General features: G+C 35.5%; 4 protein-coding genes, 2 long non-coding RNA genes and 1 pseudogene across 6 annotated transcripts; 3 read left to right on the top strand and 4 right to left on the bottom strand.

The window, feature by feature from the left end:
* Positions 1 to 3,788: 3,788 nt before the first annotated feature.
* LOC121422675 lies at positions 3,789 to 7,711 on the bottom strand. Its single transcript, XR_005971177.1, has 2 exons — positions 6,731 to 7,711; positions 3,789 to 6,683 (listed from the first exon to the last, which is right to left on the bottom strand). It is a non-coding gene; the product is annotated as an uncharacterized LOC121422675 (long non-coding RNA).
* Positions 7,712 to 15,738: 8,027 nt separating this feature from the next.
* LOC121423211 (probable hemoglobin and hemoglobin-haptoglobin-binding protein 3) lies at positions 15,739 to 17,341 on the bottom strand. Its single transcript, XM_041618531.1, has 2 exons — positions 17,337 to 17,341; positions 15,739 to 16,153 (listed from the first exon to the last, which is right to left on the bottom strand). The coding sequence occupies exons 1-2, from the start codon at positions 17,339 to 17,341 to the stop codon at positions 15,739 to 15,741; spliced, it is 420 nt and encodes a 139-aa protein (XP_041474465.1).
* Positions 17,342 to 21,001: 3,660 nt separating this feature from the next.
* Positions 21,002 to 23,189, top strand: LOC121423239. Its single transcript, XR_005971249.1, has 3 exons — positions 21,002 to 21,039; positions 22,466 to 22,590; positions 23,079 to 23,189. It is a non-coding gene; the product is annotated as an uncharacterized LOC121423239 (long non-coding RNA).
* An 11,668-nt stretch (positions 23,190 to 34,857) lies between these two features.
* Positions 34,858 to 45,117, bottom strand: LOC121422256 (dual specificity mitogen-activated protein kinase kinase 6-like). Its single transcript, XM_041617169.1, has 10 exons — positions 45,022 to 45,117; positions 42,987 to 43,056; positions 42,268 to 42,430; positions 40,807 to 40,926; positions 40,335 to 40,454; positions 39,640 to 39,819; positions 39,115 to 39,192; positions 37,527 to 37,666; positions 36,605 to 36,650; positions 34,858 to 35,580 (listed from the first exon to the last, which is right to left on the bottom strand). The coding sequence occupies exons 1-10, from the start codon at positions 45,038 to 45,040 to the stop codon at positions 35,482 to 35,484; spliced, it is 1,035 nt and encodes a 344-aa protein (XP_041473103.1). The 5' UTR covers positions 45,041 to 45,117; the 3' UTR covers positions 34,858 to 35,481.
* Positions 45,118 to 54,456: 9,339 nt separating this feature from the next.
* On the top strand, positions 54,457 to 114,444 carry LOC121422270 (xylosyltransferase 1-like). Its single transcript, XM_041617188.1, has 10 exons — positions 54,457 to 54,832; positions 80,790 to 81,372; positions 82,011 to 82,180; positions 94,792 to 94,994; positions 102,144 to 102,224; positions 108,568 to 108,787; positions 109,581 to 109,757; positions 111,207 to 111,443; positions 112,321 to 112,539; positions 113,172 to 114,444. The coding sequence occupies exons 1-10, from the start codon at positions 54,602 to 54,604 to the stop codon at positions 113,883 to 113,885; spliced, it is 2,835 nt and encodes a 944-aa protein (XP_041473122.1). The 5' UTR covers positions 54,457 to 54,601; the 3' UTR covers positions 113,886 to 114,444.
* Positions 83,593 to 90,814, bottom strand: LOC121422271. Its single transcript, XM_041617189.1, has 2 exons — positions 90,004 to 90,814; positions 83,593 to 86,701 (listed from the first exon to the last, which is right to left on the bottom strand). Exon 2 carries the CDS (start codon positions 86,638 to 86,640, stop codon positions 84,574 to 84,576), a length of 2,067 nt encoding a protein of 688 aa, XP_041473123.1. The 5' UTR covers positions 86,641 to 86,701; positions 90,004 to 90,814; the 3' UTR covers positions 83,593 to 84,573.
* A 10,301-nt stretch (positions 114,445 to 124,745) lies between the features above and the next one.
* The window catches only part of LOC121423210, an 18,052-nt pseudogene continuing 5,511 nt past the window's right edge, over positions 124,746 to 137,286 (top strand).

The following is a 137,286-nucleotide window of genomic DNA, read 5'->3' as shown; positions in this document are numbered from 1 at the left end:
ATAAATCCTATATTTCTATCTGATAAGATTCGATTGAAATTTGATTTTTGTTTATCTTGTCTACTCCTGCTATGTTTTGAATTCAGTTTATTTTATTTATATCAAGTATTTGACAATCCATTGCTGTTGAGCATATTGTATCTTATCAACTGGCTCTCTAATGTTAAGAAGAACAGTTTCATATCTGATGCTTGAGATGCTATAAGGCATTATAAATGTTTCTGTTATATCAGACTTAAAAAGAGGCTAGCTTCATGCTGATATTAAGTGCTATTTTTTTAAAATAACATTGTGAGGGGGTAGTACTAGTAATAAGACCTGACAGTTTTGGTTCCATGATATATCTACATTTCAGACATTTAGATAGTATGGTCAGTTCCCCCATGTCTGCGCGGTCTCCCAAGTCTGCGCACCCGCCTATCTGCACGATTCTAGTTAAAGAAGATACGCAACGAGCACGAACTTTACAAATGCAATACATAGGCAGGTATTCATTAAAAAATCCGACTCAAAATGGTGGAAAAATAATGAATTCAGGGCATTTCATGTGACAGCCTCAAAAATGCAGCCTTTGTCATCAAAATCCCCGAAACGTGTGCAAAGTGAATGAGTGTGCAGACATGGGGTACCATTGTTTTTTTTTCAATCTGAAAATGACTGCCCGCAGTTTTTTCAAGAAAATCCTATATTTTCTTTTATTTTTAATGAGAAATTTGGTACACTTACTCTTAATAATATAAGGAACATTATCAACTCAAAGATTTTGTGTAATAAGAAAAAAATCATGTTAAATCTGAACTCAAATTGTTAGGTGCGCAGACTTGGGGCCCACCATCATAAATAAGTTCCATTGAAGCTGAAATTGCACATATTGCCTTTAAGATTGCTGTCAATATCAAATTCTATAATACTATGACAAATATGTTTGTGACCAATCAAATATCCTCTCCATTTCAGGAGCTTGTAACAGTAACTTTTAGCTTGCCAACGATTTAAAAGTTTTGCGATGTGGACTTGAGATGACAATTTTAATGATATTTTTTGGAGTCGCTGGACACACAAATGTTTGGGTGGGGATGAAAGAGAATGATAATTTTTATACTGAGTAATATTTTTAATACAAGGAGAAATCCATTTTGTAGCCTATAACTCTTGGATGCCTTTGAAAATAATCTTGTCGTATTTATCAAAACTTGCAAAATATCACATTCCTTTCATATGTATATTTAAGAAGTAAATCTTATCAAAAATATATTGCAAAGTAACAAATTATTGAATTCCCTTGATGTACTATATTTAGGAAGAGTTACAATTTATACTTTCTCTAAGCTTTCTTGCCAAGAGCCATTAATGCATGAATTAAGCTCATTTACCATCTTAATATCCCAAACTTTGCTAAATCCAGCTTGAGGTCTTTCTACCATGATCATTCATGAGGATTAATGAATTGTAATTTGCTGGCGCAATATGTTGTGAAAAAGACTAGAAATACTTGCAGGTTTCCCACAGTCATGGAAAATCCTGGAAAAATTTGTGGTCATGGAAAGTCGGGGAATTCTGAAAATTTGTGAAAAGTCATGGAATTGCATTTACCTCTTGGCTACAGCAGCTTTCCATTTTGTTGTGTCTTGCAACTCCCATGTTATCATACTCTGCTGTTGTAATTGGTGATCATAATTGCCATTTTTTCCCAGTTTTGTGACACCCCAAATTCTACATAACTCCCGTGATGTCACTGGAAGTCATGGAAAGCAGCAATGTAGTCATGGAAAAGTCTTGGAAAATTCATGGAATTCTGTTTACAATTTCTGTGGGAACCCTGACTTGTTAGCTCTTCATCTTTGGGGCACAGCCCAAAACTTGCCCATCAGACATTCCTTTGTCACATAGTTGTAGGGTTATAATCAGGTCGAGGTAGGTGAAATGATGACGTAACTATTTGAGACAATGGGTGAAATAATAATGATATAGGATTTGTATAGTGCACGTGTCCACCTTGTTAGTCTACAGATTCCGATTCTCTGATTTTTTTAGAGGAATTACTTTCTGCCTCTACCATTTACCTCACATGGGTTGAGTGCAGCTCAATATAGGTAGATTTCTTGCTGAAGGAAAACACGCCATGGCTGGGAATCGAACCCACGTCCCTCAGATTGAAAGACGAAAGCCTTAACCATTAGACCACTACACCCAAGTTGTATACAAATATACAAATTGTACAGTATTTTGGTCTATAGGATGGTTCCACTCGACAACAAATTCCACCATGGGCGATTGACAACACATTTTACTTGTTACAAAATAATGAAAACTAAGCTTTAAACAAAATCACACTGAAGACACCCAACAAAGATAAGCATATGTGAAGCAGTGTAATATTATTGCATAGAAAAATACCCAAAATTGTGCTTGAATTTCACGTCTGTTTTGCATATTTTTCAGCAATCACACATTTCTTCCAGAAACACATTGGTTAACTTTTACACATACAGATGCTTGGATGGTCATTTGATTGGATTCTATACAGACTCATTATGAAATCATTACAACATCTGCCATTTATCTTTAATGACCAGGCGTCTTGAACCCTGATGTTTTCCCCGTTGTAAGAACACCTTTAATTTAGCTCTTCAATCTGAAGCAGAGGGATACACATTGAATAGCACTCTGATATAATCCATTACATCATTATGCACATAATTCCAAGATTTTGGTGGTTTATTTTACTGCTGATAAAGATGGGCCAAACAATATGGTACGCGTTCTGCCATGTACTCTATATTCTATGCCAAATCTTAACTCAGTTTTAAAGAAATTAAGATAGGAGTATGTGAGTGTGTGTATGTGTGTGAATTTGTGTGGGTGTCACTTTGTTGTGTGTCAGAGAGAAAGACCAGACTTTTTGCATTTGCTACAGAGACACTCTAAAACTCACCAATTCCTTTGAAAATGCCAGTCAAGTCAGAATGTTGAGCTGAGAGTCTTTTGTCGAAAGTTGGTGGACCGGGAAAGGATCGAAATCTCTTGACTCTGGGCAACGACACATTTGCAATTGTTCGTCCGGTGCAAATATTCGGATGATCTGCTGTCCAAGTTCACCAACTTTCGACAAAGGCCTCTCAGATCTCATTTGTGATTTAATTGTATTTTCAATGGAATCGATGCATTGTAGAGAATGTCTAAGTCGTAGAGAGAGAGGGGGACACTTTTGTAGTACACTCATGTCTAACTTTAGCAGATCAGTGTTCCATGGATCGAATGAGATTATTTTTATAAACTTGGGTAGACAATATCAATAATGATAAGAAAACATTCCCTTCTACGATACATCATGATCAAAATCACATTCTCTACGTATATGTATTAACCAGGATTGTAATATCCTCAAACTTATGATGGCAATTTTCGATATCAATTGCAATTTTATATCAATAATTTTTCCATTCTAACTTATAACCCCATTCATCCCTGTTAGAGATTTAATTTATGTATTATCTGTATATTGCCTATTCCTTGTGAATCCATCAAAATATCTTGATCATTTGTAGCATTTTTATTTTCCTGTGTCTTTTTTCAATAATATGAAAATGTATTTATTGTCATACATTGAATTTATTGTCGTACATTGAATTTACTCTCTGTATATTAAAGAGTTAAGTGAACAAGTTTATATGTATACATGTTGCACGAGATATGATGTATACTTTGCTTGCCATAATGTTTGTGCATATTATTATATACTTGTTTAGTACTCTTACATGAAGGAGTTCTACATGGTGTATTTTTTGCAATGTCTGTCAAGCTGTAAATGGAAGCAATGTCATTTTATTCTAGAAATTAAGGATAATAATTTTATGGTTATATAATGTAACAACCCATGTATGAGATAGACTCCTATAAGAAATGTTCTACCCTCAAAATGGCAAATAGAAATGCTTATAACATTTCTTGTAATGACTTTATTTACATTCAAATAGAAGCATGATGGTGCTTAGGACCATGTATCACTGAACACTATTGTATTCATTATATGATGCATTACACTTTGTTATACAATGTGTTACACTTTGTTCACTTGTGGTCTTAACACAGTGGGCACAATGAACAATCGAAAATTGAGAGGAAAAAGAATATAAAAATACTTTACCAGATTTTTTGTCACATAAACTGTTTGCGTTGACTTATGAACCTATTGTTTCTTACATATTGATGAAGTTCAATTCAAACAATTTAAAAAGCAATTTTGATGTTGCATAATAACATTGTTCATATGCACACACTCACACCATAGCGACTCAGTGAGCAGTGATAGTGAACCACCTGGGATTTTGACACCACGTTTTTAGAACACTGGTGTTCAGTGAAACTTGGTCCTAGAAACCCAATTCAGGTATTTAATGCTGATTGATGAGAGTAATTTTTGAGTGATACGAATCCCACAATTCTGAATTTGATAGTTTCTAAACAAACAATAATGAATGATGGGTTTCTTTTTCATAGATACACCCTTTACAACTAGTTAAATATGACACTGATATTAACAATGGCAGGCTTAGGCATTAGCCACCAAATATTGTGCGCTATCTTGGCAAAAGAAGTATCTACACAAAATGAAATGACCTACCCTCTAATTTTATATCAAACTGGCTTTTTAAAAGAATTTGTAATATTCTTATGGCTGCTGTTTTAATTGGCTTGAATATACAGAAATAGTTGATGCCTTTATAGTAACAATATATTTTTTCTACTAATTGAAAATTTGATAAAAAATTGCATCAAAATTGTTGAAGCTGTATTTTGAGAGAATGAGAATTCTATTCAAATTGTAAATTTCACAAGATGGTATTTAATGAAGGTATTTTGTACTGATGATTAGATATAGATCTACATGCATTGCATTGTACATATTTGTAAATTATATGGATTTCCTATTAGAATTATGAAGATCTTATTAATTTGGTTTTAACATGAGAAATAGACAATATCAATTGGAATGTAAGATAAATTTTATGTTGAAATTGGACAACTTTGTTAATAAGTTTTCCATTAACTACTGGATATTTGCTTTTACCTATTCAAAGTACAAAGAATAAGAGTGTCAATTATTGTTAATGGGCTAAAAAAATTATTTACACTTCTCAGCAAATCTAAACTTTCACTGTTTGTGTTTTCTTATAGCTTTTTGTAAGTAATGGAATCATTAAAGAGTATTTCAAAATGTAGTTGTAAGAGAAAAACTTGTACAGAATGAATGTGTATGGTGCTTTTATCTAAGACAATCATGTATTACGTTAGAATTTGAATCCCTTAAAATGTGCATTCGTTACTAGAAAATCAGACTTTTTCAGATTGAATTTCATTCTTTTTATCAATACCTGTGTAAAATGAGGCTGTAAGGAGCCGGTATCTTCTTGCATATCACATAGAATAGTGTTATATTGTGCAAGAATATGTTAGGATTTCCTTTTCTCCTATTTATTTTGTTTACTACTAAAGTGCTGCAGTAGTATACATGTATTTCATTTCCTTTCTCCACCACCCCCTCATAAATGTACATTCATTGAAATTTGGTTATTTCTGTTACTATAGGCCTGGTCACACCGCCTGAACGTTGTTGGAGCGGTCGTGGAGCGGATAGAAAAAAATCATCACCGCTCGCTCCCGTTCACCATTTTCGATTTCGTTTGTTTTTATTTTGTTTTCGATTTTTGTTTTTTATTTTTTCCCCCAATTTTGTGAGTGAAATTCGACCCCCTCTCTCTTCCGCTCCACGACCACTGCAACAACACTCGGGCAGTGTGACCAGGCCTTTACATCACTGTACAGTACATATTGATGGTTCAACAAATTCAGTGTTGTCTTTGTGTCAAAGATACATCGCGGATGAGAGTTGTTTTGATCTTGATATATTGTACTAAATTGTTGCTGATTATCAAACTTATTGAATTGCCAACCATGAAATAACTCTCTAAAATGCTTCCAGTTATGAGTAATGCGTCATTGTAATTTCCTCTATGTTTGGATTAGTCCTTCCTGCATTGTAAGTATGCACTGATTTGCCTAGCTTTTTCCTTCCTGCCCGCACAGACAGTTATATCCTCTAGCAACAACAAAAACGATGTTTTTAGACTAATGCACTTATACGTCTTCTAGGTATAAGGCACATCTGTTTACATTGACCAATCTCTAGAGAACTGTTACAGCTGAATGCTAACATTGTTGTACTTAGGCTTAGCAGTTAAAATGTAATGAATTATGTCATTGTTTGCTTTCCATAGTTGATACTAATTCACACCCAAGACGAGACTAGGTTCCGTATTTAAATGACTGTTTTAATGCATCCCCTGTAATCCTAGAAACATATTTTGGATCAAATTTGGCCTACTTTCTGACAAGTCTTCCTCTTCAGATAAGCTCCTTTCCTGCCATAGCATTTACATTTATCAAGTCAATGTAAGAACACTCACATCACTACTGATTAAAGGGGTTACTCCAGGCTGAAAATAATGTGAATAAATGGAGTAAAAGTAGACAAGCAAAACCTGTATTTCATCAAATTTGATGCAAATTAAAAAGAAAATCATTACTTTGATCAAGCAGTTCTAAGTAGAAATATGTGCTGAGAGAATTGATGATGTCATCCCCACTTTTTAATTTTTCTTACATGATTTCAATTTTCTGACCTAAAAATGTCTTAAACTTATGGTGTTTTTTTTTTCAATTTTCTGACCTAAAAATGTTTTAAAAAGGATTGATTATTGACCCATTGTGTGAAAGTATTGCTTTAACTTTAGTTTTTTTTTACAATGGAGAGATACTTCAATACACATATATGAGGGAAAAAATAATAAGATGTTATATTATTATAAAATATGAAAGGGAAGGAATGAGGACGTGATATCTTCCGCCCACTTAGTGCATACAGCTGTTTCACTAAGATAACTTATTTTAATTACTTGTTATTAGTAGAGAATCACTATAGGAGTTTAGGAGTTGATCTGTTGTCTCACGATAAATCAAACGATTATTTCGACGTTTCGACTGCTCCTGCTACGTGCAGTCTTCGTCAGGCAATGTGGACAATCGCTGCTGCAACCGTGAGACGACAGATCAACTCCTAAACTCCTATAGTCATTCTCTACTACCTCGATGATCAACATCTTCTGTACTAATAACTTATTTGTTATCAGAATTTGAAGTTTTCAGCATTTTGATGGTTTCATTTTATTCTATTATATATTAAAATAATATTATCAGCCTTGAATACTCTCTTTATTTCTCATGTTAAGGGAAATATGACCATGGCTCCACACATTGTATATTGCGTTGGGGTGCTCCTAAGCGCATGGAACAACACAGATCTACTAAAAGTGTTCTTACATTGACTTGAAATCTCTAAACCAACAATCATACCATGACCTAATTGGTTAGTATCGTCTGACCAAAGAATTTCACTATAATAGTGACTACATTACGTATTAAAAGCTTGTTTTTTATTGATTTTTCTTAATTATGATTTTATCAGTACATTCTCTTGTATAAAAAGCTGGGTGTATATTACTTTGCTATTTTGCACAGAATAATATTATATTGTATAGATATATAATTTGTGTATATACATGTATCTATAATGTATTTGCATATCTGGAAAATTATCCATTGCAATTGAAGCACTTTTTATGCATAAATATTAGAAATAAAAAATGTATAAAGAATTCACCTTTGTATCAATTTTTTTAATTCTGTTGTCATTCTATATATCAGCACCAGATTAGACAACTAGTTACCGTATTTATTAGTGAATTTGTGGACTTGATGGAAATGATTGAGCATAAAGTTGAGCTTTTTGTTTGAAGTCATGACAGAAAATGTCTCGATGTGACTGAGGGGAAAAGGGCATTCATGATGCACTAAGCTATTGTGTATAATGACATAAGTGATATTCCCTGAATAATATGTAATTCTTGCAAAAGTAGTGTATACTTTACAAAGACAAAAAAGATATATAGGACTACACAAATATTCTCATTTGAACCATTTCAGCTATTATGTATCACAGTATGAATGTCTGGCATTTGAAGAGGTTTTCTTTGAATTTTCTGAAAAAAATGCAAAAATGAATTGAAAAATTCAAACACATTTCTTCATCTTACACCATATTAGAACTAAACAAATTAGATTTCTGTTGAATATCGCCTGAAACATTTCAGCTGTTTTATTTCTTATTATTTTTTTGTGGGGTATCATATTTAGAATGTGAAGGCATAATAAAGGCTTTAGAGGATGGAGCCATGACAAAATAGATGTGCCCTGTTACAACCGATAATGTCGCAGTGACGCTTTATGTTATGCAATGATCGTCCAATGCATAATATCAATCAACGTGTAATGTCGTTACGTTTCTAATGCATGTCCCAACACATAATGTTGCAGCGATGTTTGCTTCAGGACTCAATTTACAGTTACGGATAAGATATAAAATATGTTTTTACTCAGTATTTTGTTCAAGCTTTGTCACCTGAATATTTTTGAAAGGGTGGGTGGAACAGGTAGGTTAGTGTGTTTGGTGCAAGGGAAGATGCAGGGAACAGGCTCGATATCACAATCATTTCCATATATATTTGGTTAAGTATATTCAACTGAGTGAGCCAGATGCGACTCAAGCCTTGTACCTTCCATAAAACAAAATGTTTTATTTATTTATTTATTTATTTATTTATTAAAACATCTTTATACAGGATAACATGTTCAGATAAAATACACTGTTTTTCAACACGGTCCTGTTACATAAAAATATCAAACAACAATAAGAATGCATACAAACTTAATTAAGTTAAAATACTGGGTATGCTTAATTTACAATAAAAGTTGCACCAAAAAAATACTGAGAGCAGGAAGATAGAGAGAGGTAAGACAGAGATAGTGTGGTTAAGTAAATGGCAGAAGTAGAGAGCGAGAGAGAGGGCGAGGGGAAAGAAAGGAGTGCAGCAACATAATACAGAATTAACTATACAATCAACTATACAATAAAATATGGATAAAAAATCAGTCTACTGTCAGTTTACAAATACTTGTTTTTGTATGACCTCTTGAAATGTAGGAGGTTAGAAATATTCTGGAGTTCATTTGGCAAGGAGTTCCATGTCTTTATTGCACTAAATTTAAAGGATTGCTTGAAACTTTCAATATGTGGCTTAGGTAATACAGCATTCAGTGAATCAGCGTTACGTGTATACATTCCATGTTCACTTCAAAGAAGCATATTTTATAGTGTACCGAGCACAACGAGCGAAAATTATAGTGTTTGAATTATATTTTTTTTATACTTCCTTTCTTACAATAGTGGTAACATGTGAGGAATCCAGATTTTCATATCAAAGTCTATTTTATTATTAGTAAAATTTGATATAATTATCTTTTAAACAGCATGCATGTTGAAATATGTTCATGATATACAGTGCGTATCAGTCAAAATTTTACACTTTAAAAAAAGTCCTTGGAATTGAAAAAGACATAATATGGGATATTTTTTGCACATATATTCGTGGGTCTCATCTATCAAATGAAAGTTAAAAAAAATTGACAGAATGTTACACTTAGGTGAGCACTGTCCAGTGGCGTAACTACGGGGGGGGCATGGGGGGCACATGCCCCCCCCCCATCGGCTGACAAAAAAAAGGGGGAAAAGGAGAAAAAGAGGGAGAAAGGAAGAGAAACGTATTGGGAAAGAAGACATTATTGTTCATTATAATGTTATATTATATCATAATTATGTTATGTTATATTACATAAGAAACATTTTTTTTCATAACTTTATTTATAATTTGCTCAGGGCCTATGTCTTCATTGTTCCTGGTCCTCGCATTGTCTGTTTACCGAGAAATATAATCATGCTATACTAAAACCTCCCGTTTGCAAGTCAACATACACCAAACTGCCAAATATATTTCCTCGCACTTCGAGTTATTCTTTATGTACAATAGTATGTTTCTTTTTCATGACTACTTATAGTGATTGCCCCCATTTTAAGGTCTCAATATAAAACATTTCCTGTCCGTGCTCACGTTCGCAGTAGTGGATTGGTGAAATATGTCTGCTCTCCATGAATTCCTAGAATCAGTCCTTAAAATGTCCCTTTTTCTAATCTGAATATCAAAAATTTTCAGCTCGCGCTTCGCGCTCGCATCAGCGCTCGCATCATTTGGTTAGTATGGTCTTCGTGGATTCCTACAAACAAGCCTTAAAATGCCCCTCTTCAGTTCTGAATTTCCTAAATTTTTAGCTCGCGCTTCGAGCTCGCAAGATTGATTGGTGAGATGGGTATGTTAATCATGATTACAAGTGCTTTATGTGCATGTTTAGATGCAATTCTAACAAAATAGGCAAGCGCTTATTGGCACTCGCACTAGATTACTACGGTGAGATGTGTATAATCTTAATGGATTCCTAAAATATAGTCCTTAAAATCTTCCTATTTGGGGGTCAATATTTACAAAAAATTCAGCTCGCGCTTCGCGCTCGCATTATTTGGCGAGACAAGTACGTATCATGATTACAATGTCCTTTTTAGGTCTGAATATAAAAAAATTAAGCTCGCGCTTCGCGTTCGCATTATTTGACCAGTGAGAGACATTTCCGTTTGATGGCGCTGTCCCTAAAATGTCTCTAATAGGTCAGTATACCCAGCAACTGGGCGCGCTTCGCGCGCTCACTTAGTGACTCAAAATTTTTGCTGGTGCCCCCCCCCCCAATGCCATGACCCACGGTACGCCACTGGCACTGTCCATTTTCGGTTTGTGCAGAATGCTCACTTTTAGTTTGTGCAGAAATGCTCACTTTTAGTTTGTGCAGAAATGCTCACTTTTAGTTTGTGCAGAAATGCTCACTTTTAGTTTATGCAGAAATGCTCACTTTTAGTTTGTGCAGAAATGCTCACTTTTAGTTTGTGCAGAAATGCTCACTTTTAGTTTGTGCAGAAATGCTCACTTTCAGTTTGTGCAGAAATGCTCACTTTCAGTTTGTGCAGAAATGCTCACTTTTAGTTTGTGCAGAAATGCTCACTTTCAGTTTGTGCAGAAATGCTCACTTTCTCACTGTGTCGCGGAAAAACAGCCAGTAGAAATAAGATACATTTTAACATTTTGTAACAGCTGGATCCCGAGGACATAACTGAATGTAAACATAAGTTCATATTTCAGACATCTCCAGCATTTTTACTATTTTTTCATTATTAAAGTGGGTTTAGATTTCATATTTCATTTAATACTTGTTTCCCAAGCATGACAAGCATGATTAAAAGAAAAGGAAAATCAAGCCTAAGCCTTCTCTTGTGAATCACAGCTCCTTGCTGTAAAGCAGATATCATCACATACGGCCTCGGGAGGGGGAGGGGGTCGAGGGGGCGCAATGGCGCTTGATAGGGGTGTTTTGGGCAAGGAAACTGTAAATACAGGAACACTAAAAGAAACAGGTTAAAAAGTAAAAACTATCTCCAAATCAATCTTCTTAGCTAAAGTCTATGTACTCTTCTTTAATAATGTATACTTTTATCCATATAGGCCCCTAACTATTTCCAAGTTCTGCGCAAATCATTCTTCGTGAACTTTTAAAAAGTCAGTGGTGCTCACTCAAGCGGATTTTTTTTTTTTTTTACAGTTCTATCAACATTCGCTTAGAGAGATTTATACCAATGTGAATGTGGAAGAAGCTTCAAGATATTACAATTATATTATTTTATAGGATTATTTCTACTTTTTTGATACGCACTGTATAAGCTTGCACTCATATTCAATAGAGGAGTAATCCCTACGCTGTAGATTAAATTGGGCAAAGAATGTTGCAAATAAATCATCTTTATATTGCTTCCTTTATTTATCAATCAACGTGGGTATAGTGTCTCGACATATTTCAGTTGATTTGAAGTAGGTCCGTTACTACGTCCCATCTTCCAACGACTGATGGTGGAAAGGGAATTTTACGACAAGGTTAAAGAGAAGATTCCTCCAAATGAATATACCCAATAACATAAAAACAATATTTGGTTAATATTCAAGGGGAAAAGAACTTAATGTACATTCACTTGCACACAGGGCTACAAGCAAAGTGTTATGTCCCATCAATCCGACCATCCTATGTGAGAAAATCATCCCTAAACTTTGTTCTGTTTCGATAGTTTGAAATCCTTAGAGCATTATCCACTCAAATGACCCAACCAACCATTGGTCTATGTCACCGACCTGATAATATAGCATTTGCCCAATTTTAGGGAAACTATAAGCTTAATAAGTAACTGGCAATATCCATAACCATTTAGTAGTGAGATGAATTTGGAGTTAAAAATGCAGCTGTATTTTGATTTCGTATTTTAATTTCCAATTGCACGGGCAATTTCACTTAAAATTATGGAAATTAAATGTTTAAAATCCCTCTTAAAGTTTATACACTCAATGTAGTGTAGATCGGCGAAATGAGAATATTATGTCCTTTTTTCTCTCCTATATCTCATCATAGAAACAAGACTAGAAGATGAAAAAAAAACATTTTGTGTATATTCTTTACCCTTTAGATGAAAACGGTTTATCGCCAAGGTAGCAGAGGGTGGTAAAGCCCTCCACCCATCTCTATGCCTCCACCCCACCCCCCCCCCTCCCCTGTCCCAATTTCAAGACCTAATCATTCGGGGTCAATTTACTATTCATTCCTATACTACAGTAGGCCTATGGTTATATCAATTACTCCCCCGCCCCCAAGGAACTTGCGAGTCAATGTATACAGGAAACTGAGTGTAGTTCTTATGGAAATTCAAAGAAATAAGGCCTCCAAAAATAATAAACATGGCATTACTTCATTTCCCAAAATAACAAGCCATTGTTCCAGTTGCTTAAACAACAACACTTTCAATTCTCATAGGCCTACACTATTACATTTATCAGTTAATTTCATGAAGAACATAAACCAACAAACTGTTTTTTTTTTTCATTGACAACGTATGTTGGAGAAAAAACACAAATTCGGACCTTTCAATTTACCCATTTTCAATGTCTGAATTTGCGCGGCTTTTATATCACATCCTTTATAAAGATATTAAGCAATAAACAAATATAAAATATCTGATATAAAAAGATGAGAAATATAGTGTGAGGGTGTGCGTGTGGGTTTTGGTAAGTGTGTGTCTGTGTGTTTTGGTATGTGAAGAGATGTGAGTGTGGGCCTTTTGTATCGGACTATAGCCATAACTGAACAAGTTTATTTTTAAATAGTTGAGGAAAGAAAGAAGAGAAGACACAAAGATAAGTTGAAAATAGAGGAAAGGCCCTTATTTTGAACTACAGTTTTAACCAAAAGTTTAACACAAGCATTAATTGTATTCTTCTATTTCATATTAAACATCATTATCAGTGGCGCAAAGCGGGTAAAAAGCGGGGTTAGAACCTGGCTTACGGGAAGGGTAGATCTTCAGATCATAACACAATGTGCAGAAAAACACTTTTCTTCTCTTTTCTTGTCATTTTTTCCCCTCGATCGTGGATTTCTTAAAAATCTGTTTATACGCCAGTGTTTCAGGTATAGCAAACTTCCGTCTTCCGTGATACATACTTTGCACGGTAACCATGGTAAATCTTTATATTGCTTGGGCTAGAGTAATTCCACTTTCATTGTTCAGTCTCTAACATAGCTCTAGCTCATCCTTCGTATTTTTTTTAGTTCTTCATCATTGTTCGCATGAGATCCAAGTTCTGAAAGATGGCTGATATTTCTCGGTTGTTAAGTGTTCTTTTGACTGCATTTTTAACTTTTTGTATGGTGTACATGGTGGATGGGGATCCAGAGTTAAAAATAGCTTATGTTGGAGATGATATTACACTGAGCTGTTATACTCGGGGAGTAATATTAAGTGATAACTACAGGAGATGGTTTCAAAATGAAACATTAATTGCAGATTGGAGAGGTGTCTTCACCGACGATCCTCGTTATAAATATCGTCATTATTATGGTGGTACCATACAAGTCCATCATTGATTCTAATCGCATAACTCTCTCTAACATCAGAACTAATGATTCTGCTATCTTCAAGTGTCGTAATTATCGTTATGAAGAAATTGCGTCCTTTGATCTACGTGTCGTCAGCTGTTCTAATTGCATTTCAACAACTCCTGGAAGTTCAAACGAAATCAACGTGCTTTGTAGTCTGGATAATAATTACTATCGGGCAGATCAGGATACACAAATAGGCCTATATCTTTATTATGCTAATAATAAGCATGTAGTCTATCGCCACACGGTTATTACCCAAAATGGTTTTTCATTTCTTGTGTATAAATCTGAATTAGAGAAATTTCAACCTGAATTCTATTTGTATATTGACCGGGAGAAGAAAATCACATGCACGCTACCACTTCAATCCAACATACCATCATCTTACTCGACTACCCAAGAAATGACTCGATATAAATCCTGGACATTATCTTACACGCCTACCCCGTCAAACAAAATACCCGTTGATACATATGTATTTATTGTTACCACACCTTACCCATCACAAAACAAGAATGCCAGTTCGGACAATATGGCTATTGTTGTCGCCATTTTGGAACCTGTCTTCATTCTGATGTTGATGAGCGCCATTTTTGTTATAAGACGTTATTATAAGAAAAATAAAGCCAACAGAAAGGACAGTTCTGGGGGTTGCGAATCCATGAGTGAAGACACATCACCGAATGAGCCTGATACAGAGGAAATGATGGAAACCAACATCGATCAACAAAGTGCAAATCATCCAAACTATGTTAATATGGTCGACAGCCAGAATTCCAAAGGTGGAGAAGGGAATATCCTGAGCCACGAATACATGCATCCGATGTATCCTGGACAGCAGGCTGATCAGAGAGTTCATAATTACACGTCTGTGGTGAATTACATCAACAGTGGGCCTATGGTCCAACCTCTACCAAATTGGAAGGAATCCGGAAGGTGCCCTAGACGAGGTGATCATTACGACGATGTGGTGGTCCCTGGAGCTACTTATCTTTGAAATTCGGGGATGGGGGGGGGTACGGTCACTCACATCCAGTCAAAACTAGGAAAAAGTGTCCATCTTTTTTAACACCATTCACCAGCAATCGCGACTTTGAGAGGTAGATTCTCAATCGTCATGTAGGGTTGAAAAATAACATTTGTTCATAAGGGGAACATGTTAACACGTATAATACCCGCTTACTCTAAAAGTGCCAAATATACAGTACACAAATTTTCTTTTGTAAAAATTACTTTGGATTAACAACGCATGTAAAATTAACGTCATTAATTTGCTAATGCCAACAGTTATGTAAATTCCGGGGGAGGGGCAGTTAAATAATTATTGCTGTACACTCGCGTGACCATGTAATTTCCAAAACGAGTTTTCCCCTATGTACAAAATAACCCCCTAAACAAGTTTTTTTGCGGGCTTCATTTACACATTTTGGCCCCTAAACAAGCTGTCGCCAAAATATGACATCGGGGAAAAGGCTTGGGGGAAAAAACATATCCTAAACACGTTTGGCTGGTCTTAAAAAAAAGCTTGAAGAAAAGAATACCCTAAATACGTTTGACCCCGCTGTTGAAATATATGATAATTGTAGGTTTAATCTTTAAAAAAATAACAACATAATATGATGTTTCATTTTAATTTATCAGTTTTAATTCCAATCATACAGTAGTTGAACTCTTTGAATTCAGCTCTTATACAGAAAATAACGATCATCTCATGTTGACATCTGTGTACAGGGGCTTGTTAAGAATTACCGATCTTGTATAGAAATAAAGGTTTGTTTGTTTGTTCTGTTTTGGGAGTTCGTTGATTGAAGGTTGGGTTGGTGGTTGGTTGGGTTGATTGGTTGGTTGGTTGGTTTGGTGGTTGGTTGGTTGGTCGGTCGGTGGGGTCGGTCGGTTGGTTAGTTGGTTGGTTGGTCGGTTGGTCGGTTGGTTGGTTGGTGTGTTTGTTGGTTTGGTGGTTGGTTGGTTGTTGGTTGGTTGGTTGGTTGGTCGGTTGGTTGGTTTGGTGGTTGGTTGGTTGGTTTGGTGGTTGGTTGGTTGGTTAGTGGTTGGTTGTTGGTTTTGGTGGTTGGTCTGTTGGTTGGTTGGTTTGGTGGTTGGTTGTTTAGTGGGTTGGTTGCTGGTTGGTTGGTTTGGTGGGTGGGTGGTTGGTTGGTTGGTTGGTCGTTCGGTCGGTTTGGTGGTCGGTTTGGTGGTTGGTTTGGTGGTTGGTTGGTTGGTTGGTTGGTTGGTCGGTCGGTTGGTTTGGTGGTCGGTCGGTTGGTTGGTTGGTCGGGTCGGATGGGTGGTTAGTTAGTTGGTTGGTTGAAGTACATGTATTTTTATTCTGCACTCCAATAAAAGACAAAATAAACAGCATTAATTACATAATTATCATGAACACAGAAGAGAGAAAAAATAATCATGACAATTTAAATGAAATAATCATTAACATGCATGGTCATAATTGTAGTTGTATTTGAAAATCGAAATAAAATACATTGTTGTAGGCATGATTCGATCTATGAAAGCAGAGTGGGGTTATGCAAATTATGAGGAAAGGATTTATCTTTCTATTCTAATTACGATAGCAACATGTCGCTGAGAAATATTCTTCAGTTTATGAAGAAATTTGTTGTATATACATTTCTTTTTAGAATTTAGTAAGATTTCAATTTGTTTATTATACACTGCGTATCAAAAGTTTACACTTAGAAATAATGCTGTAAAATCATATATTTGCAATATCCTGAAGCTTTTTCCACATTTAAACATTTGTACAGATCCCTTTAATTAAATGACGATATGACTGTCGAAAAATCTTTCCGCTTGAGTGAGCACCACTTAATTTTGAAAAGTTCGTGAAAATTATTTGCGCAGAACTTGGAAATTATGAAGTTATGTAAATAAAAGTAGATGTTAATCATGAAGAACACATGACTTAAGCTTGGAATATTGAGTTGAAGATATGTTTTACCTTTTTAGCCATGAGGCCATGATGATATCTGCTTTACACGGATCTGGGATTCACATAAAATGGCCAATGCTTGATTTTAGTTTTCTTAATTATTGTCAAGGTTGTGAAAAGTGTGGAGAACACGTATCAAATGAAATGTGGTCCCACGTTAAATGATAAAACTAATAGTGAAAGAAATGCTGGCGATGTCTGAAATAAACTTTTGTTTACTTAATTTGTTTCCTCAGATCCAGATGGCATAAAAAGTGTAAAGGTTTTGCTTACCTTGGGTTACAAAATATTTAAATATATCTGTTTTATTTCAATTCGCTAAAATTGCAAAAGAAATGTACGAAAAAAAATGTACCACATGGTCACTTTGTTTTCACCATTTTTCCTCGACAAAGCTTGAAAATGAGCATTCCTGCGCCAAACCGATTTCTGCGAGCTTTAGAAAAATGGATAGTGCTCACTCAGGAGTAACATTCTGTCAAAATTTTACCTTTATTTCATAGATGAGACCCACACCCAAGAATATATGTGAGAAAATTATCCCCATGTTGTACACTTTTCAAATTGTAAACTCTTTATTGATACGCACTGTATAATTATGCTCCGATTATAAATAAATGACTCTTTCCTCCTCACCTCTGCTAATTGTATGCCATGAAATGAAATAATTGTAATGCTCAGGTTAACAGAGATCTTATATTCATGCACTTTAACAATAATATTTCGGAAGATAACTCCGCCAGCCAGATCAATGTTTAGATAAATATCATTATTACGATCTTAAAAATTAACATTTTTGTAAGTTGGTCCACGTGCTAGTCCTTCGGGTGAATGGAATCTCACGAAAGACATTCAGTGGGTGGAGTGAAATATGGAGAGAAGAAAAATCTCGAAGAGCCAGCATCTTAAAACCTTTTTTTTTGCGTACAAACCTGTTAGTAATTCAATATGATTTGTTTTATTCAAATACGAGTAGTTATATGCTTAGATTTTCAGTATCTAAGACTACTTTTAATAATAATCCGTACTCATTTTATTCTGCATTTTTATCATTGCGAAAGTTCTACGCTATAGCAACCTTTAGTATGAGTTTATCTCCTCCAGAATATAATCATGATAATATTCAGTAAATCCCTATCCATATTTCTTTTAAAAATTTTTCCTTCAGCTACATAGTATATACGATGTTAATTATGCTAATTGAATTCTAAACAATCTTCATCGTAAAATCGGTCAGTCATTGTTTCATTAATTGTGACTGTTTACATTCATGATGCATTCAATAGACCTATATCTGTAAAGTTCTGTGCCATTTATCATGTTTATAGCTGTTAATGTCATTTGGTACTGTGATTAGTAATACATCTATATTTGAAGAGCTCACTTGCAAAAGGGGTTAGGTCCATTTTTCATCAAATTTAATTTTTATGTCTCAAGTTATAGATTTTAGTAGCTCTATAAGATGATACCATAGAAAAGTTGAAATTCCTTTTTAAAAAAGTGAACTAAAATGGCAAAGAAAAAACACTTTTTTTCAAAAAGGGTGAGGTCCATACAGATTTTTTTTTAAAAAGAATATTATAAAAGATATGAAGACAGGTAGAAATTTTTTATACCCAATTTCATGTTCTCATGGAAGGGTATCATGAAAATTCAGTTTTGCATAAGAATATTGCAATATGAGAGAATTTAAAAAAGATTTTCTTGGAGTGGACCTGGCCCCTTTTGCAACAAAACCCTTCTGAAAAACTCATTTGTCAAAAGGGGTTAGGTCCATTTTTCATAAATTTTATTGTTTTCTGTCTCTAAACCTCTAAATTTTTAGTCACTCTGATGATACGAAAGAAAATGTGAAAACGTAAATGAAAGTGGCAAAGAAAAATAACCTTTTTTCAAAAGAGATTGGATTCATTTCAGTTTACTTGCAAAAGGGGTTAGGTCCACAATGATAATTTTTTTTTAAATATATAGAAAAAAATTAAGACAGGTAGATTTCTTTTATACCCAATTTTATATTCACATGATAAGGTATTACATCATGACAATTTACTATTTCATAAGAATATTGCAATAAGTGAGAATAAAAACATATTTTTTCTCGGAATGGTCCAAAGTGGACCTAACCCCTTTTGCAAGTAAACTCTTCATTTGTTATAATTAATTGCATTCATTCTAGTCACATTTGCAGAATATGGGCATTTCTATTATTTTTTTTCCTCGTGCGTTTTGTATCTGGAATGCTATTATTTTGATTTGAGACATAAAAAATTTATTGATACTTTTTTGTGGATGATGCATGATATACAAATCAACTTGCCCTACATTACTGCAATTTTTAGTAATTTTAAGCAATGAATACATTCGATAAATTATAACAATATCTATTTTTATGTAAGCCGTTTATGTAGTAATTGATGAACTATATCTTGCCTAGTCAATCATATATTTCCATTCACATTGATGTAAGTTGCAGTGTTGTGATTTTTGTTTTCAACAGGAAAGCAACGTTTTGTTGAAAATTTGTACCTGTTTTATTACATTCTAATGCATGAATGAATTAATAAATATCCTAATTGTAATCTTCGCCATTTTGATCTTTTGATCATTTTAAATAACTAAATAAATGACTTAAGATTGAAGGCTCAACGTCATAACAAGTATATATAAAGAGGTTTACTTTTTTCCTATTTAGTTTCCAAAAATATATAAAGAAATAAAAAAGCAATCATTAGCCATCTTTGAAGTACATGGTATGATACTCTTCTCAAAGGGGAAGTTCACCCTGACAAAAAGTTTATTGTAAAAATAGGAGAAAAAATAATAAAAGATATTGCCGAAGGTTTGAGAAAAATTCATCAAATAATTAAAGAGTTATTAGAATTTCAATTATTTGATTTGTGACGTCATATGCGAGCAGCATTCCTACATAGCAAATGGTAAAAAAACAGTGAAATGTCGTTTTCTCAAAAAATTGAAAATGGTTTTCACTGTAACTTTTGTATATCAATAGACAAATCATTTCACACCCGATCATGAAAAGAAAACAAAATTAAGTCATCAGGAACCATACAAAATTTGAAATTCATACAGTTTATATTATATAACACATGGGGCAGCTGCTCGTTTATGACGTCACAAATCCAAAATTTTGAACTCTAATAACTTTTTTACTCTTTAACGGATTTTCCTCAAACCTTCACCAATATTTTTTACTATTTTTTCTGCTATTTTTACAACAAAGTTTTCTTCAGGGTGAACTTCCCCTTTAAAGGGGGAGTGAACTGTGTGGTCTCTCACTGACTGTGTGCTATAAATACATAGTCTTAAAATATACGTTTTCAGATATCTACTAATACTACAGAGAATAATTTGACCTATAATATTGTATTTGTTTAGAGAAACTAACATGTTTTGAGAGGAAAATTAATTGTTTTTTCTACTTGGTAACATAATTATTGCGTTATAAATGTATATTGTAGATTATTAAAATGTTATCATTCAAATGGGTTTATATTACTAGACTACACCAGTATTATGGGTCAGGAAACTGGCCAGGTATAAGTAGTTGAGGACTCGAGATGGCGCTATTGGTTCGTATCTGCACAGAGATACGATCTTACGTATACGTAAGCTCCCGAAGGGAGCTAGAGAGGCAACTCTTTTTGCGCGTTTTTGGTTTTCCATAGGTTTTGTACATAACAAACATGGCTGCCATTTGTCCAATTTGAAGGTTGATTTTGGAAGGTCAATGTTTAATTCATGAGTAATGACGTCAAAATACGCACAATGCTCTTGTATGATTGGATAAAACGCTAATGTTTTATTCATGTCCTCATGCATTAAACATTTTTTCCGTCCCACAATTCCCTACGATATCTGTGCGAAGTGTCGTTCTTTTTGATTCTGCGAAATTCAACTTTTTGAAATACAATAGCAAGTCTAATTATCTGTTTTTAGAATTGATGTTCGAAATCATGATTTCTGAGTGAACTTCAAAGGAGCAGAAAATCTTGGAGGAAACATTAATATCAATCCAATGACATTCCATAGGAATAAAAGTAAGTTAAGTTCAATTCCTTACTTTGATCTTAATTGAAATTGTAGTGTGTTTGCTGGGGTTCGGCGTCGCATGCATGGCTTTATGTGCAGTTTATAACGCAAACCACAATTTCCATATTTCTTTTTCCTTTCCTGGTCCTAAATTAGTCTGAAATCTGACTGACATATTTTCTCAGAAAATAACATAGTTCTTCGTAGAACTAAGTTTGTTAATTGGGATGCTTCATGTCCGCCCTTATTAAATCTGTATTTCAGTTCTTATTGTCAAATATCAGGGGTAGATGTGGACTTGTTTAACGGCAAAGCTGCATCAAAATTAAGCCAAATACGGTACCGTACCATATAGCCAGAGCGGGATGCGGACTTTGATATCGCCGGTGCCAGCCGGCTGCGAAATTGCCGATGTAGGCTAGGTCATTAGGTGTTGGAAATTAATTGTCAAACAAGCTTGAGTTGAAATTTGAAGTTATAGGCCATGGGCCTAGTACTGATTTTTCGACACCGCTATTTCAATACAATTATCTGCATTTAAAATGAAATGAAATTAAATCTAAATGAACTGAATCTGTTTGGAATTATATTGGTAGATTTTGCCATGCTCATGGAATGATTTGAGACAGATATTAACGTTTTTCTTTTTTTTAAATAAAAGTAAGGCCCTAGGATAGGTCTAACTTGAACATAGATTTTTAAAAATAAAATTCTAGATCTGTCTGGTTTGACTTTCTACAAAGATTTAAATTAACTTTATTTTAGTTCCTGGCTGGACCATTGGACTAAAATATAATTAGCCTAGCAATGGAGTTTAATGATTTTTTTTTTTCGGGGGGGGGGGGGCAACATTTATTTGTCAGGGTTCAAACTGCTCAATTGTTTTTTGGAAGGGTTGAGAAAATTTATAGTGCCCTATTTTGCATTGTTTAAGTATAAGGCTTAGCAGAGAGAGCGGCTGATCCAATTGATTTATCTTTATTGTCCTCACTTGATGTTATTTGTGGTGAAAGGCAAATGGTCATTTAAACCTGCCAGCAAGTGAGCTAACCCTTTTTTAAAATAAAAATCAAACTTAAAGAGGAACTCACTTAACGTAGAGATTCAAATCAGACATGTTTATAGACGAGTGCAAAAAAATTAATGATTGTCTCGCACTGATGAATGAGCGAGAGCCATATTATTACACAAATGATAATTATCCTACATCTGTCAAAGCTGGCTTGGTGTATATATATATTGAAGATTGACAAAAGACCTCACTATAGTAGGCCGCGTATGCTTGAACCATTTAGTTTTTGGTCAAGACCTGCTTTTTTTGTGTTGGGAATTTTGAAAGCTGGAACTCTGAAAAAATTGTTTTAAGAGAGGAATTTTGTTTATCACTTTTGAAATTGTTTAACTGTAAAGTATTGTATGTATATTGAATTGCAGATCCAATGGGATCCAGTTCTTAGCAGTCCCAGCCTAGTCAGAAGTACAAAGTCAAATACCACTTGCACATCACCAAGAGGTACAATCTGATGAGTAACAGGATATCTGATCTAAAAGCTTGCCAGGTATGCTTGTTTTCATAAAAATATAAAAAACCTATTTTTTTCTGAATCATGTTATCCCATAAAGTAAAGCTCCATGATGAGATAATGTTCTTTTGGATTCAAATTCACCAGTATTTCCATTATCATTAATGCATACTTCTTGTCCATGTCTCTTAGCTATATTAATCATACATAAATTCACTTTAAAACTCAGTTACTCTGAAGACAGAAATAAAAGGACAAAATATTGAGATTAATCTTTCGATATATATTTGAATGGGTTTTCACACTTAATACAAAAAAGTTATATGAATAATGATCTATAATAGGGATCTATGATTTTTATCTGGCAACATAAGTTACTACATGTGCATTTTCTAAATAATATTGCATGGAAGAGTAGGGGCTCATAAAAAGTTTAAAACTTCTAAATAAACTGGACTAGATGAGTAAGAATAATTTATATCAGCAGCTCATTTTGTTCCTTTCTCTTTTTGTTTACTATGCAGGTTTCACAAGCAGTTTGAGTATCACCAGGGCAGATCAAGAAGAAATATGAAGGCCAGGTTCATAACAAGCAGTTTCTTCATTGCAATTACAGATTTAAAAACTTTAATGAATTTAAATAAATGTGTCAATACATATTGAATGCTGCTTAAACTACACATCTGTTGAAAAAAAAATTAATTGGAGTATAGATATTTAGGTCCATAGGTTTCACACAAGATTAAAATATTTTTCCAAAGGGCACACTTATCCCCCCCCCCCTTATCAATGTTCTAACCATCTACATGTAGTACTTATACTGGTAGTGAAAGCACTTTGAATAATATTAGTAGTTTGAAAGGGATAGGTTGTATTCTGGTTATCTAAACAATGCAGAATGGACCTTTACTGAGGTCTGGGCTATGTAACATACATGCCTACAGACATATAAAGGTGATAAGAAATATTGGATTTTCATTGAAAAAATGTGCATAATAAAAACAATGTGACAGAACAAAGGGCGAAGAAATCACTCTCAGTCCAGGACCCCAATTCATTAAAGGGGAAGTTCACCCTAAACAAAACTTTGTTGTAAAAATAGCAGAAAAATTAGTAAAAAAACATTGGTGAAGGTTTCAGGAAAATCCGTTAAAAAGTAAGAAAGTTATTAGAGTTCAAAGTTTTGGATTTGTGACGTCATAGTAGACGAGCAGCTGCCCCATGTGTTATGTAATATAAAATGCATGAATTTCAAATTTTGTATGGTTCCTGATGACCTAATTTTGTTTTCTATTCATGATCGGGTATGAAATGATTTGTCTATTGATACACAAAAGGTAGAGTGAAAACCATTTTCAATTTTCTGAGAAAATGACATTTATTTGATTTTTTACCATTCGCTATGTATGAATGCTGCTCGCATATGACGTCACAAATCAAATAATTGAAATTCTAATATCTTTTAATTATTTGATAAATTTTTCTCAAACCTTTGGCAATATTTTTTATTATTTTTTCTACTATTTTTACAATAAACTTTTTGTCAGGGTAAACCTCCCCTTTAAGACTAACTACTATTCTAACTTTGAAATTCTGGTAATTACTATGGAAACATTAAAGCAACAGATCAAAATTGGGGTTCCCATGCTAGTTGCTAGTTACATTTGGGGCCAATTTACCATAATTGAAGTCTTTATGAAACAAGAACCTCTATGTATTGCTGGACATTAAGCTGTTGAATTCATTTTCTGGGGGAAGTGAAAAGTTGTACTATTTTTTTTCGTTTTTAATCTCTTTGTTTTTGTAACACTGTATTGTCGATGTCCCATATAATGAACTAGATTAGCTCTGAAAATAAAAGAATTTGTTGGAAATAGAACACAGCTCTAGCAGCACTTCACAACAATAGACAATAAGCAACTTTGTTACTGATTTTCTAATGTGCAGATTTGGGAAGGCACTCTTTAGAGAAATGTGGCAATGTGCTCCCTTTTTTTTATGAAGTGTCCCCGATTAGATTAGCAGGCTATTTCTTGTCAGCAAATGCTAAAATAATGATTTGATATTTGAGTAACTGACTTTGAGAGGTATATCGATAATCTTTTTATTAATGGCATCCTTGATGCCCCCCTTATATTGACTATGTAAGGCTTATCAATAACTATGTAAGTGAATATACATACTTATTTTTTTTCAATTTTTTTTCTCTAGATTTTACCAAAAAAATACATCCCGTCTCTTGTAATATCTTTGCAATTTCTTTTGCACTCATTATAGGCATTTTGCTGATGTAATTTGATGCTTTGGTGAGAAAAAAGAGAAAAAATATTTTTATCATGTATTCAAAAATTTATTAATTAATAAACATTTTAATTTGTAATATTACTTTCTAATCTTGATATTCGTGATTTAATTAATCCACCAATTTATATTGCGTGAAAGATATGTGATGATGATGTTATTGCTACCAAACTGTGTTGTGATGAAATGGCACTGAAGATTACTTCTATATGACTGGAATATGATAGTGCTACTGATTGATTGATTGATTGATTGATAAATTGATTAATTGATTGATTGATTGATTGATTCTGTATGTCGGGTATCCATGGGTTTAATACTAGTACAACAGGTATTTAGTATCAAAATAACATGGCGTGGCAAGATAGCCCATAAAAGCCATTGCAACATGGCATACTGTGACATTCAGGTGCAGCCGAATTAAAGACATGAATGAGTTTGATTTAAAAGTGGGATAGGAATTAAAATGAAATGAGAATAATTGTTTGCTCACATGATTATGTGGAATGTGTGTGTGTGGAAGAGAGAGAGAGGGGGGGGGGTGGAATCGATAGAGAAATATAGGGGTGGGCAGGTACAAAATTTTTATTTTATTTGGAAGTGACCTTTAAGATAGCCTTGATGAGAGCAAATACATGGGGGGGGGTACTGGGCTCTCTTTTGCTCCCATCCCAAACTCAGACTTTAAAAAAAAAAAACTTCATAAGATTTGCACCAGATTGTTCATTTCAATTTCAAAATAAAGACAAAATGACCTGATTGCTCTCTTGCTCAGATTTTTCTCATCATTTTAAGTATTTACCCCACCCCCCAAAAAAATAATAATAATAACCAAATATTTGTGGCTATTCATGATGTGTAATGAAAATAATGGGCAGTGATGAACACCAATAGAGCAAGCAGATCCCTAAGTTCAATCCTACTAATGAATCTCTTGTAAGCTTCCAAAATGTCTTCCAGGGAAATATCTAGCAAATAAATAAGGGAATTAATTGATGTAGTAATAATCGCGAAAGAATAAAAAATATGTAAACAAGAAAAGATGAATAAACAACTGAATACCTTGAGGGGGGTGAACGGGGGATCGATCAATGACATGAATTTACCAAAGACGCAGCTCTATGAATACATTTCATATTCAATCACGTCGCGTATTATGCTAATTTGTGACAATTTGCTTATTTGCATATTTTTACGCTGTGCGCGCAGGCCAATTTATGACCACGCCTCTGTTTCGCTGGTGTGCCATGAAGTTGCGGTGTCCATAGCCTTGTACGCGAAAAATGGGAGCAGTGTGCACTTTTGACCTTCCAAAATTTCCCCATGTCTGACCGGATGCAGAAGCGGAGTTTCCACCCCCTGCTTATCTGCTTTAAAGGATATATGCTCCTATTTCCGTTTTTTCCCCCATTGGACGTGCGATCAAGTATTGATAACAGGGGAGGTATGTACTCCTTTTTATTATATTAATGTTTTAAAATTGTATCTTTATAACACGTTTGTTAAATAAAATATATGATCTTGTACTAAGATTCTGAAGATGAGTCATCACTAATCTACGAGAATTTTTTATAAGTTGGAAAGAACAATGTATGCGTTTTCTTTGTCGAAAAATTAATGTGCGCTGAGTGTCTCTTATAGTAAGTGACTTGAGACAGTGGGTATTAAAATGACTCCGGCCACCCCACCCTATTCCATCGACTGCATTCCATGAATATGTTTTTTTTTCCTTTATATAATTACCCCCATCCTCCAACCCTTGATTGGTATACTGGCATGACGATTTATGTATTTTTCAAAAATCTCCTATAAATGTATTCTTTTATATATAATTTATTTTCATTGTTTTTTGACACAATTTATTTGGGGACATTATTTCAGTCATAATTAGCATCAAATCAAATGACTGCTGTAATGAAGGTAAGAATAATCACGCATTTCTGAACTTTAGATGAAACAGATTTTGTAATGACTTTGTACAAACGTTTGGAGCAATTTTGTTCTGACGTACTATGTTGCGTCATTTTGTAACCGCGTCACAAATTTGGTCTCAAAAGTTGCGCGAGACTCGAAAGTCACCGAGCGGCGCAGTAAGAAAAAAAAAATTCGCGCAGCGAGTCATGAAAAACGTGCCCCTCCCCCCTCCCCCGGGTAAGCTAAGGTTTATAAGGCTTATAATTTTGCATTCTAATATATTGCAATATTTCTCGCGCGATCACTCCGCTGCTCCCGCGCTCAATTTTCCGACATTTTGTCGTAACTAACGCCAACTAACGCCATGAAGCTTTTGTTTTTAGGAATTTACGCCTTCTCCTACTTGACCTTTATATTATTCTTTATGACAAATTCATTATCTATGTTTACAATAATGTGAAATGGAAGGAAATAAATGTCATATCCGCTTTTAAATATGGTTATGATTTTCATCATAAACCAGACAAGACATCGATCCTTTCAATACACTGACGTGGGTGGGGTTCGTCATCAGGGGCGGATCCGGGATTTTCCAAAGGGAAAGAGGGGGTTCACACTGTCCGAGGAAAAAATTGACAAGCCCCCCCCCCCCTCAAAAAAAAAAAAACCCCGGTTTTCAACGAAAAAAGATTGACAAGCAAAAAAAAATCTTCACTTTCAAAGGGGGTGGGGGGAGGGGAGGCACACTTCTGCTTTAACGACATTTTTACATTACAAATTTTAATTGGGCCTCTCAAAGGGGGCGGGCCGGCTTTGCCCCCCCCCCCCCCCCCCGATCCGTCAGTGGTCGTCATCATACATCCCGACATTTTGGTGGAAGCGGGGGATAATCTAGACAAACATTTTCATGCCTATACAGTGCGTATCAAAAAAAAACAAAAAAACGGGACAGATTTGAAAAGTTAAAAAAAATTGTTTAAAATTATGATCTCTATATTTTGGTGTCAATAGGTGCTCTGGGGTCTTATCCTTCAAATGTTATTATAAAAAAATAGTTTCGTTCATACTTGAGCGAACACGGAAAGTTTTTGTCTGGGGTTAAAATGGAAGCTTGCGCCAAAATGGCATCAAATGATAAATATGATGGTCTGACTTCTTGCTAATCAGCAGGCTTCCTCTTAACCTTTTCATTATCTTTGCCATAATTTTCGAATCATGTGGTCAAAATTCATTTCCAAATCTACTTATTTGCTTGAATATTTCTGTTGTTGTTCCTTTTCAATATGTTCTCTTTTAGGTTTGAATATTCATTCTTTAGGCAAGAACAATTTTTTTTAACCGAAGTATGGGAGAGCGTTTTTTTTTTCTTTCGAATCCTTTCATTGTGTGCTACAAAGGCTATGGTGCCTTTGAACAGTGGCATACTGATGGGTGAGGGATCGGGATGCCCCCCCCCCAAGAAAAATCACGACCAAGAAAAAAGGTGGAAAGGAAAATAATAGAAAACATAGAAAGTAAAATATGATTTCATTGTCTGAATATTATGCCAAAATCACAAAATTTGATATTTTAATGAAAAAGTGGAAATTTTTGCTTGCTCGCTTCACAATTTTTTCATACATTTTACCCGATCTGCCATATCTTGCTTCAAAATTGACTCAACACACCATTGCCATTGAAAGACATGAATCTTTTCCTGTTTGTCCTGTCAAGCTCATAATTAAACTTGGTGGAGGATTTAACAACCCCTTGAAAATAGGATTCATGTCTTTTATAGGTACCATAACATAATTTGTTTCCCATAATAAATAAAAAGGATTTTAATAATTACAAATTCTCCCAATTAATAATGCAAATATTCCTACTTGGGTTGACAAAAAGTCTTCCTTTCTGAAGGAAAATTCAAAGGTAAAAGAAGTTTAAATGAAAAACAAAATAATTCAGGTAATTAAATGAGTTTGTCAATGAAATTTGACAGCATAATTTCAAAATTATGGCAAAGATAATGATGAGATTAAGAGAAAGTCTGCTGATTAGCCAAAAGTCTAATTGTCAGATTTCTCATTTCTGCCATTTTGGCGCAAGCCGCTTTTTGAACCCCCGAAAAAAATGTCTCGTGTTCGCTCAAGCATGAAGAAAATTCATTTTTTAACTAGCATTTCAAAGATGAGATCCCAGAGCATCTATTTTCATCAAGATATAGATATGATATTTTAAAAAAATAATAAATAGACTTTTCAAAACTGTCCCTTTTTTATACGCACTGTAGTTCACAATCGGATGGCACTGATGAATTGCCGTTAGGAATGCAGTATTTTCCATATCTTTAATTCATTTTGTAGACTTAAGTCTTAACGCATTAACACAACACTAAAAGAATGTTTCAAACGGCAGACTTATGAATGGTGCACCAACGTGCACGTCCATTGACGAGTGGATACCATGGGGCCTCGAACCCTAAACAAGTAGGCCTATCTTATACTCTAGTAGAAAGAGAGAGGGAGAGAGAGAGGGGGGGGGAGGGGGAGGAGAAGGTCTCATGAGGTCCGGTCTAGTGAGGTATAAATACGCTCGGCAAAAAAAATGGACCGTTCAAATACTAATGATCATGGCCATCCTGCAGGCATACATTCAACAATTTCAACAGACTGTGATTATCAGTTGAATTGAATGCTTAGGGATGCATCATGAGATGCATGAGATGGATCATTTGGACACTCACTTTCAAGATGATGCTTTCCAACCAAGAGCGTGAAAGAGCAATAGGAATGATGCAGCCTGGGTAGTCATTTAGACAAATGGCTCGATATTTCCAAGTTTCACCAACAACAATTTCAAATTTGAACCAGCAGTATTTGGCTACTGATGAAGTTAGAGACCGCCCTAGGAGTGGTCGACCTAGGGCCACCACCTCTGCAGGAGATAGGAGGTTAAGGATACTTTTCTTTTGCTTATGCCTAGATAGTGAAATTTGACATTTTTTTCATCGACTAACTCTGACTTAAAATTCCAGTGGAATAGTGATGCATCCAAGGTGGATAACTTTCTCTTCACTTTTAGAGTGGTATTTGACTTTAAGTTTGCTTATATTGTTTAATGGATATTTATGCCACACAAACTTTCACATTTAAAAGAAGACTGACCGTTTTCCTCCCGGTTTTCCTACAATTTTCTTTTACTGACATTACTATTGTTTAATGCCTGTAACCAGCCATGCACTGACTGTTCCATTTCTTGCAATTTTCTGCATTTAACCACCCATACATGACTGTTCACATGAAAATGTCATGTCATACTGGAAGACGAATATTGTCTGGTCATGTTGACATACACTAATTTGCCTTTAATCAAATATCTATATGGAACATTTTATCTTTTATAAGTGTCCTAGAACTTTTTTGCCGAGTGTATATAATGGGATCACATTTGTATTTAGACCTAAAAAATTGTTATATTCTGAGAATATTTTGTAATCATGTACAGGATGCGTTTCTGTATCATGACGGTCTCACATACACAGGGTTTGACATACAAATTTTGTGGAATTGCTTGGTACTAACAATGTCTATATAATTTTATTCAATTGATGCAAGATAAGAATCAAGGTAGCTAGATGAAATGTCTTGGTCCAAACTCAAGAAAGAAAGACCGACTATTAGAGGGATGCCATTTGGATTTCTCTATGACAAAAAACTGTCTAGTATGATAGCTAAAAAAAACAATTTTCTTGAGAATTAAGCAAAAGAGAATGAACACAAATTCTAGACAAATAAAAAGACAGAAATTAATTTTGTAGTTTATCTTCTTATTTAATTTCATGACTCCAACCACTGTATGTACAAAACAGATCTTCATAATTCTTGCATATAAATAAGTCCTCGGTATATTGGGTGGTTTTCATCACATTTTATCATTATTGCTACATAAGAGTCATGAAAAACCTAAAATAGAATCAAGTAGTCTCTAATTTCATCTTGTGAGAAAATATACTTGTTATATACATCTTTGATCCTACTTGACAATTCACAAACTCATAATTTTTCACAATCCTTCCATCATATAATATTCTTCTAAAATAAGTCCTAGAACTGCAACGGGGAGTTGCACAAAGGGTTGACTGTGACTTGAAGTCATGCTAAAGTACCCACATGCACATTGTATCACATGCTTTATGTTATGGATGAATAGCAGGCTTTGCCTGAGCATGACCTGACAGTGCGTTGATGCATTATTTACCACACACATTTGGGAAATTCAGTGCAGTTTTTTTTAAGTCACTTTAGCTCTTTGTGAAACACCCCAATTCTAGGAAGCATAAAACATATAATTAAAAATCAGTCATACCAGAGACAATAATCAGATGATCTACTGCATTGCAATGGAACAAAATCAGGGCTCAGTTAAAAGTTTGAACTCTTTGTGAAACATACCCCAGTTCTAGGAAGCATAAAACATATAATTAAAAATCAGTCATACCAGAGACAATAATCAGATGATCTACTGCATTGCAATGGAACATAATCAGGGCTCAGTTCAAAGTTTTAACCTTCTTGTGAAACATACCCAGTCCTAGGAAGCATAAAACGTGTAATTAAAAAATCTGTCCTTCTACCAGAGACAAACAGTAGGATGGTCTATTGCATTTCAATGAAACATGACAATGGGTCAGTCTCATGAAACATGATCTAATTATATTTTAAATGTAAGATGTCTATGAATAATATGCTCCGAGGAGTCAAATGGTGGGATTTAAAGAGCTAAAACTGCTACTTGTAAGTTGAAAACAGGCTTGACGAAGAAGGGCCAATGGCAATGTTACCCAAACAAAGTCTCCATGAACCACTGGCAGCACCATAGTTATAATAAGTTTACCATAGCATTGACTGGCTGCAAAAAAAAAAAAATCTGTTAAAGGGGAACAGGGCTCAGAAAATCTGGGATGTTTTGAAATGTATCTATTTAGCACGTCTCCCTCGATTCCACAGAAGAATAATCCAATGAAGATCTGATTTCGAGGACAGTAACAAGTTTCCATAGACCTCAGTAAGATTTGTCTTGAGCATAGCTAGGGCTTAATCGGTTAAAACACACAACACGTTTTCACCAGTATGATTTGAGATGTGTGACAGATCTAGAATAAAGAGTCTGTGAAAGACCACTTGAAATAAAATATATAATATAAAACTATCACAAGCACCTTTCAAACACAGTTTGTCCTTGAGTACCATATAGACTCATTCATAAGAAAAAGTATTTTTAACAAAATTGTTTGTTTTTATGATCTGCTCACACAATGTACATGAATTTGAATACATTTCCTAAAAGGGCCTCACAGTAATGATGATCAACAGACAATCATAATCAAGGATTCCAGGCAAGTAACCACTGGATAGCAAAGTTTTTAGCGATAATTGAAACTTTTACCCTCCCAGGGACCTGGTCTATTTGGGCAATTAATGACATCTATTTAAAGTTTACATATCTATTATCGGTTACACTTCGTAATTCCAAAGGTTCGTAAATCAGAAAAGGAAATGAGAGTCGTAATTCCGAAGGTTCGTTAGTCCGAAAACGAAATGAGAGTCGTAATTCCGAAGGTTCATTAATCCGAAAACGAAATGAGGTTCGTAATTCTGAAGGATCGTTTGTCCGAAAACGAAATGAACAACGAACCTCATTTCGTTTCGGATTAACAAACCTTCGGAACAGCGAACCTTATTTCGTTTTGGATTAACGAACCTTAGGAACAACGAACCTCATTTTGTTGCCCGGATTCCGAATTGTTGAACCTTCGGAACGACGAACCTTATTTCGCTTTTGGAATAACGAAGCTTCGGAATTATGAATGTATACGTTTACTATCTTTCATCACGTATGTTTTCTGTATACATTCCCATGGTACATTGTATCATTGGCCTATTACTGTTATGATTTAACAAAAAAAAATTTGTACAGGTACTTCTACAAAATCTACTTGGTCACCTAATTACCAAATTACTAAATTTTCGGCAAAGGCCATCAAACATCTCACGATTGGTCTGCGACTCGACTTTGGAATAAAACAGTAATATTGAGACATGGAGTATCTTACCATGTAAGATTAATCATCGTACAAATATGTATGTTCAAATCTGAGACTCTGCTATCATCCTTGTTGCAATAAAAGCAAATTTTACATGAAGTCATAATTACATCATAGCAATCATACATTTTGTCACCAATTTGGCCTTTACTCCAGAATAAAGGCTTACAATCATGCAAAATTGTTATAGTATTCTTTCAGTTAATTTGAACCTCAAATAAAAAGATACTTTTAATTCACATTTTCAGAAAATGAGCAAAATGCAAATTGTTCTAGAATCAGATCATGGACCAGTCAGGTGTGTGGTGGCCTCTAGGTATTCATTTGGTCATACTGAATGGATTCCAGGCCAGTTGTTTGGAGTCTGAGAGGGCATCAAATTAACATTTCTCCCATAGACTTTGTACACATGACTTGACCTAAGGCCGGGCTCAGGCCGGCAAAATGTGGCCCCAGGGCCGCCCTTGGTTCCATCTCTATTGGTCACCCATGAATAGTTACTGTAGTCAAATTCATAGTGCCTATAGTATTAGCATTCGGTCCTGGACAAATACACATGCAAAATGGCTACACGCCATCCAGTAATGGGTTAACAATGTTCATGAAAACATAATCACATTTTGGTTCATAGGATGTTGTGGAAGTTGTCAAGTGGGCTTTAAACCTCATAAGAGAACTACTCCCCCCCCCTCCATAGTCCCTTTTTCCTTCTTTATTCTTTTGTAGCAAAATAAGAGTATACCACAATTTATGACCACCCTATCTACACTAATGCCATACTGATTCATATCACATTGCACTTAACTAAGCACTCAACTTGTGCAAATAATTGTCCCCACAAACAGGTCAATATTTTCTTATATTACAATGTACTAAAACATAACACTTCAAACCAACATGCTGACTGATCTTGAGTTGTTTTCGTTTCTTCCTTCCATCCTAGTCAATGGTAATCGTCTTCAAAGTTGAAATAATACCTTACTTTGGTAGAAAGAAGCAGATGGCGAAAGTGAAATTTATCAATAAAAGCAGGCCTTTAACAATGACAACAATGCAATGCATTCATGTTTAGCCAAAAATATCAATAATAGGTAATTCTATAATGAATGTATGTCAAACTCCCTATATGAGAGGCATTCCTAAAATTCCTAATTTTCTATTTTAAAGTTTGCTAGTAATGCTCATTATATACCATCTTGGCTTGAACAATTCATAAAGTGAAGTAAAGATAGAGTAAAATGGGTGCCAGTCAGACAAAAAGGTAGATTTTTTTTTTACATTTAGCAGGATTGAATTTATACATGCACTTTGGGCCCAGTAGTAGAGTAAGTTAGGTTAGAAACATGAACACATCATTTTTTTTTTATTTGGTAGACATTGGCTTCTTTTTGCTAAAGCACACCATTATTCTCAAATCATGAAAAGCTGGCCATTATCCTTTACCAACTTGTAGATCTTCATTACATCTACCCAATAAATATCAATGTTGTTTTATCTAGCCAATACTATCAATGTTGTTTTCAAAGATGTTAACACAAAATCTTTACATAATAATAATGAAAACAATGTCATGTGGCACTATCATATGGTAGCTTCGATGTTAACAAATTTCTTTAAAAAATGAAGAAAATGATTGAACATTTTCTATTTTTCAAACTAGAACACACCCATTTACAATTTTCCATTCATCATTTGGCACTATTTCCTCCATGTAAGAGTGAGTGTTACAAGAAACTTTGATAATAAGATGCATCATTTAAAAAAAGAAGTCTGCAATGTAGAAATGTGTTTCCAAAGAGCCTAAATGTTTTAGCAATCAACCATTAAAATTAGAAATAAGAGGTTTCTATATGCTTTGTGTTTTAGAAAGCCTGCAAGGTATAATTTAACTTCCGACAGTGTAAACAGGTTTCAATTTCCATGACAACAAGATGAGGGAAGAATTAAGGTTTCAAAACATTATTTCAGGGTACAAAGTACAGATGGTTTTTTGATTATGTAATTATTTTTAATCCCACAAATTTGTGTGATCTAAAACATGTTCCTGGATGAGAGAAAAATGTGAATCTGTTAAGAAATTTTCACTTTCAATATCTAAGATGAGTATATTAACACAACCATTTGAAAAACATGTTTATAAAGGCCCTAATGAACATGCTGTGAAAAATTGTATGAAAACATGTATATAACTGGGAAAGGTTTTGAACACAGCATATATGAACCTGTAGTCCACTGGATGGTAAGCAAGCTTGATCCGAAGACATGGGTCAACAAGATGACTACATCGCTCTACCTTGGTGGTGGGACATGTGTTCTTCCTGCGCGAGTGTATCAGAGTTTATACAGGTGCATCAATCACGTATGATTATTTACATCTGTGATCAACCTTTAACATTACCATCCGAAAGGTGCAACCCAGAGTTTGAACCATACACCTAAAAAATTGGTTTGTTACTCCCATGCAACTGGATCACAGATGCAAACCACAATGCCACAACACCATTGCAATGAAGACGTCACATCGCAGATTTCAAGATGACATAATTCCTTTTAAAAATTCAACACTGATCAATGACTAGGACAAATCAAAACTAAAATGCAGCTTCAACAAAATTGACGGAGAGTTATTATCAATGAGGTAGAGTTTCGGCATCACCAATGATAGGTGCTATAAAGGTAGCTACATCTTGGTCTCCTACTTCAGCATGCTTCTTGATGAACTCATGATCCTACAAAACAAACAAGTAAATAGACAAATTAAAAAAGAAATAATCAATATAAACTGGTACTCAAAAAGTTAGTGAAACCCAACAGAAATAAACTTATTCAAAGTTTAAAGTTCTGCCATGTTTTAGATATATATTTGTGAAGTCAGGTGATAAATATCACATTCAATAAAGTTAATTTCACTGGGCTCGCTGAACATTGTAGTGCTGTGTCTATATTCAACACTCAGGATGAAGAAATGCATTTTGTGGTGGGGTTCACAAACTTTTAAGCTCAACTGTAAAGATATATAAAGAAATAATAAAGGGATTGATTTTGCTAATACACATAGTAATTTGCCCTCAATTTTTTGTTGTTAAAGAATGCTACACAAAATGTCTTTTGTGTGCCATGTTTTTAACATAGGACTCTACAGAATTTTGTTGATATCCATGCATTTCCCAAACAGCATAAAAAAATTGAAATAACTGCAGCAAACAATGATTTCATTTGAGAAAATATCTTATTTAAATGTCAATTGTCCCAATATAATTGCAGACCTTGACCTTGTGAAATCTTAAAATCTAAGCTGAAAAGCAAGTAAACTGCAGATCACAAACACAAAGAACACATGAGAGACTTTGCATTATTATTGCTCAGACAAAAACGTTACCAGGCGGTAGAAATTCCATGCTTATTATTCTATATTACTGGATTTTGTTGAAACTAATATTTAGATTGTTACAACTGGCATTTAAATTAATTATGGAAACAGAATAACAAAACACTGCGATTTCAACAGACCAAAACCGACTTTAAGCCAAGATGCACCGTACCAATAGTCCCTGGAATGGCAAGATTCATTCTTAAAAGCATTTTAAATCCAAGGATTGGGTCTTTAAGATTATCTACATTTTTTTACAATAAATATGAAGTGAGCTGATCATTCATTTTAGGCGTAATTGCCCAACTGCATTAACTTTTAAACCCAATATATTGTTGTCTTCAGTCCGAGAGAATATTTTAATGAAATATGAATATACTTACTAATAATCTTGTATATGATGGCCGTTCTGTGCACTCCTTTTTCAAACTAAAGAAAAATTACAAGATATAAGAGACAAGATAAGTATAAAAAAATTAAGTGATTCCATAAATGGCAGTACATGGGCAGCCACAAAATAATCATGTTATTCATGTTTTCACTGTGTTACCTCAATGATAATTTTAAAGAAGTTTTAAATAACAGAGTTACATTCAAAGCTATTGTTCATTTACAATCTTATTTGCAAGATCTTGGTTAATCAGAGAAAAAAATATTGGAAAGAAATAGTTTTTAACTACTATCACTAATATAATTTGAAAAATATCAGTCACTCTAACAAGAAGTTTTGAAACAAATGCCTTCTTAAGCCATATTTCCATGCACAAACAACATCAAATATCAAACATGGAATTGTTTCAGATAATAAAACTGAATATTCAGAAAAAACAATACATGAAATTGAGATTTAAGCTAAATCCAATAATTGTCTTTAAAATATTTTTATAAACTTATTTTGGGGATGGTGATTATATATTTTTTATTCATAAGTTTGCAGGACAAGTCAAATATCACCAAAAACTCCTTTTCTGTGTTATGGCTATTGTTGCACATGAAAATAATACCACAATCCAGAATATACTTGTAAAAATTTAAAATAAATTGCAAATAAATGAAACAGCAGTACAACAAACTAATGAATAATACAATAGGAAGATGTTAAGACCTCCCCTAGTCCAACATATAGCACATAACCAATCAAAATTTATGTCAAGCAGGGATGATAATTAAGACTAATAGAAGTCTGACAATCAACTACAAAAAGCCATTTTCACACAATGGCCGGAAAATAAGTTGATAAAGACTAAATTCAGGCTTCAATCTGAAAAGTGGCATCCCTGGTGAAGAGCCCACAAGAATACTTACCATTTGTTGATGAAGTCACGGATTTCTCCAGAGAATCTATCTTCGGGTAGTGAGGGCGCTTCGCCTTGTACCACTTGCCTGAGCTGTTGAAACATGTCATGCCATTTTTCATACGGGTAGGTGTTTGTTGCTATCTCCACCTGACAATCAAAACAAACATTCAATTCAATTCAATCTTTTTCCACTTTAAAAAAAACAATACAAATCAATACAATACAATGTTCAATACTAGTAGTGGGGGATCATAGAAAGCTCAAATAATTGCTTATTAAAGATGACACCTTACAGTAAGTAAACATACAAAGATAAAATTACACAAATGGTTACAATCTATAATTCAAACTAAAGAAGGGCAAGACCAAAAGAAATCAAATCTTCATCAATCAGGAGGTGTCATTACAAATGTTTGAATTGTTTTACAGATGAAATTACACAAATGGTTACAATCTATAATTCAAACTAAAGAAGGGCAAGACCAAAAGAAATCAAATCTTCATCAATCAGGAGGTGTCGTTACAAATGTTTGAATTGTTTTACAGCCTTACTATCTTTTTTATGAAATGGAGTTGAACAAAAAATTCTATCAGAAAAAAGTAGAGTTGTACATTAAAGCCTATTCCAAGTTTTGGGAAATTTCCCCTAAGAAATTTCCCCCAAGTACCTGTCACTATTGATTCAAAAGTGAATTATATTAATATGCATGCCCTAAAACAGTTATATAAAGAATATGCAATAACAAAGAGATCTATTGAATAAAATGGGTGATTCTACATGAAAATATTTATTTAAAAAACAATTCTCAAGCTCGGAATGGGCTAAGAATTTCAGGATGATTTTTTCTGTACCTTTCTGCTACCCAATCACAAAATTTGTAAGATAATAAAATAAAAGGGCACTTTATTAAAGGGAGCTAGGTAGCCACAAATCAAATTCAACTTCCACAAGGAATCAAGTAATCAACAGGGGTTAAAATAGTAGATGACCCCTACACTTTTGCAAGATTGGCATGACAGATGATACTTGAGTATAATTTAAATTTGTGACCCTTAATCAAAGTGTTGGACAGGCTTTAAAGAGAAATGGCAGTAGTTGCAGTAAACACTGATTTCATGAGAAAGTCTGTAAAACCAGGCTTGTCAGTATATCATCGAGGATCTAGATCTGGTACAGTTACATAAACTGAACTTTGTGAAATCTTGAAATCTACGCTGAAAAATGTTCACACTGAAGGTCACCATCACAGATAAGCACACATGGGACAGTGTATTATTATTGTTGGAATAAAGACCCGATGGAAGTGACCGAATCCGCGCTTATTTTGCTTATTTCTCAGCAATTACACAATTTCTTCCAGAATCCTTTGGCAAATATTTTGTATTCATACAAACAGACACTTGGGTTGTCATTATATAAGATTCTGTAAAAAGTTATTCTGAGATCGTTACCAATACTGGAATTTATCTTTAAAGACACAAAGAAACATATCAAATATACAATATTAACAGTACTCTAAAGTAAATATAAGGTGCCATACATTACCAAAAACTGTGCAAACAAAACATAAACAAACAGCAAAACTAATACTCACCATAGTAATACCAAAACTCCAAACATCTGATTTGACATCGTAGCCCTTGCCACTATTATCTGGATTTATTCTCTCTGGCTGAAATACAATAAAAAAGAAAATTCATTGACAAAGGAACATGGCTCAAATGTCATTCTTAAATTGTTTTCCTTTGGCAAGGTATTAATCTCCATTTGAGCATATGTGGGACACATTTAATTTCCCCGCATCTGCTTAGAAATGACAATTTCCTATCCAGGATTCCAACTCAAAATACATGTAACTAAATAAGCTCCTAGTTCAATCATAACTGCCATTTAGATAACATTAGAATGGCTCTAGAGAGATATACATGTACAAGCAAAGCTGTCCGTTACTCATGGTAAATCATTGTAAGAATAAATAATAATAATAACGCAGTTCTTGTATAGCGCATATCATACTATGTCATAACATTCCTATGCACTTCCAAAGGACTTGGATATTATAGTATTAAACAATAAATAGTATACAAATGAATTAAAACATAATTTTTTGTCTACTTACTGCCATATACTGTCGGCTACCTGCGTCTTGTGTTTTGGCCATTGAGTTGACTAATTGTCCGCTGATTCCAAAGTCACATAATTTTATTTTGCCGTTACGATTAGCTAGTACATTGGATGGTTTCACATCTCTGTGAATCACTTTTAGCCTTGTCTGTAGATACCTCAGAGCACTCACAATCTAAAACATCAATATGAAATAATAAGTAAACACATATATTAGCAACATTATCAAAACATTTATAGTAACAATGCATTTCAGCCAGTGTTTCTGTATTTCTTAAGGAATCAAAATACAACAATTTACAGCCATTAAACAACAAAATCAATGCTAAAAAATATAAGAATTTCAGGTTGACTGAAACTGAAAAACATGCAGGTCATAAACTTTTTATTTATATTTAAGAAAGAGAAACTAACATAGAGAGATTCTATAAAGATATTTTGCCCTTATGTGCTATTAAGAATTTATTTTCTACGGATGGGGTGACAACTTGGATGCTATTTTCATCCAATTGATAACCCTGTAATAAAGGTAAACGTTAACCTGTTGCTTGCAGAGCCAAAATATTGAAGTCATTTAAGTGTATAGTTATCACAAATGTAAGAGTTATGGGTGGCAGTAATAACTAAACAAGAAAAGATTATATAAAATGAATAGGGTAATTTATCTCTACTTGAATATAACATACTTACAGAAAATGATATCCTGCTTAATATATTTTCAGGTATATATACCCCTTGAGGTTTGAGTTTGTTCTTATAGAGTTTATCAAGGCATGTATCCATAACTTCCATACAGATCCACACATCTCCCTGCAAAATCAAAGTGATGATAAGCAATATATAAACTGGAGTTTAAATCTGTCACTCTGAAAGTCTAATATTGTAAAATCTACAAAAGTATTATTGAATAGTGAAAATCTAAGTCAAAATTAAAAAAAAATGATACCAAAATTTCATCAATCCTTCAAACAGCGATTCTTAATTTACTCTCTGTATCTCATCTTTCTTGGCGTTTAATTTGTGTTTGAAAGGCATTCATTTTAAAGGCAACAACATATTGACTGAATGCATCCACAATTAGAACAAAAACATCTTTGAAAACTGTGATAAGTGTTGATTAAATGCAGTCTTAAAAAGCACGCTGAATTTGGTTACTCCATACCTCTTGAAAGAGAGCACCGTAGAACTCAACCGTATATTGGCAATCTGAACTCCTCATAGCTACATCCATATCCATCAATATCCTCTTATCCTCTGTACTGTTTACTTGAGCTCGGATTTTCTGCATGAACATTTTAATCAGATTTGTATTGTAAATGACCATTGTAATCAGATTTGTATTGTAAATGAACCTACATACATGGATATAGTGCAAGGCCCCATGTTACAAAGTACCGCATTTAAATGAATGCACCTCAACTATAGAAAGCAAAACAACAGCATCATCTAGCATCTAAATATAAAAAAAACAAATAATTATTTGAGAGTTTTTTTTTCTCACTTGTTAAGAGTGTGTTTTTTTTTTTTACTGACAATGATACAGTGCAATACAGAAAAGAGAGAAAATAAAGATAAAGAATCATAACATTGGTGGCTATTCATAAGTGAGATCAATTACAATTCTTTGTGTCATACTGGAATTAAATTAGGGTAAATTATCTTAACTAATGTTTGGAAATTTCAGGGAAATGACTAACCCAGAATCAATAATGATTTTAGGTGAAAAGGTGTATTCGTAGCATTGAAATCAGCTGTTTAAATTTATTCATCCTTTCTGCAATTCAAATTTATTTCCCCGTCCCTCATTTTGGCACTTATACAATTCCTAAATTTCAATTCTTTATTTATGAATTCTATGAATTTCCATAATTTTGATTTACAACAAATCTAGTGATGATGATGGTGGCATTTACCATGAAGGATGAGGTAATGACATTGATGGTGGTGAGGATGATGGAGATCATAATGATTGCGATGATGATGACAGAGATTACATCAATTTACAACGGAGACACTCTCTACAATGCATCAGTCTCTTTGAAAATGCAATTAAAATCACAACGGGGAGCTGATAGGTTTTTGTCAAAAGTTGGTGGACTGGGACAGCAGATCATCCATACATTTGCACCGGATGAACAATTGCAAATATTTCGTTGGCAAGAGTCAAGATATTCCAATGCTGTCCCAGTCCACCAAATTTCGACGAAAGCCTCTAAGCTCTCCACTGTGATTTGACTTGCATTTTCAAAGGAACTGGTGCGTTGTAAAGGGTGCTTCTGTAGTAAATGCAAAACGTTTGGACTGATGATGACAAAGATGACATCAATGATGATGAGGAGGATGATAAAGGTGATAGAGGCGATGGAGGGTCATGATGTGGTAACAAAAGTCATGGTGATGATGCCAAGTGTTCTTGGTTAGAACTGATAAATGGTGTTTGAGATGATGATGATGATAAGGTAGAGGTGATGATGATGATGACAGCAATGATGATGATGATGATGATGATGATGCAGTGACTGTGATGATTACCATAATGGTGTGATGGTAATGTCGCTGCTGGCGGTAGCAATGATCATGTTGATATTATATCATGATTCGGTTTCATTAAGCATCGCCTTACCTTAACAGCCATGATAGATTGACTTGGTTCATGCCTAACTCTGTCTACAATGCCATAAGCCCCTCTTCCTAGATTCTCAATCACAGTCATATCTCTCGCATAAACATGAAACTCATTTCCATTTACTGTTAGAGTAGCCTTGTTGTCCAGTCCACCTGGTGGTCTGTCAAAAGGTAAAATATAAGCAATATTATTGAATTTTCAAAACAAGACGGTACTAGAGAACAATTCAAGGCTATGGGAATAGGCCTGCATATGAGGAAATATAAACAAGCTTCATTCTTCTTGTTCATCATGACATTTAGACAAAAAAAAAACACACACAAGCAAACAAGGCTGAATAGTGTGACATGCACATTATGTACATGTATCTGTAGTATCTTATGTTGGCAAAAGACTGCCACATTGTTACCAAATCCATGCTTTTCACCCACCAAAGATGGCCTTAATCTAGTCTGCAGCCACAGCCCCTGATTAAGAATTTCATCAACAAGTTGGTCTTCACACAAGACTAGCACAAACCAGAGGGGTCTTCTGTACTCAAGTCAATGGAAGGGACCTTAGGCTGCATATTCAGACCACTTTCTACATGTATGAGTAAAGGGTTTGCACAGCACACAAGTCTCCATCATTCAGTAACATTCTACACATACCATGCATGATTCAGAAATATAACATTATAGCAATATTTGCAATCCTTCAAGATGAATTTTACTTACTTTTTCTCCTCTCGCTTTGGTGCGTTGGATTCATCAAATTTGAATTTCACTCCCACAAATTTCTTTTTACCTGTTAAATAGAAAAAAAGAAATGATTGAAAATAGCTACTTTATTACATTTACACATATTGGGTTTTCATATCCTTCATAAATTAAATCCTGTGTGCTGATTGGTTTTAATAGCATCATGTGATCAAACATATTCTCACTATTTGCAATGATGTTGAAAATGAAACGCCCACTGAAGAAAATTTGCTATTCCGTGACATCAATGACGTCACAAATCATGACAGTGTAGGCACTAATACACCTTCCACATGCTTAGTACGTGGCTTCAGGAGAAGTAGGTTAGTCAGCGCAGCATGTTATCCATATTTTGTTCAGATTAAAAAAGATGAAGAACTAGATTATCAAGATCTACTGCTCTAACTTATCAAAGTAGGATAAAACAAATATACCAGGCCTCTATTTCGAAAGTCTGGAAGAAATTTTTTATCCTCGGTTGTAATGGCAAAATTACTTTATTTCCCCTAATGTCAGTCCACCTCCGATGAATAATTCCCCGTATACTTACTCAAAGCCTGGTATATTTGTATGTTAATTACAGACACTAGTGATACTCCAAGGATTTTTAAATATTTTCTTCTCTGAAACTACAAACTTGCATTTTAAAACAATAAGAACTTTGAATTTAAAGATCCAGACCGGACCCGAAAATGAAATTGACAAATTATATACCAATCGAAAGCTTATAAGCTACTAAATACAGCAAGGGGTATGCTTTATGCATTTTCACCGCTTCCCAGCTGAGTATTTTGCTCAAGAATATTCCAATTATCGGGCTTCGAACCCAGCTTAGAAAATAGGCTTTATTGTGCTTTTCACCTGCCTCAAGACCGTGACGTCACGTTGTGTAAGAAGCGTAGTGATTCTATAGGTTTGTACACAGAACAAGTGGAATGCCTCTGGCCGTCTCACCTGCATCACGCAGTTCAATATAGCAGCAGTGCTGACTTTGAATACTACTCTAACTCGCACAAGATGTTCAGTGATACATGGTTACTCTTGTGTCCACTTTTTATGAACTAGACCAATAAACTTACAGAGATATGATGGTTATTAAACAGATACACCCCATTCGGCCAAAGTTCATTGACCTTTGACCTTGGTCATGTGACCTGAAATGCGCACAGGATGTTCAGTGATACTTGATTACTCTAATGTCCAAGTTTAACGAACTAGACCAATAAACTTTCAAAGTTATGATGGTAATTCAACTGATACCCCCGATTCGGCCAAAGTTCATTGACCCTAAATGACCTTTGACCTTGATCATGTGACCTGAAACTTGCACAAAATTTTGAGTGATGCTTGATTACTATTATGTCCAAGTTTCATGAATCAGATCCATAAACTTTCAAAGTTATGATGGGAATTCAACAGATATCCCCAATTCGGCCAAAGTTCATTGACCCTAAATGACCTTTGACCTTGGTCATGTGACGTGAAACTCATGCAGGATGTTCATGATACTTGATTAACCTTATGTCCAAGTTTCATGAACTAGGTCCATATATTTTCTAAGTTATGATGACATTTCAAAAACTTAACCACAGGTTAAGATTTCGATGTTGATTCCTCCAACATGGTCTAAGTTCATTGACCCTAAATGACCTTTGACCTTGGTCATGTGACATGAAACTCTAATAGGATGTTCAGTAATACTTGATTAACCTTATGGCCAAGTTTCATGAACTAGGTCCATATACTTTCTAAGTTATGATGTCATTTCAAAAACTTAACCTCAGGTTAAGATTTGATGTTGACGCCGCCGCCGCCGGAAAAGCGGCGCCTATAGTCTCACTTTGCTTCGCAGGTGAGACAAAAACTGCAGTATTTATTTTTGTACTATTAAATCACAAGGTCTAAAGGCCAAATAGCAACACATGCCAACATGATATAGCAGTGCAGACACCATTTGAAACCAAAATGGATAAAACCTGCATTTGCTGTGTACACAGGCTAAATGTATTACCGGTACTTCTTGCAGCCATCTCTTTGAAGTGTGTTAGCTTTTAGATGAATGACTCAGTCAACCACAGGACCACAGGACAACAGCACAACCTATCTTCCTGTCCGTAAAATAAAAACAAAAACATGAAAACAATTCAATCAAGTATTTCAATCTACATACACATACTGCTTCTGGGCCATTTGCTAAGTAAGTGTTACAAGTCTAAAAAGCAAATATAACTTGATTTTCAATCATCCAATCAATAGCTGGTATTTTGGACTTGCAGTTTGTATTTATGAACTCTTTTTACAGACCCATAGACCCATGGGCAGATTCAAGCTAGGTCAACAAAGGGTATTTCCCTCTAGTGTATGTATCACAATATTGCAACATCCTGTTCTTATCAACATAGGGGATTACCATAATAAAGCACTACATGTACGAAGGTGATGTGCTGGGCTGTCCATGTGGGCAAAGCACACAATGGATACCAATCTACATGTAGGTATACATCATGTATATTCATATTGTGTGAATCTCTCTTCCTAATTGTCAGGCTTTGACTTTGATGATTTCAGGTTTGAAATATGAATTTTTTTAGAGTTCTAAGACATTTTTTTTTTTTTACTTCAGTTCAGCCAAACTCAAAATAAAAAATCTCAAGCTGCAGAAGTACATGTACCAAATTTGAAGTGTATGATTTAGAGGGTATAGCGCCACCTCTTGTCTGAGTTTGTACATGGTTGAATAAACGAGACACAATGACCGGGGGTAGGAGTGGGGGAGTACTTACAATAAATTTATTAAATTTAATATACATGTATGTTTGTGGTTGAGACCCCCATTTTCAGCCTAAATTTTCATTCCAGAGCATCACAAATTTAGGAAGCCATAGAAAAACCTATTTTTCCCCGTTCCGCAGACGCTCAAATTTGTGATTCTTGTTCTAGTGCATGCCCACCGTGAACCCCTCAGCCAGTCGGAGCGGTGAGCTGAGCCATAGCACCAGGGCGCTGAAGCTCACTGTGCCCGCAGCTAGCTTGCGCTAGCCTGATATGAATCTAGCAAGACGCGTGCGCATTATACATGTACATGTACGTAGCCACTACCATGCTATGCCTACAATCTAATTAATTTCTAAGACCCTCTTTTTGATGTGGTCAGTACCAGAGCATTACATTTTTAGCAATCGTTGATCCAAGAGCTGTTTCAGAGATATCCCAATAAACAGACAGGTCTTAATACTAATTGATATTGTCTTTAATTTTTTTCACTTCCCCCTGCACAATGGCAAATTGTAAAGAATGGATGGATCCAGCCACGGCTGCAAGCCAATTTATGAATGAAAATAAAGTAAGCATATGCTGTGCAAGCCTCCCAGTGCCCCCAAAAGTATTCCATGAATTCAAAGGCTGCAAATCAGATCACTTCGTGCCAAAAATTCAGAATGCTAAAAATAGATTCAAAGACTTTGATTCCCCGGTTCACCGTCTATTATTTATGATTTGCCATCTTGTTATGAAACCTGATGTTTACATTGACTAACGCACTTGATTGGGGTCGGAACTTGACAGGTGAATGAATTTTCCTAGATTTCTTGTGTGCAAGAAGCATTGAAAACTAAGACAGCCCCTGTATTAAAGTGAGACGATCCCAATTTTATGAGCGGCTCTTCATCAAGATCTACTGCTAATCCAATTGTTCACTGCAGCCATCCCACCTTGGCGAATCTACATATATGAAGGGGAGCCTCATGTCTATGCACCAAAAACTTTAACTTAAAGGGATGGTCCAGGCTGAAAATATTTATATCTAAATAAATAGAGTAAAATTCAGAGCAAAATGCTGAAAATTTCATCAAAATCGGATAACAAATAACGAAGTTATTGAATTTTAAAGTTTATCAATATTTTGTGAAAACAGTTATATCCACATCATCATGAATATTCATTGGGTGGGCTGATGATGTCACATCTCCACTTTCCTTTTTCTTATTTATTTCATGAAATCATAATTGTTACACTTTTTCATACATACATGTGTAAATGATGTGTCTCCAACTATCCATTATGCTGAAAAGTTGCGGCAGTAAATACATGTAGCTATAAAAATGCACTTAATCAGTTGTCAATCCAATTGTTTTAGTTCTTGGTAGAAAATGTTTGAATAAACCTAATTTCATATACATTGTAATAAAATACAAAGAACAAGTGGGGATATAACATCATCAGCCAACCTAATGAATATTCATGAAGACATGCCTAGAACTGTTTCACCAGAATAATGCAGATCTTTAAAATTCAATAACTTTGTTATTTGTTATCCGGTTTTTGATGACATTTTCAGCATTTTGCTCTTTGAATTTTACTCTATTTATAAATATCTCCAACCTGGACAATCCCTTTAAGATTAACCATGAATTTATTCTTATTCCACAAAAGTTTTCAGTTGATGATGTTCCTTATATTCTTATAAGTGTGCAAAAAATCTCTTGAAAATTTGAAAGAAATGTATGATTTTCTTGGAAAAACCCTTGGACGGTCATTTGTCAGATTGAACAAAACAATGGTGCCCCTTGTCTGCGCACCCATTCACTTTACACACGATTCAAGGATTTTAATACGAAAGGCTGCATTTTGAGCCCGTCACATGAATTTCCTGAAATTCATTATTTTTCCACCATTTAGTCAGATATTTTAATTAGGCTTAATTTTAATGAATATCTGTCTTCAAGTATGTATTTCAGGTGTAAGGTCTATAGTCTTTGCGTGTCTTAGTTTTATTAGAATCTCGCAGATACGAGTGTGCACAGATACTTATGTAAGGGCACTGTGCAGACTTGGGATACCTCACCATATGAGTTACTCAACACACACTTAAAAAAATCTTTAAAATATCCCTTTTGTAACAAAACAAAAAAATACTTTTTCCATATAATACATGTAGATCTAGTTGTGATTTATTTTTCATTGTAACTTGGGGATCATTTCACCAGAGCGCTTATAAACTTTAATTTTGAGCATTTTTTGTAGACCCTCTATTGGAGAAAATTGAAATCGCTTCCAGATTGTCAAAAAACAATCTCTATTTTTAATTTAGAAAAAAAATTATCAAAAGAATTCAAATTCAGAGCCAAGTTATATGATGAATAGTTGTAATGGAAACTGACAGTACCAAATTATCAAGCATTTGTCCCAAAGAACAAGAGAAAATAAGCCAAACAATGCCATCTTACTCAAGGGAATCCAAACAGAGGACATACAAAGTTATGTTTACAGAGTGAGTGTGCTTATCAGGAAACTCGGTCATATTCAATCTGATTCTGAAACTGAAACTTACATGTATGTGAATAAATATGAATCTTAAGTTTATGTTGGCATTTCACCAGGCCATTCACTCCGGGGGGGGGGGGGGGGGAACTCATCAATGTAAGTGCCCCCCCCTCCCCCCGGCATTTAGTGCTGCTTATCCTAATTCACTGCTGGTGACAATGACATTGATCCAATCTCATTTTCTCTCTGGACAATGTGACTTGTCAGACTCAGTGAGCGCTGAGCCTGAGTACAATCATTGTCAACAGAGACTTTTGGGAGCAGTGAACGAAAGCAACGTCGCAGTCCTCTGATCGTTCGAGTCAACGTCGTCTGCCTTCGTTCACTACAGATAGGATGACTTTAGATTTCACTCGACGTGTACGTACGTCCAGTTGGAACAATGCGATAACCAGCGGGTCATGACACGCTGCCCGACCCGGAAGATCTGGCGTTCCATCGCCTGGCCACCCGGTTGGGTAATGCGAAGGTGCAACTTGTGCACACTTGCCCTTTCACTTGCTTTGATTCCTTTTTACGCGAGTTAGGATATGTATCGATATATATTTTGGAGATCAGAAAGCAATTTCAAATATGATAAACATAAGGCATCGTACAACTTACATTAATTTTGTGAAAAAGTCACTGAAAAATGTGTTTTAAAAGGGAAATGTTGAACTTCATGCTGAGCTTGAGTGGTTAAATGACGTCACTCAAGTGCACGTCGACTATGATTTAAGAGAACCACAAAATGGATGTGGCGAGGTTCTCGATTCTGATAGTGGACGTGCGTGAGGACCTGAGGCATATGGAACGCCAAAAAATGACGTCATACCAGTTGACTATGTCGACGTGCATTTCTATAAGTGCTAGGCCTAGGCCTAATTCATTGACATTGGCAATGTCAATGTCAATGACCATGAATGATGACACACAATTCACAAAAGACATGGGCAAGACATGAATCATGTTAATCTGTCCTACAGACATATCCAAATCACAGCCTTCCTGCCCTTATACTTGCCTCTCTGCTCTGGAGTTTGCGTTGAGTGCTCGGGGTCAGAACAGTTCCGTACCGTCTTTCCTGGGAGGAGGACCCCGAACGCGGTTCAGCTAGCAGCTCGCACCGGCTGGTTAACTTATAGGCCTAAACGCAGGGAATTCCCTCCGAGTTTAACGTTAACGTGATGGGCAGCTGGCGCTGGGCGTTGGCGAAGTTCAAATGGACAGAAGTTCGTCCAGATAGATAAGCCTACAGTGAATTAAATGAAACAAATAACGATTTTTCTAATCCTCGTTGGTCTATATGTAAAAACAGAAGACAATTAGTCACCCAGGAACGATATTCATCTCGTGAAAGGTGAAATTCCAGTCGGGGACGAAATCGTGAGTCATACAAGTTACCTGGACAATCGACTCTCAATAGATTCGTCCAACTTTAGCTCGACCCGGTCCATCGTATCCCACAGACTAATTCAACCACCCCCAAATTACACACACTTATTAGGAATCAAGCAGAATCCGCTGAAATGAATAAAGATATAAAAAAATCATGGGAGGGGGGTCCGAATTCACCCAACTGGAGTTCTAATAAGTTCTAATAAAATTTACCAGGCGACTCATACTCTTATAATTATTGTTATATGTTTTTTACGGCTGCACTTTTTCCCTTAACCCCGGGAAATTGGTGGGGCTAAGGGGGTGGGTGGGGGGGGGGTCTTAGCCCCACCAATTTCCCGGGGTTAAAGGGGAATCCAGCCTTGGCCATATAATGTTGTGTTGGGAAGGAGAAAAATAAATTAAACAGAATGGTGAAAGTTTGAAAGAAATTGGACAAGCAATAAGAAAGTTATAGCTGCTTTAAAATTGAGATCACTAATACTATGTAGATTTCAAATTGGCAACTGGGTAAGTAAATTATGACAAGGGGCAAGGACAACTTTCCCATAGGCCATGTACTTTATTATCAGGGATTTGTGGTTTTCTCCTAAGTACTCATTCCCCTGGGGCAGTAATCTAAATATAACCCATGTAGTATATTGTTTTATGTCCTCATGAAAGAAAAATATAATTTGAAATAAAACTTTTGGGAAAAATGACATTTTAGCCATAATATGTATTGGAGTACATGGAAGAGTAGTCCTTGCCTTACATCACTATGACATCCCATATATGCGGCCAATTTGAAGTCTCCATGGGTATAGTGATTACATTATGAAAAATACGAGACATTTGACTAGCTCCTGCTCGTACGCACGGGCGTCCGTCGATATAACACATAATATTTTTATGAAAATATGCACCTTTTTTCTTAAAAGTTGATGGAGAGGGGGAAAAATTGATCGTATCAAGTCGGGGTATTCAGTAATGAGTACAGGAGAAACTATATTTCACTGATTTTCATGATTCATCCCATTTGATTAACTCATCTATTCGTGTTTTGGGGCTAATCTTTCCCTTACGCATTGCTTTTTGGCAGAAGTTCTATGGAAAATGCACCTTTTTTCACACAAACTTTGAGACACTCTGTATTCATTCCCCCATTGCTCGAGAATTAATGGGCAGTTAACGACGGAGTTAGAGATTTATTGAAGAATGGAATGTATATTTCATGAAAATGAAAGCCATTTCCCCATTGGATGTTATATCTTCAATACGTGTTTTTTAGATGAAGTCAGTTATCGAATAGGCTCTCCTGGCATTTGAGGTCTCTATCGGTGACGTCACTCAGGATCGTCATGCCTGGACCATCGGCCAGGCAGGGGTCGCAATGGTATATGATTTATGCATAATGCACTCGATATATACAATAATCTTGTCCTCCCGTTCAAATGAATGTGAAACTCATATAATTTCCATCAGAGCATTCAACAGGAGTACTGTAGTACACATTTCTTTGTTATAAGTGAATTAAAGTCCCTCCAGTGAGTTTGCCTCACCCCTATTGTGAAAATGTATCACCCCTAAGTTGTAACACAGTCGCTGTTTGCACTCAGGGTCACTCCGTGACCTGTGTGTGCGTTCAAGAGTTGTACACGATTTTCTGTCTCATTTAGGCAGAAATCTTTCATAATGCAATATTTACAACTTTTAAAAATTCATATCTTTCTTTTTGTTTGTCCAATATTGTTCAAACTTTCACCTATCATCTTGTCTGATTTTTCTTTTCCTTATAAAAACAAGTTTTTATTTGGGTTGGATTCCCCTTTAAGCTTAGCCCACTTCGTTTTCACACTACGTTTAAGCAAATTGGGATAGAACGGTATACCTGGCCCTCCAAAAAAACAGCCTATTGCAGTGATAAAGAGATGCAGTGTGAAACGAAACAGGGCTAAGGAAAAGTGAGGCTATGAGCACTAGCCAATCGCAGAAGTCGAAATTGCACATTAATCGCGCTCTGGTAAAATCGTCAATGTTTATGAGCTGTGTGATAATCCAGGGTTAACCCCGGCTAATTAAGGCTAAGCATTAATGTAGCCTATAGTATGGGGTTAAGAAAGACAGTGTGAAACGAAAAAAATAGTATGGGGTTAAGGAAATGCAGTGTGAAAAGCATATTAGTCATGTGCTAGAGTCGAAATGAGCCTCAATGGAGTCGGGTTTAAAATTTGTGACGCGTTCAGTTGGATATTCGAGGGGCATTCTAAAAATTCTGACGGTTTTATACATGTATTTGCATTCGGGACTCGGGCCAGTTCTTGTGAGCGCTCAAAACGTTCAGGTCATGTCAATTTTTGAGGTCACTGCGTTCGAAGATGTTCAAAGTACATTCTTGCATTCTGAATGCATTCTATGTATTTTTATTATTTTCTAAAACTTGACCACTTTGTGGTCGAAATAGGCCTAGTCATTTAATTCCGCCCTGATTCTGCTTGATGGGGGCTTGGATACTATATGTAGGCGTTGCCGGCGACCATGTAAAAAAAATCAAACTCAGGGTCATGATTGTACATGTATAACACAAAAGGTTCGCGATTGATCGGACACTAATCGGGACTTGATCTTAATTCACGATTAGTCAAAGCAATAAATCGACTCCTGTGATCATGCTAAGCTTTGTGTAACAGGGCCTTTTATGTCGGACCCCTGATGGTATTTTCCCCCTGTGTACATCTTCGTAAAAGGTTTTCCAAAAAGTGGGGCCCGGGACTGAAGCCCCCCCCCCCCCGCCAGAGTCCTCGTTTCTTCGCTACACCTGATAGAGAATTTCGGACTCTTATAACCTTGCATGGCAAATTGCCGTGAGAAAGGTATTCAGTGCAAATTAAATGCGATCGGGGGTTATGACATTTCAATCTGAAAACAATAAACAATATATTACGAGCGTAAAGCGCGGGTTCAGTGATTTTTTTTTTAATTTAGATATCAGGACGTCTATGAGAAGTTTTTTGATACAGTGTATTTCAACCTGAAAACTGCACATTTTAAGACTTTTTGAAATAATCAGTTGAATATCTCGTTAAACAATTAATGCAAGCATGTTTTCAAATCTGTTAAGACATGCCGGGGGGGGGGGGGCACGGAATTCATGGAATGATCTTCCCCATTCGTGAATGCACTTTCATCGGACACATCATAACGCTACCTTATATATACCAACATGTTCACGTGACTATTTCAGACCAACAAACTTGGGGGGCGGTTAATGACCCCCGGCCCCTGCTCCCGGCAGATCTCGGCTGTTCATTGTGCATGGCGCGATCGTCGCGAAAATTTGCACGCGCGTAGAGCCGGATGTAAAAACTGTATATCGTAAAATATTTAAAAATTATGGTTATATTTCTTTATCAATGAATGCAAATAAGCGTAGGAAATCACTGCCCTGAATTTGTTTTTTTGTGCATGGTTTTGCCTTTAACTCACTTCTTATAGCTATTAGAATGCTACTTTTTGGTGAACATATATCACTTTTGACATTTTCAACAGAAATCTCTCCAAAAATGCAAGAAAAAAAACGAACCTCCTCATTTTATTGTTTTTAATTCATATGTATTTCTTTGTTTGTCAAACCTTTTTTTATTGATTTTTAATGAAATTGATAGGGACCCTTTCGCGATCATAAATAACATAAAATAAACCTTTCTATACCGACAAAAATCATTTATGATTTTTGAAAACACAATGCAATATGCATTGACTTTGTACACGGGATCATGTTTTGGGGCAATTTGGGGACCTGCGGTCCTGCGCTTGAAAATATTCGGAACCGCGTATAACCCGGGCGTCACTGGCAATTAATGTCGTGTTTACACTTAATCGGATCGCGGTTCTGAACTGTGAGCTGTAACAACGTGTAAAAGCAAACCAAAAGCCGATCAAGACGTGTAAACACGGTATAAGTCTCAAAAGATGCGCAAGTTGGCGAGCGGCGCGGTGAAATTTTGTGCCGGGCGGCGTACTGTAGCGACTAAATTTGTCGAGGGGCCCGCAATTGACCCCCCCCCCAGTTTAATAAGAGTTAAGACGCGTCTATTCAATGCTTTGTCACTCTTATTGTTCTTTAATTCTGAAAACATGAACTTAGGAAGCGCAATGCGAATTGCAAGAGCATAGAAAATAATTATCATAGGAGAGGATACGTATATCACCAATGTGGACGCGTGCGGCAAGCCGAAAATTGTTCAGCAGCCACTTTGCATGGGGTAATAAAAAACGGGATGTGTATGGCTCATGCCTCAACAAAATGATGAAAATTCGAATCGCAAGCAAAATTAAACCTATTGAAAACAGGATATTTTTAACCCCTGCTTTTGAGCAGATTATAATATCACTCAAGAAAATTCAAGCTCAAAGCGCGAGCGTAATGTTTATTTGAATTATTAAGTTCATTGTCCCAGTTATTCCATCTCCTATATGTTTCCCCCTTCTTATTTATCATCTTCTCTGTTTTTTCCCCTTTTTATATTTCTTTTTTTTGCGCTGTCGTATAAATGGGGGAGGGAGGGCACCCTCCATTTTTGAAAAAAAAGTGAATGGTCCATGTAGAGAGGGCACCCCCCCCCTCCGTCAATGCATGAACTTGATGGTTGGTAATTAATTTTTGTGACTTCGCCCTCAGTGTTTCGTTTCCTGACGCACGAATTCTCGACTTGGCGAGATAACGAATGATGCATCATGCATGCCGTGCATCCAAATACCGGAAGTATTGTGCGCGAAACACAAATGTAAATGATGTGGAGCGCGGTGATGATATCGGTGATGTGTTCAAGAAGTCGAGATGACATTACTTCTAACGTAAAGAGATGAGTTCCTTCAAACCATTCTTTTGATGATCTGCAGTATTTTCGACAATGAGCAACATCCAGATAAACCGCTCCACGCGATTCTGTTATCGTTATCGCTTTGTACTGTACGCAGCATTGGCAATTGTTGGTATTCAGTGTTTAGTCGCGTGGAGTTTCTTGACTATTGACAGTGAGGAACGAGCGGCAGAGTTACGGCGGCAAGCCCGTCGAGGAGATGGTGGTCATCATAACCCAGATGCGGCTTCTTTGAACAACAGATTAGAAGTACATGTAAGGGTGAGTCACTAAGTGTAGATCCATGTCAGTTTTGAATAGCTTTTGTCAAATCAAGTTTTTAGTATGTTTGTGTCTACTCTTATTCAGTCAATGGTCAAACTGATTGTTGAAATGCAAATTTATGCAATGACATGAATGTTGTAAATGTAAACTAAAGTCTTAATTTCTCTAACTAACATTAGCTTCTACTTTCTAGCTCAACCATGTCAAAAGAAATTGAATGAATGAAATGAAATTTTATTGACCTATCATCTATTGTTAATAAAACGTAAAAATCATTAATTCTAGCCATCATGAGCACGATTCACACCTAGCCAGTACAGTAGGCTCCTAGCTCCTGGAGAGTAAAAGTCATTCACTAACGTTTGCTTACGGAGCCAGGGATTGCGTCTCATTCATGTGCGTTTACTGCAAAAAAAAAGAGGAAATTTTTGTCCCCGAGATTTCTACTTTCCTTCTAAAAGATCTAGCCCTAAACCATGTATAAAATGGGATATAAGTTCATTTCTGACAAACTCTTGATTTTCTTGTAGCTCAGTGAAAAAACAAGAGAACAAGATGGCGATGTAAATATTGCAGCAAGTTTTCCCCTGTCTTTTCATAATATTTTTCTTTTTTTTTTAATGAATTCTTCAGGATGCTACATAACTTTTTAGAAGCACTTTCCCGGTCGGCTGTCGGGCAAGTAAATTTTTATATACTTGGAATATACTTGCCCCAAAATCTAAAGTGCATCCCCAAAATCACTGCACTTTTGAAATGGCTGCCAAATAAAAAATATATCACTTTTGGGGAAAAAATTTACATATATGGAAGCTAATAAAGTCAACTTTAAAATGACACCAAAAAGTTGAAAACTATTCATGCTTTAGCGAGCACTGCCCACTGAAACAAAGGGTATGAAAATTAAGGTGGGCAGGAATTAACCTTGCAATTTCTTTCAGTTTTTGAGATGCGAGTCCCTTGGAACTTGCAAAGTTGAGGATGTTTTGATAAATCAATTATTAAGCATTATCAATTAAGGTTTTTAGAGAAAATTTAGAGCAATATTAAATTGACTTTTAATGCATGAGTAAACATGAAATACAATTTTTCATTTTTTCTAGTGGATCTCAGCAATGTGTTCAAGGAAGTCAGAATAGGGATAGGACTTAGGTGGGGGAAGTAGGTTGACGGGATATGGGTCAACAGAACACTTAACCCCCCCCCCTTCTCTCTCTCTCTCTACCCCTTTCACCCCTTCTGAGAGATTAGCCTTTACTAGGGTAAGCAGGAATTAGCCTTCAAGTTTTTTTAGAGGTGAGTCCTTTGGAACTTGCAAAGTTACGGGAGTTAAATTACTAATGAATTGAGATCAGTTTTTTTTTTAAAGCAAATTTCATGAGTTACTAAATTGAATTGTAATGCTTGAGTAAACAGGAATTGTAATTTTAGTGTAGCATTTTTAGTTTATTATGTGGATCTTAGCAAGTGTGCTTGTGAGAGTCAGAGTAATGTGATGGTACCTGTTACATGCAAGGGGATGAGATAGGGTAAGACTGGGTTAAAGGGGCATTCTTTGTATTCTCTCACAAATTACATGTCATGTACTCACCCCCACCTTCCACCCTCTTTCTTTCTCCTGGATGCTATTTAAGACTTAAATGCCAAGTGAATTATGGTTGACGGGTCTTTCTTTTCCATTGAATGATTATTAAGAACTTGACTAATTATGATGATTTATAATTTAAAAAGCTGAATGTTTGATAATTTATTGAAAAAGTTGAACATTTGATTGATCACATTGATTGAGTTGATGTACTAACAAATTGTTAATTAATTGATTGATAGTTAAAAGTTGATGAAAGATGACTTCATTGGCTTTCCTTTATATATCAGTCTTTCCTTACCAAATTAGTGATATACTTTTTATTTGGCAGCTATTTCAAAAGTGTATAGTTTTTTTTGGATGCATTGTATTGTACTTGCCCGAAAAAATCCTTGAAAAAGTTCTACCTCTTCAAAAGAAAGTTTGGTTTTATAAACCATTGACCCTTTTTTCTCTTTTGATATGAACTGATCTACCTTGTTATTGCATTTGTTTTCCAAGAAGGGACTTTATCTTGCTTGCCATGACCAAAATTAGGGTCAATATCATATCATATTGACCCTAATTTTGGTCATTCTACTGAGAGAATTTTGCTTGTCCGATTCGGGCAAGTAGTTTTGGTCTTTACGTCAAAACGCTTGCCTGACTCTAACTTTTCCTTGCCCTGGGCAATCAGGCAAGTGCTTATGTAGCACCCTGCACCAAATTCTTGTTTCAAAATGAAATCAATAGAGAGTTTTAGGAGCAGTGAACGAGAACTTCGTAGAGTCATCTGACCGTTCGAGTCAACGTCGTTGTCTGCCCTTGTTCACTACAGATGCGAATTCTTTAGATTTCACTCGACTTGTACGTGTACGTACGTCCACGTGAAACAGCACGATAACCAACGGGTCATGACACGCTGCCCGACCCGGAAGATCTTGCTTACAATCGCCTGGCGACCCGGTCAGGTGATGCGAAGGTGCAACTTGTGCACACTTGCCCATTCACTGGCTTTGATTCCTTTTTACGCGAGTTAGGATAAATATATCGATGTAAATTTTGGAGATCAGAAAGCAATTTCAAATATAAACATAATGCATCGTACAACTTACATTGATTTGTGAAAAGTCACTGAAAAATGTGTTTTAAATTAGGGAAAGGTGGATCTCCATACTGAGCTTGAACGGTTAAAATGACATCACTCATGTGCACGTCGATTATGATTTAGGAGAACCGCAAAATGGATGTAGCGAGGTTCTTGATTCTGATAGTGGACGTGTGTGAGGACCTGAGGCATATGGCAGGCCAAAAAATAACGTCATCTCGTACCAGTCGTCTATGTGGACGTACGTTTCTAAAAGTAGAAATGTCGGAAATGTTTACTATTGAAACATTTTTGGAAGGGAATTTACTCGGGGGGGGGGGGGGGGGGCAAGAGAGCACGAAGCACGAGTTGAAATTTTCAAATGCAGACCTGAAAATTAGTCATTTTAAGGACTCTTGTCAATTTCCATGGCCTTTTTTGCTTACAACAATTTTAAAATTTCAATTCTGATTTAATAGCCTACTTATATCTTCCACACTTATTTTGCCTCAAAAGCTGGAATACAGAATATTGATGAAATAAAGTTATATTCAAAACAATATGAAATAAACGGGGCTCACCCCTTACCCTTAGTTGGGGGAGGGTAAATCTTAATTGATTCTTGAAACAGTATTAGAGTTTTCTATTAAACCATATTGACACAAAAACAATTGCGTTTATTTCCTTGAAACTGTAGTGAAATGAAATTCACTGTCGAACCATATGATTAAAAATAAGCAAAAGTTTTTTTTATTTGTTTTGTCAAGCTGAGACACTCGACCTTAAACACAATATATACAATTCCGAAAAGATGTACTAGTTTATCAACATTGCAGTATATTTTGCCTAACCAGCTTAATGTGTCACCCCATCTTTCTTACACTCTCACATGTTTCCCCCCCTGTTTCTCCCTCCTCTCTCTCTTTTCATTCCTCTTTCTCGCCTGTTTAAAAATATCAGACCCCCCAAAAAAGAGAAAATAGCGGTGAAGAAGTTCCATCACCAAGAACAAACTTAGAAAAGGTAAAAAAAAAAGACAGAAAAGGAGTGAATGTGATATTATTTTCTTAACATTTTGTCACAATCACAAAATTAGTTATTCTTATACTGTAGTAAGAGGGTGAAAAACTTTGCTTGCCCGCTAGGGCCAATCGCTTTCAACTCTTTTGGGCAGAAATTTCGCTCTATACATGTATGCCATGCTTGGCCCCTCTAAATACCCTTTTCATAAACCCATCCTCCAATTAGCTGCCTAAGAGTAATGTGGATAATTCAATAAAAATTGCGTTCACAAACTCCGAAAATAAGCCGCATTAATTTTACGAGCGCCCGTCTTGAAAAAGGCGTATAATCGTCATGACAACTGCACATGCCCCCTCCGATGCGGTTGTGTTGGAAAAGGGTGACCTTTTGACCGCACCATGGCAATATCCGCATTATTCTGAAATGCGTTCTTAAACTCAAAATCTTGTCCCGATGCTGCTATTATGCGGATAATAGCAGCATCAGAATAATGCGGATAACTCTGGTCCTCCTCCAATTTTACGACCAAATTATGCTGCTATTAGCCGCATAATTGGGTTTATGAAAGGGGTAAAAAGTGTTGGCTCATCATGCCATTGACGTAATCTACCGGTATTTGGATATGACAAAATTAAAGATTGTGTTAAAGTTTAGCAAATCTATTCAAATATAATTACATGTAAGACTTAAAACGTTCTTGTTGGCCAAAGAAAATCCTAATGGAATAGAAATCAACCTTGCTATCATTCTTGTATGAATATTGTTGTTGAAATTGCAGTCAGATCTGTCAGAATTTTCCCTGTTATCATTATCATTAATATTGTCATTATCATTATGCTTGATTACAACATATTACAAATAATGTTATTTTTCATCACTGCTGTTTTCCTTGTTACATAATTCTTAGTAATGGTGCGAATTACAATTGATGGCACTGCTAGTACACCGAGCACTGCTGCTTCTACTACTGCTGACTGGTAGTATTGACCATTAGTGTCATTAGATATACAGAACAATTGAAACATTTATAATTACTGATATAAAAAAAAATGAAAGTACAAAATGCCTTGATAAAAGCATTGAAAATGCCTTGAAATTTCAAGGCTCAAAATCCTCAAGGCCAAGGCCAGGGCCCTCTCGAGGCCAAGGCTTGAAAGTTCAAAGGCTTTGAAAAAATAGGCATTCAGGCCAAGGCTGAGCATCAAGGCACTACAACACTGCAGTGTAATACTACCGATGTGTCCCAAATGATTCTGGAAGAAAACTCTCTATAATTACTTAGAAAATTGATTGACAAAACCAGCATAGGTAGCATTCCAACTAGATCAGGGGCCTGTAACACCAAGCTTAGTGATGAATTGCAAATATGAAAGAAGACTTCTGATTGGTTCCTGGACAGTATTTTGAAACAATTGCGCTTGTACACAGTACAGTCATTGATCTTGATTGGTCAGTCTATTTAGTGGATCCTGATAGGCCAGTTAATTTAGCGATTAATCGCTAACCTTTGTGTAAAAATATGGAGCCTTTTTCCAAGGATAATAATATACACTGCCCAACATGGGTGATCTTGAGTGTGATATTTTGCTTTGATTTGATGATTTTGGGCGCAAGAAAAAGCAAACCAGCAAGCATTAATTAGTTGTGGTAAAGCTGATCTAGTAAATTAAAAAAAAACATTCTAATTATGTTGAGAGCATGGAGAGAGTAAGAAATTTTAATTACTTTTTTTTGTGTTGATTCTTCTTTAAAATATATACTTTTTGAAGTTTCTCTGAACTGCACTCTCATTGAAAGTTGCACTGTATGCTGGAGATGTATTAATTTTTTCTGCATTACGTCTCAATACAATCATTTCATTATTCTTGCTACTGAATGTCCACTTGTTATCGATAATTAATGATGGGTATATTCTGTGTGAGGATATTATGAATAGGCCTGCTACCTTGCTTTCACACTAGAGAAATACCATGCATTCTTTTCCTTATTGATGTGTGTTTTAGCAACTATTGATGTAGGGTCTAGCAATGACAATCAAGATGTTATGATTTATATGAAAAAAATAACAATGAGTGCCACTCAGCTGTCACATCCTTGGAACCCTTGTTTGATTGGGTCTCTCTTCTCATCACAGGGAAAGCCTCCAATGACACACATTATTTCCAATATTATTGTCATAGGCCTGTATCCTGAACTCAGATTTAAAGGACAAGTCCACCCCAACAAAAACTTGATTTGAATACTTTTTAGGACAAAAAAATTCAACAAGCATCACACTGAAAATTTAATCAAAATCGGATGTAAAACAAGAAAATTATTACATTTCAAAGTTTCGCTTCATTTCACAAAAACAGTTATATGAACGAGCCAGCTACATCCAAATGAGAAAGTCGATGATGTCATTCACTCACTACTTCTTTTGTTTTTTATTGTTTGAAATATGAAATATTTTGATTTTCTCATCATTGTCATGTGAAATGAAGTTTCATTCCTCCCTGAACGCGTGGAATGCCATTATTTTAACATTTTGTGCTTCAGGCAAGGAGTTAGTAATTGTCAAATTTGTAATAATTCAATATTGTATAATTCAAACAATAAAAACAAAAGAAATAGTGAGTGAGTGACATCAACTCTCTCATTTGGATGTAACTGGCTCGTTCATATAACTATTTTGTTAAAAATAAGTGAAACTTTGAAATGTCATAACTTTCTAGTTTTACATCCGATTTTGATGAAATCTTCAGCATTGTGCTTGTCTGATTTTTCTCTATTGATTCATATCAACATTTTTCTGAGGTGGACTTGACCTCTGATATCTGGAGTTGTGTTTTCAGCACCAGAATAATGAATAGTTTTCTTTACCATTAAAACACTTAAGAGCAACACAGTAAATTTACAGCTTCCCATAATACTTACATGTAGTACTTGAAAGCAATTCAAGTTCAGCTGAACTGGACTACCCTCCACAGTTTTTACGGATCGAGTTCAATAAAACTGAATAAAATAATAGTATAGACTTTATAGACCATGGTTGAACCAGACTTCTGTTTATAGGCATAGAGTACAGTCCTACAGTACATGTACATGAAATATCTTCAAGAAGGATTTGCCATTGATATGAACATTTGAGATGATGGACCATGAACAAAAGAGATAATTTGTTTGTGTAAAATTATATTTCCATGATATCTGAAGCTATTAAACCAAAAATAAGAAGTTTTTGTTAAATTTCTGAATGGATACACTCTACACTCTACAGTACGTACTTTTGTCTGCCTACTAGTACTATAGATGTCTGCATCAACAATTTGTGGTAGGTGGTATATACATCTGTGTAGTATAGTATGCAGTGTGAACTTTGAGGTAAACGTGTCTCATGTCAAAGGTCTAGAGAGGCTGGTACACTTTGGCTATAATGGGTACACTTGTTCTCCTGTGTATAAAGTATTGCCATATATGCAATGTAGTTTTTTTTTTGTTTTGGGAGCAGAGATGTATAACTTCTCAGGGTTGGATTCATGTGCTACTTTTTTTAACCCAGAATCATTATTTGAAACATGTTTGGAAGTTGTTTCTGTAGAATCACGTGACCTGCGAAAGTCACAAGTGAAAGTGTGGTATTCTTTGCTTTCGCTACACACAGTACATGTAGCTGGACACATGTACATGTATTGAAAATTTATGCGATGTACATTATCTTTCGCAATTAAACATGCATTTTACCAAATTTCAGACACAAACTGAGCACTACGATGCGCACTGGCTGGGCTTGAAGTGAGGGGGAAACGGCTTTGGAAAGAGGGTCGATTGAACCCTGAATTTTTTCAGTTACTGTGATTTACTGTATGTTTGTGTTTGGAAACCATGTTTGTGATTCTAGCTTATGAGGTTGCATTATTGAAAGCCACCTCAGATCATTTCAAAGTCTTCCAGAGGACAATCACCCTTAATGCATTTTTATTTCAAAAATCAAGAGTAAAGATTCCCCAAACTTTTCATTCTGTAAAACAGACCCTGAAACAATTGTACATATTTTTTATTATTGTCTGGTTGTTTACATTGTATGGGCGATCTTTTGTCTATAATAAACCCAAAACAACAAATATAATAATTTCCTCCTTTGTAAAGATATTTGGTATTCAAGGTGATCATTTTCAAACATTCACTTTCCTTGCTTTCAAATACTATGTTCACTTTTGTAAATCTAATAAGAAAACCCCCAATATTGTGGAATCCAAAGCTCGTATCAAAGGCATTAAGAATATTGAATATTTTTTGGTGAAGAAAAGTGGTAAATTACCTGTACATTTAAAAAAAATGGAGATTATAAAGGTCAAGTCCACCCCAGAAAAGTGTTGATTTGAGTAAATAGAGAAAAATCAAACCAGCACAAATTTTATCAAAATCAGATGTAAAATAAGAATTTGACATTTTAAAGTTTCGATTATTTTTCACAAAACAGTGATGTGCACCGTGCACAACTGAGTGACATGCAAATGAGATAGTCGATGATGTCCCTCACTATTTCTTCTGTTTTTTATTGTTTGAATTACATGTATACAATATTTATTTTTTACAAATATGACAATAAGGACCAACTTGACTGAACCATTTAGTATTATTAAAACAATGCTAATCCCTCATGTTCAGGGAGGAATTAATTGTTGTTTCACTTGGCAATGAGGAAAAAATTAGAATATTTCATATAATAAAATACAAAAGAAATAGTGAGTGGATGATGTCATAGAGTGAGACTCTATTTATAGGTGTTTGTAACAGCTGTGTTGAGTTTATCTCCTGGTTTAAATGTATTGTAATACCCTTTTCATAAACCTATCCTCCAATTAGCCGCCTAAGAGTAATGCGGATAATTCAATAAAAATTGCGTTCATAAACTCCGAAAATAAGCCGCATTATTTTTACGAGCGCCCGTCCTGAAAAAGGCGGATAATCGCCATGACAACTGGACACGCCCCCTCCGATGCGGTTGTGTTGGAAAAGGGTGACCTTGTGACCGCACCATGGCAATTATCCGCATAATTTGGAAATGCGTTCATAAACTCAAAATCTTGTCCCGATGCTGCTATTATGCGGATAATAGCAGCATCAGAGTAATGCGGATAACTCTTGTCCTCCTCCAATTTTACGACCAAATTATGCTGCTATTAGCCGCCTAATTCATTTTAATGGGGTTTATGAAAGGGGTATAAGTTTCTGTTTGTAGCCTACATGTATTTGGCATTTCAAATTTATTGTTGTTGTTTTCAATGCTTATGAACGCTCTTTGTAATATTTAATAACAATGACTACATGTACTTGACTAGGCCATTTCATGTTGAGTTTGACAAGCACCTTTGAGAGGAAATGAACATGGAAGTGAAGGTATTCAATGTTACAGAGCTTTAGCCAGAGCTATGATTGATCCCAATAGGGATTGTGCTTTGTCCCAATCTATTATATCTATTTTTTAAATTTATTATGATGTATGTATTTGTTTATTTATTTACTTATTTACTTATTCATTTATTTATTTATCCATCCATTTATTTTCATTTATTTACTTATAATATTTATTTATTTATTTATTTGTACTTTATTTATTTGTTTATTAATTTATTTGTAGATATTTATTCATTTGTTTATTGATGATCTTTTATCAGGCTGGTACGTTTACCAATAAGCAGTGGTCTTCCACGGAGCCCTGAATAATTATACACTTGCTATACCGATATAAATGTACATTTATGTAACTTGTACAGCATAGTTCAAAATGAAATCTCACAGTAAAATACAAAGCGCAAATTAATAGGCCTACACGTACTTGTTGACAAGATAATCAAATATGAAATAATTCAGCTTGAGATCAATGCTGTAGAGGTAAACTTGCATAGCTTTTACAATGTTTGAAGAAAATCACATAAAATGATATCAAATGTAATTGAAGCCCCTTGTTTTTCATGAACATTTTTTAATGAAAATCCTGTGTGACGGTATTTAATGTTAGAGAGCGTTTAGAAGCGGCAACCGCTGATATTTGATTCCAACAAGCAGCGCTTGTGGATTGTCCCGTTGAGATCAGGTATCGTACCCAGCTGCCCAGCTTGTTCAATATTTATAGATCTACCTTGCAATAAACTTGCTGACTTGACAAAGTACAAAAACAGATTTCCATGGGATCTCTCGTTACCATAGCGATTGATCGAGCAGTATAGGAACAGAGAGATGAGATGGAATAATGAGTAGGTGCCATGACGTGTGGAGACTCATATACAACTCATTAGTGTTAGGGGACATAAATCCTCTTGTACTTTTGTGGTCAAGTTTACTCTCCTCGTGACCCTTTCATTACTGTAGTTTGAACCAAGAACACTTGTCAAGGTATGAGGTGAAATGATATGGAAATGTCAAGTATAAAAGACGCTTGCAAATTACCGGGTATGAGAAAGTGGTACAGTGTTTGTTTCTATGACTGAGAAGTGTTCAAGATTGCACATAGTCCTATATACTTAAAGGTCAAGTTTACCCCAGAAAACTTTTGATTTGATTTGATAGAGAAAAATCAAACAAGCATAATGCTGAAAATTTCATAAAAATCGGATTTTAAAATTTAAAAAAGCTACATGTATGTAACAAGTTTCGCTTATTTTTCACAAAACAGCTTTGCACAACTCAGTGAATTGCAAATGAGAGAGTCGATGATGCCTCTCACTCACTATTTCATTTGTTTTTTGTTTTAATTAAACAATATTTCAATTTTTACATCTATTTTACAATAAAGACCAACTTGACTTCACCATAAACTATAATGGTAATTCCACATGTTCAGGCAGGAATGAAATTTTGTTTCACATGACAATGAGGAGAAAATAAGAATTTTTCATTTTTCATATAATAATAAAATACAAAAGAAATAGTGAGTGGGTGATGATGTCATTAGTCTCCTCATTTGCATACCCACCAGGATATGCATATACCAATTTTGTGAAATTAAGCAAAACTTTAAATGTCATAACTTTCTTATTTTACATCCATTCTTGATGAATTTTCAGTGGTTTTTGCTTCTTGGATTTTTCTCTTTTTATTGAAATCAACTATATTGGGGTTGACTTTGTCCTTTGAAGGGATGGTCCAGGCTGAAAATATTTATATCTTAATACATACATGTAGAGTAGAATTCACTAATCCCAAAAATTTCATCAAAATCGGATAAAAAATAATTATGTTATTGAAGTTTAAAATTTAGCAATATTTTGTGAAAACAGTTGTATGAATATTCATTAGGTGGGCTGATGATGTCACATCTCCACTTTCCGTTTTCTTTGGTTTTACATAAAATCATAATTTTTTCATTATTCCATACTTGTGTGAATAATATGTCTCCCTTATAATGAAATAAGTTGCAGCAATAGATATCTAATGCACTAAATCAGTTGTCAATCCAATTTTTCTAGTTCTTGGAGGAAAAAATTGAATAAACCGAATTTCATATAATAAAATACAAAAGAACAAGTGGAGATGTGACATCATCAGCCCACCTAATGAATATTCATGATGACTGTTTTCATAAAATATTACTAAACTTTGAAATTCAATAACTTTGTTATTTGTTATCCAATTATGATGAAATTTTCTGCATTTTGCTACATGTATGTGAATTCTACTCTATTTATTAAGCTACAGTGTATTTACTTTCAGCTCGGATCATCCCTTTAAGTCGATATTACATTTTTCACTTTGGACAAAGTGGAACTTAATTATCAACAAATGCTATTAAATCACATTATTTCCTATGAATTATATCATTGTATATATACATGTATGTTCAAAGTTTGTTTTTAAACTTGGTCCTAAATAACTATAGTTAACTGATTTAAAGGACAAGTCCACCCCAACAAAAACTTGATTTGAATAAAAAGAGAAAAATTCAACAAGCATAACACTGAAAATTTCAGCAAAATCGGATGTAAAATAAGAAAGTTATGGCATTTTAAAGTTTCGCTTATTTTCAACAAAATAGTTATATGAACGAGCCAGTTACATCCAAATGAGAGAGTTGATGACATCACTCACTCACTATTTCTTTTGTTTTTTATTGTTTGAATTATGAAACATTTTTATTTTCTTGTCATTGTCATGTGAAATGAAGTTTCATTCCTCCCTGAACACGTGGAATTCCATTGTTTAAACATTTTGTGCTTCAGGCAAGGAGGTCCTAATCGTCAAATTCGTAAAAATTGAAATATTGTATAATTCAAACAATAAAAAACAAAAGAAGTAGTGAGTGAGTGACATCATCGACTCTCATTTGGATGTAACTGGCCCGTTCATATAACTATTTTGTTGAAAATAAGCGAAACTTTGAAATGTCATAACTTTCTTATTTTACATCCGATTTTGATGAAATTTTCAGCATTGTGCTAGTCTGATTTTTCTCTACTGATTCAAATCAACATTTTCCTGAGGTGGACTTGACCTTTAAGCAAAATATGATTGAGAATTTGATATACATGTACATGTACAGTACCTCTCAATGATATGTTATAGTCATTCATAACTAACAAACAGCATGAAAAACTGCAGGTTTTACATGTTTAGCCTACATGTATTCAGTTATTACAGGAAGGGGGGGGAGGGGTATGGACTAATCACATCAATATGTTATGTTCGTTAAGATGACCTCATTAGGCTGCATCGGAAATGGAACCTGAATTAAGTAGAGTACTTTATGAGGTGGCAATTAATCTGTGGCTCTGTTCACACAAAAAGAAACATGATTTGGAATTTAAACAATTTTTTTAGATATTGAAAACAATCTTTACAATGTTTCAAGATACATATGTAGCAAAGCATTGAGTATTTGATGAGCATGTATAACAGGGCACTACCACTCCATCTAGTAGGCTCATGTGCTTGCTTATTAGTCCTTATTGTACATGTTGTAAAAAAAAACCCAAGAGAATAAAATGGGTTTTTTGTTCAGTAGCCTCTTCATCAAATGGAGAACAGGAATAAATTTTGAAGCTTACTGTTCATCGTATTGGTCCTTGAATTAGCCCTTTATATTCCAGAATACCCCCCCATAAATGACCATTGGATTTTTATGTAACTTGGAATAAACATAATTGGGTATGAGAGCCCTCATGCTGAAAATATGTTCCTCCCTTGGAATCCCTTCCCACCCTCACGTTATTGGTACCGGTAGTGGTAATGGTATCTGCAAAAATAAAAGAAACCTTTATCATATGATCAGCGACATTTTGATGAAATCTGTTAAAGTTCTATAGAGTTTTACGATTTTTATTCTGAAATGTCAGCAAACTTGACTGGAAACTTGACTGAAAACGTATGAACATATTGGATGAGTAGGAGAATATCTTGAAAATACAGGAATACATGGAGACATATAATATTTTTACAGTATTTTACCATCACCAATTAATTTTAAAACAAAGTGAGAATAGGAAACAAAGAAGAAGCATGTAAAGTCTGTCTGCTATCCATGTATCAATCAAATATCCTTCTTCAAACTGAAGGGAAGACCCTAAAATGCAGGTTTACACTCCCGAGACAAGAAGGAACTGCACACCACAGACATGTATTATGTAAGCCTGTAATGGGCATGTGTTCCTGTTATAATTTCAATGTAGACACCCCTAGGCTATATCAGGGAACTCTTTCTTGAAAATAGTGTTTGTAGATGTACATGGTCATGGAGTATACATTTGAAAGTTTGTTGGAAGTGGAATGTCGTCAATGCATTACTGAAGATATCAAATAAAAAGTAATTTCAGATCTAGATCCTCGATATACTGACAATTACAGACTTTCTAATGAAATCAGTGTTTACTGCAACTACTGGAATTTCTCTTTAGTATACAGTTGTACATGTAAAAAAAACCCCAAAAATTTATTATCCCATATCAAGTTTTACTTCAAAGATTTTTGTACGATATGGGGGGGGGGGTGGAATATATTAAGAGTGGCAAATTATAGACAAAGTAAGCCTACATGTTCATTGGAAGCAATAATAAATAAATTGGATATATGAAACAATCCAATTATCATGTTTTCATTGATTAACTGATTGAATAATAATTACATTTTATTTATGAATTCATTCATTTTATTATTTCTTTATATCCACACATTTACATTTATCTCTTCCCTCGAGATCATCCAATTCATAATGTATAAAGATGAGATAGTGTTCCTTATCCCATTGATGATGTTATGATGAGGATGCTTTATGTAATAGAGTTATAATGCCTGGATCACCCTGCTAACATCATTTGTGTAATAATTCATAAAGTGTGTTGTCTGGCACCAAGAGTGTAGGAACACTTGTTTTTTCATCCCTAGCTGGCTAGCTCTCTTTCTTTTATTGAATCACAAAATAATGATTTGCCTCCAGGCTTGCCCGACCGAAACTCAAGCATCATTGCACAAATTCCTCGCTAGAGCATTGATTTTTGTCTTCAATCACTTCTTCACCCTTCTTCTAAAAACACCCCCGTCCCTCCAATGTACACCTTCTTGCATTTTATTAGTTTGCTACCACCAGGCGTATATACACCTTCACAATCAGAAAAAATACCAGTAAATGATTAAAAAATGGTAGGCCTGAACGCCTCAAAATATGCAATATTATTGATATTGTATTATTTCATTTTTATTTATTTATTTATTTGTTTTTTTTTCTTGGGGGCATATTTATTTTATACTCCTTCCTAATTAATCCATATAGGCCTATTGTTCTTCAAGTCCATCACACCTCACCCTTCTAAAAACTGTGGTGTTCACCTTCTTTCATTTCATAAATCTGCTTCCAAAGCACCTTCACGATCAGGAAAAATACTGATAAGTAAAAAAAAACTTGCCCAGGCTGGATATTTATCGACTACCTGAGCCAGATGAAGTTCTTGAAGTTTATGAGTGAGGGATGTTTGTATTTCTGTCAAGACAAAAAAAAATCACATTATTATAGTCTCGCCTCTCTGGTGGGATGAACGCTTAATTGTAATTTTCTTTCACCCTGCAAACTAATGAATAACATTGCGACCTTGGATAACCCATATATATCAAAATATCACTTTGTTGTATAATTTCTTTCGGGGACATTACTTTAATTTTGCTTCTCATTGGCTAGAAACCAGGCTGGTATTGTCCGACAACAGAAAACCTTGTGATTTATTACATGCTCCAGATATTTTTGCTAATTGGACTGGTGCGAAAATATCTTTTGGATATTCAAAGACAAATTGTTTCCCACTGTTCAATTGATTTTCGTGCATGTTTTTAATGTGTTTTCTGTTTTGCAGTACAAGTTTTGTTGGTGCATCCACCTCTTTCAAATTCACTTTTTAATGTTGGCCGCTTTTCGATTTTAGATGAAAATCTACATGTGTTCAGAGTATACAACTTTTATTTTGCTTGTAGTCTTTGGTCAAATTGAAAAAATAGTTTATGATAAGCCAATCTTGAATTAAAAAGAACTATATATATCAAACAGTGAAAACAATGAGTGAGTAGTTTCTCTTTGCCACTACCAATATAGCTCTAATATTGTACTTGTATTGTAGTCCATATAATCTCTGCAGGCAGACTATCTAAAAGCTGCCACAACCTTCCGATTGGTTTGTAAACCTAAAAAGTGATTGATGTTGACATTGAGATCTAGGGAATATCCTATTATGCAAAGTTTTATAAAGTCTTGAAATAAATGCTCAACATTTAATTCATGATTACTGCAATCTATCTTGAAATTATTTCAGTGAATTCAATATATTATTATATCGCATGATCCCCTGCAATTTTTGAAACCAATTTTCCTCCAAACTAATGGCTTGGAAATAAAAAAAAGTCAAAATTAGTATAGTATTCTTTTAATACAGAACTTTCTTATTAAAGAACTTCAAATAAGAACATTGACAAACAGGGAGCAATGTGTGATTTGTCTCAAATCAAGTGGTAGACGAGGTACAAGGTGTGAAATTGCTAAAGACAGTCAAATAATATGACAGATTTATTGGACAAGCGACAAGAGAATAGTGTACTGGAGTACCGTTCCAGGCTCTTAATATTTATTTTTCCTCCATGAGTTAATATTGAGTGTACATGAAAGGACAGTATATTCCTTGGAGGAGGGGAGAAGTATTGATAATTGAAACAAGATCTTATAGGGGTACTCAGCGGAATCTTATGTCCTTTTCACGCCAAACAATGACATGCCCCCGGTGGCCATCCTTCTGTACAAGCATGGAGTTGGTTCGGGATTAAATAACATGGCACAGTCTGCAGCGCCTGTAATCAGGAGACGGTAAACCTGGTTTCTTGATTAAACCTACCACTCTGGTGGCAAAACATACATTACCATCATGAAGGTATACCTCCATGATTACATTGAGGAAGGGCTCAGAGACTCAATTTGATTGAAGACCCTTTGGGTGTGTTCAGACATGAAAGTTTGTAATGTCTAGGCCTATTTATTATAACGTACATGGGTGTGTTTATAATGTGTTTTACATTACAATAATATTTGAAAGTTTTGAATTGTGATAGTGCATGTACGTATTACCAACAGTTCTCTTGACAAAATGAATAGGCCTATTCTCTATGTAAGTACATGTATTTTCTATATATGAATGAATGCCTAATACCAAATATCAGCAACAGTGTTGGTACTAGAGAGAAACAAACTATTTTGATTATAGGCCTACAGCTCATGATTCCATGCAAAATGAATTTGAGCTAAAAAATATAAATGATGCAACACCTCATGTGTATGTATAGATTAGGCCTACATTACAATGTGTTTGAAAAATATGTGATATATATCGAGGAACAATGAAATGGGGCAGGGGCATAAAGGCATCCTTGACCTTGACCTTGACCTTGGGTTAATTCTCTATAAAATACACATATAGAAACCAAAATTTGTTTAATTGGTAGTCCCCCATCCCCTTCCAGTTATTGCCGAGAAATAAAGCAAAACAAGTTTGGCATTAGTCTTTTTCCAAGCAATATTATGATACACCTTCCCCATGCATGCTTGCCTGTGTTTACTCCAGGTGAGGTCAAGATTCCATCATTTTACAGCTTTAGATCTCTATCTAATTATGCCAACAATTAGTCATGATTTTAAAACCTCTCAAAACTATTGCTCACTGCCAGTACTCGAGTTGAGCTTTTAAATTCACCGAGATTGAATAGATAGTAGATGCACGCGTATTATGTAATAGACCCAAAATGATGTTCAAATCTAGGGCCTATCTCATAAAGACTATTTTGTAATTATAGTAACTTCTATGGAAACGTAGATTGTTATTGTCTGCTGAGCCCAGTTACCATGACAAGTTAATTATGAAACAGGTTCTTGGAGTTGTTGCCTACTCTGTATGAAAAAGGTACACTTGAAGGGGGAGTTCACCCTGAAGAAACCTTTGTTGTAAAAATAGCAGAAAAAATAGTAAAAAATGTTGGTGAAGGTTTGAGGAAAATCCGTTAAAGAGTAAGAAAGTTATTATTTGGATTTGTGACGTCATAAACGAGCAGCTGTCCCATGTGTTATGTAATATAAAATGCATGAATTTCAAATTTTGTATGGTTCCTGATGACTTAATTTTGTTTTCTATTCATGATCGGGTGTGAAATGATTTGTCTATTGATATACAAATTACAAAAGGTACAGTGAAAACCATTTTCAATTTTCTGAGAAAATGGCATTTCATTGATTTTTTCCAACTCGCTATGTAGGAATGTTGCTCGCATATGACATCACAAATCAAATAATTGAAATTCTAATAACTTTTTATTATTATTTTTTCTGCTATTTTTACAATAAACTTTTTGTCAGGGTGAACTTCCCCTTTGATACTGCATGAAGGAGACCAGGGGGGTGTTTTACAAAGATTTAAGTATGACTTAGAGTCACACTTAAATACTGAGTTGCATACGGTATGAAAGGATTGACTGCATTGGTCAGATCGTGTCATGGGGATGCGCACTACTGCGTATCTATCAATAAGATCGCGCGTTGCATATCAAGTACGCGTCGACATTTAAGTGCGACTTAAGTCATACTTAAATCTTTGTGAAACACCCCCCTACCCCCTTTGGCCATAGTCTTGTATCACTCAGTATCAATCCTAAAATGATTGTAGCCATTTAGAGAATTCACTGGACTCTATATGTTGTTTTGTGTGAATAGATTCTCTTTCAAATTTCTGTATTGTGAAATAATCACAAGTACTCATATGGAGAGAAGCTCGTCAGTCTTGCCCCCTTTCTCTGTCTCCTTTTCTCTCTTTGTTTGCCCCATACATGTAAGTATTCTTTAATCCTGCATTTATCCCTAAGGATGAAATGAAGATGTACAAGTACATGGCAACATGCACTTCTGACATTCTTAAGGTGAGGATTACTATCCTTAGATTAATCTGTATTTTATCCTGTCTTGAAAAAATGTAATATTATGTTGTGTTTTATTTTGCATTGTTTTTGTATACATTTGTTTTATTAAAAATGTGTGTTTTTGTTTTACCATTTTCATTAATAATTGATGCTTAGAATTACTCACTCCAATAAGTGCCAACAGAAATTTACAGTTTTCACTAAAATTTTTACTCAAGAGTTAATTCCCTTTTTCTTTTCATGTATATGCATGCAAGTTTTTACATACGTGTACCAGGAAACTGTTTTCGGTGCTGCATCCATACATCAACCCAGAGAGAATGTTTATACTACAGTGTGTATCAAAATAGATGCAATCCAAAGTTAAAAGGCTATAAATGTTAAAAAGATTATTTGATATTGCAACATAGACTTTACTAGAATATGAAAGAGCAATTTTGCTCTTCTTATACTTGCACATGTACCTTACTCCTACCACTGACACATTGATTCACAGAATAAATTGCCCTGAAAGATGATTAGGTGCACATTTTTTCCCTTCCAAGTTTGGTTAACTTGGTTGAATTGAAGAGAAACTGATCAAAATACATTGTCATTTAGTCAGGACTAACAGTTTAATCCTTGCATTTTTTAATATGAATATCATATTAAAAGTGCTGTTCAAAGTTACCATTATGTTGGTGACTAAGAATGAATTAATAATAGTAAATCAGGGGGGCGTTTCATGAAAGGACTTGTCGGAAATTTTATCCGACAAGTACCAGATTATCCGACAGTTACCATAGGAACAGTGCCTCTCAGCCAATCAGAATCAAGGAAGCATGTCAGATCTGACAACTTGTCGGATGAAAATATTGTTGAAACGCTCCCCAGGAATTCATACCTGTTGTTCTAAGTTGTGGCTCATGTGTGGTATAAGATTAGATGTACATGTAAACTTTACCAGAAATGTATCAATGAAGAGCTGAGGGGTTAATCACTTTCTCATATTCCAGTAAATTCAAATGGTATAAATAATCTTTGAATATTTGCCTTCTGAAGTTGAATTATCTTTTTTTCTGGGACACACTGTATTATCTGTATGGCTACCAGCAGGAACCAATTAGCTTTCACTCAACAGTTGTTCATTTCAACTCAGGTTTATGAAGCCTTTCGGATCAAGTGTCAAGTTTACTCCTCTTTTCCTTTATGAAAGCAAAAGGTCAAAGGTCAAGAGTGAATGTCATTGATGATTTAGCCAGTAATCTGGTATGAATTACATGTAAATTGAGATATGAGCACAAAACTACATTTACATGCATGCACATATAGTCTGTCAGTAAAGAAAAAGTTAGGGTGGCATAGTGTTGGGGCCTATACAGATGGATTGATATAGAATCTACATAAAAATGACAGTGTATATCAAATACTATTTTACACTTTATATCTAAAGCATGGAGGTAGCCTCCATGATCTAAGTTATAACTTCTGCATAATAATACACCTGAGATATAGGCATATAGATCTGTAAAACCAGTTTTTCTCTCGCCATCTATCGGATGAATTTAGTATATCCAGAATATGCCCATTTGAGACATTGATGTTAAGCTCCTGGGTCACATTGGATCTTGATGACCAAATTTTTTGAGGTTGGAAATAATTTGGAGATGTGCTACCCTGCAGCAAAAAAAAAAAAATCTATGAGAAACAGTCCCTTGATTTATGGTACTGTAATTGAATTTATTTATTTACCACTCAAGAGACGAGTATTCATTAGAGCTAACTTTTGCAGGGGTCAGAACCAACATGAATAATTCATCCAATCTATTTCCTGAGCTTTTACAGTAATTGACCTATTTTGTAACAATCTAGTTTTATTAGGGGAATTTGGGACAACCACTTTGTATTTCTAGACAAATATTTGCAAGAAAGAACATGCTGTTAGAGAAAAAAAATGGACTGTAAGTGTGATCACAGTAAGACACCGTTCTCATTATACTTTCTAAACTGGTTTATGGGAAACTGGTTCAGGAAATAATTTTGGTCTTTTTGGATGACCGCTTTGCTAGCATTCTCATTTGATCACCCAGAAGTGGTTTTCAGAACCACTTCACGTATAAAAGCGGTCTTGTTGCTGTGGTAACACTCAGTGGGGTGACATGGTTCGCACGAAAAATGAAATCATAGCATAGACATTCCATAAATGTTAAGTGTATGGAGTAGCGCGCTCGAAATGTGCGAAGATCACTTCCTGAAGAACGGTTGGGTCGGGTCCTCACTTAGGATAAAATCAGTTTAACGCGGCAAAGTGATATTCAGAACTACATCGTGAGGTGGTTTTCTGACCCGATTTGGAAGATCGCTTCCTAGACTGCTTTGACTGTCTCATTACATGTTAAACTAGTTTCCAGTAGACTAGTATCAAAATGTTAAAAATCCCTTCGAAAGAGAAGCTCTGTGATGAATGGTGTTGAGTACACGCGTGGAAGCGTCGTGGTGTAGCAGTTCTGACTCTCGCCTTGTAATCAGAGGGTCGTGTGTTCGAATCCCACCATGGCCTAGCGTCCTTTGGCAAGGCGTTAATCCACACTTTGCCACTCTCCACCCAGGTGTTAAATGGGTACCCGGTAGGATGTGAAAGCCTATACATGTATGTAGTATGCCTAGCAATTGAGTCTTGGAACTCTTGTTGGAATGCTCCCCAGGGAGTGGAGAAGGTGCATACATTGTATGCGGGCATGCAAGGATCCGATGACCGGGGTAATAATATGTCTGTAAAGCGCTTAGAGACGTCGTTCCGATGTATTAAGCGCTATATAAATGCGGAATATTATTATTTTATTTTATTACACTATGGATCGACCAATCTCTGAGCAGGAGTAATGTGGATGCATGCGTGCAAATTTCAGCAAATTAGAAAAAGACAAAATACATTGTACATCACGCTTTAATTTACGATCATGTTTTATTCTGCTCATTATATTGGATTTTGTGGATTATGTGTGTATGATATACAGTGGTGCTCAAAAGTTAGTGAACCACACCAGAAAATTATATAATGTTCAATTTCTGCCGTGGTTTAGATATTTTATTCAATTAACTCTTGATAAAATATCAACATTCAATAAAGTTTGTTTCTCTGGGCTCGCTGAACGTTGTAGTGTTGTTGGTACATTCATCATTCAGCATGAAGGAGTGCATTTTGTGATGGGGTTCAATAACTTTTGAGTGTAATTGTACATGGATGTAGCTTTGGTCTGGTGGTATAATTTTAGTCCACTTTACTCATCTACTTGGCTAATTAGAGAAAGCAGCTCATCCATTGTAGCATCCCATTACTGTCAAAGTATCCAAATTTGTTTTGGGGTATACCATTAACGTAATCATTCATTTTTATACCAGGGGCCCGTCTTACGAAGAGTTACGATTGATCCAATCAATCGTAACTCTATGGGAATCCAGCAGTGTCATAATTTTTTCTACAGGATATTTGTAAAATGTCATTTGTAAACAAAGGAGATCACACCAAATTGTCAAGAAATCAATGAATTATATACATTCATATCTAGATTTTTTTCTGAACAAACATGCATTTACATGTTGACTTTGCTGGCTTAGTTGCGATTGATCCAATTAATCGCAACTCTTTGTAAGATGGGTCCCAGGAGTGTCTTTAAAAATTAATTCAACAATATTACAATTTCTATGCTTTTAAAAATAAAACCAAAACAGAAATATGAATCATCTTTCTCAACAACAATATCAACAGTGTATCGAAGTGTGACATCAAATTTTTTCTTTTTACATTTCATTGCATTTTATAAAATACTTTTAATAGTGGCCTGTGGGGCATGCTGAGAAACACCCACAACGCAGATATATGGTGGGAATGGGGTCCAAGATTTTAACCACATAAAGTAGATTGTTATTACTTCTAGTATATTGTGTGATCGACCTATGATTAGAGCAGCCAGCCTTTGATTTGATGAAAGAAAAAGTTAATGATGAAGGCCTTAATAATAGAGTATCCACTATAATGTACTGAGTAAAAAAATTAATAAATAGAAAAAATGAAAGTACATGTACACGTAGTGCTCTCATGCTTCATAATCCATTCAGATTCAATAAGATTGCCTGATGCAATTAGACGGCCAGCCAATGCCATTACAATTAGGGTATAAGATGACAGTAATGGATGTTAAATGACACAAAGTCGGTTGGTTTCATTAGTCAAGTTATTTTCATGCAGGTGAACTGAATTAAGCATCAAGATTCTTAAAGCCCATTTCATTTCGATGCTTGAGTTCATTTTCCGAAGTATGCATTTTGAAATGATGTGTTATGTGAAAGACTGAAAATCTTACATTTTACAAAATATAAGTCTGATGCATACATGTACATTATGATGTAAACATGATAAATAAAAAAATTGAAAATTGTGCCCCAGATTTTTTAATATTTATTTTGACATAAAATCACATCTTGAGCATGGAATTGAACAAACATTTCAACTTGATGGTTTGTATTTATTTTGACATAAAATCACGTCTTGAGGATGGAATTGAACAAAATTTCAACTTGAAGGTTTGTACTTGTACTTGAAGCTTTCTCTTTAAAGCAATAACTACATATAGGTCTTTGAATGTCTTGTATGAATTTTGAGAGATGCTAAAGCCATGACAATCATCTGTATGGTCAGAGTCAAAGTGGTAACAAATTAATCTGACCTTGATTACTGTGAAAATTGATCATGATGCTGCAACATTTCAGTGGTTTTGAGCAAGCGACCAAAGGAATTCTGTAGCATTGTTCTTTACATTTATAATTTGTTATTATTTGGAGTGAGAACTATAACAGTTTTCCTGCCCATTTTAGCATATGGTTGGCCTACATAAACTGTGTGTTCAGTTGCATTTTGACCAGATTTATTACATTACTTTACTAAAAAATGCCTACACATTGTTAAAAAACATGGTTGGTAAGCAGAAAAGGATATCGTTGTCTTTACATAGCTTTTCCACGCTTAAATAATCCCCTGCATGTTTATTCCTGACTTCAGAAATATTAAATAGATCCATGAATAAGCATTTTCCTGTGTACTGAAAAAATTCTTTCCTTATTTCCCCCTCTCCCTGAAGGAAATTCAGTTTGTGGAATGCTGAATACACCAATGTAACAATCCAATTGTACTTGATAGTAATGTTGTCATTGTCCATCACTTGTTCATTTGTCATCCAATAGCAAAGAAGAATATTTATTCTTTTCTTTGTCTTTGAATGTAACGTTGGTATTATAATCTTTTGCCAAATGAAAAGTGCTCTGATGATTTCAGAGAATCTTCCTAAAACAAAGAGGGAAAGAGGAATTGTCTTCATAACGACATACATTCACCCATTGACTCCATTAGGTTAAGCAAACGGGAGTGCTTTCATGAACCCTGAGTATTAAAATGGCTTTTAGATAGTGATATGATGAAGGACAACTGTCAAAACTTGTCATTGCAATATCAAATCGAGCTACATCTTCGCAAATGACATTGTTCTCTCAAGGTGCTTTTAGACCAACTCATATTGATACAGGAAATCAATCCGATCTATCCTGATCAGAGAATACCAGCTATATACATATATTTGTCAGTGTACAAATAAATGAATAAATAAATAAATATATAAATTAATGAATAAATAAATAAGAAAATAAGAAAATTACAAAATAAATTAATCTGTACATGCACTTGTCAAAATTACGAGATATCATAGGGATTTTTACCAAGTTCGTGGGGAATTCTCACAGTGAGAAAGCAAATTAAAAAAAAAACTCTCCCATCCCAGTAATGCTTGGCATTTTGGTTGCTAGCCTACTGAGCAAGCTTTTTGAATCGCGTACCTCGCTTGCTTCTCAGACCATACTGCAAGTCCTTTGAGAAATCACCTCGAAAGGGTCTGGGTAGGGTGAATATGAATGCAAGAACTAAAAATCTTTGGTTTTGGGGGGCTTGAACCAATTCTTGTAAAAGCACAGGACCGGATAGGTCTGAAAGCCTCTTTTATAGAATCAGTCTAACTGTTGGTACATGTTGTCGAGATGGTTATGTGTCAGACCAAATCTCGGACTCCATATATCAGGGCATCAGTTATCCTATACTGGTAGTGGTTCTTACTCTGTCATTTTATTAGAGTCAGGAGTTTGATATTATCAATTCAGCCTATTTCCGCTTTGTGTTTTTATGTTGCACTAAACACAGGTATAGTTAAATGTTGGTAGGAGTCATTCCTTGAAAGTGATAGATAAACTTTGTCAAAAGTAGTCAAAAGGCGGTGCTGCACCCGCATGAGTTTGCTCAATCTTGGGCTGGTGCAGACTGCAGACAGCCCTAAACTTTAAGCTGCTTCTGATAGATTGAGAGGAACATTTTCCTTGTAACAATATTTAAGTTATTATATCTAGCCTCTTCAATAAGAAAGCAAGAAGTAATCAGGTTTGCCATACACAGTGCTTGAGAGTGCATAGACAGTCCACCAATCGCAATGGCATTCTGCCTAGATCAGAAGAAATATGGTTGTGATCTTAATTTTTTTTATAAACAAACGTAGTTTAGTTTGCAGTTGTGATTACAAAAGTAGCTGAAAGTGGAATTGACTTTATTTTAAACACAAAGATTTTGAGTAATGAAGCAGTTTATCTTGGAAAAGTTGAGTAGTGAATCTGGATTATTTGCAGATATCCTTAAAAATACAATTTAATAAATACAAGCATTTATTCAAAAGTGCAGGTGGATTCCTTTGTTATCAACTTTTTCTGGACTTTTCAAAACCTGCTTCAGTTTAAGTTTCATAAATAGATTTTATTTTTCATTTTAAATGCACAAATTGACTTTCTCTCAAGCAGGGTAATATATCTCAGGTTCTTTGGAAGCACATCACATTGCATTCAGATTCATTGCATTTCAGACCTAAACTTATCTCTAAAAAGTCTATAAAAGGCATACATGTATACTTGTTATGAATATCTACATTTTTCAGTAAAGTGAATTTTATTTTTATTGTAACTATTGCTCAAAGCTTGTTGAAAAAATTATGAGTTAAAAATCCATACTTTTTGGTGAAATATGTTTCCTGTTTAAGCTCTTTATAATTCAAGAACTTTTCAGAAGCAATTTTGTATACAATGAGGTATAGTGTATTCAGCCACCATTGTCATTATATCACCATCATGAATGTTCTCATTTGCTGAGCACCTTTCGAAATTGCATATAAAGTGTAATTAAAGTTCTGATCATGCCTTTGCTTCATGTATGAGTTATTAAGTATTCATTTATTATTCATGAGAATCTGATAGCTTTTCACGGAGGCTGGAAGGAAATGTCAAGAGACTTCCTGAGTGCCATTTTTAAGTACTCAAACACAACGAATATGACAGATGCGGTTTTGTTGGCTGTGGCTTTGGAATTTTTTTCAACTTGTATTTTGAGAAAAGAATAAAGGGAATGTTTTTTGATGGGTGAATTCTAAAATGCATCACCCTTTCAATCATGGTGCAAATCAATGAAATGAACCAAGTTGTGTATTTTCTTGAGTGAACAAAGAGAATCAAGGTGTTAGGGAAATATTGACATGGTGACTCAGGGTGATTTCGCTCATAAGTTCTCCAAAAAAAAATTGCCCCTGAAAGTAAGAAAACGAATTGTGAAAGTGAAATGTACCATAAGAGGTTAATCTAGATTTGTTTAGCTACGGTGCACGGATACAGCAAGAGCCTACTCGGAGGTGTCACAGAATTTTTTATTCTTTTGCAATATGCTGTCTTCAACATTGGTGGAAGGGATGTAGATGAATATTTAATAGAGAAAAAGATGGTTAACATTGTGTTTATTTATTTTTTTTATATTTCAGGCTGAAGAGAAAACTATAGATGATGGAAAGGATCCCCCAGGACGAATAAAAGATGAACAACCACCTTCATTGGAACTTCACAAACAATTTGATTATCAAAGGACGATAGTACCGAAGGTTGAACTGTCTCCCAAACATGAAACATTACCGCTTGACAGGAGGCGGAATAGAGTGGGGTTGGGTAAGGGTGTGGGTAGGGGCATGGCCGAGGGTGTGGTCAAGGGTGTGGTCAAGGGCGAGGCTGAAGGGATAGGAAGGGAGCCTATAGATCAAGAAGTGTCAAATCAACTCGGAAACAGTGCTCACAAAGCGAACCCCATTCATCAAGAAGCAGACATCGTCACCAGCAACTCTTCGAAATCACAGCGATACCGCAGCAAGTTAGTTAAAGTTACACCAACGGGGAATGCAACGCTCGTCCTGGAGTATATGTCCAAGTGCCCCATTGAAAGCAAAGATGCCATATCAGCACTGAGTCGTGCAAAAACAAATGAATGCAAACAGGATATTACCAACACGGTCTGTGCCACTTCTGAAAGAAACTTATATCCTCTTTCTTTGCCTCGCCATTGTCCGTTTTCAGGTATGTCATTATGCACAGGCCCCATTTTAGGCATTGCTTCCCCTCAAACAGCTGTTTTTATCCATTTTCTCTTAGATTAGTTTTTCCTTTAGTTTGGGTCATTGAGTAATGTATTTGACATTCTGCTTGCATGTGGTCATATCGAAAGAAGCAAATGCAGGTGTAAAGCAGCCTTTTTGCAGGGTTTGTAAAAATGGTAAATAGGATTGTATTTTCATGTACCTTGTAAAACCATAAGGCTCAGAAAATAATTTTTGATCATCATGTAGTAGTTAGTTAGTTTCATTAAAAATCATTTGTAACTATGAGAATATTATAGCAAAATGAGATGGCTTCCCTGTAGCACAATCTGAAATGCAGAAATGTTTGTCCAGATATCTCTTCACAATTCTACAAAGAGTGATGTTTTATGTTATAAATTCACCTAAATCATTGTAGACATGACTTTTCACCAAGATACATGCAAAACCTGTGTTGTAAGAAAAATTGAAATAAAAAATATTTAACTTAAAGAAATTTTATTCAAAATAACTGAGCAAAAAAATTACATTTAGCTTGCCATAATCCAGTTGTCATTCCTAACTTTACAGTCACGTTTGTGAAACACCCCTGATATGAATTTCTTGTTGATATTTCAGGGAAGTTTGCCAATGAGATAGAGAGCGATGGTAACTTTATGTCGATGGATCAGGAGAGGGCTAGAATAGCTTATGTACTGGTCGTCCATGGTCGTGCACTCAGGCAAGTCAGGAGGCTGATCAGACTTCTCTACCATCGAGATCATTTCTTCTACATCCATGTTGATCAGGTTAGTAATCAGAAGTAGTAGCAGTAGTAGTAGTAGTAGTAGTAGTAGTACTAGTAGTAGCAGAAGGAGGAGTAGTTATAGTAGTTGTGGTAGTAGTAGCAGCAGTAGTTGTAGTATCATTAATTACATTACTAGTAGTAGTAGTAGCAGCAACAGGTTGAGGTTCAAGCCCGGTTTTGTTTCCTTTAGGCGGTCCTGCACCATCCCGACTTTGCTCAATCTTGAGACTTTAGCCTGATCAGCCCTCTTCGCGATTAATCTTAAGATTCAAGAAACCCCGTCTCCACCATCGCAGGAAGAGCGATTCCTGCTTGAGTGAGACATCGATGCATTATGGTCTGACACTATGAATAAAAATAATCGCGAGTGCATCTGCACCTGCGAATTAGTGCGATAATTCGTAAAATAGCGTGCTACTATGCAAATAATCTCGAGTTGACTTGGGATTGCTATCTCGAGATTAATCCAACGAACTAGCGCGATAATTGCGTCTCCATTGCAAATAATCTCGAGATTGTTTCAGATCGGGATAATTTGCCGGATCAGAAATAGCGCGCTTATTTGAAAACTTGGGATGGTGCAGACGGGCCTCATGAGGAGTTAACCTGCTCCCTAGATTTACCTCATACTCTCAGCAATCACTCTTACTCCCTCTATCCACTTTATCAGGTTCAGTGCATCCATACCCAAACCAACCCTTCTATCCTCCTTTGCTTCTTTCATGGCTTCTTTGGTCATCCCCTCATCCACGATCTCCTACCTCGATCTTAAAAGCCCTTTTCAAAACATGTTCAGCATCTCTCTGCAGCATGTGCCTTTACAAACATACACAATAACAATTCACCCTGGCCATCTGATTCATTTCATTGTCAACTTCAACATTTGTATTGATTTCTTTGTATTCTTCCTTTCAATCAACTCCCATCACCCATCATTATGATCCCATAACCCAACGTGCCCTTCATGAAGTGGGCGCGTTATGGTCTAGTGGTTCAGAGTCTTGCCTTTCAAACAGGGTTGTAGGTTTGATTCCCAGCTGTGGCGTGTGTTCTTTCAGAAAGAAATTTACCCTCATTGTGCTGCACTCAACCCAGGTGAGGTATATGGGTACCAACAGGAAGTAATTCCTCAAAAAGCTGTGCGCACCAGAATCAGTATACTAGCTTAGCCGGAGCGCCTTGAGCATCAAACAAGGTGGATACGTGTGCTATACAAATCCTATATTATTTATTCCCATATTATTTATCACCATACCTGTACATTGCTCTCATAATAATAGCAATAATGTATATTTACCCAGGGTAGCCACTTCAGTTCTAAAAACTATCCCAACGGGCCCTGCTATTATTACCCGGCTAAGCTAGGCTACCTATACGGTGCACACAGGTTTTTGAGGAATTTCTTCCTGCCGGTACCCATTTACCTCACCTGGGTCTAACTGCATATATGACACCATGCATGCAATTGTCCTCATAAGTTAGTGGACCCACCACAAAATACACTCCTTTGTGCCGACAGTCAAACGTAGACAACAACACAGTAATGCTCGGCAAGCCTATAGAAACAAAATTTATTGAATGTTATGTTCTAGCATCTGGCTTCACAATTAAATATAAAGAACATGGCAGACTTTGTTCACTTTACATATGTTTATTTTCTCGTGGGGTTCATTAAATTTTGAACACCACTCTATAGTTTATTTCATACCCACCTGCATGGGACCCGTAGCAGAGAGAGTTACAATCAAACACAACTCCCGAAATCAAACATTCTGGATCAAATTACCAGGGTATTAATATATCTGTAAAGCACATATAAAGATGTCGTAGTTAACATTTTCAAAAACATCTTACTAAGATAAAACATGCTAACTAACTAGAACATGTACTATCTTTAGTTATATTAGGTAAAGAGGAACAATAACATATCAAATGTCATGAGACAACCAATTAATTTCTTCAACTTCATCCATCGCCATGATGAACCTCCTTCATATCATATCACATCAAATGTTACCAGCTTTCAGTGTTTCTTATTTGCATATCAATTGATGTTTAATATCTACGACAAGTGGTTAATTTGTGAACGAAAAAAACCTGGTAGAATGGGATTCTTTTCAAAATTTCGTGGAATGAATTAAATCCTCAGCTGTAACAAATTATAATGAAGTGTGCTACCCTCCTGATCAGGATCCCGTAACACAAAGGTTAGCGATGAATTGTAAGCTTGATTTTCAAGATTGATGGTACATTGTAGTCAATGGAATCAGTTCTACGATCATTGGTAGGCTTTGTGGTACGGGCCCCAGATCTGAAATACTTAATAACATAAAGCTTAATTTTCCTCTCATTGACCAACTTTCATGTAAGTACCCTAAATTAATTAAGCAATGCTTATGATATAGCATACATCTTTCGTCCATGTTCCATTTCCATATGTGTTGTTATTTGTCTGTTGTACATGATCTCTTGGCAAGAATTACACACAAAGCCAACTCTTGTAACATCTCTCTCTGATGAGAGATCAAGGCCACAGCAGACGGAACTCTTGCAAAACCTTTTTGGACAAAGATCGCAACCAATGAACTGGTCAGAGTCTGTGGTATCATTTATTTTACCACAAGCCTCACATCTTTCAATGCCTTTGCCATCCTTTTGGGTGTCAATGTCAGTTTGCAGAACTTCCACTGGATCATCAAACAGATTATCTAATTCATCTCTTTCATGTTGTTGATACTCTTTGTCCAGCCTTTCTATCTTCTTCCTTGGATTTTCACTCTTTCTTCTTCGTTTCACCTTTTGTTCTTGCTCCAAAGGCTTCACATGTTCTTTTGTCACAATGTCACCAAATGTCAGTACTCTTTCTGATTGTCTTTTTGATGGTCTATTTGATTCTACCTTTGATTGGATGTGTTTTGCAATTAACTCTGCAATGGCAGGAGTAGAGTTTTCAGTAGAAGGTGGGGTTGACGAACTCGAGTCTGGAGTCACAGAGAGATTCAAAGGGGATGTAGAAGAGGTGTTACCACACAGAGAACTTGTAAGAGGTGATCTGATTCCTTCAACTTCTTTCATTTGTATAGCAGGCCAAGACATATGTGATGGTGCTTGAGATAATCCGGAAGTTGATGGAGAATCACTACAGAATTCTGGCTGGATTGTAGGTGGTAGCATAGCCTGAGATATTCTGGAGGTTGACGGGAAATCACTGCAGACATCTGGTTTGTACAAAACTGATGGAAGTATATTTAGCTTCAAAGCAGCAGATGATTCATATATGGATTCTGGAACTGTCGATGGGTTGAATGGCATGATTCCACAGCTCTTGAAACCACTCACAAGGGATTCAGGTTTCATTGCTTCATTCCAGAGATCCTTGACAAGCCTAGGGAATTCATCTTTGACAAGAGCTCTTCCAAGATTCTCTGTGGCATAGGCAAGAAGGATCTTCTCCCAGGCTGTCTTCACAGGTCCATACACACTGACATTGAGAGGGTTAAAATAGTGGGTTGTGCTAGAAGGAATGGGTATGATGGTGATCTCATTCTCTGAAGCAAGCTTTACTAGAGGAAACGTAATGCGCGATGCGGTGCCATCAAAAATGAGAAGCACTGGCCGGACTTGTGGGATGTTGGGGAGAAACATATTTTGGAACCAGTCAAAGAGTGTGACAGCTTCCATCCTGCCATTGTGTGATGTATTGTATCTGGCATTTGGGACCCCTTCCTTGGTCCAGTCTGTATTCAAGTTTTCTCCACTGTACAACACATAGGGAGGTAGCATATGTCCTGAAGCAGAACCACATCCGCTCACTGTAATTTTTTCTCTCTCTGATCCTTCGTAGCCTCCAATAATTTGGAAGACATTCTCCAGACCCTTCTCTGCTATCGCTTTCAGCTGAGATGGGTCAAGAGGCAATCCATTCACATCAACTGTATATATCTGGGAGGGTTTGTTTTCAAGACTGAGGTCTTTTAGAGTTTTTCCTAACAGCTCGAACCAGTGTCTTACAGTTTCTTTCTCTGTCGCCTTTGCCCTGCTGCAAGGAAGCTGTTCTTGTTTTTGAAGGCTTAGAGAAGGATGCCGATCCATGAATCCTTTATACCAGTCGATTCCTGGTCTACCATCAGTAAAAGGGTTCTCAATGTTGCAGGTCTTTACATAATCGGCAACCAGGTCTAAAAGCGCAGCCTTCGTAAATCCAAGACCCCAGCTTGCTAGAATGCCAAGACATCTGGCCATTTCGTCCTCGACATGCTTTGGGAGAACAGTTTTGCGACCACCACCAAAGACATCAATTGAAATCTTGCCCTGTACCCTTTTCTGCAGCGTAGTACGGCTTATACCGTATATCTTGCTTGCCTTTTTGAGTCCCATCTTGCCTTCTTTGATGGCTTCAACTGCATCTATGAGAGACTGCTTGGTGTAAGAGGTCTCTGTCTTACGTTTGTAATTCCTCATTTTCGCAGCTGATAATCCAGATTTCGAGCAATGATGAAAATTTGTTTATGCGAGGTATATCCTAAAAGAAAAATAATAAAAATATTCTCTATAAGTGTGGGCTTTTTAACATGTAGGGGAGAGTGGGATAAATGAGGATACCTTTTTTGGTAATTCCAGTTATGGGCAATTCCACAGGTTGGTGGACATGAGCTTAAAAATTCAAATTCAATATTTTCTTGAATTTTTTAATACTTTAAGTCCTTCATACATGATAGTTTCAGGAACAAGAAATAAAAAGTTTATTTTCATATGTATACTTTGGAAAAAAATGGTCAAAAGTTGTGTCTTCCATTGTGTACCAAAATACAAGAAAAATAGTGAAAAATGAAATATGCCTTATTACCATTTTGTTGTTGCAACAACATACCACTTTATATATTTCTGAAGTTTAGAAGAGTCAAATTACTTAAAATACACAACCGCTTTTCAAGTAAATTTGTAGTACTCATTCAACAATAAATATTGCAACCTGCTCAGGTGATGTAACGTGAGTAACCAAAAAAACTGACTTTGTTTTCTGAGAGAAAAATTCTTCACAGTTAATTGGTGGGACTTTAAATTCTCTTCCTTCAAACAATCTTTGACACAGTGATGACTATCAAAATCATTAAAAAGTACAATTTTTTTATAAAATTGATGAAGAAAAACTGTAACGGGAGTAACCATCATGTAATGTGAGTAACCAGTAAAAATTATTCAATTCGGTAACATTTTCTGTGGGATGTCAAGTTTTAAGTCTCATGGTGAGTTGTGAAGTTATTTTTGATTAATTAAAAGCAAAATGAGGATACATCTCTTTGATGCGACTCTTTGTTCATCAAAATATCAGTGGTCATACAATCACACAAAAAAATTGAATATTAGTAGAAGTATTCACAATGCGAGAGTGCAGTAAGACTTGGTTTTGATTAACCAAACTTTAAAGAGTTTTTGAACAACACATTGAATGCCCTTACCTGTAACCCTATCTAGGCCGGGGTATTTTGGGAGTTGATATGGCCCGGGGGGTGGGGGGAGGGGGGGGGCTCCCAGGCCCCCCTTGAGATCTCGGCCATTGGCCGCACGATCACGCCGAAAATTTGCGTGCAGGTTGTCTTGGACATAATCTACAATACTATATAGTAATTTATTTCATGCAAATTGGTGTTAAGCGATTATGCTATTATCCCTCCTACTCCCGAATAAAGCTCCAATTGTTCCAATTTTTGGTATAAAATCTCTTTTGGATGTTCCTAGCAATGAATTTTACACACATTATTGAATTTTTAATGACATGTGTGTTGTTAACCATACATGGACAAAATGTAACGTGAGTAACCGTAACGTGAGTAACCATATTATCTGCACCCCAAGTAAAAACCATGTGTTCTTTATTTTTTTAATTATATACAAAGTTTGTCTCCCTAATATACTTCTTTAAAATGGATATAATCAACTTTCATGAAAGCCTTGTATGAGGAGACTTTTCACTTATGTTGACTTTTCATTTTATGCATGTCCAAATCATGTAACGTGAGTAACCGACACATTCCAAAGATTTGCCAGGAGCATAATAAAATTTCCTAAGTTTTGTTTTTATACGAAGGATAGTCAGACTGTGTACTTTGTTGTGATAAGGAGATGTTTAGTTCCTATCAATAATAATGGAGTTACAGCTCAAAGTATGAGTCAAGGTGTCTCCAAATGTAACGTGAGTAACCGTGGAATAGCCCTTATATCTTTTTTATGCAAAGCAGTAGAAACATGATAAAATGTCTAATACTAGAACTACAGTAGACCTACATTATCCATAAGAAATGTTATCAGTCTAGGTTGCGTATTAATGAGCCTCAAATATTTTTGTTGGGTGGTCTCATTTTCCCCACCAAAACGGGGCAAATGAGATGAGGCTGCCTGATTAAAACCTATTCAAAGTAAAAATAGTTCAGTTGGTTTGATGCAATCAGTAACAAACTAAATTCACATTGTTAGTACCCCTATTTCAATAGGAATAATTTATTGTTTTATTGGTAATGGTAGTGGAAACAAACATTGTACATAATCTTGTATGGAGATTTCTATACTGTATTTTACTGTTTAAACAGATGCAACCATACAGTTTTAATGAAATGTATTAATCCAGAGGTGACCTCATTTGCCACATTGAAACAAAAGAGAGCGAAAGTGGTGAAGTTAACTACAATTCTGGCATGCACAATAATACACACTTGACATGAGTGGGGCGGGGGATGGGGGAATTGCCTGTGTTATCACCCCCCCCATAATTACTGTAAAAAATCATATTTATGATCAAATAAATGAGAATTAAAGTTTTAAAGAGTGTATAATTAGGAAAATAAATTGAATCCTCAAAATGGCTGATTTTCTTGTCAATTAAAAAAAAAAATCAGCCCATACTACGCACTCACATTATAATCTAGTACCCCCCCCATGAAAAGATGTTGGGCTTGAAGGCCATAGACCTCCAAAACATTTCTTGATAAAGAAAGAAGAGGAAGAGAAACAGACAGAGTGATATCATTGACATGGGCATCGAGTGTGCTGACAATCCATCAAGATTTGTCGGGGGGGGGGGGGGGTGCTGCTGCATATCTTATACATCATAGGCACCCACCTCCCCCCAGAAATCAGGAAAGTATGCTAAAATTAACCCAAACCTTCTTTTTGTAGTGAAAACCTTTTTTTTTTTACTTGTCAAAAATCGTTTTCAGGCACCTGGGTGAAATGAATATATATTTGTGAAAAAATTATAAAATTAGATTGTATTTTAAAGGTAAATTTTTCTTGCACTCTTTGCTCACTCTGAGGTAGTCAGATAATTTTGCCCTTTACACCATGTCTGCCCCTTAGAAATTAAGGCTCACCCCTGGAGAAGCCCCCCCCCCCCACCCCTCCGACTGTGCCAAGGAACTGTCTCAAATACGATTCAAACAGTTAATCCTTTGACCCTGGCATTCTTGAGCAGTGCATGCACTAAAAGCAAACAGGCAGCCTGACTTACCCCATGGCCTTATTTGCCTCCACTCTAGCTCTCTCGTGCATTTCACATACAGGTACATTTAACATAAGTTAGTTAAGATAATGAATAAGGTATTGAAATAACATAGTAAATTCATTATTCTCAGTACTCTGATTCCATATAATAATGGTAGGGGTACTCACATTACCCCACTTTTGATTTTGTAGAGCCTGCATATGATTTATTCATTCATCAATCAAAATGATTTTCATAAGAATTACAGCTTGGCTCATACTTGTACTTTGGCTATTTAACACATCAAACAAAGGACATAATACTAGGTAACAGGTATAAGTACTTACCGGTGCAAAGTGGAGAAGCAACTTGATAGATGAAATTCAGTAGTCCTTTGCAACTGCTCAGTATAGTATACTGCAAGTTACAGTACTACAGCTAGACACAGTGGCTATTGTAACATGCACACATCCTGCACATGTGATAGCTCGTTTGTCCTTCTCATACTTGAACTGAGGGTGAGGCCGCTGTGTGGGGCCCATATTACCCCGGGGTCTAATTACCTCAATCCTCTAGTCTGCAGACACAGACCCTGGTGGGTGTTTCATAAAGCAATTTGAGAACGACCGGTAAACCTTTCTTACGCGATAAATAATCTTAGGTAATCACTAATGAACACTTAATGGTGCATATCATTTACCACAAAGGATCAAAAGTAATTCATAAAGTTGCTCTTAGATTATGAACAGCTTTATGACCTTCCCCCTCCCCTATAAACTTTAATCATCATGTGGGTCTTGAGACAAGACTTTCACAACTACAAGTTTACCCAGTCAGGGACTTAGGCTGCGTATTCAGACCACTTTCTAGAAGCAGAGCCTGGACGGTAAACTTGTTTTCCCCATCATGTCAAAATGCTGATTGATTTTATCTGTCTCCACTATGCCATCTGTGTTTTATTAGATTAATTATCCTGTTAGCTGTTTGTAGACACATGTTTGTTTATTTTTCCTTTCCTTGGGCTGTACGCATTCCTTTTTTAATATATCTGCTAGGGCCGATGCATGTACATACATGTATTTAGTGAAGGTTTGATCATGTGAATTTTCCTTTTGATATTCTTGTAAAGATTGATATTCTTTTTTATGAATAGATCAATAAATATAGAAGAAATGTACAGATGCTACCAAGAATTGATTTAGTGATTATTTGGAAATTATATTAGGATTCTATCATAAATATTTTATTTGTTAGATGTAGGCCCGTTTTGAAAGTCCATTTTTGATGCACGTGTACACGGCGTGTTTTTCGGTCGTGTACACGTGTACACGTTGTAAACACTGTGAGAGCGAGTTCTGTTTTCATGTCGACACGGACCCGCATCAATATGTCATAAAAAGGGGTCTATATATCCTAAGTCACGGTTTTAAAGCTTACCTGAGAAGTTTGAAGTATCAATCCACAAAAATTGATGCAAATTAAAAGTTTACTCGGCTTAGCAGCGCATTAAATTAATAAAGAATGCAAAAGAAAATCAGTGCAGGGCCCTAGCTATCGCCGACGCTCGGTGGATGCGCATTTTGTATACTGTACCGTACATGCATGCACAGATCGCTGCAGAACAAGTGTAACTGAAGTTATCGATTGATTTTCATTATTAAGTTGCCAATTTGAAGAGCGTTTGTTTGTAGGCTTGTGTGCGAGCGTATAACACGTAAGTTGTAGCGATGATCGCTATCGCAATTGGTGATTCTCAAATTGACTCTGAGTGTGATTGAGCAACGCTTTCGAGCTTTTGAGACCGGAGCAGACCCATTTCGTGCCGATTTCGTGGTACAAAAACGTGAGTCTCCAGAAAGAATGTGGATTAAATTGGCGATTTTGGAAGTGAACTCACTCTGGATTAATTGAAATATGTTGACATATTAGTAATTAAAACATGTGCAGTGTCTGAGAACTAAGATTTAATGTGAGGCTGTGAGCTTGTTTATGCAGATGCTACCGTGTACACGGTGATGGAATTTAGTACACGTGCACTGACTTGACCGTGCGTGTACACGTGTACACGTGTACCCGAAACGGGCCTAGTTAGATGTTGTGTGCCCTATAAATACCCTTTTTTTGTTTTTCTTCCTTGTCATTCAATAATTTCCCTATTTAACTTCTTTTTTCTCTTTGTTAATTCATATGTTCATTTGGAACCGTTCAGTTGATGTGTTTTCATTTCTTGGTATTTTCATCCTGTTTTTCATTCTGAAAATATGATGATGTAAACTGTGAAGTACAATTTAAACAGCAACATGAATCATGATTGAAAACTCAATTACAAAACACAACACAAACATTGGTGCACTGTTCAGTGACGAAAATATAAAGCTGTTTATAGTGTTTATATGTTTGATTATCTTTAAATTTCACACTTCAGTTAGGGCATCTTTATTGCACAGTTTGACCCATCAAAAGAAAGTTCAATTTGGCACCTGCTTGTGTAGGCTTCCATTGTGAGAACAAATTTAAAGACGTTTCAAAACTCAATCGTGTTCAATGTTGCATTCACAATGCTTAAGGTCGTAAAGTCTGAGGTGATTGCGTTTACAAATGTATCTTTTTCGATGTTCAAATTTTCATCTGAATCGCGATTTGAAAGATCAAAATAAACTTTAATGACCGAGAATGGGGGATATATGAACACACCCTTTGTTTCTCATAATATCTACGTTTGGTAATCACATTTTCAATAATGATTCATGTTGCCGTTTTGATATTGAAAACAATATTAACCACACCCATAGTCTTCACAAGAGTGTTCTATGAAGCACCTTGCTGGTGATTTACATTGACACATTTGCTCTGAGCCAATCAGATGAAAGGCTTATTGAAAGTAGTATATATAAGACATCTATAGTCAGTGAAAATCAAACACACCCATAGTCTTCACAAGAGTGTTCTATGAAGCAACTTGCTGGTGATTTACATTGACACATTTGCTCTGAGCCAATCAGATGAAAGGCTTATTAAAAGTAGTATATATAAGACATCTATAGTCAGTGAAAATCAAACACACCCATAGTCTTCACAAGAGTGTTCTATGAAGCAACTTGCTGGTAATTTACATTGACACATTTGCTCTGAGCCAATCAGATGAAAGGCTTATTAAAAGTAGTATATAATACCCCTTTCATAAACCTATCCTCCAACTAGCTGCCTAAGAGTAATGCAGATAATTCAATAAAAATTGCGTTCGTAAACTCCGAAAATAATCCGCATTATTTTACGAGCGCCCGTCCTGAAAAGGGAGGATAATCGTCATGGCAACCGCACACACCCCCCTCCGATGCGGTTGCATTGGAAAAGGATGACCTTATGACCGCTCCATGGCAATTATCCGCATTACTTTCGAAATGCGTTCATAAAGTCAAAATCTGGTCCCGATGCTGCAACGATGCTGCTATAATGCGAATAATTGCAGCATCAAAATAATGCGGATAACTCTGGTCCTCCTCCGATTTTATGACCAAATTATGCTGCTGTTAGCCGCATAATTGGGTTTATGAAAGGGGTATAAGACTAGTCAGTGAAAATCACTCACTATTTGTTATTTACATGTGTATTAGGGCCTTTTCACACATGAATTTTGAATCATTGTAATGATGATTGCAATTCGTCTGTAGAATCATCGGACTTTTCACACGAACAAATTCGTACTCTAATTTCAGTGAAACTTAACTGGAATTCACCTCCGGAGTAGAATTTGAATTTGTGATTGTGATTAGCCTATGTGATTCTAGTTTGGTTTCACATTTGTGCTGAAAATTCATCATTTGCCATATTTTTCACTGGAATCATTCAAGTTACGATTTTTTTACTGTGTGAAAGGGCGGTAAAAAAATCTCGAGAAGATGTTTTCTGTTTGTTCATGATTATTAGCCAACGTTTATGGTCAGTTTTCAAATGCAATTCAGTTTTGATTAACAGGTAAATGTATTGAACCATATCGACATGAATCTAATGCTTTTTTTAAATTATCTGTTAAAAAACCCCACAAAAGCACATTTCTTCCCGATATGAGCTGGATTAATTTCAGAATCATTGTATATTATGACGGCACAGGAGACAAAGCCGTTTGTGTAGTTACGCCTGACAAGTGACTGACATGTGAATAGTTTTTAATAAATATTTTGTAGCTTAAAGACAAAAATCTAATTTGAATAGTTATTAGTACTATCTTAACATTTGTTATCTGACAAGTTGTCAGATCTGAGTGACAACTTTCCTTGACTTTTAATGAGTTAGAAGCACTAATACATGGTAACTGTTGGATACAACAGACTTAAAGAGAAATTCCAGTAGTTGCAGTAAACACTGATTTCATGAGAAAGTCTGTAAAACAAGGCTTAATTGTCAGAATATCATCGAGGATCTAGATCTGGTACAGTTACATGAACTGAACTTTGTGAAATCTTGAAATCTATGCTGAAAAATGTTCACACCGAAGATCCCCAACACAGATAAGTGCATGTGGGACAATGTATAATTATTGCTTAGAGCGTCGGGCCCGACGCCCTACCCGAATCCTGTACTTATTTGCTGATTTCTCACCAATTACACAATTTCTTCCAGAATCCTTTGGCACATGCGTTTTATTTATACAAACGGACACTTTGGTGGTCATTTCCTTGGATTCTGCACGAACTCATTTTGATGTCGTTACCAAAACTATCTTTTACCTTTAAACTCCCCTGACTGACCCAGAATGCACTGAGAATTTTTATTATTGGTTTTCATATCATTAATAATTTGCCACTTTGATACCTTTTGCCCAAAAACAAAATGAATATGAGTATTCCTGTAATTCAATAAAGCCTTAAGGACCGTATTTTTAAAAATACATAAAATTCATAAAAATTGTTCTTTTTTAAAGTCACCTGTAGACCATTTAAACAGCATTATGAAACTGCTTCCTGACATGGTGTTTTTAGGTGTTCAAATTACCTACACCACGAGCTGAATGTGATTTGCTGAGAGTGTTACCAATAATTATGCAACTATACCTGTATCTATTCAATGCTAGTACAGTATATGTAACATTACGACACCATTATAAAACTGCCCTCTGTTTTTTTCTTTCTTTTCAGCGTTCAGATTACCTCCACCGTGAGCTGAGTGCCATCGCAGAGAAGTTCACCAATATCCGCATTACACCGTGGCGCTATGCAACTATCTGGGGCGGAGCTAGTCTACTTCAGGTCTACGTTAGAGCTATGGAGGATCTGCTTCAAATGAACGATGTCAAATGGGACTTCTTCATCAATCTCAGCGAGTCCGACTTTCCCATCAGGTAAAGCTAGGCCTTCTAGTACATAATTATTGTAGATTAGTACCTATAAATAACCTTATGATTTTGAAGTACTGCTTACACTATCAAGATTGGATCATTAGATTCATACTAAGTTGTATTAATCCCCCCCCATAATCTCTTTGTGGACAAGGTGAGAAAATGCCAGGGAAGAGGATCTTTTCTCATTTTCTGATAATTTGACAAAGCTCTAAGCCCCGGTGGGGTCACTCAATATGACTTGGGGACCGCATGACCGTTACCAAAATCGCGGGAAAAGGGGTCAATTTCATGGAACGTCTGCGGACAGAACACTCCTCGAAAATAGTGAAAATAGGGGTGCTCACCGTCCTCGATCTGATGGAAATAGGGGTCAGGAAAAAGGGAAGAACGATTACGGGAAGCAAAATCCGTCGCCGAGTCACCAGCCGCAGAAGGCGCGCTCACCATGCTCTGTATCTTTATATGGACAACTCTACATTTATTTTTTACAAAGAATTCTACTTTTCCTATTTTTCAAGAAAAATAAAGTTCTTTTGGATTATTGTATCAGTATATGACTCAGACTTGGCTCTTGGTCATCTTTAAGGACTGAGCACTCTGAGCCTGTGTTGCAATTTCCTCTAATGAGGAAAGGGTGTTAAATGCCCTGTCCTTGAAATACGGTAAATAGGGGTAAATTTGCTAAATGGGCAAAAGTGTCCTTACAATCTTATAATTAGGGGTGTTTCAAGGTACCTTTTTACCGCAATTTTGTCCTTGTTTTGCATGAAAATAGGGGGGTAAATTTCACAAAATGTCCTTGAAATTGACTGCAATAGGGGGTCACTTGCATTTGTGGTAACGGTCATACGTGTCCCCCTCTGCGGCTGAGTGACCCCACCGGGCTCTAAGCATTTATAAAAGCTGAACATTGTAATTGCTGCTTTATTCAGAAATCATGATGTTTTATTCTCAATTTTTAATGTTAATGATTAATGTGCAACATTTGTATCTAGTAGCATTATAGCACTTATTACAATGTTTCTAAATTGGCCTACTCCATAGTACTACTACTCCGGTTTTAGCATGGCTGTGGTTATCAGGTGCTCGAGCATTCAAGCAAGGAGCTCAAGCTCCTTGATTCAAGGAAATCCATCCTACCTGGTACTTATTTACTATACCTGGGTGAAGAGTGGCAAATGTAGGTAAATGCCTTTTCTTGCTTGTTTCTGTTTTTGTTGATGGTAACTCTTGTAGAAACTTGACATTACAGCCTTTTTTGCTGGTTTTAACCAATAGAAGAAACATTTTACAAGTAGGTTAATCATTCAGAGTGGCTTACCTAATAGATGGCAGATATTACTCTGGTCTTTTTATCAAAGTGGAAACGATATCAGTGTGGGGATTCAAACTCACAACCTTGAGATTATGAGTCCATTGCTCTAACCACTGGACCACTCGACGTTTCAAAATGTGAAATATTGTTTTCAGAGATATTGATCTTAATTCCTGATTGTGTTCAATTAACTTGCTGGTTGTGATTTCAGAAGTCTAACCTGAAATTCGATTTGTGATTCATGTTTGCCATTCTAGGCTAAGAAATTTAATTGAACAGCCCCTTGAGACCTCAGAATCATTAACATTTCATAAAACAAATAAAGGGAATAATTTTCCTGGTATCGCATCGCAAATTGCTCCACATTTTTTAAAGACTGCTATGCATAAAGTCTTTTGTAGGCCTTTAGCATATTTTACATAGGATTGTACATTACTTAGTTGAGAGCTTTTCTCATATGAACAAAAGTGCTATTCAAATTTGTAAAGCAAAATTATTCCCTGCAAATAGTGACTTTTACAAACTATTTGTCAGAAAGTACTGGCATCATTGCATCTCAGTGGCTGAGATCAAAATACAATGTAGTCAGGTGAAACCATGACAATTTACATAAAACTTTCCACCTATTCACGTCATAAGTGCCCTCACAAAGATGAGTTTTTTCAAGAGAGTATGCAACTGTTAAGGCAGACTGTCCCTGAAATTTATTGATTCATATGTTGAAATATAGAAATTCATCTCCTTTTGTTCAAGTAGCCTAATCATTATTGTCATGACAGTAGATCAATAAGCAACGATATTTACAATTACCAAATTTAAAACAAGATATTTTTACATCATTGTAGAAATGACCTGAGAAAGAGGAGTCCAAGTTCAAGTCAAAGGTGTCAGAGAAGTTATCCAAGGATCAATGATCGATGCAGACCCATCTTTTTTTATCTTCTTCTTAATTGCATCCATTTTTCTTCCCGATTCACTCTTCTAAAACATTGTGGATATACTATAAATTAAACAAATTACAAAATAAGAGGTAATTTTGGGGAATTCACACCCGGGGGGGGGGGGGGGGGCACTCGACCAAAAAAGTGGTAGGGGTGTGCCGCGGGTGAGACAAAAAACGGGGGCCTTGGAGCGGGCTTATTGTAAAAAGGAGGGTCCTCGGAACGGGCTTCTGAACTACAATTTTGTGAAAACGGGGGTCCTTGGAACGGATCGCCAGTGAGTACGTGCGTATGCACCCCTATGGAACAGGCATGCGTGCATGATGCAGGTAGCGCGACCTCCGCCGGGTGCGCTCGGGCAGAGACGATGGTCGGACAGCGCTCGGCGGCCGCTTTTCACCAAAATTGCAGCAGATCAATGCAACCGGAACGGCGTAAAGAAAAATATGCGAAGCTTAGGAGCGGATTTCTTTCTTCTTTTTTCTCGATAAGAACAAAATGCTATGCCTTGGAGCGGCTTCCTTTGTTTTTTTCTCAATAAGACAAAATGCTATGCCTTGGAACGGAAATTTGGGTCTAAAAATGGGGGTCCCCTCCGCGGCACATACCCACTATGCATTATATACTGAGTGCCCCCCCCCCCCGGGAATTCACAAGACTCACTAAAAATATTATACAATATAATAATAGGGAGGCTTACATATCTTAAATGAAGTGTTTAGGAATTCTTTTATGTCAAAGGTAGGAATATCCATGTTCTGTGGGGCTACAGATGACAAGTTAGAGAATTTATCAATTTTACAGACATACAGATATGAGGTTATAGATTTTGGCATGAATTGAACTGTGTGAGAATGCCAAGAATTTCCTTTTTTTTCTGTCCATACTTCCTATAAATTATCTTTTGTCTACGCAGAGGACATTGATTTCCCACATCTTTAAAAATATACTGAGATGTACATGTATGAGTGGCGTATGGGGCTGGATTCAGGGTGGGGGTTGCAGGGTCAACGAGGGGTGCTACATAACTTTTTAGATGCATTTATCCAGTTGGGCAAGTAAATTTTTAAATAGTTGGAATATACTTGCCTGAAAATCTATTTCACTTCCCTAAAAAAATCCTTGAAAAAAGTTTTACTTCTTCAAATGAAAATATTATGGTTTTAGAAAACATTGAACTTTTTTTCTCTCTTTTGACATGAACTTATGTACCTTGTTCTTGCATTTCTTTTTTACAAGGTGATTTTATCTTGCCCCCCATGACCAAATTTAGGGTTGGTGTACCATATGGAACCTAATTTTGGTAATTCTACTGTGAGAATTTTGCTTGCCCAATTCGGGCAAGTAGTTTTGGTCTTTACTTCAAAGCACTTGCCCGACTATAACTTTTACTTGCCCCGGGCAATCGGGCAAGTGCTTATGTAGCACCCTGCAGGTGTCCCATACATGCCTCTTTTTTATAGGAGGATGATATCAAAAATATTTCTTAAGTACCAACCAAAGAAGTGAGTGGCTACAGAGGGATTTAAAGTTTGGTAAACGTTACCCCATGTCAGATGTTGGAAGGGATAGCAGTTTCATTGCCTGTTCACGTGATTGATATTTGAAGGATCTGAGTTTTAATGTAGATATGCTTGCAATGTTTGCATTAGTGTACACTGTTACATGTACCTTCCCTTATGATAAGCAGCTAATTGATTTTATAGTTCATTTTGTACTTGTATGTCCGAGCACGTATTTGTTAAGTACTGAGCCTCTTCAGTACTTATGTGTTATTGATCGATACTGTCGACGATTAACTTTCAATGGCTTGAGGAAGTTTTCTGTCGTGGATGTGTCACCCATTCTTTACCATAATATTTGGATTAAATTTGTAAAAGAGAATATCTTCTATTTTTAGACATTTATAGAGAGAACAGATTAAGGCACAGCTCTGTTACAGTGAGAGGGCTTTTTTCGTTACATTAAGGGGGGCAAATTGCCATTTTTCTTTGATGGGAGACGATTCCCAGTACAAAGGAAGTTTGAATATTGTCAAAATGTCACTTGTCGGATCTTTTGTTTAAATCTGAATAGACCAGTATACTATTAGATTTTATTATTAAACCGGCTGTGGTATTTTCATGGTCGATCTTTACATACAGTGGTTTGATATGAAGTTCCAGCTCAGCCTATAGAAAATATCCAGAGCTCAGAGTGACAGATTGCCTGAGGTCCTGTCACAACTCTTTTCAAATTGTTTTTATTGGCGTCAAGATCACTACTTCAATCACCTGGTTGTAAAGTGGCTCATTGTTGAATATATATATATAGTATTTGGGGGGGGGGAGATTTCACTGTTCACTGACAGAGAGAAGCTCTAGCTAGGCTTCTTACAGTAGAAGGGATTCTTGAGGGTTGAGGGTGTTGTAAGAAATCAATTTTATTTAAAATGGATTGTAAATTGAAATTGCATGTTCATGAAACAGCCAATCATTCAAATTCATTATTGGAAATTAATTGTGAGACTTAGGTTTGATTTTTGTTTGTGATTGATTAAAATTTTGTGAACTCTGCCTGTAGAATTACAAGAAAGAGAGTTGAAGCGAGCTAGCCATCGTCTAGATGGCGTCTGCGCTTATTGATCTCTCCTAAACCGTCAAGGTATATAGATCAGGTAAATTAAATTAGGCATATTTCCTTCATTGTTGTTGATCAAGCATTCCCAGTAACAAATTGATTGAAGCCATTAGAATGATTACACAGTACCCCATTTCATACATTATGCACAGATGGAAATTAATATCTTTGACTGAGTAGATTGATTATTTTTTGTATTCATTTCTAGGTCATTGACAATACATGTAGCTTCCTCCCAGACCTTGTCTGATATCTGGTCTAAATATTGAGGTCAGTGAGGGGGGGGGGAGAGCTGCAAAAAATATATCTATTAATTACAAGTTAATTGTAGGGTTAAGAATCATTTCAAGTATTGCAAGTAATATTTTGTCTTGCAAATCTAGCCTGCTTTTATTTTACAGAAAGTATACAATGCTCATCTGTGATACATTGAAGTAAAGCGTGGTCTATCAACAAACAATTTTCAACCAATATTTGAATATTTTTTTTGTTCATAAATGTTCGATTAGAACAGTGCCAAATTTGTCATAAGGCTGTTCCTAAGTGACGAAAAACTTATATGCTTTTCACACTGCAAACCTCATACTATGCTTAACCCAGGACTATCCTTAACCCCATACTGTCTTTTTTTTCGAATCACACTGTCTTTCTTACCCCATATTATTTGCTTAGCCGGTGTTAACTCCTTAACCCCGGATTATCATGCAGCTCATGAATATTGATGACTTTACCAGACAGAGCACGATTAATGTGCAATTTTGAATTCTGTGATTGGCTAATGCTTGGCCCCACTTTTCCTTTGCCCTGTTTCATTTCACACTGCATCTCTTAGCACCGCAATGAGCCAGCAAACCCTGCTTTTTTGCAGGGCCAGATAGTACCGTACTATTTACCATGCTAGCCCACTTTGCTAAAACAGTGTGAAAATGAAGTGGGCTAAGCTTAACCCCGGGAAATTGGTGGGGCTAAGACCCCTAGCCCGACCAATTTCCCGGGGTTAAGCTTAGCCCACTTCGCACAAGAACAGAGCACCAGGCGTTATATGAAGTCATGCTTTATGAAATGGACCCTGGAAGCTAGGATGTATGGATGATAACCAGACATCCTTTATATTTAATTGCATTGAAATGAAAAATAAATGCAGTCAGGGAAACCCACTTCAATGTACCAGCCTATAAATCGGTAGTCAACATATGAGTGCTTGATTGATGTCTTCTTTGCCATGCTGCTGGGATTTCATTACAGAATCTTGCCTGTTTATGTCAAATAGTGTGAATATTTGTCAGTGTTCTAGTTAAGTCTAAAGAAAATTTATTATATATAATTATAACAAAAAAAAACATTTCACAGGTTGACATATTATGCAGTGTGGCAATTCCTGTTGTCTTTGTTGCTAAAGCTTAAAATCCACCCCCCCCCAATAAAAAAGAAAGTCGTGAGATTCATTCAATGGATTCATTCATACATTTAGAGCTAGGAAGACATCAATATTCTATAAGTTTTAGTAATATTGGAGAGGCATCTCTCATCTATGGATCTTGTTTATTTATTATTCAGTAGGCAGGTGAAACATGCAATTTCTTTCTAAATCAACCTCGCCTTCGGGTAGCATGAAGCTTGAATTTGACTCTGTTGGTAAAATGCATTCTTCATGATATCGATCCTGTTCCTTAAGGCATGGTCACACCGCCTGAGCGTTGTTGGAGCGGTCGTGGAGCGGAGAGAAAAAAAAAATCATCACCGCTCGCTACAGTTCACCATTTTCGATTTCGATTGTTTTTTTAATGTTTTCGATTGTTTCCCCCAATTTTGAAAGCGAAATTCGACCCCCTTTCCCTACCGCTCCACGACCGCTCCAACGGCGCTCGGGCGGTGTGACCAGGCCTTTAGCTGGAAGTGAAAGAGATGCATACATGTATTCAATAGTAACATCTTTTTCCAGGAGTCATTGAGATACTCTGCAGACGGATCCCAGAATTTTCATTAAACTAGCTTGCTAATGAAGTTAGTGCACAGTTCTCTGATTGGCTAATTCAAGTCTATTGAGATGCGATCAAGATCAACAATTTAATATTCAACCAATCAGAAGCTTTTATTGTGGATTTACGATAATTGTTGAATTACTTTTAAAATTCTTCCTGCAATAGGCACATACTCTTCTTCTGGCTAGAACTAGACACCTCACAAAGCATAGAGATGATTATTCTTAATGCACCATATCTACAACATCATTGAAGATTTAAGCAGTTATTTTTTATTTTGTTTTATTTACAGAACTAATGAGCTCCTGGTTGGCTTTCTGTCAAAGAATCGAAGATACAACTTTCTTAAATCTCATGGTCGAGATGATAGCAGGTGAGGCGTAGGTCTATAGTATAAAAGGTGCCAGTAGTGAAATTCATTATTTTGTTCCAAACTTTTGCTTATTACCTCTTTTGGATGAAATTTGTCAGATTTGTTGTATAGAATTTTACTTGCATGTTTTAGAAATGTACATACATGTCTAGTTGGCAAGTACAACCGGGCATGGTGGCTCAGTGGTAGAGCGTCTGCCTCCTGAACGGGAGGTCGTGGGTTCGATCCTCGGCTGAGTCATACCAAAGACTTATAAAAATGGGACCTTCTGCCTTCTTGCTTGGCGCTCAGCATCTAGATTGGAGAAGGGTAATGATAACATATCATGTTATGCAGGGCCCACTGGTAGTGAAGTGGCTACCCTGGGTAAATGAAATATTATTAATATATAACAGAATGGGGGGGATGGATATCACTCAAAATGAACAGCTACCCATCCCATGAGACGCAAATGGTAGTCGTTTCTCACTCATCACATCATTTTGGATTGCTTAATTCCTTTATGCAACACCATCTATGGAGTGATGTATGCTACATGTATTTGACGTTAGTTCTTGAGGCAATTAGATTTAAATTCAATTTTGGGGTTGTGTATTTTACAGTATTGTTAAATTATGCAATTTAGATTTATAGAGAAAGACACTTTGGTAGAATATCAAATTAGTTGGTTTCACTAATTGCCCCACGCAGGCAATCAAATTAGGGATTTTTCTGTCCAACCAGTTTAGGTTTCAGAATTAGTTGCTTTTCCTGTTCATGCCATAAACATATAGACTGCATGGCTCTTATCATGTGTTATATTGAGGTTTTTAATTTTTGTTATGAAAATAATGAATATCATTAAGGGTGCATTTCTGAGGTTGAATGAGGTTGGTGTCACAACTGCCCCCCTCCCTGTCAAGGCAGTCTATCAAACAAAGTACATGTATCTTGGTTTGATTTTCCTTAAAAATTTGGGGAAAATTTCATATTCCTTTAAGCCAAATTGTCTGCTCTTGCATATAATTGAGGAGATGGAGGGTGCACTGCTGCTGCTGCTGTGTAGCAGTGCTCTCCAAGTTTACCTCCGTGGACTTGATTAACACCTTAGATGTCATGACAATACTGTTACACCTTTTTATATAACCCTCAGGGAGTCTTTTGAAGATACTTTTATGTTTTGAACGTGCTTTTTCATGGATTATGTGACCGTTTTCGCATGAGGATATTTTGTGTTTCATGACTTTCATCTTGCTACCTACTCACTGTTGTTTGAGTACATGCAGCTACCTCTACAAGGCGCAGAACTTTGATGCCCACTCAGCCATGATATTGAGTAATTAATAACTTTTTTTGCTACACAAAGGGAGTGTTTAGCACTAACAATTACAGTTATATAAAATACTTTCACTTCTGCACCACATATACTCAATCATCTACTTTTGGCGTTTGGATGTTCTCCTATTTTTGTCTACACTTTTCTGCACACATTTGTCTATGCACATTATTCCTCTCACTTCCCTGCTTACACTAGGACTATTAACATTCCGTTATCTGGATAACCTCGTCGATATTGTTTTATTTTCTCTCGCTCTGTCTCTCTACACATGTGTGTTCATGGACCTACTACTCTGTGTCCTACAAGCTGTAGTCTTCCGCATCAGGCGCATTTATTGTGTTTTTGAAGAGCATCAGATTGAATTGTATATACACTTGCTTATATAGCGCTTTATATCAGAAGTCTCTAAACTCTTCAGTAATGCAGCAGAACTACCCTGGTTTTGGCAGACCAGCTGTTACGTGTTCAGCGTTCCAAGGAATAAATTCCTGCCAGCTTGGTTACCCATTTACCTCACCTGGGTTGAGTGCAGCACACTGAATGTGGATAAATTTCTTGCTAATACAAAAATGCATTTATACCAGCTACAATTCTCACTTTTGGACATGGAAGATGCAGGCGTATACTATACAAGTGCTTCATGGACCCTCCAGGACATTATTTACTTTTGTTGAGTCAATGAATAAGATGTAGGCCTAGACTCGTTTGTGTGAGTGGGGAGTGGGGAGGGTTGTAAGGGGGTGTGTGTGTGTGCGTGGCTCATATTTATGTCATGAATTTTGTTTTCTATTATTTGTTAATTTCATTTTTATGTTCTTTCCATGTCTCATCTGGTTTTGAATATGTTACTATCAAATCCTTTAAGCGCGTAAAATACTTTCGCTCTCAGATTTTATATTATCATAATTCCGTGGCCACCTTTCAAACAGCAATATATCAGGAACATAATCAAGTCTTTTTTCGTGTTTTATTGTCTGGCGACGTTGAAACAAATCCCGGTCCAAACTATAAATTCCCTTGTGGTCATTGCGAGAAACCCGTTAAAAATAACCAAAATGGACTGTTGTGTACGACTTGTCAAAAGTGGTATCACACTAAATGTCTCGAGATCTCTTTAAATGAATATACTAGGCTGTATCAAAACCCAAATGAGAATTGGATATGTTTAACCTGTTCATTGCCGCCATTTTGTGACTCAATTTTTACACAATCCTTAATTGATGTTCAACACACCTCAACAGTTAATGCACCGCCTATCCCTGAATTTAACACACCTACTGGAATTGATAAGGCTATTTTATACAAATCATTTAATGATATATTTAAAGCAAAAGGGTTGCATTTCGTTCATTTAAATATCAGATCCATTTTACATAAAATTCCTGAACTACGCGTCCTTCTCTATGAAAGTAGAATTTCAGTAATTGCAATTACAGAAACATGGTTGAATTCGTCCATAAATAATGAAGAAATTTATATCGATGGTTATTCTATATTAAGACGAGATCGTGCAGGCGACCATGGTGGTGGGGTCTGCCTTTATATTAAGAATGATATTGCATTTAATCTAAGAGAAGATCTTACACCTGATGGTATTGAATCATTGTGGATCGACATTCTATTACCACATACAAAGCCTATTACTTTAGGTGTAGTCTACAGACCCCCCAGAGACAATCACTTTATTGATTCTCTCCATGATATATTGGACATATTAACAAAAGATGATGAGGTTATTCTTTTAGGGGACATGAATATTTGTCTATTACAACAATCAGCACTGACCAAAAGATACAAGAATATTTTGAATTTATATGGTTTTAGCCAACTTATAACAAAACCCACCCGAACTACACCTACCACTTCTTCATTAATAGACCATGTAATTTGTAGTAAAGAAGAAAATATTTGTCAAAGTGGTGTCTTTGAAATTGGCTTAAGTGATCACTTTTTAACGTATTGTTTAAGGAAACTTATCAGGCCTGTATTTGGGCAGCATAGAACTATAAGCATTCGATGTATGAAAAACTATTGTGAAAATGATTTTAATTTCGCTTTATCTCAAATCAATTGGTCTGTTATATTTGAATGTAATGAAGTGAATATTGCTTGGTCACACTTCAAAAGTATTTTCATGTCAGTAGTTGATAAGTGTGCACCTTTAAAACAAGTAAGAATTAAGCAAAGAACAGAAAGATGGATGACCAGTGAAATTATTGGTTTGATAAGACAACGAAATATAGCTTTCAGGAAAATGAAAAAAGATATTGGTAATTTAGAACTCGAAAGGAAATTCAAACTATTGCGAAATGTGGTACAAAGGAAAGTGAGGAAAGCTAAAGACGAATTTTTCCAAAATCAAATTGAAGACAATAAACATGATTCTAGGAAATTATGGAAAAATCTCAAAGAGTTAGGTGTAAAAAACAAACAAAAAAATATTCAGAAAAGTGTTATTAATATTAAAGGGGAACTTTGTCATGATAATCTAAAGATAGCCAACGAATTTAACAATTATTTCACAACAGTGGCCGATAAATTAGCTTGTGAGCTCCCCATTACGGACAGAAGTGAGTTTGGGGCCGACAGTCCTAATTTAAAAAAACTTTACGACAATAAAGGTATACAAAAAGGCTGTTTTAATTTTTCTCCTGTCACAGAAAAGTTTGTATTAAATGAATTATCCAAGTTGAAAATATCAAAAAGTACCGGACTTGACTTGGTTCCTGCTAGATTTTTAAAGGATGGTGCAAAAAACGTCTTTATTCCTTTAACTTACATTATTAACCTATCTATTTCAACTTGTACCTTCCCTGATGAAATGAAAATCGCTAAAGTCACACCATTACACAAAAAGAAAGACAAAACTCATGTTGGGAATTATAGACCTATTAGTGTGTTAAGCATAGTGTCGAAAATTTTGGAGAAATGCGTGTATTCTCAAATTGAGAAATACTTTAAAGAATACAAAATCATTTATGAATTTCAGTCTGGTTTTAGGAATGGTTATTCTACTGAAACATGTTTAATTCACTTGTTGGATTTTGTTAGGAATGAAATTTCCGAAGGCCGTTATGTTGGAATGGTTCTTCTTGACTTACAAAAAGCATTCGATACGGTTAATCATGAAATACTCTTAAAGAAATTAGAAGTGATGGGTTTGAATTTAGCATGTTTAAATTGGTTTAGGTCTTACTTGACAAATCGCCGCCAAGTGGTATCCATGCGAAATGTACTCTCATATTCTATGCCTATAAAGTGTGGAGTTCCTCAGGGGAGCATATTAGGTCCCATTCTTTTTATGTGCTATATCAATGATATGTGTATTTGTGTTAATGAAAGTAAATTACTTTTATATGCAGACGACAGTGTTTTACTCTATTCTGATACAAGTCCTAAGCTGATCGGTGAAAAACTTAGCTTAGAATTATCAAATTGTGTTAAATGGATGACAGATAATAAGCTTAGCTTACATGTTGGTAAGACCGAAAGTATTTTGTTTTGTTCGCGGGCTAGGTCTAAGCATACAGATGATTTCAATATATACTATAACAATCAATTAATTAAGAGACAGAATTCCGTGAAGTATTTAGGCCTGATATTAAATAGTGATCTCTCATGTACATCTATGGTTGACTCTATTGTCAAAAAAGCTAATGCTCGCTTGAAATTTCTATACCGGTATCAAAATTGCATGAATACGAAATCCAGACGCATTTTAAGCTTTTCATTAATACAGTGTTTATTTGATTATGCTAATGCAGCATGGTACTGCAGTCTTGGAAAGGTTGATCAAAAAAAGTTTAGAATTATTCAAAATAAGATTGTTAGATTTATTACTTGCTTACACCCAAGAACACATGTTGGGAAGAATGAAATCGAAAAAGCTGGCCTTCTTCGCATAGACTTGAGGTCGCAACAACTTATACTTCACCATGTTCATAAAATTTTCTATTCAAACGAATATCATTACATCTCAAAAAACTTTACACGGTCATCTAATATTCACGAGCATGAAACAAGAAATAGTCTGTTTAACTTTGTTGTACCTATGAGAAAAGGTCAAATTGGCAACACATTTTATTATAATGGTATACATTTTTGGAATTCCCTCCCTAATCATGTTAAATCGGTTAAGACTTTTACACAATTTAAAAGAGTATTGAAACAACACTTAAAAAATGTCCCCACTCTGTAATGTTAAATATTCTTTCTAATTTCATGTGTATCATGTAGTCTTATATATAACTATTTAGTTATGATTTATTTTAATAATCAACTTGTTTTACATTTTATCATCATCTTTTGTTGTTTGCGTGAAAGTTTGATGTCAAACTTATTTGTACTTTTTCATATCTTAGGTTTTACGATTCATGAATCTTGTATTAGTTACGATGCATTTAGCGCTATTTAAAAACTGATTATAGTATAATTTTCATATGTAACCTAGAAGTAATGATCGTTTACTCAACCTGTTTTACAATTATTTTAATCATATTTTGCGTAAATGGTTTTCATGGCAAACTTATTTGTTTTTGTCTTTTCATATATTAAGTTTTACAATTCTTCGCGTAATTTCAGTGGTCTAGACTTAATTGATGTAGTTTGTAGATTTCTATAGGTGTTTTTCATATATGTACATTGTTGTCAATTACTGATGTAAGGACCCCATTGGAAATAAGCCATCTCGGCTTTCATGGGCAATCCTGTCAAGGTATACACTACTGTTCATATTTTTTCATGTACTTGTTCACAGTTACCTGACAAATAAAATCAATCAATCAATCAATGGATACTCAACTGTGTTGCTTTACACAAACTTTACCAGAAAATGTCCTAGTCCAATTTCTCTCACACTACCAACATTCTGCCTTTTATGTTTTTCTCTTTCCACCGGGAGTAATTAATTACTATGATTGGAAAGTTCAATTTTCCTCTTCATACTCTCCTTCCTCCCACCCTTTCTCTCTCTATATTTTCTTTCACTTTCTTTTTCTCTCCCCCCTCTGCAATTCTTTCATGCAGTCGATTCATTAAGAAGCAAGGATTGGACCGATTATTTTATGAATGTGATAACCACATGTGGCGTATCGGTGACAGGGAGCTACCTAAAGGCATTCACATGGATGGTGGATCAGACTGGATTACTGTTAATCACGAGTTCTCAAAATACATCGCGCAAGGCAATGATAGTCTGCTCAATGGACTCAAACAATTCTACAAATATACTCTTCTACCAGCTGAGGTATGATTCTCACCGTTTTTTTTTTACACAATGTACTAGAAGAATGACACATTGGTGGCGTATTATGAAACAATAGTCAAAGAATTTCACTAAAAAAATTTCTCTTAGCCAATCAGATGCATGGATTACAGTAGCTTATAACAAATAGTCATTTAAAAATCACTGATTTTGTGTTTCATGAAATGATCTCCTGAGAATAAGGTGAATAAAGAAAAAAAAATTGTAGAATTTTCAAGAAAATGTAGACTTCTGGTCCCTTACCTTGAAGCCACCATTTAAATCTGTTTATTGTTTGAACAAAAAATAAACATATTTGCTAGTATTTGTTAATACCATATTATACATAATTTTAGCTTTTTGCCTAAATATTGTGTTTGTAAAGAACATTACACAGAGATATAATTTGGCCAGTTTATGATAAGATGAAATACAAGTAGCATGATAGTTTCGTTTGTTTGATACCATTTGTTATATATTATAGTTGAACACATACATCTGAAGATGTGGTCGATTTTATGATTCTTGTAAATTCAAATTTTGTTTTGAATTTCCTAGGGTCTATATAAACATTTGACAACTTCTTATCTGTATTCATGATGAGGCAAGCTGCACCTTGGTAGATAATGGAGAAAGTTTTGATTTTTTTTTTTACATGAATGTACATACTAGATACTGTGTAGAATAAAAAGTTATTGAATCCCAAGATTTTGTTATAGATGATTTACACTCCTGAAATTCCATACTATTGCAGTCCTGGGTAGTTTTTAAAACCATGATTGTGTTTTCTTTTCAGTCTTTTTTCCACACGGTACTCCAGAACAGTAAACTGTGCAATACTCTGGTGGATAACAATCTTAGAGTGACTAACTGGAAGAGAAAACTTGGTTGTCAATGTCAATATAAAGAGATTGTGGATTGGTGTGGATGCTCACCTAATGACTTTAAACCAGCAGATTTCTACAAAATCAAAGTAAGTTTTATAATAATAATATAGGGTATTTATATTGCGCACGAATCCACCTTGTTAGGTGCTCAAGGCGCTCCTATATTACCCGGCTAAGCAAGGCGTTCAGAGCGCACACAGCTTCTTAAGGAATTACTCAATAATGATAATAATCCACTTTTATATAGCGCTTAATACATCGAAATGACATGTCTAAGTGCTTTCCAGATATATTATTACCCTGGTCATCGGATTCAATCAGTCATTCCCGCACACAATGTGTGCACATCCTCCACTCCCTCTCGCCGATGAGGCGCATACAGTACTGGACAAGCTACAATGACTTTGACATCCTACCGGGTACCCATTTACCTCACCTGGGTTGAGTGCAACACATTGTGGATCGGTTTCTTGCTGAAGGAAATTACGCCATGGCTGGGATTTGAGCCCAGGACCCTCTGTTTCAAAGTCCAGAGATTAATCCACTGGGCCACAACGCTCTGATTTTTATTGTGCTATCTCTTCAGTCATTCTGATGATGGAAGTTTGAATGACCAGGGGACTGTTTCATGAAAGTCGTCAGCACTGACAAGAGGTCTTTCTCCGACAGTTACCATAATAACAGTCAGCAGGCCGAGCTTATCAGCCAATCAAAAGCAAGGATATCACTGAAATAATCAGCACTAACAATTTAGATAGTGCTGACAACTTTCATGAAACACCCCCAAGTCGTGTTGGTACAGCTTCTTGCTATTTTCAGGGTGAATACATATCCTTTAATAAAAAAAATGCATTTATGAATTATTGGCTTGTTGCTCACAAAATGTCAAGAAAGCCATTGTAAGTTGCAAATTTGTTCTTGTTAATTGCTGTTAGGCCTAATACAAGATGTTGAAAAATGAGCCTTCATATGGAAGAGCTTTATTATTTCCCCAGTGCTGAAGGTTATTGAAAAATGTATGAGCACCTATAACTTGAAAAGTAAATATGAAATATATTATACAATCAATTAAGTAGTTGAAAGTTAAGCTTATCTGTAAAATGGTTGGTAAACAATTACTATATGGTATTTTTGTAAATACAATCTTTTCCCTTTATGTTACAAGGCACTGATCTGGATAAGGCAAAGATCTAATGTTCAGTTCGGTTTAGTTTATTTCACTTCCATTTTCTGATAATAAACATAACAAACATATGTATATGCATATGTATGACTGTACATAACAGAATAAGTGTCATAAGAATACTTCAATAATTAATTAACAAATTTGTAGGAAATAGTCAGAGTATATATAATTCTTTTTGTTCCAAACACATTTTGACAATTAGACAAATTATAGATTACAGTTAGCATGTGAAAATAAAAATGAGGGACTTATTAAAGAGCAATATCAATCTTGACTTAGCGGTAGTCGAGAATCCATCTTATTTTTTGCTAAGTCTAATTTGCTTTTTGAAAAATTGATTCCTTTACAGACGACGCGTCCAGCATATTTTGCCCGTAAATTTGAGCCTGTCATTAACCAAGAGGTGATAAATCAGCTCGATACCTGGCTTTATGGCAACTATCCCGTCGGTACACCGGGTGTTGATTTCTATTGGCAGAACAGTTTCCACGAAGAGGATACACGCACTCTGGCCTCAGATGGAGAGAAAACTTTCTACCATGCCATTGTGAGACTTATGGCCAAGTATATCAACATAGCAGTCAAGGTTTGTAAATACAATAATTCTGCTTTAGTGACCACCTGTTAAGGAGGACTATTTGTCTGTTTAGACCACTAGTTTGGTTTCCCCTTAATATATTTTTCCATTGAGACATGTAATATAAGAACCATAGGCATGATTGCTCCTCTTTTGATCCCATCCATGCGACTACCCCCGAAAATTTGGATGCATATTCCTTACAACATGAACCACAAATCTACAAAATTAAAATTTGATATAACTTTCTGATCGATATGAGTTCCATGTTTTGAATTTTATCAACGCATACATTATTTGGATACAAAACACTCTTACTTTTTTAACTCTTGAGAGCCCGGGGGGAGGAGGGGGTTGGCGATAATACTCCCAATCCTTTTAGGGTCAAAATTTGCATATTATGTGAGGTCATTGGGTTGATCTGAATAGATTGCCAAAAATGTACTTAGTTATTGTCTGTGAAATGAGCTGAATTTATTATCTTGGCATCTCCATTACTGAAGGATCATGATGATGTTTTTACTCTCACTTTTCCAAGGATCTCTTGCGATTTTATTCTCCTTCTTTTGACACATAGAACCATTGATAAACCTCCCAGATTCTTATTGTAGATCTGACCAGCTATTGATATAAACTACATTCTATTTCAAAATAATAGTAGAAAAATAATACTGTTCTGACCAGGATTATTTATTCATCCCCCCCCCCAAAAAAAAGAAAAAGAAAGTAGGATGAAGCACTAAATGAATTGATCTCTTTCATCTAAAAACAGCCCATCCACACTGTGCTGCACTTGGGCCAGGCAAAGTAACACATCCCCCACCCATTTAGAGTTAAAAGTGCCTGTAATTTTTGTCATGAACTGTTATTATTTTTGTATATGCAGGGGGGTTTGCAGGAGAAGGAATGTAGGTTCAAAGTGATGCCTCAACCTTACCAAGTCCACTATCTATTCCAACGTGACAAGTTTCAAGGACTGGTAGCATCGGTCAAAGGTTATGCAGAAAATGGACAGTCAACTCTAATGGAAGCATGGTTATCGCCTCAGAAACAATACAGAGTAGTCAACGAAATTGGCCCCTACAAGCGGCTTCTTAGTATGGAGGTAATTTTTGGATCTTTGATACACATAAGATAAGATTTATTGACTCTATCGACCCCCTCTCGGGGTATGAGAGTACAAACATAAAAACATATTTACAAAAGATATACAAGCATAATAGATGTGAACATAATAGTATATAAAAATATTCAGCCTATATAGAATACAGAGTAAATACAACATGTAATGTACATGAATGATATAACACAGAGCATTCAGAGTTTAATATGGATTGTATAGATTAAATAAACAAAACTAGTATCATACTTGAGCTATTTTTTTTTGTATAGATTTATTTCATTTTTTTCTTCTTTCTAATATACATCAGTTTAATAAGAATTTCTCACACAATATCGCAATATTTGTGTCCTACAGTATTGTTATTCTGATTATGTAGGAAGTAGCTTGTGTAGGGTATCCAATCCATTAAGTATTTGGTTTCGAACACTTTCCTTTTAGTTGATGGTGATGAACTTGGTTAGTACTCTATTCTGCAAGATTGATCATCTGTATACAAGTTCCTTTACATGTTTTGTTGGGAGCTATTATTATGCTTCTGTTCAAACATACAATTATATTTTCATTATGCCATTTTGTTTTCAACTATTATTGATTTTGTCATTCTATTTGAATAGGTTGGACTGGTCTTTGATCCCAAAGAGCGAGTCTTCCGCAAGTTTGAGGGGGTGATTGGACCTCATGATGACCCAACAATCTTCATCAGATGGAGTCTAGGAGAAGCTTTCACTGTAACCCTCACGTGGTTTGACCCTACCGATCACATCGCTGCATCGTTTGATACCGGCGTCGAGCACGATAGGGAGGAAACACATCACAAACCTGAGTTCCATAAACCTTTACGTCCTGGTCGCTGGACCGTTAGACTACTCTTCAACTGGATGATCGTCACAGAAGTCGACTTTCTTGTTGTACCTCTTTCAATTAAAAATGGCATTACAATCAAAGGAGAAGGTGGTTATCAAATCAATAATGGTCCTCCGAATAATGCGTATGTTTCCAAGGACTTCTCCGCCATGCGCTACATGTTTACGCTTCGTGACACGCCCGTGTTGCTGGCAGAAGCCAATGAGAGAGCCCGTAAACAAGGCTCAGAGTTGTTGGAGTGGATAGACTCTGAGATAGAGCACTTTTGGAATGTCATGGCATTCTGTACATCTTATCCATCGCAACCAATTAGAACAAAGATGAGTGACTTTGAAGAAGACGAGGAGGCCGAGCAACAACAATGCGAACAATTTAGGCCGTGTGAACAACAGCATTGGAGCTCCCTTTCTCCAGATCCCAAATCCGAGCTTGGGCTTATAAAACCAAATGGAAGGATTAGATGATATCACTGTATATTGCCGTTTCTATGCTTGCCAATACTTTTCTGCAGTACTTTTCACAGTCACAAATCATAAATATATATACATTCTATCAGAGAAACTGCATATCAACCCTTTTTTTAAAACTAGGTGTAGAAATGAAATATGTGGATTTATAACATGATGAAGTGTCTTATGTATTGTGATGTCTGTAAACTAGGTTGGAGTTGCAGATAAGAAGTCTACATCATTACATGTCTGTTTATGTGTGATCAACTGCATACTCATAATCCATCATCATGTTGAAACTCAGTTTCTTTCTTGATATTATTTTCAAACTCCTCGTCTTCCAAAAGGACTCCAACTCAACCAAATGTCGGATTTATATTTTATTATTCCGTTGATTACAGAATTATTTAAATCCCTTAGATGAAGTTCAGGCATCCTCTGGATCCAGTAGGCAATGAGTTAAATGTAAGGTTCAATAGTGGGGTAGTTAATGCTTTAGATATTTACGGCCAGGTCACACCGCCTTAGAATTGTTGGAGCGGTCGTGGAGTGGAGAGAAAAAAAATCATCACCACTCGCTACCATACGACCCTCTCTCCCTACCGCTTTACGACAGCTCCAACAACGCTCGGGCGGTGTGACCAGGCCTTTACCTACTTTGCCAAGTAAATTGAAAATTAAAATAACCATTTCAATGCTATCAAATAAAAAAAAAATGAAAATTGATTAAGTTATTACATGTAATTGAGTAAATTGGTTTAGAAATTGCTGAGATATCAGAGACAAACATAACTGCTTTGTAGAACAATCGACATCCGTTTATGCGACACTTATAAGTAGTGTGCTCATTGATGCAAGGAGCCACTTGCTTTAGTGCCTGCAAAGGTAGTTTTGAACCTCTGATCTAAAAATATGGTTTATAAAGATTTCATGTGTACAATTATACTGAATTCATATATTCATACACTGTATATTGAGAAACAGTCCAATAATATGCATCTTGCTGGACTTAAGCTTGTTATTATAGTTACAGCATTAACAAGTCCACTATTTTTATTAATGAGCCCACTGTTTATAAAAAAAATCATTGAACATGAACAAATGAAATATTTATGCTGAAACTATAGTAACAAGCATGAATTTAGTGTCCTGGGACAAAAGCATGCATTCATTATTTGACTCTTGCACAATATATACTTAATCAAGAGTAGTCAACAAACATAATCTTTATAAACCATGGTTTCTGACCACAGATTAAAAATCTGCTTGTGATAATTGTGGCCTTCATGTATTGGTCGAAACAATTTCATCACAATTTTATTTATTGCTCTCTTTTCTGAACTGAAGAAATGAGCTATGGTCACAAATTAGTCACAACTCACAAGTTTTGTATGATATGTCAAGGTCAACTGCTAATGTAGTTAGATATTTAAAATGTATATGATGGTTGTATAGAAAAAATGGTTTTATAAGCATACATGTTTAGCCAAAGAACATTGTATCTCAAAATGGTGGCTTTTCTTTTCATGTATTAAAAAGCAATATTGTATGTTTGTACCATGATGTTAAGAAGCCTATGTTGGTATTGAATTTGTTTGATACTACAAGAGAAAGGGCTTATTTTTTTTACTTTAAATAATGAAATCATGAACTGTAAAAAGGAAATTGATCAAGCACAACGTAATAATACTGTTTACAAATTTTGCCAGCTCTTTTCTGATCAAATCTTTCAGCATTCCCTTTCCACTTTAGGTACTCTCTCCCGACAGAAAGATTAAAAAAAGTAAAAGAAATATTGGTGTGAATGCTTGCTCAAATTGCAGGTTTTTGTCTGGAAGAGCACAACCCTTTTTAAAATGTTAGTTTACATGAGATTCTTCATCTATATTCTACCTTTTCAATTTGTATCTCAATGTTTTTAATCAGATTAAAACCAGCCAAACATTAAGTTGGACGTTCCTTTTAAAATTTCATCATTGACCCCACAAGTTTTAGGGTTATGTCTTTTTTTATGCCTCTGCCAATAAAAAGAAGGCACCAGAGAAATATTGTTACATTGAGTTGTCTGTCTGACATCCATCCCATTATTGTTATCATGATTAATTTTACATCATTGGGTGACTTCAGGTACAGATCTCGCAATCCTCTCCTTGTCGGGTCACTACACAAGGCCTGTCCAGTGGAGGGTACAAGATCTGGCTTTGGGGTTAAAGGACTCCAGGGCCCTGTCTTACAAAGAGTTGCGATTGATTCTATCAATCACAACTATGGATGGCCAGCGACGTAAACATCTATTATGCTTGTTTGATCAAAATATTTTCTAACTATGATGTATTTTCATGCATTCATTGTTTCTTGAAACTTCACTGAGCTTCTCTTTGTTTACAAAGGACATTTTGCAAATTTCCTGTAGAAAAAATTATGACAGTGATGGATTTCCATAGAGTTACGATTGATTGGATCAATCGTAACTCTTTGTAAGACAGGGCCCAGATCCTCGGCAGTGCACGGCTCTGGTAGGAGGGGGGCAGACAAGAGGGTGTTGCATCGTCTGATCCTCCCCACACTCACAAGCAGTGTCCCCATCTATATTGAAGCCCCATTTCTGATAAAGGGCTTTGCACCTTCCTGTTCCAGACCGTAGGCAATTAAGACGTAGCCAGATTGGCCATTCCTCACTTGAACCCAGGGGAGTGAATTGCTAGGTCTAGAGGAAAGCAATGATACAGGGACATATCTTTCTTGCACTCCTTGGAGGATCCAATTACCTTTCAATGCCATTTCTCTGCCCTGCTCTTGTTCTTTTTTGCCTTTGAACTTGGCTATGATCTAGCAGAGCTGCCAAGTAGTACGGATTTTCAGTATTTAGTACTGAAAAATAAGAAGAATACTGATGGTTTCATGCAAAATACTGATTTCTAAAGTTTCCATTTTATGTGTTGTCTTATGGTATTTCATTGAAAATACTGATGTCATCAAAATACTGAGTTTCAGCTTTAAAAATACTGAAATGTTCTTTTCAGGTTGGCAGCTCTGATCTAGGTTTTGATCAGTTTGAAAGTTAGCTCAATCGCTTCATGAACTTGTCAGTTGTTTGAAAAGAATGGTTTCATCATGTTTGAAATTATTATGGTCTTTTCATACTGGAATGGAGAAGCTGCTATTGAAATGTCAATTTTTGCATACTGCCATTGCTGCGTTTTCAAAAATATTAACAAATAATGAATGTGATAACAAAATGTGCAGGATAAAAGAAAATGTGTAAGTCCTCTTTAATGCATGAAATGAGACAAAATGTGTTTTAAAATCATATCTGTTAACTTAGACCATGGAGTTTGAACCTTGTTATTGCTTTCTCAATGGGTTATTTAGTTTGCTGAATAGTGTTGCTTTTTATATGACACATGAAGATGGTCAGTACACAGGGTTATATTTATACTTTACAGATATGTGTTCATATTTGAGATAGAATAAGAGGGAAAATGTAGCCTTAGTAATATTGGAAAATTAAGAAGGAAAAAAAAAACAATGTTGAAAGTTTGAAAGTAATCTGACATGAATTAAGAGGATTATGGCTGTTTGAAAAATGAGATCAGTATTAAACACCATGTTAAATTTGCAAGTTGATAAATACATTGTGACAGGTAGTAGGTACATCTCTTATGTATCTAATCATCATGAATTAGGTTGGCTTACTCTTTAAATCTATCATTAAATCTGAACCCTTGTAAAAAAATAGATATCTGTAGTTTTATATTATGGAAGTCTAAAAAGGGCAGAAATCTCAAACAATATATACCTAATCAGTCATTTTGGCTATTAGAAATCCTGCTTGGAGTGATAAGAAAGTGCAGAATATACTTTTTCTATTCACTAACTTTTCTCTTCATGGTTGAACAAATGAATTCATTATAGATAGTCCCTGTTATTGCCACTATTTCATGCCAGGGGTTGTTTAACAAAGAGTTTTAAGTCTGATTAAAAAGTCATGCTTTGGCGCCAATGTGCACACACGATACTGTAATCTCACTGATTCAAATACAATGTAGCATGTTTCAAAAGCATGATCTGACCGATGTAGTGATTTATTGTATTACACACACACACACATGGCATTTTTATTGCTAATTTTAGTCAGACTTGAATATTTTTGTCACACACCTTCAAGTAATAATTTATTCTGGATTAGTGGAATATATTTGATGATTTCTTTATATGTTTATAATTTGACATCATGTAAGAGAACTTTATGAGATTCATGATCACCAAGTATCAAATGTGATCATGTGTATAATCAGTGGTAAAATATTGTAATAAGTAATAGTCCTTCAGAATTGCATTTTTTTGAATATCAATCTGAAATCAATTAGTAGGATTATGAAGCCTATCTGCCAGAGGTGGACAATCGTATCTTGCCAGGCCACAGATAAGATGACAGAAACATGCCATTCTGTGTATTTATATGCTTTGTGTACACTCTCAATGATTTAGAAACTTGGGGCATGTTTCACAAGAGCTGTATAGGAAAGTATGGTATTTGAAAATCAATTGTCCTATGGAGAACTGGAGAAAAAAAAGTTACAATTGAATGTAGATATTGAATGATTCTTTTATGTTGGAGGGCCAAGTGTATAAATGACAACAGGGTAGCTTTATGGAAGATTTATTTATTTAATATAAGATGAAAAATGCACAGGTATCGTGCTAGATCTCTTTTTTTTTCAAAGATCCAACATACAATTTTATTCATAGTGTGATACCCAATTTTTTTTTAGGATCTCAATATTGCACTCTGAAGTACTTGACATGAAAATGATTTTCATGATACCTGTTAAACCATGCTATTGCTGTGTGCTAAAGTACCCATTGTACAATTTTTTCATGTAATTTTGTTCCTTATTCATGTGAGGCATAATCAGGGATATATTTTGTCACACTATGAAAATGAGAAGGCTAGTCAACAAACACCAATTAAAACCTCTGTCACACTGCAGTAACAAAAAGTGGACAACAAAAAACTGAACATCAATTTTTCATCTTCGACCTCAGATATAAATTTTTTTTCTTATGTCCTGTTACCAAGAGAATGGTTATTTGTTGTGTATCAGATGTAGATAAGTTGTTATTTCAAGTTTGAGTAAAAAAAATCTTACATTTTCCAGTGATCAGACATTTAAGACAAATCGCTCAAGTAATGACAATATTAGCATGCATTATATGCATGTGCGGGAATCACTGATTGAATCTGATGGCTGGGGTAATAATATATCTGTAAAGCGCTTAGACACGTCATTCCGATGTAATAAGCGCTATATAAAAGCAGATTATTATATGCATTTAGTCTTTTTTTACCGAATAGTTCTGGGGAAATGATTTCATGGTGACATGGGGTCATGACTTATTTTTCAAAGAGTAGTTTAGGATTTATTATATGATGCCATATTGATTGATTCTCAATAATAATAATATACAAATTTTGTAGAGCACATTTACAAAAGTTTCCAAGCACTAAGAAAGAAGGGGGGGGGGGAATACAAGATATCTCATAAAAAGAACAACAAAGAAACTGAAAGTGAAAACACCATTATGAAAAATTAATTATACGTACAAATAAAGAGATAATCGGTGAATACACATCTTAAATATAACGGGTTGATAATCATGTATGTAAATTTAAATAATCATAACTAAGCTCACAAACCGACTTAAAAATCTGAACACAATATGATTCTTCACTCTGATGCTTGAATGAAGTTGAACATTGTAATCAGTTTGTCTACGATGCAACTCTGGACAAATCATTTTTTGCTTACTTTTTAAGAGAATTCAGTCATGCATTTTTTTTGCCCCTATGTGACAAAAATTCCTCTTGCTTCTCCAATTCTGTTATGCTGTATCCACTTGACTTTGTTGACAAGAACATTGCAATGTTTCGTTGATGAGCCTATCGTGACACAAGATTTGTGTCATTTGTGAAACAAGATTTGTCATAATGTGCGTATGTGTCATTTTGTAATTTGGGAAGATGATTTGTTAGCTATTGTATAACGGTCAGTTTTCTCATGAAGCTGGTCAGTATGTAATTCGGACAGTACCACCATTGTAAGTGTGTGGAAACATGAAATTAAATACTTTGACTCCAGTTACCCATTCTTTATTGAGGTTAATGAATGAAATTCTTCAATGTGAGTGTATAAATACAAAAAAGGTTTTTTTTAATATATATTTTTACTCCAACTAGTCTTGTTGATGCAAAGCACACCTTTAAAGTATTAAAAATCGTAATAAATTCAAATTATCTACAATTGCTTTATTTGTTTGAATCAGTGCTATTGTGATTAATCCATTTGTGAGGATGGTATGAACTGTGGAGATGATTACTGTATTTTATGATATTGATTTGTGAGTATATATCAAGTACATTATTGTTTTCACATGTGGAATAGGTTCCATAACATTTGCTCCGGCGACAATCGCTCCACTGGAAATTCAACACATTAAAGGGAAAAATCACCCTGAAGAAAAGTTTGTTTTAAAAATAGCAGAAAAAATAATTAAAAATATTGGTGAAGGTATGAAAAAATACATTAAAGCATAAGAAGTTTATTAGAAATTTAGTATTTTTGAATTGTGATGTCATAAACAAGCAGCTGTCCCATATGTAATATGCATAGATTTCAATTTTTTAATGGTATGTGATGACATGGTTTTGTTTTCTTCTTGGAAAAGGGTGTGATATTATTTGTTTATTGATATACTGAGGGTACAGTAAAAACATTTTCAATTTTCTGAGAAAATTTACTTTTTTTTACACCGTATGCTATGTAGGGAATCTGCTTGCATATGACGTCACAAATAAAATAATTGACATTCTGATAACTTTTTTATTCTTTGATGGATTTTCTCAAACCCTTGTCAATATGTTTTATTATTTTTTCTGTTATTTTTACAATAAACTTTTATCAGGGTGAACTTCCCCTTTAATGGAATGACCAACTTCAACCTTGGATTTAACACTATACCCTATTGCATTCCTATCCCTATATCTTAGACGAAATTTAGCCCAGAGCAATTGTTGCCTGAGCCTGAGCAATTGTTGTGTTACCATGAAATTTGGTTGATAGAATTCTGGGTGTATTTTTGCTTGAGTATACTGTATCTGTATAGTATCTGGCTGTGTGGAAGATACTAACTTAAAAACAAGTCAATGAATAGAACATGACATTTTAATGAATGGAATATGTTTCAAGGTAATCAAAGCCCATCCTCAGCCTAAAAATTATAAACAGAGTCATTTATGAACCTTGGATTTCAAGAAAATTTGAAGAATGTAGTTATGTAAGATTCCAAAGTATAGGTATGAGTGTGATATCTCAAAACCACAATTTCTTTTTGATCACATATATTACCCAGCAATTAGACACTACACCCACTATACCAACATTCCCTTTTAGGGTAAAGAGTTTTCCTTAAAAAAACCCCAAAGAAATCAATGAATAGAACAAAATGACATTCCTCCCAAAATAGCCAGCCAGCCGCGGCCCGCCCCGCCCACCTCCACCATACACACACCAGCACACCACACCACCAAACACACATACATATCTACACATCCTTGCTCATAATATACTCCCACAAGCACACTCCCAAAACAACTTACCAAGATTACATGTTGCACATACCCACTCACCCCAACATACCCACTTCCCTCTATACTCCGGGCTAAATTTTAAGATTCAACAACTTCGTTATTTTGCTTATCCGAATTTTCAGCATTTTATACTCTATGAATTTCATTCTAATTAATAAATAAATAGAATGAAATTCATAGAGTATAAAATGCTGAAAATTCGGATAAGCAAAATAAATAGCGAAGTTGTTGAATTTTAAAACTTAGCAATATTTGTGAAAACTCCTTGAATATTCATTAGGTCTGGGGAGCTGATGATGTCTCATCCCAACTTTCCTTTTTTATATTATTACATGAAATCATAATTGTTTCCATTTTTCATTCATGTGTGAATGATATGTCTCCTTTTTAGTGATATAAGTTGCAGAAATGAATATCTAATGCACTAGATCAGTTATTGATCCAATTTCCTCGGTTCTTGGTAGAAAAAGTTAAATAAACCTAATTTCATATGATAAAATACTAAAGAACAAGTGGGGACATGACATCATCAGCCCTCCTAATGAATATTCATGAAGACATGCCTAGAAGTTTCATTAAAATAATGCAAATCTTGAGAATGACATAACTTTGTTATTCCTTGCCCGATTTTGATCAAACTTTGTCTGATTTTTCTTTATCTGTTTAAATCATATTATTTTCAGCCCGGAGCATCCCTTTAATCAAGTGCAGGTATATACACCCGCAGTCACAGCACGGCACAATGGCCTGTTATCACATCAACTTTATTAATTTCAGGGGCATTTTAAAGAACGAAAAGAATGATAAATGTATTTTAATAAAAAAAATAGAACTCGACCTTTGGATAAATCAGTAAAACAAAATAAAGTTTTAGCTTCTGACTCGCTATTCACTTGCAATCTATTAGGAGTAATGCAAAATTTTAAGTCGGTCACCTCACAAGGACATGAATATAATCTGAAACATATTGCAGAGGTAGATTTGCCTTCAATCATTTTTTTAACAGCTATTCTACTCGCTGGCCGGTATTCCGCAGTAAACCCGGATGTTTACTGTTTTCATTACTTATGCTAGCGGGCATTTTTGTCAGGATAAAAGTTTGATTCATGATTAATGTCGAACAATAATCCCCGCAATAATCACGACTAAGGCATATCTACAGTGCTGCCGTATATTTTGGTTACATTTCTGTTGTTTATCTATTGGCGGGCAAACATATTTCGACCAACACTATTTTTAAGTCCAAGAAAGAAGTCTCACCTAATATTCTAGGGAGTGCTAAGACCTACGTTGGTTTTTTGTGTGTAAAGTTTGCGATTTTTCAAAGTTGTGTGATATCTGTTCCCTTGCCAGAGGGAGTACTTAGTTTTGAAACATTATTTTGCTCAAAGCATTTTCCTAACTGATGCGTTTTTTAAGAAAAAAATATAATCCAAATAACAATGAAGTTTGAAAGAGATGCCCTTCAGATTTTCATTACTATAACTTGTAATCCTGACGCCATGCTCACTGACATGTGATTCCATTTCCCGAAACCTGGCAAGAAACTAAGGCTGAAATGCTTCGGATAAGTGTTTTTTTTATTATTTTTTAATCCTAATCTCTTTTATGCGCGGCTAGCTGAGTTGTTTTTTTCGTGGTTGACTGACTATAACTGTGAGACATTAGCTATTACAGAAAACAAATGAAATTGATATCATTTGCCTTTTAGAAAGGGGGCACTTTTCTTAAATGTTGTACGTCACATGGATAGAGCCCGGAATATAACTAAAGTATGGATGTCTTTTCGGCCCGGCACTTTCCTTGCATATAGGAAACTTTCCTCAAAGCAAACCTCTAGCAGGATTTCAGGTGGTCGATTATAATTTTCTGTATTTTTGTAAGAAGAAAGAAAATGGTTCTTGTTGACGAATGATAATTTTTCAATTGATGAAAAGAATAAAACAATTAGCCCGGAAAACAAGAAGTGAATGGCGACAAATAAAATTAACCCGAGTTTTTCCCTGAATTTATCCCATTGCACCGAGTCCCTGAATTACTTCCCTTATTTGTTGCATCTGCATACATTGTTATATATCTGAATGTCTTGTAAACTGTTCATGTTTCATATAGTACCAGTGTATTGTTGCGTTTTATTCTAGGCTTACTTGTGCATCTCTTGTTTCGTGGAAATTTTGAGTAAACTATTAACTAAATTAAACTCTAAACTCTCGCCTCGTCCTTCTCGCGCGTGCTTCTCGGCATGCATGTTGCTCGCTCTTCTCATATTGTAATTTCTCCCGGCCACCTGTAGAATGATGATGACCTGTGTAGTGTAATGTACTGTGTACAGTAAGTAATAGTGGAGCAGACGAGAGACTCTTGTTTTTGCTTATAATAGGAATGCCAACATATTTTGACGGAATGCACGGGGTATTATTGAGCGGTGAATTCATCCAAAGGTAAGTTGCCGTGTATTTAATTGACAGGTTTATATTCATGTTAAGGGAACTCGCAAGTTCTCAACAATTTTCGGATCAAACTTTGTAAAACTCACTTCTTGTTGTGTACGGTACGTGCGAGCGCGAGTAAGGTTGTATTGACTATTGTGTTGAGCTGGGATTGAATTTGATATCTTATCAGCACTACTGTACTTACTGTAGTACTGGTTTCCTGTTTCATAACAACCTTGCCTTTACAGTTTACACTGCATTTGTGTCAATACTAGTAAGTTTGGATTTGGAATATAATGACATGTTAGTTAATTGACATCCAGATAAAAAGGTCTCACACTTCAAGTATCATTTGTAATATTTTGTTTGCTATCTGCATAATTTTATGTTGATTTTGTTGCACTTTGATATTTTTAAACTATTAATGAAATGCAGAGTAAATAAACTAAAGCTTAGACAGAGAGTTTTACATTTGTACCTAGTCATAAAAGTATGAGTAAACAAGTTTACCCTTGGCCTGCACATGTCTATTTCCGGGAAGGCGGGGGGGGGGGGGGGGGGGGGGGGGGGGTGGTTAAATAAATAGAGGAAAATGGAACTATATAGCTGATCGGATCCCATATGATCTGATGATATCCCAAAGCAAAATGGGAATCCATTAGAGATTAAAAAAATAACATTGGGAAATAAGTTGATGTATTTTTGTTGTTAGAAACATGAAATTAATTTATACTGATTGTTTAAAGTATGATAATTGTTCCCAACATATTGGAATATTTACCAGACTATATCATGGGAGTCTCAAAGGTTTCTAACATGATATTGAATAGGGCCTACTCAGAGAAAGTAACATCATAATATCAGCCCTTCCTCTTTCCCTAACTGACATTTAACATGTTTTTCTTTTTACCTGAAATTGAATACATAATTGCAAATGGCCATGTCCAATAAATGAGAGGTGATTTAATAGACTTATGGTCCCATTTAGGTGTGATACAGTCAGGGGTGGCACTAAAAGGGGGTGTGTCACCCCTCTTGATATTTTCAGTGGTGAAAATAAAAGAAAAGAGGATTGGAAAAACGAAATTCAAAGAAAAGGGAGAGAGAGGCATGAAAAGTATAAAAAATATGTAGGCCTATTGGTCATGTAGTTCTAAGTGAGTGATCTGGAAAAAAAGAAAGGTCATCTCCCTTGCTCCCCCCCCATTGAAAAACCCAGCTAGCAGCCTAGCGCCATCCCTTGATACTCAGTTCAGAACGTTCCTAACAAAAATTAGAGGCATGATAGATCAGAAAGCTAACAAAAAATCATTTCCAGATCACTCCAGAAGTCCAGTATCATCATCATGTTGATTTTGAGACCGTTACTTGGGCCAAGTATGATCAAGAAAACCCATGTATGAAGAATCCTCAAAATGATCCCACCGCTGCCACCATTAATACTAGGTAGAATAGGAGTATCAATAAGATCAAGCTAGGCCATCCTTTTTACCTTTCTTTCGTTAAATATATATTTTGGATTGGTACTTGATTGATTGGTATGTAAGCTTGCCAGGTATATTTTTTCATTGGGGGGGGGGGAAGGGGTGGATTCAAATATTCAATCCAGCACCCTATAAAAGACATTTCAACTAATTGCATCATGTGACAATAAAAAAGAAAGGACAGTTTTTGTGTCCGTTTTCAAATCATTCAGTGGCAATTTTGATCCGGCAGAATCGAAATAGTATGGTTTTTCAACTTCAATCTTCTCTCCAAACAAATTTGGTGCTTTTAGAAGAATTTAAACTGAAAATCCCTCACTGTATCCACTAAACTATAGTTTGGATATTTGCTGATACTACATATCATAATGCCTTTGCTTGAAAATCTGACCCTTCCACATTTTTGAACATTCATCAAGAGCCCCAGAGTGATTGTAAATCAAATTAGTATTCAGATGTAAATTTTGATGATTTTTTTTTAATATTGTTTATGTTTTTTATTTTCAGGAATATGCTCTTCAAGGCATCAGAGATCTAGGCTAAAGAATCCTTGTGCAGAGATTTCACAGTTTTTCAGGAGAAATGTGCAAAATGGAATGTTCTAGATTCAACTGAGAAGATTAACATAATGGAAGGAAAAGGTCATGAGGTCATCATCGAAGGAGCATTGACTCATGTTTTAGAATCAAGAGCTGCCCTGGTAAGACTGGCTATTTGTTTTTAAGCCATTGCCTACTGGAACAAGGTGTTTCTTTATGTAGCCTTTGTGATTTACGTATTTCAGTAGACAATTGGTTATATTAGTAAGATTGAACCACATCATTAATCATGAAGTAATTTACATTTAACCAGGACTTGCCATGGTAGTAAATTTAGTTGTGTCAGCCTACAAGTCAAAACATTTCAAATTGAATTCAAATTGAAATGCAAGATGATATTAATAGAGGGATGGGGGTGGCCGGGTGGGGTATCTTTTTCCTAATATTATTTTCCTGAAAAGGACCATGATGTTCATGTATTTCATTACAACTGTATTCATTCATCCAATAATACATGCATGTATACATTACATTTCATATAAAAGGAACACGAATCTACACAGGAAATTTAAAAAGGAGGGAAATGTCATTGTGTCCAGGGTTACAGTAAACGGAAACTACATGTAGTTCCTAAATTATAGGCTTTCTCATGCCAGTCAATGGCATACAAACATGTGACCTTTCAAAGTCATAGAAACAATGGAAATGAAACTGATAAACAAAGCAAGAGATAGCTTTTTACATTTCTAACGTTACTACAACAAATAAACAATTGATCAAAAGAATTTTATCTTCTTCTTTATTGTTTATTTACATAGAACAAATTACAAAATAATCAAACAAAATACTGAGTTATCTTACATATTAAAGAATCAGGTCTGGTTAGTCCACAAATTTATATTCCAGGTTTAAATCCAAATGATATCCAGGTTGGGTGGCGAAGATTCCCTGAATTAAAGTTCACAATACTGGCGATGGTGACATTGATGTTGCATGCGACCACTGTAGTGAGTTGAAATGTTCGTGAAAACAAGACGAAGTTGATGATGATATTAAGTCGATTTCAGCAATGCATGGGTTGATAAATATTCTGTAGAACAGGTTGATGATCTTGAGAGGTGAGAATTCCTCTCTTAAAATAACTGCAAACAGTTCATTGATGGTGTACAAATAATTCCACAGAAGATAAATGTTTATTCTATTTGGAAATAAACTATGCTCTGACATAAAGTCTGGTGTGAAACACTGAGTTCTGATCCGATATGATGACGACCTTGAAGAAACTGCCAGCTTATATTTATAAATTTCCAATATTCTGGAAGCTTCTAGTATTGTCTTTAAAGAGAACATTCTTCTTGTTTCAAGAGCAACCCTAATTTTAGAAGACTCTTTAATTACCTCAGTGAAATTAACAATGTAAACAACAAAGCCAATCCTATTGCCCTTTTTACTGCTGGCAGTCCTATTGTCTGCCTTTGTACATTTCAGAAATACCAAACATTACTCAGCCTCATCAAATATGCTTGTACATAGCAAAGCTTAACTGATATTCTGGAATATTTTTAGAATGCAATGAACTTCCTCAGAGAAAAGAACTAAAGGAATGAATATAATTCCTCCTAGAATTATTCTTTTAATAAAACACTTTTTTAACATTTATATTAAAGGTCAAGTCCACCCCAGTAAAATATTGATTTGAATAAATAGAGAAAAATCAAACTATCATAACACTGAAAATTTCATCAAAATCGGATGTAAAATGAGAAAGTTATAGCATTTCAAAGTTTCACTTATTTTTCACAAAACAGTGATATGCACAACTCTGAGTCAGTCCATTATGTCCATCACTCACTATTTCTTTTTTTTATTGTTTGAATTATAGAATATTTCATTTTTTAGAGATTTGACCATAGGGACCGATTTGACTGAATCATATTGTATTAAACAATGCTAATTCCACACCTTCAGGGAGGAATTGATCACCGTTGCACTTAACATTGAGGAGAAATTATTTCATATAATAAAATACAAAAGAAATAGTGAGTGGGTGATGTCATCAGTCGTCATTCCTTTGCATACCAACCAGGATGTGCATGTAAACTGTTTTGTGAAATTTAGCAAAACTTAAAAATGTCATAACTGTCTCATCTTACATCCGATTTTGATGAAATTTTCAGTGTTATGCTTGTTTGATTTTTTCTCTTTTTATTCAAATAATTTTTTTTTGTTGGGGTAGACTTGTCCTTTAATAGATTTATCTTTTAATTATTATTTTATTCATGTTCACCAATGTCTCCTAAATATTCAAGAATGGTCTAGTGACATGTTTAATGGCTAGGAGGGATGGGGCAGCTAGTTCTAGCTCCTCATTTTTTTATGTATGGCAGGGCCCCATCTTACAAAGAATTGTGATTGATCCAATCAACCACAACTATGGACGGCCATCAACTCCAACATCCAAACTGCACGTTTGTTCAGAATATTTTCTCGCTATGATGCATACATTCATCATTCTCTTGGAAATTCAGTGTGATTCTCTTTGCTTACTAAGGAAATTATGCAAATTTTCTGTAGAAAAAAATGATGGTATGGATGGGTTTCTGAGGTGGACTTGCCCTTTAATTTCATTGAGACCCATTTATTCTGCACTCATACGGTAGAAGGACAATGCATACAAACAACATTGACTCGGTTGATTGTATAAACAGCAAGGGGAGGCTAATAATATGATAAAGTTTGTATCACCTCGTACCTGACCTAGTTATACATAGGATACATTTATGATTTATGCATGATAGTTATGAAATCTTCATGTGTGATGTTATTTTTTTTAATTCAAAGGCACAAATGAGAGTATCTGGTTAAATATATGAAAAGAAGAAATTTGATCCAGTGATTATCGAAATATAAATATAAAGGAAACTGAGATGGATTGAAAGAAGAAATAAAAGAAAAGATATTCCTGATGTATTGCGAATCAGCTATATAGAACAATTTCATTTTCTTTAAAGGACTTTACCAAGTTCCAAGAAAGAACACTTTTGTCTTTCTTTAGTTTCACTTTTGACTCCTACCATCATTCAACTTCACATGACAATCATTTGGTGAATTATAAATTACTTCATGCTATCTGTCTGACTATGGAAACCTTCAAACCTGAAGATTATTTTGAAGAAAAGTATGGAAAGCTATGTAATGGACAATTTGAATTAGATGTGAACTCTATAAGCTCACTGTGGAGAGCCATCAGGAACAAGTGCTGTGCTGCATATCTGTGCTTTTCATCTATTGTTAGACCATTCAGTTATTATAATAGGAAATCTATGACCTACATATTTAAAAGAGGAATGATTTCCATTTTAATCAAAACTTTATTTCCTTTCATATCATACAGCAAATACAGACGTCATGATACTGTACACACAAAGTGCTTCAAATTATACAACAAAATTTGTATAAAGGAATATATACAAGCTATATTAATAAATGTCCTACATATGTATTTTACATTTTAATTGCAAATCAATATTTTTTTCCACATGCCCGCAACATTGTTAATTCTTGATTCAGAAATTTGTTTGATGACCCATGAAAATGTCATGCCTTTTAGAAGGTCATTTATGATTCATGAACACTTTGGATCCTGCTTTCACATATCTTTAGTACAACAGTATTCTGTTTGCATTTTTTTTGATAAAAATCATTATTTCCTTGTATTTACCCAAATTGTGAAGTTAAAAATCCCCAATAGGTCCATGCTGATATGAACCAGGAAATATAATTCTAGTTCACCATTTGGATCCTGCATGCTTACACATTTATCATTTCTAAGTTATTATCTGTATTGCCCTAAATTGCTAATTTTGTTGTTTATGTTTTTTTTCCAGAGATGGGTAGTATTAGAAAAGAGTTCGACATCGGGTAAGTCAAATGCTTTAATACTAAAGATCTCTTCTGTTTAATACTTTTATTATTTAATTGTTGTATTCATATTTACGATTGAATTGAAAAATGCTTGTTGGCTTGTTTTTGCATTAATTTTACTCTTTGCCCCAATGAAAAAAAATACAATAGAAATTTACACATCAGGGTGTCTGTAGGTCTGTGGAAAACAATTTACAGTATGTTTCAACAGTTGATGTTGTTGAATTCGTATCTTTATATTATGATAGGGTTCTGTCTTAGAAATCCCCTCTTCCTATAGGCTACATAGCCTCTAAAACACTCAAAGTTAGTCAGTTACTCATGCATGGCTGAATGGTTTAGGCATTGGATTAAAGCTCTGTGTTGTGCTGTTGTCATGGAAGAGGGGCGGGGCACATGCTCAAATCAGGGACCTATGAGAGATGGACGTTCCTTGTTTGATTAATGAATGCGCTAACATGACTCATTGTCTTGTTAATAACATTTCTCTCATATCTACTTTGATTCCGCTATGAGTTGAAAGAAGCAGTTGATGTGCAATTCTCATTTTCCTTTGGCAATTTTAGTGTCATTTGTTTTATTTGGGAAAATCTATGCATATTTCAAGATAGAGGCAATATTGTGATGTTTTTTATCCTTTATAATCCTATTTTTCCAGGTTTCCTCCTAATAATCCTTAAAAATAATTATTGTTCCATTTTGGGGTCATATGTAGGTGATGTGTGCCTCAGCATTTATCGCCAAGCACATGGAACGAAGTCTGACTTGAAGAAACGCTATGAACTCACCGACAACAATTTTATCGGGACAGAAAGAGGGACAATCAAACAACGCAATGACAAACGCAATATGTTCTATTGGGCTATCATCTTGAAGGATGAATCCATTCTTTTCAATGATAAAGAAGCATTGGACAAATCAAATTCAAAGTTTGAAATATGGAATGAAGTTGTGAAGAAACAATGGAAACACCGTAAGTTTTGTTCCATTTCCTGTTCTTCTTCTTTACGTTATTCTTTTACCCCTCTTCTTCCTTATGAAGTCTTTATTTATTTACAACTCTTCACTGCAATTAAAAATAGAGTTTTAGTGTATAGAAAGAACCTTAATAACAGAGTAGGGTTCAAAACTTGCTATTTTTTAAATGGCATATTTTATCAATCTATCATTTTTCTATAAATCTACAGGATAGAACATGGTCCACAAATACCAATATCGGGATTTGGAAATAATGTGTAGGCTAATGTCATTATACACCAGAGTCACATATTAATAACTTTTTTTTTTTTCATTTTTCATGGCATCTCATCGCAATTTGTTTCACATTTTATGACTTCTACACAACATTTCCCATGTGTAGCAGTTTTTTACATAACTATGGGACTTTACAGAATATAGTTGAGCTTTTCTTTGAAACCCAGAAGCCCTACATCAATTAAAATTTTAATTGTTGTGAAATTATATTTCTATGCAGTTCTACCTGCTTTAGGGGTCTCAATAATTGAAGCCCGTTTTCTCCCCTTATTTTGAAAAGCAATTTTTGAACTACCTTTCTCATGTTCTCAGTATTTTTTAAAAGCGTTTTCTTGAACATGATATGAGAACATGACATCTGAAGCTATTGCTTGAATTATCGAGAAAATTATCAGTCAGTTTGGCTGAATGAACTTAAAACGTAATCACAAGCATTATCAACATCATAAATATTTGTATTTATGTCATTAATTTTGTGTGCACTTTAAAAGAATCCACCATTGTTATTATTATTATGAGGAAAAATTTGAAGTTTCTTCATTTAGCATTTCTTCGGATTTAATAATAATAATTTATAAATAATTGAGATAAGAGGTCAGAATAGTCTCTGGTATCATGTGCATTACAGCTTACTGTATTTGTAAGCTGTTATTTTTGCGTACATAATATTTCGCGGGTGCACATAGATATTTCCATGTTTTTCACAACACAGGATGTTTGCTTTAGCAAAGCTTTGATGTTGGGGACATTGGCACTGATTACAAAATGTGTCAGTATTTTTGCGCGATGTTAAGGCCGATCATAACAGCCTATACAGTATTTGTCACAAGTGTCATGATACATGTAATAAAACTATCAGGTTTGGGATATGTACTTTGGAAAGCAACCCCACAAAAAATTCAATTGAAACCTGTGTTTGCGTATGAAAGAGAAAAGTGGTTTTCAGAGCGTTATGATTGAAACTAAGATCTAAAGCCTACTGGTAGAAACCATGCACTGTAGCAACCTCTGATATTGAGGGCTTAGTACTGAGGAAACCTTGAATAGCCTTTTTTCAGAGGAAGCTTCCTTGCAAATGCAGGGAAAATGTTTCTATGTATCTCACAATTTTGTTATTGTTTGCATGCTACTGTGTAAAGGTAGATTCATTGCCAGTAGTTTCGATCATGCCAGATAGTTAATTCTAATTCCTTATTCCTGCCCAGGTCTGATTTCACGTGATATATTGTTTTCCCTTGTTTTACAGAAAGCTGGGAAGTATCTCCAATACAAGGTTCAGCTATAGAAGAATATAAGAAGCTTGTTTTACATCTCAATACATCCAGCTTATGTCTAGCTCTGCTTAGTCCTCCTAGACACTTGCTACGTTGGCCTCTCTCTAGTATCACCAATCCAGACTGCCATGACTGTATCTTCACTTTTACAGTCATTGGTAATGATGAACCAGGTAAGAACAATCAATGATTGTACTGTAAACATATTTTACTTTTAACCTCGGCCACACGAATCCTGTACTGATCAAGCCTTCTGTAAAATGTGGCATTGGGTTTTTTGTCTCACCTTCGACGCAGTGTGAGACTATAGACGCCGCTTTTCCGACGGCGGCGTCAACACCAAATCTTAACCAAAGGTTAAGTTTTTGTCTCACCTGCGAAGCAAAGTGAGACTATAGGCGCCGCTTTTCCGACGGCGGCGGCGGCGGCGTCAACATCAAATCTTAACCTGAGGTTAAGTTTTTTAAATGACGTCATAACTTAGAAAGTATATGGACCTAGTTAATAAAACTTGGCCATAAGGTTAATCAAGTATTACTGAACATCCTATTAGAGTTTCATGTCACATGACCAAGGTCAAAGGTCATTTAGGGTCAATGAACTTAGACCATGTTGGAGGAATCAACATCGAAATCTTAACCTGAGGTTAAGTTTTTGAAATGTCATCATAACTTAGAAAATATATGGACCTAGTTCATGAAACTTGGACATAAGGTTAATTAAGTATCACTGAACATCCTGCATGAGTTTCACGTCACATGACCAAGGTCAAAGGTCATTTAGGGTCAATGAACTTTGGCCGAATTGGGGATATCTGTTGAATTCCCATCATAACTTTGAAAGTTTATGGATCTGATTCATGAAACTTGGACATAATAGTAATCAAGCATCGCTGAACATTTTGTGCAAGTTTCAGGTCTCATGATTAAGGTCAAAGGTCATTTAGGGTCAATGAACTTTGGCCGAATCGGGGGTATCTGTTGAATTACCATCATAACTTTGAAAGTTTATTGGTCTAGTTCATTAAACTTGGACATTAGAGTAATTAAGTATCACTGAACATCCTGTGCGCGTTTCAGGTCACATGACCAAGGTCAAAGGTCAATGAACTTTGGCCGAATTGGGTGTATCTGTTGAATTACCATCATAACTTTGAATGTTTATGGATCTGATTCATGAAACTTGTACATAAGAGTAATCAAGTATCACTGAACATCCTGTGCGAGTTTCAGGTCACATGATCAAGGTCAAAGGTCATGTAAGGTCAATGAACTTTGGCCATGTTGGGTTTTTTGTTGAATAACCATCATATCTCTGTAAGTTTATTGGTCTAGTTCATAAAAAGTGGACATAAGAGTAACCATGTATCACTGAACATCTTGTGCGAGTTAGAGTAGTATTCAAAGTCAGCACTGCTGCTATATTGAACCGCGTGATGCAGGTGAGACGGCCAGAGGCATTCCACTTGTTTAAATGACAGCATAACTTATATTGACCTAGTTCATGAAACTTGGCCATAAGGTTAATCAAGTATCACTGAACATCCTGCGTGTGTTTCATGTCACATGACCAAGGTCAAAGGTCATTTAGGGTCAATGAACTTTGGCCGAATTGGGGGTATCTGTTGAATTCCCATCATAACTTTGAAAGTTTATGGATCTGATTCATGAAACTTGGACATAAGAGTAATCAAGTATCACTGAACATCCTATGCGAGTTTCAGGTCACATGATCAAGGTCAAAGGTCATGTAAGGCAAATGAACTTTGGCCATGTTTGTTTGTTGTTGAATAACCATCATATCTCTGTAAGTTTATTGGTCTAGTTCATAAAACTTGCATATAAGAGTAGTCAAGTATCACTGAACATCTTGTGCGAGTTATAGTAGTTTTCAAAGTCAGCACTGCTGCTATATTGAATAGCGTGATGCAGGTGAGACGGCCAGAGGCATTCCACTTGTTTTTGAAAGGTTTTGTTTAAATCTAAAGCATTTGTTTCTAAAGGTACTATTGATTCAACCAATAGCATTTGTTTCATTGACTGCCAAAATAATGAGATGTGGGTCAAATTATGTTCAGGTCTAACCACTGATTGATCTTTTATGACGAGGTTTGTTTTAAGTTTCACAAGGACATGTAGGAAATCTCCAGTTGTTAAATCACTATTGCGATTTCTGACACTGAGAAAATAGATTGATTTTTCTCTGATTTATCAAATGAATTGTTTGCCAAGGTTTATTTTTATTTTTTGCAAACCACTGCTGAACAACAAACTACACACTTATATGTAAGACCAATGTAAATTAAAGACTTGTAAATTGCTTTGACATCACTTTATAGCTTGTAATATCTGTGAAATTTTTTTGTCATTCAGGGATGTATGAATGAAATTTCTTTATATTATTTTTATGTTATCAGGTTACTATGAAGTGAAGGTCACTCGATCAAAACATGCCTCTAAAATCAAGACGGTTTGCAGTGAATTGAAACAAGACGATAATGGTAAGTCACATGAATTAAAAAATGCATATACTTTTATAAAGCCCGAGTTATTTAGGTTTTCTTGAAAACCATTAAATTGACTTTTGTGAATATCTGGTTTTTGTTTAATGTTGAGGGTGGTTGATAAAGAATAAATTATACTTCCAAGAAAATGGGTGAAGACAATGAAGGGCCATTTTGATGGATTTGAAAACATAAAATGTGAATTTAGGCACCTTCTGGGGAAGGTGGGGATTAGGGGATAATTATTTTGTATGTTCAAAAAAATTTTGATGCTATTATTAGGGCCCTTACCAATATAGGCAGAGGAGATATGACTGCATGATAGGTAATCATAAAAAATATCTTAAAGTTTTAATGAATAGATTCTATTGAATTGTTAGTGTATCACCTCACGCAGTATAGGAAATCGGGTTTTGATCCCGGTTAAGACACATCAGGAAAAGCACATACAATGTATTATGGTATTTAGCATGTTGGAGAGTGAAATTAATGTACTTTGTAAAGTGGTAGTTAGTGCAATGCAATCTGATTTGCTAATAACTCCGAGATCAAACATGAGATATCACTAGGCCAGTGGTGTAGAAAACGATTACACTCCGTTATTCTGAACGTTCTTTATTCCAAAGGTTTATAATTTCGAAACACATAAATTGCCTATACCTCGATGTTTGTTAATCCGAAAACGTAAAAGGGTTCGTTAATCCAAACATTTGTGGCGTTGTTCCGAAGGTTCTGATATCCGAAAACGAAATAAGGTTTGATGTTCCGAAGGTTCCTTAATCAGAAATTGAAATAAGGTTGGTTGTTCCGAAGGTTCGTTAATCCGAAAACGAAATAAGGTTCGTTGTTCGGAAAGTTTGTCAGTCCAAAATCGAAATAAGGTTAGTTAATCATTTAGTTTTCGGACTAACAAACCTTCAGAATTACGAACCTCATTTCTTTTTCGGATTAACGAACCTTCAGAATTATGAACCTCACTTCATTTTCGGACTAATGAACCTTCAGAATTATGACCTCATTTCGTTTTCAGACTAACGAACCTTCGGAATTAGGAATCTTCGGAAATACGAACGTTCGGAATAACGAACCTTCGGAATATCAGAACCTTCGGAATTACGAGTGTATGCGGTAGCAAACAACATGTTCAGTGTGATATACTTTGAACTAAATTCTCAGCATTATATTTGTTTCACATGGATGTTTATATTGCAGGAGAGAATGGAGAGGCGTCCATCCCATCAGTCAATCATATTTCCGCAGTCGGAGATGAAGAGAACAATATGCAGAACCTTCCGGGAAATAGAAATTCATCGCCGTTACACCACCACAACAGTAATGCAAGCATATGCAGTACACATTCCTTGAATAGGGAAAGAGAGAGCATCGCAAGTTTAGATTCAGTGATGTCGACACCCTCACCTACCCCCCTGAAAGGAGATAGTTTTGTGACTTCTAAAAACCCCTTTGTGTTTCCTTCCAATGGAGTAGGTGATGAAAGATTTGGGAACTCTTCTGGTGATTGTACATTAACCAGTCCGCCAACTGCATGCAATAGTCTAAGCCCAGCAGTTAGGCCTATTCCAAGTTCTAGGACACCAAGTCCTGGTTCTCCATACCATGTGGCCCTTGTTGATCCTCATTCTCACAGTAACCTTGTAAGTACTCACCTGGACCCTCATCCTCAAAGACCATCATCACCACCTACTAAAGATCTTCACACATTTAACAATGCCCAAGAAAGGAATCATCTCTCACCCGATTACTGAGACGATCTGATGAAAGTTTTTGCGAGGAAAAGGATCTGAAACAGAAGGAAACTCCAAAGAACAATCCAACCTATATGAACACCCATGGAGACTCAAACATGGTTGACCATTCAACAGAACCTAAGGAACCGAATACATACATGAATTTTGATAATAACACCCACTATGTCAACCCTCCTCTCCAGAAGCTACCTGTCAAGGACAATGTTGGACCTGTGGTTGGTCCAAAGCCTCAGCCTCCAAGTATACCCCCAAGGAAACGGCCGGTAAATTATGTCAGATATGACTTTTTATTCTTTTTCCCATTTAGTGCTTTTAAAGTGGGTTCCTTGACATTTGCTCTGGCGACAAATGCTCCACTATAAAATTCATACACTAATCGAGTTACAAACTTCAACCCTGGATTTAAGCTCATCTCCTTCCTCAAACCTAGCATTAAAGTTTAAACCCTATTGCAAACCTAACCCCTACATCTTTGACAAAACAAAGCCCAAAGCAATTTTTGCAGGACCAAATGTCATGTCACGTAATAATGAATGATAGGAAACACAATATTTAAGCGCATACATGTACATAATAATAGAGTAAT

The sequence above is a fragment of the Lytechinus variegatus genome, chromosome 10 (assembly GCF_018143015.1).
Source record: "Lytechinus variegatus isolate NC3 chromosome 10, Lvar_3.0, whole genome shotgun sequence".
In the NCBI taxonomy this organism is placed as follows: domain Eukaryota; kingdom Metazoa; phylum Echinodermata; class Echinoidea; order Temnopleuroida; family Toxopneustidae; genus Lytechinus; species Lytechinus variegatus.
Note: the sequence above shows the minus strand (reverse complement) of the source record. Positions and strands in the feature narration are given on the sequence as shown.

What these genes read in the sequence shown, in the direction of transcription:
- LOC121422256 (XM_041617169.1), bottom strand. An exon ending in TAAGCAGGATATCATTTTCT is followed by an intron (nt 39,820 to 40,334) that starts GTAAGTATGTTA and finishes TTGATGTTTTAG; the next exon opens with ATTGTGAGTGCTCTGAGGTA. An exon ending in CATCATATACAAGATTATTA is followed by an intron (nt 35,581 to 36,604) that starts GTAAGTATATTC and finishes TTTGTTTTGTAG; the next exon opens with GATCATGAGTTCATCAAGAA.
- LOC121422270 (XM_041617188.1), top strand. Translation starts at nt 54,602, where the DNA reads ATGAGCAACATCCAGATAAACCGCTCCACGCGATTCTGTTATCGTTAT. An exon ending in GAGTCCGACTTTCCCATCAG is followed by an intron (nt 94,995 to 102,143) that starts GTAAAGCTAGGC and finishes TTTTATTTACAG; the next exon opens with AACTAATGAGCTCCTGGTTG. An exon ending in CATGGTCGAGATGATAGCAG is followed by an intron (nt 102,225 to 108,567) that starts GTGAGGCGTAGG and finishes TCTTTCATGCAG; the next exon opens with TCGATTCATTAAGAAGCAAG.
- LOC121422271 (XM_041617189.1), bottom strand. Translation starts at nt 86,640, where the DNA reads ATGAGGAATTACAAACGTAAGACAGAGACCTCTTACACCAAGCAGTCT.